Below are 144,179 nucleotides of genomic sequence, written 5' to 3'. Positions count from 1 at the left end.
CTCCAAAGACATTTTGTGCAACAGTTTTGACTCGAGTTTTAGCCAGGTTTTAGCACTGTTATGTTGAATATGGAGCATAGCACAGGCAGAATCGGATGAGGACACACTGGAGGAAGCGTCACAGTACTGTTAGCCAATCAGAGGTGAATTCATTAGCATGTCATTAATATTCATGACTAGAGGCGAAATCCAGTCGTTCCTCCCCGCCCACCTTCCCCAACAAACTAGAACAGCATGAAACAGACGCAGGACAGCATTTTTTTCACCAAAACCGGCTCACAGGGCATTCATCAATACTACAGACCACTGAAAAATTAATGAAAAAACGATGAGATGAGACCTTTAACTTTCAGTGTTTTACGATGTCTTTGTCATGGGGAAGTGTTTTTCCCCATGCATTTATTCTAGAAGCGGGTTCTGTGTTTCGTTCATTTCAGTGACTGATGCGAGAAAAGCGAGGTCTGTGTTGTGTTACGTTGCATTGCGTTAATTTATTTTCATTGGGCATGCTCTGATGTGTCGTCCACAGCTCTTCAGTTCCGACAAAGCCGAAATTACTTTTTTTGAAACAATGAGTGCCGCGCGTTTGTATTGTAATAGATCTGCTGGGTAGGAAAAGGTCCCCCTCTAGCGACCCCCTTTGTCCCTTCACCCAGGTAGACAACTCAGAGAATGGGAAGACCCCACACCACCATGGACAGTACAAAAGCAGCTTTATTTATTTTACAGGCACAGCCAGGCAGCTCCGGACATTATAACGAATCCACTGACAGATGATTTGGGGATCCTCACTCACACTCCGTGCAAAACAGCAATTCAATAATAAATAAGCACAGCAATTCATAAACACCACAAAGAGGAAAACATCTCCATTCGGGTATCACAGCACACCATTCCAGTGTTCACAATAAAAGGTTCCCCGCACCCCCAGTCACTACTAAGTTATATTGCACTAGAATTACCTGACTTTCAATTATATACAGACACAGATACAGGATAGTCAAATTATTTATTAAAAGGGAGACTTCCCTGCTCCCCGAGACCCTCCCCTGGGGCCTGATGGCAATGGACAGCGAATCGAACCTTCAGGTGGCCAGCGAGGTTCCAGTATGTAAATTCCAGTGTGTAAGTTCCAGTATGTAATTCCAGTATGAAAGTTCTGGGGAGTTTGTGCGGGGGCTCACGAGTCCAGTAGTCCAACTCGCCCGCCAGTCGCGGCGTTGGTCTAGGTTTTAACAAAGGCCTATACTAAGGTTTCCTCCCCCCCTACAGCTGTCTTCACTGGCGGCGATCCTACTGACCGCGACCAGCACAATTTGCACCCGGTTTTGACCAACGCTCCCCCAACATCCTGCCTGGACGCTCCAGATCAATCTCAGACTCCATCTCCCTCACGTTGCTCACCTGCATGCTCATATTGTCTCCTACCCAGGTGAGTTCAATTAGGGCAATTAGGCATCAAACACCGCTCCCTCATTATCTCCAGGCATTGCCCCCTCAGTTCACCACAGTATGGTTATATTGCTTGACAGGGGGGGGATCCCAAGCAGCTTTCAGCCATAGGGCTACTTTGAGAACATTTCCTAATTCACCCAACACTAATATTCAAAATGTTGAAAACTATTTCGGCATAGCCTATAAGCAGTTTAATTAAATGTAATGTTAGTTATAAACAAACAGGATACTTGGTGAGGCTTGGCATCACAGATGCGCTCGTGCCTTAGATGGCAAGAAAAATCTTCACGATATAGGCCTATTAAATGACCACCCGATTCACGTTGGCTGGGGGGCAGGGGGGGCCATCAGACATTTGTGCCCAGTTAATCCGGCCCTGTCCCCAACAAATCACACCTTCCCACCAACTGTGACCGCTTAAAAGAAGTCGAGAGGACTCCTAACTCACAGACCTATTCACAAACCGGTTTTGTGGCATTTCGTTTTGAAATCCTATGCGGCTACAGGAACTTCCAATCGTGAGGAAGCAATTTTGCATTGTAGGCATAACTAACATGCAATAACGCCACCAACAACAACCAAAACTAGGCTACTCATTGTCAACATGTAAATTAAATGTAACATTATTGTGAATCAAATTAAAATGTTCTCTTTTGCAAAGAGGCATAGGCATAGTAACGGATTAATTTAATAATGTTACAAAGACACTACATCAATCCGTATGTTTCATTAGGCTACTAGGCTATTTGTTTTGCCTTAGTCTTGATTCATTTAGGCTAGGCCTTTTTATTCAGTTATTCATCATCTTCCGTCTTTGTGTAGCGCACGCATTCTCAGACCTGTCACCTGCCACTCATCGTAAGGGAGGTGTTTGGCTGATGATTGTAACGCGGGAATGATTCCAATCAAGGTGGTCACTTCAGTCAAGCTAGTGCATGCAGGCGCGTAGCAAGCGTGGGGGATGTGGGTGTTATAACGTACACACTTTTCCTGGAACACGATTCTATCCCCCACACTTTTTGTCAGATTAAAACAAAAGTAAAATATGGAAATAAACGCTCACGTAAAGAGTTGGAACCGTATGTCTAATAAGGATGGGCTCTGATAACGCACACACAGAGAGACACATATAGGTCTGTTGATTTGATTGAACGGTCATCCAGCCAATCACATCAAGTTAGCGTCAGTGAATAACCCGAGCCGCTCTGATCAAATTCAAAGTGTGTGTCTTTCAAGGCTGCTTGAGTCTGCATTATAAAGTCTGCAGTGATTAGATTTGAGGTAGAATTGAAATGATAATTGTTACCACATTATTAGTAAACCAAAATTCACTGTCTGTTTGACAGTTTTTGTCACAATGTAGAAATGCACGAGTCAAAGTGAAAGCGGGGGTGCGCACACCAAGGCCCTTGGCTACTGTTCTCATTATTCTCTGTCTATGATCTGCAGCTTTTCTCAAACTATGGGCCTCCTCAACAATTAGCTTACTGGTCCACGTAGCCGCTAAATTAAGTTATGCCTGGTGCTTCACGTCTGATAAGCAGCAAGACTGAATGGTATGGAACAGCGGACTGAAAGAAAGATAGGCTAAAGTTTCCCCATTCAGAAATAGCCTTCTTATTAATTTGGTGTCATCAACTATATAGACATAGCCCAGCCAGGCCAGCACATATACGTCTCCAAGACGCTTGGAAAAGATCTGAACAGCTTACATCGCGTTCCATTTAGAACATCTTATTTGATCTTATTGATCTTACAAACGTCGGCGGCATTTCACTGTCAATGTGTGTCGTTCTACATCTACTGGAGATCTCAATGTCTTAAATACGATCGCGTTCCATTTAGAACATCTTATTTTGATTTTACAAACAGCGGCGTCAAGACACATTTGAGTTCTACATCTGAGAACTAGGATTTCCAGCATGTAGAACTCAAACAACGCTTATGAGCGCTCATGCAATGTGTGCGTCCCTGCAGCAAGTGAAAGGTAACGTGGGCTACAACACTAGTTTAAACAACAACGTGGCTTCCTGTAACTATTATTGAAAACAGCATAGAAACTGCTAATCATAATCTTTAAACTGACATTAATTAAGCTGGCTATATGCAACACAATTTATTTATATTCCCTTTGCATATGTTTGGGTAGACTTAAAACGTTTTTTGAATTTGAGCTTACAGTTCTGTCATTATTCTGTGTCCTTTACATTTATACATAGGTATTATATTAATAGTCCAGTGATACCTTGAAATTAGGCTGTTGTCTGTTAGTCAATTTATTGTAGCCTGCTAACCATATGCACAAAACATAATTTCTGAAATGATTTCTTCATTTATAACATGAGATATGTCTCCATGTAGGGTAGTGTCAAATAGTGAAGTGATAGCAGGTAGATAATGTAGGCCTACATGTCACATGAGCCACACAAATGAGGGGCGCTGCTTGTTCTGTCCCTCCCAAACTGCATTAAAATGGTGTATTTATTTAGCAATCAGAATTTCAAAAAAGTTTCGGGGGAGAAACTCCCGGATACCTGCCAATATAGTCCGCACCCCTCTCAGAAAATACTTACAACGTGAGTTATTTATAATTTGGCCGGATTGTTTCACTTCCCTATCCCACAACCCCCACACTTTTAAAAAGCTTGATACGCCTCTGAGTGCATGAGTAATAACGTCATCCATAGCAACGAAGACTCACTCACTCTTAGTCAAAGATTCTAGAGCACTCAGCTCCAGAATTTGTTCAGGAGTTGTCATTTTTCCTTACTAAGAGTAGGTCTGAAAGGCTTTGTGAATAACTTAATAAGAGAAACCTAGCTAAAATCTTTTATTGCTATTTAGGAGTAGCCTACTCCTAGTGGTAAGCTAAAAGGCATTGTGAATATGGCCCCTGGTGTCTAACCCAATGCATAGCCCATTTACACAAAATAATGGTCGAATATTAGGCTACTGATGATCATTGTTATTTACAAACATGAAGTGCGCGTAGGGCACCAAAAACATCTTGCTCGTAAAAAATCATCATACCGCACATTGTGGCGGGTCTTATTTCACCTACTTACTGTAGGCTGCGCAAACTACAGGCCTTTATTTTGGGCAAGCCTGCATTCGAGGCAGGCCTTCTGTTGAAGAATTTTATATAAAGCCTGCGCTAACAGTAATCCTCCTGCCCCCGATACCACAGCTGTGGATAGTGTGGAATGTTCAAGTAATAACACAATCCAATGTGTGTCTCAATTGTCCCCCGCTGACCACCTCACACATTTCTCTAGATTTTGCAACGACCTTACATGACACAATGCCATAAAATGCCAGTTTTTAGGACACAGAATAATGTTTGTAATGATACCAGTTAGGCCTACGTTCAATAGTAACATAAGTGTAATGAGCTATTCATTGTCGAAGGTGCATGGTGAAGTGAAATTCTTACTTTGGAAAACAAACATTTGCCGATATCATTGGATAGGGGATAGGCCTACTTGTTTAGTTTTTACGTAGCCTACAATGGCCAGTTCAGACAAAGCCGAAATTACTCATTTTGAAACATTTGTATGGTTATACTGCTTGACTTAAATCCCAGAGAGTAGGCTACCGCACCCCACAGTGATGGGCCTAGCGGTCTTACGCGTTCAGTGTGGGGTATAAACAAGCTGAGAATTTAGCGGTGTCACGTCTGCCTGTCACAGACGTGGGGAGCTGAAGCTTGGGATACAGTTACAGTAACAGTATTTTATTTTACTTCTTATGGAATATTATTTTTTTTGTTTCACTTTTATAAAGGCTTTGTTTGAATGCTGTTGGAACAAATAGTAGTTGATTATAAAGGCAACTTTCTGTTGCAATATTCTGTGTGTTCTGGACTGTAGGTAACTTGTTAAGCCAGTGGTTCTCAAACTTTTTCTTTCATTCCCCACTTTGATCAAGGGGGCATTGACTGATGATAGTGGAGATAACGTGTTATCCCGAGGCCTTTGCAAGTCAGCATCTCCGACGGTAGTCTACCCTATTAAAAATATAAGTTTTCGATGTCCCAAACGGAGAGCCATACTTTATTGTTTTAACAATCTCTATGCTACTCACCAAAATGTAGGCATGGGAACATGATGAAGTATCCAACTGTTGTGTGTTAAATTATTGTGATTACAAGCCAGTGGTTTTGAAATATTATGCGTGACTCGGACATATAACGAAATGCAACAGACTCATATCGTCCTCGCATTCGCAAAATGAGGACATACAGACTGCTCAGATAACAGGTGTACCTCCAGTTATGCACGGTTTTAGTCAAGTCATTTAAATGTGCTGGTGAAACAGTTGTGTACTCTATTGTTATTTATCCCCTATTCACCCACACCGTCAATTCTGTGGCGCAGTGCATTAAGGCAGGCTGATGACAGCCGCCGTTACGCAGCAGTTATCAGTCCCCTGTCCAAGAGTTCGAATCTGGGTTAAGCCCATATTTTGAGAAATGCTGAATAGACCACAACCAATTTCAATTCTTCAACACGGTCACCGTTAGACTAGAGGGGAGAAAGAATGGGAAAAGATCTGGGCACAGTTCTTCCAGAGCTTCGTGCCAAGTAATAAGCGTTGTCGAGATGTTTGTGTGAATGAAACAAAGCGTATAGGCCATAGTGTGACATGCGTAAACCAATGGTGTAGAGATGACGCCACAGGGTTTTATTTAAGAGAGCCTACGTTTGTATGTAGGCAATGTATATTCACAATACTTAGGCCTACTAAAATAAATAGTATTTTATTTGTATTGGTTGTTTAGAGTAAAAAAAAAAATCGGTCGGTCTTAACGCAAGTTTACAACCGGCAAGTCGGTCGGACTAAAAGGGGGAAAAAAATTAATATTTGGGTCGGTTCTAAATTGACAGGGTCGGTCGGGTTACGGCAAACGAAAATATTTTTAAGGATTATGAATGTAATTCTGCGGCATAAAGCAGATGTATTTGTTTATTGTACAGAAAAATAAAAATGACATGTCAAGCAGTCAATTGACTACATTGCAGTCAAAGTCAAATTAATTCACGAAACCAAAACGTGGGTCATAGTTGTCTAAGCCTCTATTGCGTAGCCTGTTAAAAACGTCGGCAGATAGTATTAAATCGGCAACAACATTGTTTTCTGCAGAAGCCTACCCAAGGCTACAGATTAATTCTGAACAGTTATTTCTCTACTGGCTCAATTATCACACAAGACACTGTTTTGATTTGCGTAGTTGCATTACCCACTGACCCAACAATAATGTAGACAGCAAATTTCGATTTCGATTTACCACCGTGTAGTCAAGCCTTAAGCCATACCCAAGTAGCCTAAATCGAGGTAATGTTTAATTATGCATGATTTATTTTGTTATTGAATTCGGGATTACTCTGGGATTACTCTCGGCAACAATTATGTTTAATGGCAGCATCCTGCTTTTTCAGAAGGGGCTGCAGGCAGAGCGATGTACAGTGGCAGAGCGACGCACAGTGGCTGAAAGTGGTACTAAAGCTTCACGCAGCTTCATGCCTCGTAATGCGCGACTGAAGTGGTCATTTGAAAGCGATGCCCACTGTACATGCTGCCCCTTGGCTCTATCCTTGAAAAGCACAACTTAAAAAATCATTGCTATGCTGATGATACACAACTGTATTTACCCATCTCCACTGGTTACACTTCATCTATTGAAACTATTTTTAGCTGTTTGGAAGACATTAAATCATGGATGGTAGCAAACTTCCTCCAGTTGAATGCCAAGAAAACTGAGATGATTTTATTTGGATCCCCTACCCCTACAAAACACCTGAGCAATGCCCTTGGTCATCAAACTTGCAGAGTCAGGTCAGAAATCTAGGTGTCATTTTTGACAGCTCTCTTATTTTTAATAAACAAGTCAGCGCTGTTGTTAAAGGTAGTTTTTATCAGCTTAGATCTTGAAACAGTCATTCATGCTTTTATTACCTCACGTCTAGACTACTGCAATTCACTGTACACAGGCATAACCCAATATAATTTAAATAGACTCCAATTAGTTTAGAATGCTGCTGCAAGACTCCTCACTGGCACCAAAACGTTTGAGCACATAACTCCAGTTTTAGCTGAGCTTCACTGGTTACCAGTGAAATTCAGAATTGATTTTAAAGTTGTACTCTTTGTTTTTAAAACACTCCATGGTCAAGCCCCTTTGTATATTTCTGAGCTCCTCTCCACTTACTCTGCCGTCAGATCATTCAGGTCCACAACCCAACAGCTCCTTGCCATCCCCCAGACACGCCTTAAAACCAGAGGGGACCGAGCCTTTTCTGTAGTAGCCCCCAAGCCAAATCCTGTATCACAATTGCCAGCTTTAAGACAAATCTGAAAACACACTTTTATTCTCTTGCTTTTAATTCCTTTTTATGCATTTTTGTTTTATCCTTTGTTTTGAAATGTTTATAATATATATTTATTTATTTTATCTTCTTATCCTTGGGTATTTATCATTTGTTTTTATACTGTTTTATTCTATTTTACATTATTTAACTATATTCATAGAGTCTTGCACACCTGTCTTTGTATCTTCAAGGCACTTTGTTTCTGCCTTCCCTGTTCTAACTTGTAAAGCACTTTGGGTCAACTGTCGTTCGTTTAAATGTGCTATACAAATAAAATGACTTGACTTGACTTACTGAGCATTGTCCCAATTGGCATGTGCATAGTGTACATTTGTACAACGGAGTGGAGAGATGGTCTCGAGATGATAGAGAACATTGGGTTATGTTGTAACCCTGGTTCTTTGAGTGAAGAGACCATCTCTCCAGTCCTCAGGCCGCTCGGAGACCCGTTCCGAACAAACTATCAGTGATTACACGCCAACACAGGTGTTTTATAGGTTCGGGTGTGGGCGTGTCCGGGCGAGCCGGTGTCTCTTAAAGCCTATCCACGGTCCTTAGCAGGTGGGGGTCATTCCTCGTACATATGTTATATGTAACGGAGTGGAGAGATGGTCTCTTCACTCAGAGAACCAGGGTTACAACATAACCTAACCGGAATTATGAAACATGAACATGTTATGCCTATATCATTGAAACATGATCTTTTTTGTGTTTCACTGTATGTTTTGAGACTTATTGAAACATGCTAATTACCAACCATTTTGTTCAAAAATTCTAAAACAACAATGTTTTTTAATACTTCAAAATAACATTTGCTAAATGAACCTTACATTTTTCAGTAGCAATAGGTGTGTAGATTTGAACAAAATCTAGTTTGGTTCTTACCGGAGCTTTTACTGCCTGAAATATCGGATTTTGTTTACCACGCTCAGAGTTTAGTGCTGGGCTGGTGGGTGCTTATTCCCAACCTTTCTCACGGCACATCAACGGTTAGCCCGAGAATTCTTGTCGTCGCAATTCAAAATTCCACTGGAGCTCCAAGCGGATTTGTACACGCTGCCTTACAATAATGTTTACAGCTCTTCGAGTCACGGTAAAATGTCATTTTTGGTACATAACTCACTGATTCTTGAGATTAAGGGACAAAAGTACTTTTGAAAAGTGACAAAAACAAAAACAAATCAATACTACATTAATTTGAATTGGATATCAATTGGAATAAGACATTTTAAATTACCTCAATTTAGTTTACTATTTTTTAATTTTTAACATACAATCAGTGGTTTTGTGCACACAAGACACTGATGCATGTAGATAATATGGTGTTTCAATGTATGAACACACTCAATTGAACAAAAATGAAAAACCTCCATGTGTTGACCCACAACTGACTGTGTTGACACACAATTGACGGTGTTGACAAACTAATCGAGAATCAAACTAATTAATGATATGTACCTAGTTTTGACATGGCAAAGGGAGAGAGTATCAAGGGAAAGGGTATCAAACTTCAAACAAAGAGTTTGGCCTCAGGCAGGTAAGTTCTATGATTTGCTTCAATTTATCTCAGCAAGTAAGTAAATATAGAGTTTTATCTGTCATTACTGCCTTCGGTGTAGAGCCAAGTATTAGATATTTATATATATTAGTTTGTCTAACCTGCGGGACTTGGGCATTGGACAAGAGGTGTTGAACATGCCTACACTCTATGAAGTCCATAACATCAGGGGCTATGGCAGGGGTCTCAAACTCAAATGAGCTGGGGGCCAATTCTGCCAACGTCATCTGATTGGAGGGCCGGCTATTTCTGAAAATGCAATGTTCTTTTTTTCAAATACCACACAAAACTGCAAACAGAAAGTGCAAGTGTTTTTATCTAGTTTTAGACACCTGTGCTAGCAACCTTAGCTTATAAATAAAATAATGATAAAATAAATATTAATACAAATTATAAAATAAATGAAAAACATAAAAACAGGTATGTGTGTGTGTTTCACACCAAATAAAAATATTTCCTCTCATAACTTTTTTAAACCTGGCAAACTAGGCATCAGGGTTAAGAAAGCCATTGCCAACACCATTGGATTTTTATATCAAAATGTCAAAAAGGCCATGGCTTGAAAGTGGTCAGAGATAAAGTCCTACTGTAAATGTAAAAATCTTTGAGTAAAACAAAAGTTTATGAAGGGGGTAAATTTACGCATCTAATTTGTCACTGGATGGCAAGCACCTCAAATTATGCACCTTTCAGTAAATACTGGATGAACATATTTAAGCAGGTTTACTTTCCTTTTTTCATATTACCCACATAACAAATTAACAGGAAAACACCTAAGATGTATACCAACACCTAAGATGTTGTGGTTTAGTAATAGATTACTACAATATAGGCCTACAATAAAGTATTCTGGTCAAACAGTTCCTATCGCGGGTAATCTGCAGTACCCAGAAGTTCGCATCATATTGCGGGTGACTTTGTAGTTATTTAGAGCCCTACTAGCCCTGCTGTCTGTACCACATCCATTACGGACACTATCATCACGATTACCACTGCAACCTCCAAGCTATGTTGGGCAGAGGGTCGAAACAAGCATGGTATGCTTAGTGGACACCGTTGTATACACGCACCTCCATTCACAGACGCACCGTGACTATCACTGTCATAGACGATCGATCATAATCTCCAAAAGGATATTCTCCTTCAGAATTAGAATAGGTGAATAACATAGCTTACCTAAGACTTCATCACACGTGAACGTTTTTCAACATTTGGTGTAGGCCTATTTCTGCTTAATTTCTGCTTCAGTTTCTGCAACACTATGGCCTGCATCGCTTCCGCGTCATTAGACTACATATGCACGTCTTTGTGTTTCTCGCGTGTAATACAAGTATTTCCTGAAAACTTTACGCAGCGATTTTGGGTTTGAATCAAGCTCTGGATGTCTTGCACATAGTGGAGCAGAGTAGGCCTACAAATGAGATTTGTCACCGTACCTGGATCTATCGTCTATTTTAATCAGTATCGTTGTTTGTCGCAATTAATAGCCTCAAGGGCCGGATTACATTATTATTTTGTCATACGTCGCGGGCCGGAATTGGGCAGGACGCGGGCCGGATTTGGCCCGCGGGCCGGGTGTTTGAGACCCCTGGGCTATGGCATAGAGCTCCCTGGTCTGGCTTGCTTGGAGGGGGCAAGCTGTCCCTGTTAGTTTCAATATCTTTCACTGGACAGAAACAGACATCCCTCCTCCTAGCCTAGTCGCCTGCTGTAGTTTTACTGGTCACCTAGCTATTTTATAGTTGTAGCAGGTAGTTTAGTTGACTTTACATTCTCCTATGTGGGCCTAACACATTCAGCCATTTGGAACAGAACAACACACCAGAATAGATTGTTTAGTAAGCAGGATGCAGGAATTAATGCTATGCCCCCCCCCCCCCCTTGGTGTTCTATATCATCAGTGGACTATCCTAACCACCAGTGATCATCATACACCACTGCCAGCCAATCCCCTGTCTAAATACTGTTGATAGTTATATCAACTTCAAGTAGGCTCCTCAACAGTCTGGCCCAGAGGACTTTCTGGTGGGGTGTCTATTTCATTTAGCCATCTATTCTGCATAGCTCTGGACCTTTTCTTTGCTTTCCTCCAATACTTTTTGTGGTGCCTTTTTGCTCTGGGTCACAATTCTCCTACTTGTTTTACTTTTTTTGTTTTGGACCTCCATCTCTGTCTCTCCTTTTCTCCTCTTCCCATACCTCAATCCTGAGGTAAACTATTACCAGTCATCAGCCATCCTTGTGTTTGGCCCTCATCGCACCTGAAGTCCCTTCCTTATGACTGCCCTACCATTGCCTGCTGCTGTCCACCTTGCCTGGATTCCTGACCCGCGCAGCCTAGCGACCCACTACTGCCCTATGACAATTCCTAATCCCTATGGACAATACATCCCCTACACTAGACTATTTGAACTTTGATACCTCAGGTGGCTTTAAACACCATGTTCTATTCTCTACACCTAACTAACCTATTCATTATCATGTATACAGACCTTACTGCCCTGTAACTGACCCTAGGCAGATGGGTCTGGCCCTTGAGTCGTGGATCTGCTCGAGGTTTCTTCCTATATGTATCTCCAATTCTAGGGAGTTTTTCCTCGCCCTTGTTACTCATTAGCCTCGTGTGTAGGGTTGGGCACCGAAACAGGGTTCTAATATGGCACCGGTGCCTACGCAAACGGTAGTAACTGCATCGAATAACATTGTGGATTTCGGTGCCTCATTTCGGTGCTTAAATAGTGTTTTTTTTATTATTATTTTTTATACGAGGCATCACTGCATGTCATGCGCCATCTCTAATGTCTTGATCTGATAGCAACACATCCAGACACAGTTATCGATAGCTAACATAAACACTGGATGTAAAAACTAGAGGGGTGCACCACATAGGCCAGTGGACAGTGTTTGACAGCTTGCGTGAGCCCAGGTAGTTTACTTTAAAGCGATATCGCAAGCTCCTGTCAAAATCTAGCAGTGGGCCTAACTACACACAAGCAAAAGGCTATGAAACAACATCAACAGTAGCCTATATGCAGTGTTGGGGAGTAACGGAATACATGTACCGGCATTACGTATTCAGAATACAAATTATGAGTAACTGTATTCCGATACAGTTACAAGTTAAATAGTTGGTATTTAGAATTTACATTGTTGAAATCAATGGATTACATGACTATACTTCTCTGTTTCATAAGTTTATTCACTCTCTAAATAAATTAAGGCAATTCCATTTCCTAGAAGCTCCTGAAAGCAATCTATGATGAAATTGTTTAAATCCAAGCCCCGCCGTCTTGCACTAGCCTCAAAACGCAGCCAGCACGCATTATGGACGCATCATCGGAGACCCTGAAATGAGGAGTAAAGTAGGCCTAAGTGGAGGTCCTGTTACTCACTGATCGTGGTTCCTGGTTGGGATATTTTCCCAGGTATTAATAGCTCAAGCTACTTCGGCCAATCGGTTACACAGTTTGCTAATCAATAAACAAAGCCTAGTTCATGTGTTGATTTAGACCTATATAAAACCAATCTCTAAAATAGGCACTGCATTCTAAGTTTTTTTATTCTAACTTAAAATAGCTTTATGGATTATTATTTTTTCTAATTAGATCTACATTTACGTTTTAAAATGAATTATATGGTGCAGCCTCTGAAGATTATTCTTGCAAGTAGCATATTTATAGTGCATGAAAATGTACTGTACTGTTCTTCCTAGGCAACTTATTATTATTATTACAGTGCATGAAAATACACTGTACTGTTCTTCCTAGGCAGCAACTTATTATTATTATTCCGCTTACCACTTTTTCCGTACGCAATTTCCCTTGAACAGTTTAACTTAGAAACTTCATTCAAACTTTGTAACGTAGGTATTCAAACGGACCAAGCTGCTATGTCTTTTCAACTTTTCAACTTTTTAAACTATTAAAGAAAAACTTTTTAAAAATCCCCATAGACTTAACATTGCCGATTATGACATCATTAAGCAACTAGAATCCTATGGCAGGTGTTCAGGCCACCTGCAGCCTCAGGCTTTAAGCATACAATTTAGACTACACATCCTATTCAACTGTTTCCTCTGCCCAAAACTGTTTCAAAATAAAAGTCCTCACTACAATAATCCATTGTTAAACAATGTAACCCATTAAACTACTGAACTTTTTACATTCAACTTTTAAACGGTCTACTTTTAAACTATCATTAAACTAGCTATCTATTAAACTAGCTGTCTATCAACAACTTTTAAACTATCTACATTCAACTTTTAAACTATATACATTCAACTTTTAACCCTTTCATGCCCGTGCCGAACATTCCATTTTTGGTGCTGGATGACCTCCTCACACAAAAAAACGTATTTCTTGAGTATAATACATACCATCAATGGGATATACACACCATTGTAATCAGAAGGATCAGTTCTATGAAATGATGTAAAATACATATGGTAATGTTGATATAGTAATGAACAGTATTTGAAAATCCTCTCCAAATGTATATCCGGAATTTGTCAAAATTTAATTTCATTCACATAAAAATGAATTTTCATCATATTTCTCTATACAAGATAGAGAAAAATATAGAGTGTATGAAATGTTCAGCAAGTTGTGGGCTATTTAACAAAAAAGACTGTATTGGAATATCATTAACCTTTCAAAAGTTTAATAATTTTAGTGATCAGTGTAAAAAAATGCAGGAAACGGGATTTAGAATGTTGACAGAATTCACATTCACTTTCTCACAAACAACATAAAAGTATGCATAAAAACTAATAATCAAGTCAGAAACAATGGTTTAGATGTATTTGGTCTATAAGAATAAACCATTTATTTGTATATAAGCAAATGCTACAGTCAATAAGAATGACATAAAAAAAAACATACTGTACCTTACCAGTAATACAGGAAGTATACTGTATTCATTGAAGACCATTTCAGAAAAGAGACATAAAATACATTTGATTCAACAAATACAACTTCCTTATATAAATCAGTATAATATGAAAATTATATACATATATGAAATGTATTATTATTCATGAAAAACTAGGAATACAATCAACATCACTCAAAACTCAATGTGTTCTAAACATTTGAAAGTGGATTACATACTTAGAACAAGCCTGTGGAGAATAAACACATGCACACATATACACACAAACTCATACCCACCCACACACACACTTACAGAGGAGGATAGGGAAAGGTGGGGTGGGGAACCTGAAGGTTGAACACAGAAGAGCTATGACTCATTACTAAACGCATCCCCTTTTGCGGAATGCCAAATCTGACAGCAATTTGTTTATCAATAAAACAAATTCGCCTACCGTTACACTCCAGGGCCATACAAGCTACTTTAGTTTTATTATGTACGTTTTTTATAACAAGCTCCTGCTGTACAGGAATATGTACTTGATGGAAAGACGACAGAGTAGTAGTTGGAGCAGCTGAAGGTGAGGCTGAAATTTCAACGAAAATGCCTGCCAGCTGTTGTGATGGATTTCCTCCAAATTCTTTCTGGTTGTAGCTACCAAACCTAGGTTCAACACCAGATTCTGCATTGCATTGTCAAACTTGAAATAACAAGAAGCTACGTCAATGGCAATGTCAATGGAGAAAAAGTGTTTTCTGGTATTCTGCGTTTTTTGGAGTACACAATATGTATTCATCATTTGGTCAATGTCCCCTGATCCCTGCCAAGACTTGGTTCCCCAGTAGCAATGGATATTAGGGAGGGAAGTGAACCCCATGTAAATGATCAATCCCAGAAACCTGTGAAACTCTTCTGGGGTCTTTGTCCCATGCCCCTGCTCTGTTTGCATGCGATGGCCTACTAAGCACAAGCTCCCATTCCTTCCAGTTGGTAAAACCACATATGCCTGGGACAACAATGTGAGTAAAAAAGAACATAACAAGTCTATTTGACACAGTTTTTTAGTCTGCACCATCCTACTCACAGCACATACATCTATACCTTCTTCCTCCATCCCCTCATGGTCTTCAGCATTGTGAGCGCAAGCTCATGAGCAGTCAGCTACCTCTTCAGGCTTGCGAGAAGGTCTGTGTAGGTCTTGTCATCCTCCATCTGAAACAAGAGCGAAATCATACAAATACCTTTATTAATGTAAAAAATAAAATCACAAAACTACAGATTTGTGCATGTATGCACACAAAAGATTGCCTGGCTGGCATCAAGATAAAGACAGATTACATTTAACCTAGTAACAAACTGCTGAAATGCAATAATGACATTTCTACCAGAATATGTGATTTCACATCATGTTTTCTATAACTAAATATTGAGGAGTTGTGCTTCATCTATTTCAAGTCATGCCATCTTAGAAAATGTTGAGACAAGCATGTCTGATGTTTGTCATTTAGAAGTTAGCAAGCTAAAATAGTTCACTACAGACTGCACTACAGATAACAACCGGAGGAAAGGCAATAAGTTAATTACATTTCTGACAGAATATGTGATTTCACATCTTATTTTCTACAACTAACGTTACATGTTGAGAGGAGTAAAAATATCGCTCAACTTATTTCATGTAAGAGAACGCAACTTAGAAACGCGGCGCCCATCGCCCAGCTTTGGTTTGCTATAATATTGTCTTGCCAATATAATGCTTACCTAAAAAGCAAATTGGTACTAGAAAACAAACTTACCTACAGGTTATATACTAACAGGTTTTTAAATGAAACTGTTAAATGAAAATAACTTACATCAAAAGCAAACGATAATATTGCAAGCAGTTCACAATTATTAGCTAAAGTTACGTGACTAGCCCCCGCTAAGCCATAATGTTGACGCTGATGAGAAAGCATATTACTGTCAAATAACATGATTTAAGGACTTCAAATTAAGATAAACCATAACTAGAACCGATGTAAAAACAATATTACCTCAGTTTATCCAGCTGTGTGGTTTCCAGTCGAGGTAAACTCCAACTTAAGTGCAGGTGGCATCCGGCTGTCCACGTCAAATGCACCGACTCAAGTGAAAATATTTTTTCAAGACATTTCTTCAAGTATCCAAAACATTTCGCGCCATAAACCCCTTAACCAATCATATCAAATTGAAGCTTATGTTGTCAGCATTACGGGGAAGATTTCAGAAATAAAATCAGTCATTGGATAGCTGAGATACTAGACGATTGGCCATCGTTACTTTTGTAACGAAATTAGAACGGTCGGGCTCGTAAGGGTTAAACAGTCTACTTTTAAACTATCATTAAACTATCTATCTATTAAACTAGCTGTCTATCAACAACTTTTAACATGTCATCAACTATGTCAACACTTGTCATCAACTATGACTCCTACCCACTGTAGCTAGTTAGCATGGTTAGCATGTTAGCATTGTTAACATTTTTAACAAAACTGCTAAAAATGATTAGCTAGGTTAGCTAAGTCACATGGTTAGCATAGTTAGCATTGTTAGCATGGTAGTTAGCCTAGTTAGCATAACTACTAAAAATAATTAGCTAGGTTAGCTAAGTCACATGGTTAACATAGTTAGCATGTTAGCATTGCTAGCATAGTTAACATGTTTAGCAAAACTGCTAGAAAACGTTAGCTAAGTAACATGGTTAGCAAAACTGCTAGAAAACGTTAGCTAAGTTAGCTAAGTAGCATGGTTAGCATTGCTAGCACTGCTATAAAACATTAGCTAAGTAGCATGGTTAGCATAGTTAAAAATCTTAGCATAACTGCTAGCAAAAATTAGAGCCATTCCAACTTTCAGTTATCGTCAAATATCTACCTATACACAGCCATTAAACTATTTGAATATCAACATTCATTAAACTTCCAGTCTTTCAACAACTTTTAAACTATTTACCTTCAACTTTTAAACAGTCTACTTTTAAACTATCAACTTTTATTAAGCTATGCAACCACCATGTCTATCCTAGCATCACCGTAGTAACCATCTCTGTATTATCTGTTTTAACTATACATGATATTTTACATCACAACTTTAGCATTTTCATGCACTGGTAATTCCTTGGAATTGCATTTCTAGTTTAATGTGCGGTTTTTGATTGTCATTACGCGATCACGTTCATTTTGAGAGCACTGATTTAGCCTATAGTGTTTACCTTTACAGGTCATTTGCGTTCCACCTGTCATATGCGCCCCTCACTGGGTTGATGCCACCGAAAAATCTCACAGGCACACCTTAATTATAATTTCCTATTTAGCCTAAGTAGCCTATTTATTTTGTTTGTTTTAATTAGCCTAGTCGCCTGCTGTAGTTTTAGTGGTCACCTTGCTATTTTAAAGTTGTATCAGGTAGCTTAGTTGGCTTTACATTCTCCTATGTGGGCCTAACATTTCATCCATTTGGAACAGAAGAACACATCAGAATAGTAGGCCTAATCAGGATTTGATGGCCTCCATCCTACACTTATAAAATGCTATTCAATGCGGAAGTAATCTAAGTATTCAGAATACGTTACTCAGATTGAGTAACGTAACGGAATACGTTGCAAATTACATTTTTGAACATGTATTCTGTAACGGAATACGTTTTGAAAGTAACCCTCCCAACACTGCCTATATGTTACACAATATCCTTGCTAATGCGCTAACTGGCAAAACTTTATTTCACGGTGTGTTCTAAACAACATAATGGCATGATAATCTTTCATGTGCATGAGGCCCATATAGCATCAAAATGAATATGAAGATCATGTTAAAAGTTCGCTGGCAAAAACATAAATATGTAGGTTACATACCTGATGTCACTGAGCTGTCAAAGAGGCTATGAAACCATCTCCGTACGTTATCGCTAATTAAACTCAGCTGACTGGTGTTGGCGCATAGCCATAGTTGCTGTTAAAATGCCTACTAGGCTAGCGCTGGGAATCTAAACACTTTAACACCGACATGTAGCCTAACATGTTCAAAACTATTGCGTGTTATGGATTAAGACATGAAATTTCTTGAAGTATTTGGGAACACACTGAATTAACTGTTAGTCCCTGTTCCTTGTTAGATTAGCTTGCTTGCAAATGCCGTTGTCCATGACCTGGCAATTCTATGGCAAGCGGTTTTAACATACTGTAACGATTTGATAGCGACACATACAGTTGTCCAATCAAAAGGTTTATTAGCTGAGAACGAGAGCACACAGACCAAGACACACCAAGATACAGAACACAATACACACGGGGCAGGTCAAACAGACACACACACTACACATACAGGGGAGGACGCAGCCCCCCACACAAAAAGGATCACACATGAGGGAAAACTAAAAGGGAAACATGTTACACTAAAGAGGCTAACATTACACTCAAAACTAAGGAGATATAAAGACATAAACCCCCCAAATGTTCGCTCTCGTATCCCAGGATGCCCTGCACGGGAGAATGCTAGCACTGTCTTTTGCGCCGACGTTACATAGCTCCCCCAACAAGCCATTGCCGTCCTCGGCAATGCCCACGAGGTAGCCACATGCTAACGTCGGCGCGTGTCGCCCGCCACTCAGTTCAGTGCGACAGTACCGCCAACTCACGTGGGGTGCACGCCGCAGGAGCTCACTCAACGGGGCGCCACGCTGCTAGCAATCCAGTACGGGCGTGCTAGCAGCCACGTGGCCGACCCTCTCGTCACCAGCTCCCTCTCAGCAGCCGCCCTCAGGCTGCACTTTCCGCGGCGTGTCACCGCGGCACTCCTCTTCTCCTGGCAGGGCCCTAGGTGGCATTTTCAACCGTCGACACTGTACCAAGCACCGGGGTTCGAGGGGGGCCAGATGAAGCTGCACCAACGCCACTCCGCTCCGTCGAGTCGCCGACCAGGACAGACAGGCACCGACTCCGCAGCAACCGGACCGCGCTGAGCTCTCCCGCTGCAGCTACCGTCTTCGGCGTCCCTCCTCGTGTTGCCATCTCGCAGAGCCGTCCTGCTCTGCTCCCGGCCCGTTCCACTCCTTCGCGGCCTCGGCGAAGGCACGACCCCCGAGATGGCCATGCTAACGAACTCCACACAACAAACTTTTTTTAAAGGCGCCAACCAACAGGCCAACTAGAACGGGCGCCCACACAGCACGGTGCCTCTCACACGCACCCAAAAGTTTTAAAGTTCAGAGTTCAGAGGGCCTTTCCGTCGAAGCTGCCCCACCGTCGTGAGTTCTCTGCCCTCAGCGGCTCCGCCAACCGTCCATCGTCTAGGAACCTCTTCCTCGCCGCACTCCCTCGGCTCTGCTCACGCGTCGCGGCTCGCCGTGGAGTCAGCGCCCAGGCCAGCGTCGTCTTCTCCGCGACCGCTTCATCAGGCCCCTCTTCCGGGAAGATCTCCTCCCATGGCAGCAGGCAGGTCCAGGCGACAACTCTTCTCCTCCGGCGGCAGTAACGATAGAAGGCCTCAAGCTTTTCAGCAGCCCTTACAAGGGCTCTCTCTGGATCCTCTTGCGTGGGCCTCCACCCAGTGGTGAGGTCTCCCGCTCCCAGCTTCTCTCGCTGAGCGGAGGCCATGTTCGAAAGTTGCTTCTGACACCAATGTAACGATTTGATAGCGACACACACAGTTGTCCAATCAAAAGGTTTATTAGCTGAGAACGAGAGCACACAGACCAAGACACACCAAGATACAGAACACAATACACACGGGGCAGGTCAAACAGACACACACACACTACACATACAGGGGAGGACGCAGCCCCCCACACAAAAAGGATCACACGAGGGAAAACTAAAAGGGAAACATGTTACACTAAAGACGCTAACATTGCACTCAAAACTAAGGAGATATAAAGACATAAACCCCTGTCGTGGAAATCATCCACTTCCCAAAACCTCCAATCCAACTAGCACTCTGATGTCAAAGACCCGAAGGAGAACACCAAGACGAGAGAAGCTGAAGACTGTTGATCCTTTATTCACCGTATTGCAGTGATAATACAATCCGAACCGCGTCAGGACTGGACCGTCAGGCAATAGAGTGATGAGTGGCAGCTGCTACCCCGATGAGATCTGATCTGAATGTGCCTGAGCTCTCTCTTTTATGCTCTCGGGGGCCTGAGAGGCGTTCCTATCCCCAGGAACGTCACCAGGCCTCTTTTAGCCAATCAGGACGTTTTGGGACTTGAGATATTGGTGGAAACTCCCTCTCATATAAACATTAAAAAATGTGTGTTGCTAGGCAGAATACATGTGTCCAGGTTCTATGTGTAATCTGTTGCCAGGCAGGGTACGTTTTGATTTGGTTCTATGTGTCACTTCAACTTTGGTTTCACTTCCTCTCTCTGGAAGTCCCTGCCTCTCCTTTTCTGCTAGCCCCTTCTATTTATGCCCTTCTGGTAAGCACCTTTCTCTCCCAGGCCCTGTCTTGTTTACTTCCACTCTTAGCCTTTGACCGTCCAGTCTCATGACTTCCAGTAAATGTTGCATAACAGCTGCACAAACAATGTTCTCATAGTAAATGGAAGGTCTCCTTAATAAACCAGTACACACACAAGTATTATTATTATCATGTCTAGATAAAATCACCACATATTCCCCCCTTTGAGGCTGAATTAGCCTCACTATGCAGCATAAGCATCATTTAAACACAGGAGTGTGTCATAACCCCATATATTGTTATGACACCTCAGGCTATGTGCACATGAGCGAGTTACAGGGGAATGGTATCTACTACTACAAACCTCATTTCGTACGTAAAATCTTAAACCTTATGTCAGAACTAGTAATAAATGTGTTGGCACTACTGCCCTTACGTGAGTAAATAACATCAGTAAGCAAACCCTGAACGCCCAGATCAAGTGACAGAAAGACCAATTGCTCGTTTAAGAACGAGCTGTGAAACCTCCCCATTTGTAATGTCTGGAACCCGAAACGGATATGTCCCAAAAGTGGCCTGAAACCTCATATATTTCAACCAGTCACCTTAAGTACACGAGGTCAGGTAGGACCTCGTGCTTCATGGCACTCAATGCAGGGCATTGGTGCGGCCTGATCCGTCACTCATCTATACCCTACTCGGACGCATGGGTCCTGCAAACCTTATGTATGAGAGTAAATAATAAATCAAGAGCCCCGGACGCCTGGAGCAAGTGAACGACCAATTCCTTGTTACGAACATATGGCTAGGACCCGAGACGGATTTGTCCCCAAAGCGGCTAATGTGCTAGTCACTTTGAGCATAAAGAAATTTCATGCAACGGCCATTGGTGCCAAATCGGAGTTACATAACAACTTCATGATCCTATTCGTCACTTGCCCATCCCCTAATGGCTCCTTTAGTAGTAAATGGTATATATGGCCCTTTTCTGGCCTCTATGCGTCACACTACACCCCCCTTTGTTACTCGCAACGTCATCCCCTTTCTCCTCCGGAGTCTTCCGGGCATTCACACTAGCGTGAGAATGGGTGAGCACACCGGCCGCAGGCGCACTACACCGAGGGGACGGGCCGCCATGCTCTGCCTTAGGTTGCCCCTGCTGGCCAATGGGGTCGTACCCGTCCTCGAGCACTGACCGCGCCACACACCTGCCACACCACTAGGCGGGCCAGGTCCGACGTGCGGTAGAATTGGGGTGAGGTGGTCACTTCCAGTAGCAAGCTTTGGTTACGTCTATCCAGGTTTGGATGGCCTTGCAGTTGAGGGCTAAACCTCCATAAAACCTAAGTTACCGTTTATGAATAGCGAAGCACTAAGATATAACATCGAATCAAGATCACCTAAGGCGACTCATTCGTATCAGGTCACAGCCCATAATATCCCTTGACTCTGTCACCTGGGCGTGCAGGCATGTGTCTTGTGTGTTACCCGTCAGTGTTGTGTATGTGAGTGTACGTCAGTGTGTGTGTAGGGATGGGTGACTCGCAGGACCCCACCGCTACTCGTGCATATCCGGGAGAGGAAACTCCGGGGGAGGAAACTCCTGCCCCTGCTTCCGCTCCTGCTCCAGCATTCGAGCGAGGAAGTCGCTCTCCATTATACGACCCTCGTTGAATTCGTCTTCCATTATTCGTCCCACACTAGTTTGTACTAAAAGAATCCTCTCACTCGCATCCTCCTCGTCCCAGGGCATCCTTGCATTTTGGACCACTAGTTGTCTAGCGACCACCTTGGAGCAAACCTTACCACAACATTGAGTAATACAGCAAAACATTCCTACCACTAAGGCTGCTCCTAGCAATAATTTTCCCAGAAATGCTACAATCTTACCCCCCCACGACCCAAAGGTGTCCGTTAGCCACTGGGTTACGGGGGCAAAAATATCCGGGATTCCAGCAAATGACGGTCCTTTTCCAGAGTTCTCGTGGGCCTCCCTGTTGACGGCCTTGAGCCGGTTCATCGCGTTTGTGAAGTCATCCATGCTCTCGTCTTTACCTGGGACGTACGTACAGCACGAGTCTGTTCCGACGATTGCGCACACTCCACCTTCCTTTGCCAGTATCCAGTCCACTGCTATCCTGGTTTCCATTGCCATCTTTGTGGTGGCGTTCAACCTTCTATCAAATGCGTTGAACGCGTCCATAGTGGCATTCATGAACCGTAGGGCGTTGTAGTGGATGTAGTTGATCCATTGAACATTCTTGGCGACGCCTACGGATGCTCCGTAGAAGGGGATGGCGGCTTCAAACCCGGCGAGTACCTCGTCCCGTGCTTTGAACTGTCTCGGGACATTGTGGGGCTGTCCGAATACGTCCATGTACACTCCATCGTCGGCGTCCCTTCGACTTCTCTTCAGGTTCCCTTTTATGGGCGTCTGCCGGTTGTCCCCTGGGCCGGTCGAGTTCAATGTTGAGTTGCGTTCTGACCAGGGGACTATGTAGGTTTGCTGGGCCAAGGTGACCCTGGCACACTTTCCTCTCCAGTATTTTGGAAGGGTGTTTCGCAGTCCCCATCGTCTTCCACAGGCCCACCATAAGTCGGCCAGCGGAATATCCCGTTCGTATATCCAATTTACACTCAGCATCGTGATGTTTGCTTCGACTCCAATCTTCTTCCCATTGTCGCTCCTCTCTACCAGGCGAAACGAGAGGCTGTTGGATTCGTGGACCCACTTTGCTGCACAGCGTCCTTCAAATGCTCCTACATCCGTCGTGCCCCCCTTGACTGTGTTTTCAGTGGGGGGTACTTCAAAGCACTCATACTCTACGTCTTCTGGTATCTCATAAAGGTGGTGGGTTTTCCTTGCTACCCTGGCTCCCATGCCTGGGTAGTCTCTTCTACATCTTGCCTCATTTTCTTGGGTCCCGTGCGCTCCCTTTCCTTCTGCTTGTGCATATAAGGGGCCTATACCAGTCCACCCCTTACGTAACTCCTCACTTCCCAATCGCTCAAGGCATGCAAAAGGAGACAGCTTGTTCTTTCCGTATTGCCCTCCTGACGCTTGGTATACCGCATCCTCTTCTCCCGTTCCTGGCGCTGGTAGTATGGTCAGCTTTGGTTTCACTGCCGAGCACACATAACACCCTCCTTCTGGTTTCACTGTCTTTGCTGTGTATTTGGCCCATTGCATCCATGAATTGTCCCCCCACGCCTCCAGAGCGCTTGTTGATCTCTTTCTTCTCTCCTTGGCCTGAGTCCCATCAGTCTGGTTCTTTGACAGGTTTTCTGGAAGCGTGCTCGTACTATTTACATTCTTGCTCTCATTCTTGCTTTGAGCCATTGCATTGTCCAGCACCGGGATGTGCTCGTTACTTCCCGATGCTTCTGGCTCCGGTGTGGGTATCTCATCTCCTGATTCCCCCATGTACAGAATATTGTCCGTGTCTAGGGCACTGTCGTCGAGCAGCTCCTCTTCGTCCCCTCGCAGAGCGTCATTGGGGGTGGCAGTCTGCACCCCCTCCGTCGCTTTCGTCGTCCTCTGGGAATCTCCGGAGAGGCCAATCGAGGGCCTCCTCGAAGCCCCCAGTCCAGTGGGCATCGAGGGAGCCGTCCAGGCCGATCCCTTGGAGTACTTGTCTTGTCTCTTGGCTGGTCCCTGGGTGGCTGTCCCCGAAGTGGGGGCCGCCCGTGGTGTGCCCTGAGTCCGTCGGCCTCTCCACAGACTCCGCAGGAAGCTGCGAGCCCTGTCGAGGAGGTGTCCGAGGGGGAGGCGTAAGGACAGCAGGTAGCCTGAGCGCGTCCAGGGCCTCGGCAATTTCTGCGGCAGATGACTGTGCTCTAGTCCGGTCGTCAGCCGGGGCGTCGGCCTGGTATGGGTAATCCCAGTCGGCGTAGAAGTCCCCAAAGTCGATGGTGACGTTCCCTTGCTGGTGTGGTGGTGGCGGTGGCGGCGCTTCTTCTTCCGGCCTTGGCGTTTCTTCGGCGTCGCTCCCCGTGAGGTCGGGTGTGGTCGCGGCATGAGAGTGGGCTGTGGGGTCAGCTGGTGGATCACCGCTGGTTGAGGCGGTGGCAGGTCTGGATACTTGGGATTCGGGAGTGGCTCCCACCTCAGGTGGATGTCGCCTTCCCCTCCTCGAGCCTGGCTCGGCTCCAGCATCGCCAGCAACTGTAGGCACAGATAGGGGAGGGAAAACAGCAGGCACCCTAGGTACATTGCGCCCAGGGTCATCAGCAGGAGCCGGCAGTATCCTCTGCCTCGTACTCCTACGCGTACTTGGTCCTCCCCTGTGTTCCCCACCACCATCATCCTCCCCGGGGGAGTCTGGTGGGGGTCCTGGCGGGCCCTGGTCCCCGTCATCGTCTTCCGACTCCTCTGGACCTCTCGCTCCTTCTGGTGGCACCGCCCTGTAACAAGAGTTAAGGTGATACCACAAATCTGATCCTTGCACTCTTACCGCCCGGGGGGTAGCCTGGGTCACTCTGTAGGGCCCTTCTGCCCTGGGGTCGAGACACGATCTCTTAAACACCCTCAGGTACACCCAGTCTCCCACTTGGATCGGTCCGGGCTCAGTCCTCTGCTCCCGAGCTCTCTCTCTTCTCTTCTGCTCGTTGAAAACTGCCCTGTGAACTTGAGAAAGCTGTTTAATGTAACTGCTCACTTCCTGTTCTAGAATTTCCAGCGGAGGCCTCTGATCCCCTCTGAACCGTGGTGTGGGCATTGCCCGCCCCGTCACCATTTCGTGCGGGGTCAGATGCGTGGTTCGATTTTTTTCGCAACGCATTTTCATCAGCGCGATTGGTAGCGCGTCAACCCAATTTAAGTTTGGCAGATTTGGATCGTCATGTGTGCTTTGGACGATCTTCGCTATCTTATTTTTCAGCGTTCCGTTCGCTCTTTCGACCATCCCCTGAGACTGCGGGTGGTAAACACAACCAAACCGAGTCTTGATGCACAGTGCCTGCGCAATCTTTTTCCACGTGTTGGCCGTAAACGCTCGGCCATTGTCGCTGCTGATTATTTCTGGGATCCCAAACCTGGGTATCACTTCCCTCGCTAGGAATCGAATCACCGTTTTCTCGTCTTGCCCTCGGCTTGGACAGGCTTCTACCCACCGTGAGTAGCGGCATATTATCACCAGCACGTGTTTGTACGTGTTTACCGTTCGACCCATGTCGATGTAGTCCATTACCAGGTGTTTGAACGGTCCCTCTGGGAGTGGCACGTGTCCCAGGGGCCGTGGTCCTATGCCTATTGTTATGTTGTTTCTGTAATTGTGCGTGGCACAGGTGTGGCAATTTCTTAGCACGTAATTGATGCGATCTTGAAGGTATGGGGCCCAGAACCCTTTGTCAAGTATCTGCCGCTTGACCTCCCCCTTTGCGCAATGATCCACATCATGCGCATCATGAATGAGGAGATCAAGGAGTCCACTTGGGGCCACCACCCTTCCATCATGACTCCTCCACACCCCATTCCTGCCTTTCGACGCACCCCTTTCCTCCCACAGCAATGTTTCGGCATGCGGTGCCGCACTCTGTGCGTCTTTGATAGCGCTAAGCGTGAGCATGGGATCCACAATTCTAAGCGTTCGTCCGTCAGGCAAGGTTCGGACCACTGGGGCTTGTATCACTGTGTCGGTTGCCGTAAAAAAGCGATCAATTACGCCTGGCGAGTACCTGGCTTCACAGGGCTTGTCCCAGCACTCGGGGCAACTGGCCCTCTGGCATAGCGCGCAACAGACGGGATCTACCTTGTGCTCGTGGTCGTCATCGCACCATTGGGAGCACCACATACATGTGTTGTAAGGGTAGGGGCATTTTGTAGGGCAGGGCACGCTGTGCACCGCCCTTTTGAGCAGTATTTTATGTGGTTCGTTATCCTGTGGAGATTTAGGGGCGGCATTTGACTTTCTAGCCTCCAACGCCGCTTCCTTTGCTGCCTCATCTGCCTGTGCATTCCCTAGAGTAATGTAGTCCTGTCCCTTACAATGTGCCTTGCATTTGCATATTGCCAGTGTCTTTGGACGCATCATCGCTGCTAACAACAACTGAATCTGCTCCAGATGCTGGATGGGGCTCCCATCCGATTTCTTGAACCCTCTCTGTTTCCACTGAGCGCCATGCACATGGCAGACGTTGTGGGCATAGGCGCTGTCCGTGTGTACGGTTGCATCCTGTCCCTCCGCTAGGGAGCACGCTGCTGTCAGCGCCTTTAATTCAGCTAGTTGCGCTGAACATGGTTGTGTGCATGGCTCGCTCATAATTGTCACAAACGTTTTGGGACCTGTCATCTGTACTACGCTAAACCCTGCATGTGTCTTGTTGTCATAGTTATGGCTAGAGCCGTCCACAAAGTAGGTGATTCCCTGTCCCAATGGCTCGCTCTGCAGGTCTTCCCTCAGCTTGGAGAAGGCGATTGAATCAGCCACGCAGTCATGTGGCTCGCCCTCATATTCAAGCGGGATGAGATCCGCCGGGTTTCCTGCTGTGTCACATGCCTTTATAGTGACATCTGGGCAGAGTGACAGATTGTAATACCTCAATTGCCTCTGAGGCGTCACACAGAATTTTCCTTGTTCCACCAACTGTGCTATTGCGTGACTGGTGTGTATCACCACTGGCCATCCCATGGTGATGTTAGAGGCTTTGAAGTAAGCCGAATATACGGCTTCAAGACCCTGGAAGCATGGTGGGTAGCCCTGGGCCACCGCATCCAGCTTTGAGCTGTAGTAGGCAATTGCTTGTTTGCCGCGTCCATGGCACTGTGTTTGTGCCATGATTGCGGTCATGTATGCGTCTTTTCCTGCTTCCTTCCTGACCGACACGTACAGATAGAAGGGTCTCCTGTAATCCGGCAGTGCAAGTGCCGGTGCTTGCTGTAATTCTCCTTTGATGCGTTCAAACGCCTCGTTTCCGTCCACTGTCCATGTGAGACGATTCCTCAGGTGGCTGGTTCCAGCCTGCACGATCATGGCCCGTAGTGGGGCTATCTTTTGTTCATAGCACTCCACCCAGTCGCTGCTGAAACCTATGAGTCCAATGAATGACATCATTTGCTTCACCGTGTTTGGCTTCGGTGCCTTGGTAATTGCCTCAATGTGTTCCGGGGCGATGCCCTTGTGCCCATGTGAGATCCGGCGACCTAAGTAGATCACCTGGGGCTGTGCAAATTGTAGCTTTTTCCTTGATGCTTTGTACCCCCCTTCGGCCAGAATGGTCAGCACGTGGACTGTATCCCTTTCACACGTCTCCTGGTCCGGTGAGCATACCAAGACATCGTCAACATACTGCAGAATCGTGCTCCGGCATGCGATGTGCTTTAAGTCCTCCTTGAGGGCTTGGTTGAAGATGTGCGGTGAGTGCTTAAACCCTTGTGGGAGCCTTGTATACTGGAACGTCTTGCCCTGATACTTGAATGCAAAAAATTCCCTACTTGCGGGGGCCACCCGTATTGTGAAAAATGCTTGAACCAGATCAATGGCGGAGAACGTTGTTGCACTTGCCGGGATGTTGGTCATTAGTACGTTAGCATGTGGGACGTCCGCCGGATAGTCCTCAATGCGCTCATTGACGGGTCTGAGGTCCTGGACCATTCTCCATCGCACTCCATCCGCCTTCAGCACGGGAAATATGGGTGTGTTGCACCTCGCACTTGGGACTTCCTCTAGGACTCCTGCTCCCAGGAGGTCTTCAATTGTCCCTCTTATCCCTTCAGCTGCTTCTGCTGAAATGGGGTACTGTGGCTGGACAGGCAGCGTCGCTCCTGGTTTCAGTCTGAACTCCACAGGGCTTGCTGACTTGACCAGTCCTATGTCACCATCTCCTTGTGACCATACCACAGGCGGCACTTTTCTCAATATTCTCTCCGCCCGTTCGGCGTCTGTTTCTGTCGCCTCTTGCAGCATCATCATCTTCCAGGGGGTCGGTCCCGGCCTCCCTGTCTTCTTGTCCGTCTCGTCATCTAAGTAGTACTTCTTATATTCCTCCCACTCTGGGTCGGACTTGTTGATGGGCACATGGTTCTCCTTATCCCAGCATCGATATCCTGCTCCTCCCAGCAGGCCATACATGCAGTATGGGTTGCCATAGGGGCACCCCTTGACGTAGGGTATGTCATGAACCTCCTCCGGGGCCGTCTGTCCGCCCTGTTGGCCTTCTGCCCTCTTCTTGGGGCACCATGACAGATGTCGCATGTACGTGCTCCATTCCGCGTCTTCTTTGCTGAACGGTACATGTCTCGCTTTGTCCCAGCAGCGGCGCCCCGCTCCTGGGAATAGACGGTAGAGGCAGAATTGATTCCCATATGGACATCCTTTAGCATAGGGTATCTCCTCTTTCTCCTGCGGTTCTGTGTCCATGATTTCGATTATCTGTGGGACTCCCCACACGGTGACCGGGTTGTCCAATTTTATCCTGAACATTGGCTCTCCTCCTCTACTGACAGCCGTTTGGAGTCGATCATTTCCTGTGTCCTTCCACTTGATGCACAGGGCCTTGAGCATCACTGGGCCCATCTCTCTTGCTCTGTGACCTCTGGCCACTCTTAGAGTAATGTGTGGCATTGTTCCAGGCATGTCGAAGATCAAGCCTAGATCCCATCCTTCCGCAAATTTCACCTCAGCGGCCACTCCTTCCTTGGCCACCACCAGTGCGTGTATGTCGAGTGGGATGCGTCCCCACTTACTCATGTCCCTATTCCATCTTTCCTCCCTTTCCTTGCTTGGCGTTTGGTCGAATTTTATCGTACAATGAAAAGGGCATCTTGGCGTCCTCAGTCGAGCATGAAGGCTGTTTATTTGAAAAGCATACTCGTTGTAGACCACTCGCTCTATATTTGGCTCCAATCGTCCAATCCAGTAGACCTGGTGAGTTTCAGCTTGAGATGGGGCACTTATCCTTAGGGCCATTTGGGTTGCCAGCCCTGTTATCTGTACTCCTGTTGGGGAACACTCAATTTGGAGTCTTAGGTTGCACAGCGCGTCCCGTCCCAATAGGTTGACGGGCGTGTGTTCTGCTATTAAGACTGGTATCCTGATTTCCTTGTCTTCTATTTGGATTGATACTGGAGCCGTCATTGGAATTAGCTGCGTTTTTCCCGAAAAACCCACTGTCTTCATAAACTTTCCTGAAGATCTGGGGAGGTGTTGGGCATCTTTTGGGTGAAGACAAGTATATGTTGCCCCTGTATCCACTAAACATTTGACTTCCATGCCCTCGATTAGAACCTGCAGCATTGGTTCTGCGTCAGCCCCCCTGGTCAGGGCGGGGAACTGACCCTCCCCTGGGTTTTCTGGGCCTCGTCAATTCCAGTTTCCCCCGTAAGGGGAGACTGGGCCAGAGGGTGTCTGCATTTGCTGTGGGGCTCTCCCTTGTTGGGGAGCATAATTCCCTCCTTGCCCTTGTCCTTGATTTGCCTGTCCTCCTTGGTTGTTCTGGCCTCCGGTCTTTGTCGGGCAGTCCCTGGAGATGTGTCCCGTTCCTCCACACACCCAACATTGAATGCTGTTTCCTTGACTCTGCTGGCCTTGGTATTGTCCTCTTCCATAGCCTCCTCTGCCTTGTCCTCCTCTTCCCTGGCGGAATCCTCCTCTGCCTCTTGGCTGGTACCATTGTTGTCTCTGTTGCTGTTGTTGTGGGGGTCCATATGGCGCCTGTTGCCATGTTTGCATCATGGGCTGCATGGGTTGCGGCTGCATCATTACTGGTTGTTGCACTATAGGTTGTTGCATTACTGGTTGCTGTACTACCGGTGGTTGTGGCTGTGTGGTAGGAGCTGTAGCAGGCATTACCGGAGCTTGGGTAGCTGCCTTCTTTGCCCCCTTTGCCTCCTGGAGCTGCACATGGGTCAGCTTCCTTATAGCCTCCTTCTCCTGTTGCTCCTCCTTGTCTGTACAGAGTTACATGGTGCACCACTGCCAGTCTGAATTCTTCTTTTGGCATGGCTGCCAGGCGCCAGTCGCTTTCCAGCTGCGTCCTGACTTCTTTTGGCAGTGCGTCCATAACCGCTCTTCTGAACTGCATGGTGAGGGGACCTGAGTCTTCTGGTCTTTGTTCCATCCTTATCGTCCATTCCTGCGCTGCCCTTTCCACGAAGGCTGCGGGATTATCACTGTCTTTTAGTTTCTCTATCCAGACGGCTGAGGGGCTGTAGTGGTTGGGGTAAGCTGCCCTTAGGGCCTTCCACACGTTGTTCCGGACGCTATCGAAACACAGGGCGTCTCTGCTGGCATCCATCAACCGCCCTAGGTTTTCTCTCTCCAGTACAGCCTCTGTGTCAGCCTTTCCCAATATCAGGCCGAGCAGATATTTTATATCTCCTACGGCCAGGTTTCGGCCTTGAGTCTCTGATTCTAGCCGACTTATCCATCTGCCCGCTCCCTCATGCAGGACAGGAAGTCGTGAAATGAGGCCATTCACATCTGAGTGGGTCCACGGCTGGTAGTGGGCCGTTTGGTTTTTTGTTATTAATGGTGCCATCACAACCGTTTCTTCCCCATCCGATTCCTCTGGGATGGCTTCTTTTCTTTCTTTTTCTTTCCGTGCCCTCTCTCTTTCTTTCTTTCCCTCCTTTTCCAGTTTTTCCAGCTCCTTCTTGTTTTCCTTTAGGCCTTTCTTGACTCCCCCTTCAATCTCGTTGAGTCCCTTTCGCACTCCTTTTCTGATCTCGTCCAGGCCTTTCTCCACTCCTTTCTTCACCCTGCTGATTCCAAACAGTCCCGTGGCGAGCACACTGGGTGGGATCATCATTGGGAGTATTCCGGCCCGCTCTCTACATGCCTCTGTTTGTCGCTGGTGGGCCTTCACACCCCTTTCTCCTTTAAACGATTTTCCGCAGCCGAGACACACTGTGGGGTCCGCTTTTTTCGGGGCCTGTGGCAGTTCTCTCTGAACTTGCTCTGCGAGGAACTGTTCTACGACACTCAGTCCTACCTCCTCGTCTTCCGCTGACTCATAGTCCTCTCCTGAGCCAACCTGGCTGTCCGCCATTGTGGTTGGACCGCAGGTCAGTTCGAAGGTTAGTCGGCGGGTCCCCCTTTTGTCGGAGGACTTTCGTCTGGGTTCTTGACGGCTTTCCCTTTCCCTACTCTCCTGTTTTCTTCGCAGTTCCTCGCTCTTCTTCATCTCTTCTTCTCTGAGCTTTCCTTCTCTTTCTTCTTGCGCTACCATGGCCTCCATTCTTTTCAGGACTTCTGCCATTTCTCTTTTCAGGCTCTCGCCGCAGTTCCTGCAAGCCCTTTTATACCTGACATGCTCTGGCGTACTCCCTGGGCCTGTCCCTCTGTCTCCCCTCTTCTCCATCTCTGTCATTTCCTCCATAATCTCCTCGGCCAGGTTTTCCTCCTCTGATCCGATCCTTCTAGCGGCTTTCAACTCTTTCAGACCTTCTTCCACTCTCTTCATTTTTTCCTCATACCATTCTTCAATCCTTTGTTCCTCTCTTCTTTTGTTTCGGCACCTTTCCTCCGCTTGCCTAACGGCCTCTTCCACTTTCTTCCAGCATATCTGGGTGTACTCCTCGAGCTTCCGCCATGAATCTCTGCACCCCTCCTTCACTGGTTCCTTGTCTATCTGTGACCTCACCCAGGCCAGGGTTTTCAGGGCCTCTCTATTTCGGGCTTCTCCCTCTTCCTCCCCTGTGGCCTTCATCCACTTTCTCATGACTGTCTCCAGGTGGTCCCACAGATCCCCATACCATTGTCTCTGTTTCTTTTCTCCCTCCTCAGGGGCTTGTTCCTTCCTTTGGCCTGGAAGGCGTAGGGGTTCGCTTCCTCCAGCTTCTGGGTCACCTGCACACGTCTTCTGGCTCTCCCAACAGAGCTCTTGGGGGCTGGTCACTGGAGATTCATTTGTTTCCCAATGACCTTTTGTGCTTGTGTGGAAGTCACTCACCACCTGCTCCTCCAATTCTCTTGCAGCCTCTTCTTCTTCAGCCCACTCCTTTCCTCCACCCGGCTCTGTCCTTCCCAGAAGGTGTTCTGGGAGCGTCTCCCTGGTGGGCGATGATGGTGGCGATGACTGTGCGGACGCCGGTTGAGATGTTGATAGTCTTGGCTGGGGGTTGGCCTGTTCCCACCTTATTTTCTTTACTTCTTTCAGCACCTCCGAGCAGGTCCCTTCCAGTGTGATTCCCTTCACCATTAGTGGGGCCTGCACTGCCAGGTGCACCGTTGGGGCCTGCGATCCGTACACCGGTGCTTGTATTGCCAGGGCCCGTGGGTCCCTCTCTTCCAGGCGCCGGATTATTTCCCGCACGTTGTCCTCTTCTCGCGGTACCTCCGGGTACAGCTTGTCCTTTTCCCTGTATGGGGGAGGACGCGGCTCCTCCATGGGCGGAGCTCCTGGCTCTGCTGCTTGGGTCAGGGTGTCCAGCTCTCTCGTTGTGGGCTGTAATTGGGGGCACTTCTCTGTGGTGGGCGTTGTAGGTGGCGTGTCATTCTGGTCCGCCCTCTGCCTTCTCTTTCTCTCAGATATCTTAGCGAAGGCCTCCAGAGTATTCAATTCCTTCTCTCTTTTTTCCTGCCTCCGTGTGCCTTTGTCATAGCCCTTGTAGTTCATGATTTTTTCCCTCATTTGAGCAATTATTGTCGGGTTGAGTGACCCTTCTTTTGGCCATGCTGTGTGGTCTCCTTTGTATCTTAGGAACCATTTGTGGTTGATACTCTTTACGTCTTTCTCAGCAATGGCATTCTCCTTCACTACTTCCTCCAGAGGTGTCATTACTCTGGTTGCCATTTTTCTCTTAGAGGTCGTTGTCTTCGGTGAAATGGAGATCTTTGCCGTAGTCTAGTTCGTCTATGTCCTCCCGGTCAGTGCAGAACATGCGAGAGTCCCTTTCGTATTGTCTTTTCCTCTCCCTCTTGTACCTGTTCTGGTCTTTTTCTTCCCAGTCCAGTCGTAGGTCGCTCACTAAGTACAGTATAGAGTTCTGCACGTCGCCCCACTCCTTGAAGACAGTATTCAGTTTGCCTCTCCTTTCTTCAAATGCTTTTCCTCTATCGTTCACTGCGCTCACGCTCCACCCGTTACTCCCGTGCTCGGAGATTCTTATTGTCCACTTCTCTTTTATCTTCAGGTCACCTGATGTAGCTTCTCCTTTACTTCCGGCTGCTTGGGGCTGTGGTTCCTCCTGCTTCCTCACTGGCAGGCCATTAGGGGTTAGTTCCCTCAACAAAGAAAGCGATGCTTTTAGGTCTATGTCGTCTCGATATTTGCACCTATACGGGAATTTGCACTCAAAGGGGACTTTACCCACGTATCCTACGTATTCTTGGCCTTCTCCGTCTCTGACGCTTGTCTCCCAGTCGTGTTCGTCGTATTCAACGATATCTATGGCCCAGAGCACGTTCTGCTGTCCCTGTTCCATATACTTCTTAGAATCCTTTCTGTCCTTCTCCAAGGAGCTCTTGAGTCTCTGCCAGTCTGATGTGTCACTTTCCTTTTAGATGTCAGCGTCTTCGGTGACGGGGTGGACTTTACTGCCCCAGATAGACTTGAAGTAGTCCCTTTCAAACTCCCTGTCCTCTTCTTCCCTCCGACTGCGCTTGAGGGAGTCCCCTCTGTCCTGCCTCTCTCTCTCCCTCCCTCTGGCACCTGTTCTGGTCCTTCTCTTCCCAGTCCAGTCGGAGGTCGCTTACCGTATATAATATAGTGTCCCTTCCCACACAGCAGTAGACTCCTAGGCGGATCCGCCTTCAAGTCGGCAAACCCGCGTGACTGTCGCATTCGTTTTGGTGCCGCACAGAGGATCAGCTCCGCCTTCAGGCGGCCCCGTAAATTCTACTGTCAAACAGCGGATCCTGAGTGGACCCATGTCGGATCCGCGGACGCGCCTATACTGTAACGGTTGAACATGACTGTACACCAAGAGCCAAGAAGAGTCATACTAGTGGATATTTTCTTTGCTGGGACACGGTTGCGCTGAACCCTCTCGAGTAAGTGATATTTATTAATATATTGCGACATTCACAATAGCTAAACATTGGCCTTTGTGGTTTTATAATCATCATGTTTATTGATTGTAATGACGTTGTTTGATGTCAGGACTAACGTTAACGTTAGTGCAACCAGAGACGTTTGTCATTTTGTGTAACAGTTTGTGCAAAGTTAACGTTATTGTTAGCTGTGATGCTCATATGAGTCTGTAGCCTATCTGATTTAAAATGGGATAGCAATTTCGGCAGAATATGTTATGGTAGTGTGATTTAAAAAACACACATTGTTATTTAACATTAGTCTGGTCTTGTCTGTTTTAATGAGCACTGTTGTCCATATAGTGCTACTATGCTAGCGGCATATAGCTGCTAGCTAGCATGCTGCTAGGCGCAATTGCATAAGTTATTGCTAATGTCTATTAGTGCTATACATATATTGAAATCACGTTTGCGATGCAAACCTTGATTAAGGTGATACTGGCACTGGTATTTCAGTCAATGAAGTCAGCGAAGCACTCGTCTGCTATGATAGCTACCTACAACTTTAGCATGTTGACTCACTGATAATGGTTTAGCCCTAGCCTCTAGCTAGCTGTGCATTAAAGGAGAATTCCGGTGTGATATTGACCTAAAGTGTATTGAAACATGATACCGAGTGTGAACGTATGTCTCATAGCCCATCTCGACTTGTCCCCTGCACTCCAAAATCTGGCGCTAGTTAGCCGATGCTACCAACAACTTTTTCAGTAGTGGTGCTTCGGCATCGGGCTAGCCATGCAAATAAATCACTGTTTTACACCCATTTACGAGGCTCAATGTATCTCCACACTTCATTGGTAGACTTCCTAGGGCCCTGACATTTAAAACGAGACATTGAGAACTTTGAAAAAGCACTGGTAGTTTACTTACAAGACGATTTATACAGACAGTATCTTCACGAAGTTTAACGTTTGCAGCCATCTTGAATTTAGTCACGATAAGTCGAGCAACGAGTAAGAATGAACAGGTATGATAAGGGATCAGATTCCAAAAATAATTCAGTGGAAATGCATGGATTCCAGTTTCTTCCAGTAGCAGCAACTGGAATCCATGCATTTCCACTGAATTATTTTTGGAATCTGATCCCTTATCATAGCTGTTCATTCTTACTCTTTGCTCGACTTATCGTGACTAAATTCAAGATGGCTGCAAACGCTAAACTTCGTGAAGATACTGTCTGTATAAATCGTCTTGTAAGTAAACTACCAGTGCTTTTTCAAAGTTCTCAATGTCTCGTTTTAAATGTCAAGGCCCTCGGAAGTCTACCAATGAAGTGTGGAGATACATTGAGCCTCGTAAATGGGTGTAAAACAGTGATTTATTTGCATGGCTAGCCCGATGCCGAAGCACCACTATTGAAAAAGATGTTGGTAGCATCGGCTAACTAGCGCCAGATTTTGGAGTGCAGGGGACAAGCCGAGATGGGCTATGAGACATACGTTCACACTCGGTATCATGTTTCGATACACTTTAGGTCAATATCACACCGGAATTCTCCTTTAACGTTTGCATTTTGCCAAGTTTGGAATCATAACATTACGTAACTTTAGTTTCTATCTGCCATCTTTGTAATGAAAGCCTCGGCATTTTAATCACTGTTTAAGTCGGTTCAGACAACTATTGGCATCTGTTTGTGATTTATTATGCTAACGTAACTTAACTGTATGGAACGTGGTCCCCATCTTCTATTTTGTTTGTTCTGCAGCGTCAACTTTTATCGGCTGGATTCTAGCATCTAACGTTACGATTGCCTCTGTTGGGTTTGCTTGATCAAGTAAGATACTTTCTGGGTTGTTAAAATGTAATGTGAACACATTCCCGTAGCATTCCAAAATAGACCAGAGATGCTTGTACTATATGTATATTTGGAAATTTTGGGATCGCAATAACCATAATGATATCGTTATGTAACAGCCATCGTTTCGGGGACTCTGATGACAGTGAAGAGCCAGAAAATGGTGACTTTGCATCTCTGAGGTACCTTCCAACTCGCCTGGTATATCAGTTGAAGCCTCAAGCCCAAGCCTATTGCACTGGCAAAGTAAGTAATACTCTCTTAACATTGAAATAACTAAATCATAATATTAATATTAGAGATATGGTTAACATTCTTAGTGCTACAGACATTCCCCTCTCTTTGTATCTATTCCTCCAGCTCCACCATGTCGCCGAGTGCCAGGCAGCCGAGTCACTACCCCTCAACCTGGAGAAAACTGTTAAGGTAAAGACTGATCTCTGAAATAATATTGAATACAGTGGCCCCATCTATATTAACATTATTATATTTGTCAGTTAAAACATCTGCATTCATGCAATATTGCCTGAAAAGTTCATTCATTATTATCAGATTGTATTGAAACACATTGATTTCAATGTCAATCCATTCATGGAGTTGATATAGATGGTGCATACCAAAATATTGAAACATACAAATTCATGTCCAGCATGACCAGAGATTTGATTTTGTTTGCCATTGTTTGGCCCTGTAGCTCTCAGCCTACCATGGTTAACAGATCACAACCATTTATCTCCCTTAGCACCTCACCATGGGGCAGGACTGCAACACTCTTCACCACCTCAACTCCCTGCACCTGCATTTAACATACGGAGAGTTACTCAAGGTAGGGACTGATCTCTGAAATATTAGTGAATAGAAAGGCCCCATGTGTATTATCAGTCATGGTTAACAGATAACTACCATTTAATACAATTTTGTTCCCCCTCTCGCACACCACCCACCTCACTATGGGCCAGGAACGGCAGTCCCTCCTCAACTCCCTCCACCCCCACACCAGCCCTCAACGTGCAGCGAACAAAGGAGCTTTGTAAGTCATGTTTCTTTTTTAATTTAATCTCCTTAATACCTATCTCGTATATTGTATTGTGTAGGCATACTTGGCTTTGGATGCTACATACAGTACCATAAACATAAACATATCTGTCTGTTTGATTACAGGTGCTGTGAGGAAAAACATGGTGACACGGTCTGCCACGGACACTGAGGTCACCAAACACGCAATCAGGTGTTTCAACCGGCGGTGGATCAGGCAACGAGGAGATGTGTTCCGCCTCCATCCACACAAATGGAGTAATAGGAGAAATAAGCATTAAACAATCTTTTTATTGAACTTCTTGTCATTCACCAGTTATTCATTTTCTGATATTTTAGCTGTGGATAGCGCAGTATTTCATTGAAGTTGTAGCCTATTAGATAAAATATTTCATGTCTGCACTGACCTAGGCCTATAAAGCACTAAATTAGGTTTTGACCACAAAATGAATGTAAAGTAGCCTGGGCAATGTAGGCTACTTAACAAAAACAGAATAGCTTATAACCTGTAACTTTCCATAAATGTCCATTTTATATTTCCATTGAGTAGTGATCACGTTTGTACAGTAAATTGATGTCTTGACTTAAACCTTTTCTGTTAGGTTTATTGACAGTATTGTTAAGTTAAAAATACGAGGCAATGCAGATTAATCGTAGGCCTATATTGCTGTAGTAGCCTAGTGATAGTTTTACTTTTATCCTATAGTTGCCCGGACCCGGGCCAGATGAGCCTTTGAGTCCGTTGCGGGTCCGCGGCGGATGTATGTATCAATTTGCGGATCCCAAACGGACCCGCCGCGGAGGTAAGGTTTTAATCGCGGATGCGGAGTGGATGCAGTGCGGAGCCACGGCGGGTCCGCGATTCGCCTTCGTAGCGGATCCGTTCCTGAGAGCATCTGGACTCCGATACGGGTCCGTTTCGCGGGTCCGTTCCGGAAGGCGTCATACCTCCGCGGCGGATCCGCCGCGGAGTCCTTTTGCTGTGTGGGTTACCTCTCCCCAATCTTCAAGGACAGTATTTAGTTCAGCCCTTCCTCCTTCGAGCACTTCTCCTTTATCGTTTGTGGCGTTCACGTTCCACCCCCTATTTCCGCTTTCAGCGATCTTTATTGTCCACGTCTCTTTTATTTCTGAGCCGCCGGATGTGGCTCCCTCTTCGCTCCCGGCCGCTTGGGGCTGTGCCCCCTCTGGTTCTTTCTGCGGCAGGGTAAACGGGGTCAGCTCATGCACCAGGGGAAGTGCTGCTTCTTCGTCTATTTCGTCCCGATTTCTGCACCTGAAAGGAAATCTGCACCCAAAGGGGAACCGCCCCACGTACCCCACTTGTTCCTGACCCTCTCGGTCTCGGATGCTTATTTCCCAATCGTGTTCACCGTACTCAGTGATATCTATGGTCCAGATCACGTTTTGTTGTTGACGTTTCATTCACTTTCAACGTCTCTCCTGGACCTGCCTAATAGGCTTCTGAGCTTTGTTAATCCGATGTATCGCTATCGTCGCTCCTTGTGTCCATGGGGGTTCCTAACTCTAACGGGTAAGCTCTCCCTATCAGATATTCTATTTTCTCTAGTAGCTCTGTATAATTATGGCACCGATATGCTCCGTTCACGAGACCCTCTCGGTTCCTTGTGAATATGCACCACTTATTATCCTGTAGTTGAATGAAAGTGATATGCCACTTACTTTCTAAGTTCATTCGCTATTTGTGGGCGTTACCCTGTTTATTCTCCCTAGTCCCTGCTTTTACTTCAATATTATAACTATCCTTCCTATTTCGCCAATGTTATTGTATCAGTGGGGGCTTTGAGTTCTTATCTTTTCTTTTCAATAATACTTCTTCACTCAAGATTACCTTTTAACCTTTTATTTTGTTTTTACAAAGTACATTTATTGGCTTTATTTTCTCTTTATTTTATTGAAGCAGGTACAACACTTTCAATTTAAGCAAAGTTAGCGGATTACAAGTTTTTTGCTAAGCCGTTACTGTGGAGTTTATTCAGTTCAAGCAGTTGTTATAGAGGCCCTGCAGTAGTACCTCCCCTCTCACTAGCTTTCTATCTATAATCTCTGTTCGTCCTTCTCCTTCTCGCAGCTGGGGAATCCCTCTCAAACTTGCGCTTCCTTCCCTCAGGTGGGGCAAAGAGCTGGTCAACCACTGGCCTTGTGTTCACCCCTACAAACTTTCCTACCTGTTCTATTACTGTCTGCAGTGCCAATGGTGCTACGCTGGTGCCTAGTCTTGAGTGGGTTCCTCCGTATTTGTCAAGGTGGTCAACATGAACTGAATATTTATCCCTAGTGCTCCCTCCCTTGTTCCAGAACACTGACACTGATAAAGACTCTCTCATAAAATCGGCCAGCCTACCTCTATCTCGGCCAACTATCTCTTTTAGCACCTGTTCTATATCCCGCACTGGCTGGGGCTCAGTCGGGCCGTGAACCTCCTCCTGCTGGGGCACAGTTGGACTGTAGCTTGAGTTAGACCGGGGGTTGGTTGGGCTATAGCTTGTAGAGGGCGGTGAGCTATATCGGGGGATGGCTGGGCTGTTAACTATACGGAATGGACTACGAATTAGCTGGTGGGACACGGTGTTGCCTGGATAGGGAGTTGGAGCTCTCACTAGACCCCCTTGACCTGACTCCTGGCGCCCCTCTTCCTCTGACCCTAGGCTGCTGTAACCTGTTTCTGGTGGGGCACTTACTTCCCCTGGTCCAATGTCTGCCTCTTCCTCTCTCACGCTACTGTTTGGAGTGAACTCTTCTGGGGAGTCTGTGTCCGGTTCTTCTTCACCTGAATCATCAGAGATTTCAAAGCGGTAGAGGACTTTTCCTAGGGTCTCTGGCCTGTGGTCCCTCACAATTCTAAGCTTGGGCACCGTTGCTCTAACAGGGGGCTCGGGGGGGCATCTGCATAAACCTCCAACAACTGTAACAATTTCCTTATGTTCAGACTATGGTTGCTGTGCAACCTTCTTATGAATATTGCAGCCGCAACTTCTATTATGTGAGTTTGACGTCCGTCTGTCAGCGTGACGATCCTCCTTCCCTCGCCGAACTCTTCTACCTCAAATTTGTATGCGCGCTTGTCTCGCATCTATTGTGGGCCCATGCCCAGGCAGCAAAAGAAAACACAACGGCGCACACTCAGTTTTTACAGAAACAACAGCAGACTATAATAAAATATATTTTGTTCATCACCCTTTGCTTCGGACAGTTTCACACATTTAACTCACAGCTAATATTGCAGTTTACCTATTAACCTGTTCTTTTCTCTTAACTACACATTTTTTTAGGGCAGCCCGTGCTCCCTTCACACAAAATATTATTTTAGTTTTCTCCTTGAAAACTAGATTTCCTCCTTGGAAATTAAGACACTGTTTTTAGCTTTCTCCTTGAAAACTAGATTTCCTCCTTGGAAATGATTACATGGCCATTTAACTCAGTTTTCTCCTTGAAAACTTATTTTTAACCGGTTCTCAAAATCACAAAAACACTTTTTAAAACCAACAGAACAACCCAATCTCTGTCTTGTGTCTCCACTATCCTTTTGAGGATTCAGGTTAGCACCCCTTCCCAGCCTACCCACCGACTCCCACAGTACAGCTCTCCCTAATAATAAGCAAAAGTGCTTACCTTTTTTGGGCCCGGAGAGCTGCACTGGAGAAGTCTGCTTCACCCGGGACGGAACTGCTTCCCTTGTTGAATCCTTTCAAATCTCGGTAGGAACCTCCAGATCTGTCGTGGAAATCATCCACTTCCCAAAACCTCCAATCCAACTAGCACTCTGATGTCAAAGACCCGAAGGAGAACACCAAGACGAGAGAAGCTGAAGACTGTTGATCCTTTATTCACCGTATTGCAGTGATAATACAATCCGAACCGCGTCAGGACTGGACCGTCAGGCAATAGAGTGATGAGTGGCAGCTGCTACCCCGATGAGATCTGATCTGAATGTGCCTGAGCTCTCTCTTTTATGCTCTCGGGGGCCTGAGAGGCGTTCCTATCCCCAGGAACGTCACCAGGCCTCTTTTAGCCAATCAGGACGTTTTGGGACTTGAGATATTGGTGGAAACTCCCTCTCATATAAACATTAAAAAATGTGTGTTGCTAGGCAGAATACATGTGTCCAGGTTCTATGTGTAATCTGTTGCCAGGCAGGGTACGTTTTGATTTGGTTCTATGTGTCACTTCAACTTTGGTTTCACTTCCTCTCTCTGGAAGTCCCTGCCTCTCCTTTTCTGCTAGCCCCTTCTATTTATGCCCTTCTGGTAAGCACCTTTCTCTCCCAGGCCCTGTCTTGTTTACTTCCACTCTTAGCCTTTGACCGTCCAGTCTCATGACTTCCAGTAAATGTTGCATAACAGCTGCACAAACAATGTTCTCATAGTAAATGGAAGGTCTCCTTAATAAACCAGTACACACACAAGTATTATTATTATCATGTCTAGATAAAATCACCACACCCCCCAAATGTTCGCTCTCGTATCCCAGGATGCCCTGCGCGGGAGAACGCTAGCACTGTCTTTTGCGCCGACGTTACAATACCTTTTGGCAAACCGCCTACACTGGGTAAACTTGAAAGCAGAGCTTACCATTGTGTGTGCATGCATGGCAAGCTGTTTTAACATTTAAATGTATTATTTGTAGGAGCAATGAGATATTGATAGTAAATTGAATATAACAGTTCAATTTCATGTTCAAATTTGTCTTATCAATAAAAAAAAAGCAATTCATGCTTTAGACCATTTTAATTTAAAACATTTTAATAACAAAGTACCTGTTCAGGCACAGTTTCAGCACCGGTACCGTTTTAAAAGTATCGATTTAGCACCGGTATCCCAGATGTTCCCAGATGGACATGCAGAGCAATGCAAAGCATCCATCTGGCGGAGTCAGGTTAGTTACTCATGGGCTCTCTCTGAATGTTTAACACTCTGTAAAGCGCCATGAGACATGTGTAATGTTTTGGCACGCTATAAGTTAAATTAAATTGATATTGACATTTTCTAACTGTTCCGTTCTGCTTTCTGGGTCACTGTTAATTCTTTCTCTCCTTTTTGTCATGGTACTGTTTCTTTTTCTTTGCTCCTCCACTGACAGTTTTTGTCTAGCCATGTCTGCCTAGATACTGATAAAAACAATACTTTTTATGAAAGTTATTATTTGGCATTTGGGTATATTAAGATGTTTTAAGTCAATCAGCATGCATACTTAGATCATATTATCATGTTATGTAGTTGTTGTACATTACTTGAGTATTTGGGAGCACTTTTCCACTCCGTAAGCTTACATGTCAACACCGTCAGACAAAATATCTGACAGAGTTGACGTCTGACGGAGTTGACAAAACAACATGTTTTTTAACTTAATCATGTGTAGTAAATGGTAGCCATTTTGATTTTCCTCAGTTGCCAGCTGCCACTAAACTAAACCAAAATACCAACTTTTATTTCAAACTTCTTGATTGAATTTATCCCTACTTTGAAGACGGTGTTGACAAAAAGCTGTGACCACAGGGATTTCAACTTGTTTGCTGAATATTTATTTTTTTAAAAACACTTAAGGAGACCATGTGTTGGACTGCTGCATCCATCAGTCAAAGGGGGTCCTCAGAGTTAAAGCTGACCAAAATATGCCTGATTTATTTCAAATATGAAAACTATCTGATGGAGTTGACATGAATTGAGGACAGATTATGAAAGGCTGTTGTTAATGTATAAAATAATGCAATGTTCATTTTAAGTATTTTGTGATATTTTATTAAGCCATCCAATTAACCTCATATTCATATTTGTGCATTTTGTGCATTTTAAAACACTATTTTTGCAGTTTCATACTGTGACCTCTATGGAGGACGAGTTCATTTGCATGGGCTTTCATAGTACAGTGCCGATATTTTATGAAATTACTATGAAATAATATAAATATAGACAAAACTAAGAGTCTAAACATACACGAGTCTTTTATATCCAACTTTTAAAGCCTTTTTAAATGAAATAATTTATTGTTTTGTCCCTTATCTCTAGAATCAGTGAGCTAATTTAGATAAACTTATGGTGTGGGTGCTTGCGTTTCTTAAGGAATCTGCCATCTTGGTTTGTATAGAAATGAATATTAAGTGACACATACACATAAGAGGTTGGACATACGTGACAGTTGGTAATTTGTGACATTCCTATATCTTAGACAAATGCAAAGGCGTTCAAGCTGGGCTGATGGCTTATCTAAAATTGGTGTTTGCTTTTTGTATCTTTGGTGCAATCATTTGCAAGAAATTATCAAATTGCTGCCTGGGCAACTAATGAGGGCAACAGACAACTAACAACTTTGTTAGCAAAACCAACGCTAGTTAGCTAAATTCCATTCAATGTCAATGGAGCAATGGTACTGTAGCTAACAGTTTACTAGAAAAAACAATGTTTTTAACAAGCTCAGTACAAATAGATGTTAGTTGTTTTTTTAAGCATTTAAAGCTGCAGTTGGCAAGTCTGACAGATTGAGGGGACTTAGCCAAAATTTTGAAGGTTAACAACTCTCATGCCCCTCCCCCTCTCGTCGAGTTTGTTCTTGTCAGTGTGCATCAGACCAGGGTGTCAAGAGCGTGCAGATTAGCTTCGGCATGTTAGCATACGCCATTTTCAAATATGGCGCTGCATGGAGCATTTGGAACCAGCCCTATGCACGAAAATCCATGTTGGGCATGAACTCTCATGCGCGTACATGTTGGTGGGCGGGTACCTATCCGGTGGCTACAGCCAAGCGTTATTCAGTGCGTATTTCTTGAGGAGCCTATGAGAAGACGTGCATATTATGGTTGTTTATCCATCATATGACAAATAAAGAAAATTGTATTGATCTTGTTTCGTTGTTGTTTGTCCCGAACAAACATAGCCTAAACATGATTAAAGACAATAAATTACACAACAGCGGCATAAAGACCTTGTCTCGTTACACCATGGGTCTCCAACACGTTGCTCTCAACCTATAGCCGTCCCCTTTGGAGCTTGCCAGAGGCTGAAGCACTAGGCTACTACATTTAAACACAATTATTGCCGCGAGGCATAATGCCCATCATGCCTACGAATTTAATAAAAAGTAAACCATGCATAATTAAAAAAAAAAAAAAAATCAATTTAGGCTACTTCGCTATGCAATAAGGTTTCCATTAGAGCACAGCGCACGTTCAATGAATGAAGGAAAGGCCTTGTCTCGCAATAAACAGCTGGAAATTCCAACACTTTTTCAACTACATGAAACTTTACAGTGATCATCAAATACCCTCTAGATTTAAATGCCCATCAGTCTCAACATTTAACTATATAATAAAAATCAAAAAGTAAATTAAATCCCATACCAAAACCGAAAATCGTCTGCGTTCGATAGCCTGGTATGCCGCTCCAAACAAAACGCATGTCTCACAATAACGTACATGTAAGAAATAAAGGTCTGCCTCGAATAAGCCTACCTCAAATAAATACCTGTGCTTTGCAGCCTAAGTAAATAGCAGACCCCAGACATAATTTAGGATTTACGGAAAGTATGCAATCATACGATGTTGGACACCTGGCGACGCTCTGGCCGTCTACTGTGCCTCTGACACCGCTGCCTCATTTGGATGGTAACTCCACAGGTGAACGCGAAGATTGGATGTCGTGGATGCGTAAGTAAACTGTTTTTTGCTGAGTCCGCAGACAACATTCTCTTTAACTGTTACTTTACCATCTGCGGTGTACAACTCAAAGACACCACATTTTAGATGAGTTGGGGACGTAATTGTCCGCTCAGGCTGACCGTTCTGTGCGTTATCTTCAATACCATCTTCAATAATATTCAATATCTTCAATATTATTTTTAAAACAGGGTGGCTATTGAAGGCTCTGGCTCCAGTCATTATTGTGGCTACTGGCTATTATTGGATATTCAGATCTCACACAGCCCTGCTCTGATTGGACCAGAAGAACCGGGAGCTGTGGATTTTTGCAAAACAAATAACAGGCTCTAGGTGGAGGTAGAAGTGTGGGTTTTTTCTAAAACCGGCTGATTTATGTTGTTCTGTCGGAGCATAGTGTCGGTTTCAGTTAATATGATCAAACAAATCTTGCCAACTGCAGCTTTAATTAAGAAAAATGTGACCCTGCAAGGCGAAAACAGTACAACGATATGTATATATTGAGTTAAAATTATATACCAATCAGCTGAGGTCCGTATGAGGCCCATGTTCTGCGACCGACAGCAGTCCTAAAACCCCAAAGTTTGAGTTAGCTATACTAGGCCTACATGATACCGGAAAAGTTACTACGAACACAATGCCACAATAACCTACTAGGAATGTCACTGGGTGCATACGCAGCTCGTAGGAGGCCAATACCGCACAAGGAATCCCGCTGTGAAGGCAGGAGTCAGGTGGACAACAACGTTGTGCAGCTAGGACGTCGGCTTTTAAATTAAACGTTAAAATTGATATAGCCACTTCTGTAAACCAGTGTTTCTCAAAGTGTGGTCCGGGGACCACTGGTGGTCCACAAGCTATCCCAAGTGGTCCGCGAGCAGACGTGATAAAATATAATATAGATGAGTTGTTTGCAATATTGAACCAACTAGTATGTAAATCCAAACAGTTCTGCAACACTGACTTTGTAAGCCATGCCAGTTTAAAATCATATGAATCATCTGATAAGCAAGGTACAAAGACAATAAGCAAGGTGGTTCATTGAGTAGGCCTATTGTGTAATATACTAGTAGGGCTACTCTCTTTTTTTCTTAGCTAGGTGGTCCATGAGGTTTTTTTTATTGGTTAAGTGGTCCTTGGTCTGAAAAGGTTTGAGAAACACTGCTGTAAACTGATTCGCTCACCTCCGAATGCCAAGAGCCACTCGCAATGGCACTACCGGGCTAGACGAGGGGCGTGGACCTTGTCCTGTTACATTTTAGTCGACTAAAAGTCTCGTCATTTTAGTCTAGTTTTAGTCAAAAGAAAACAAAAGGTATCTTAGTCAAGTTTTAGTCAAAACATTTTAGTCTTTTTTTAAAAATAACAAATTATTTCTGATTACCATTTCAGTCAAATAGTGTTTCACACATCTTAATTTTCCAGCAATATTGTGTGTCCACAGGGCTACTCATCTCTTATAATTACTCATTCTGATTTTTTGTCAGTCAGTATATTTAATAGGCTAGGCCTACACAACTTGTCTTTAAGAGGGGAAATTGTATTCACCCCTTGCAAGTGACGTCACGTTTTGTTCGCGCCACAGCAAAATAGCCTAGTGGACGGCAAGAACACGAATCAAATCAATGGGTTGTAATGGGACATATCGCACAGCTAGGAGATTATAGTGAGATTTAACCATAGTAATGCCCTTCCACGACTGTTGGCTTATTGTTTGGAATACAACAACATCCCATGTTCTTGCATAGATATATTTTGGTTTGTTTTCTTTGTGTTTCGGGAGTATTTCAACCACAATTGCATGCTTATCTCCTCAGTGTATGAAGCACAGCAGCGGTTGCTATAGCAACCATAGACTCTGAACAGGACGGCAGATAGCACTTAGGCAAAGTCTTTGGCAAGATCTGAATGTAAACAGATAATGCCGTTCAAGTTTTTTTTAATTTCCTATTTCTTTCAATTCTTTAACTTAAGACATGTAAGAAGTAAGTTTATTCGCTGGGCAACGTACAAACTGATGAGTTACATTAGCCCTAGCACTATGAGCTACGATAAACGTTAGCTAGAATAGCTAGAAGCTAGCTTCTAAGTGTGGCAGCTAGTTATTATTTCATGTTCTGATATGACATTCTTAACGTTTTGACTATGTTACAACTGATAAAAGCAAGACAAATAAAGTAACCAAATCGCTTTGCAATATTTTAGTCCAGAAATACTTATGGGTGTTCATTTACCATAATGTTAATTACAGTAGCCTAACGTAACGTTATCTCTCCTTGCTGTTACCACCAGTTTTAATAACTTTACATTTGCGATCATGACCCATTTCATCTAACAACACCACTGGCATCTTCTTTGACTATCAGACCCCAAACAGCAATACATTGAACTACAAAGATGTTATAGTAATGGTGTTCAGTTCATCATAATCTTTATGACATAATGTAATTTGCCGTCCGTCTCCCATCTTTTTGCCGTCCAGCATGGAGCCGTCACGTGACTTAAGTCACGTGTCTGCAAGGGGTGAATTGGAACAATAACTGAGTCACATAAATATTTGTCCATAAGCCGTTTCATAGGCTACATCACAAAATCGCATGCAAATGGAAACCAAACTTGTGTAGACAAAGACGAACACTTTAACGGGACATTAATTGGGCATGAATCCAGGGCTCGAATTACGTGGGAGCCAGAGGGACCCGAGCTCCCATAGAGTGAGGACTGGCTCCCATGAAAGCAACAAAGTCAAAAACCTGAGGGGGTCTCTCATATCTGAAGGTTGTCTGGCATTGTAATTTAATTAAACAACCGCTAATTATCCATCCCTGTGCGATCTCTTACCATTAAAGACATTAAATTAAAATATAGGCTACTACAGGACGTAGACCTACACTACGCTCTTGAACGCAGCATGACACTTCACCACCACACCACTAGACTATATGAGCAAACCGTATCGATTTGACAGCACTCGCAAATCTAAAGAAGTCACCCTGCTTTGATGTGAGTGTTTTGTCTATTTGCATAGGCGTTCATTGGGCTAGCCTACGTGGTTTGATACGTGCTGAAAAGTCCTGTTTGCTGTTGAACTTGCGCTTCACCTATTCTATGTTGATTGACAAAGCCATAAATTATGGCCCACAATGCAGCCTACAATGATTGTGTTGTCTGATGATCTAGCTATCCTCTGCCATTCAGAGCTCCGGAAAGTTCCCAGCTATTTTGAAACACCTGTTAGCAATCTCTGATGTCGGAATATTCAATGGCTACCCGACAATATCTCAGTGCAAACTCCAAAATTGTTTGTCTATTAATTTTCCACGGTTCAACACATTAGCCTACTAGAACATAGTTTGGCTGGCTTTATTCATTTCTGCCAATTAGTACTTTTTCCCCTGTGTATAAGTTACTACATGCATTATTGTGTTTGACACTGAGGATAGCCTATCTGAGACGGTGGTCTGGTTTAAATGAGTTACGTTGTGAAATTGAGAATGGCACAGACTGAGATGAGATATGGACTATTATAATCAATAATATGTTGAAATTAATTAAAAGTAATACATTTCTATGAAAAATCTATGTTGTGTGCGTGTGTCAAGGTAAAGCCTAGGCCTACCGTGCGCATATACTGTACTGCGCAAAGGCGCCACTTGCGCCTAGGCTATTTAATTGTATCGCCTTGTTAGGCTATGCGCGGGGTGTGATAACTTTTTATGAGATAGAGACCCCCTTAAAGACAAAAAGATAATTTGAGCCCTGCATGAATCATTGCACCGAACGCTACTTGTCAATGAACAGAAACACACACTCAAACTATTGATAAGATGATCTAGGCCTATAAAAAACTGGTCTGTAATATTGGACAAATAAATAGCACTGATTTACCATATCCTGAAAAAAAAAACTTTTCATGCTTTCTTTGCGGCAAACTCAGCAATGAAATCATAGGCCAGCTTGCAGGTAACGTCATTTTCAATTAATAGAAGGGCGAGCCCACATATCTCTCCTGTGACATGGAGGTGTGCAAATAGTTTTAATAGCGTTTTCTACTTCATCACCCGATGCCAGTCACTGATTGCAATTTCAAAGTTCGGGAAGGTTCGTTCAATCTCTAAGTTATAAGTGCAGTAGCCTAACATATCTTAGAATTATATCTCGAAGTAGCCTATAGCCTCAGCTCCTGGAATAGATCAGTGTGTTATGTCCTGGGATTCGGATGTGTATAAAATGTATATATATTTGTAATATTTGAAGCATATTGAAACAATAATAGGCTATTTTATAATAGGTCTACTTGAAATACATTTATTTTCATATACATTTCATCTTATTCTATAAACCGTTCAGATGTATTTGGCTTGAATGAATGCAATGTGTATTTGTTTGTTACAAATAAAACTCCAGCAGTTCATAACTAGCCTATTGTAGCTTATTTTAAAATGAAAACATGGGTAAATCATCATGAATTTATATGATTTGGCTATGAGTTGACTTGACTTGCTTGACCCAAGCTATGACTTGACTTGCTTGATTGTCACAAAAAAATGACTTGGACTTGCTTGTGACTTGCACATGTGTGACTTACTCCCACCTCTGGGGCACAGTAAATATTTGCCATTTTTACTTACACTTAACCTAACTAATTCTTGAAAAAAACATTGTGGGCAACTGTGCTTAAATTGTGGAACGGAACCCGGGTCGCCAGCGTACGGTGCAGGTGCCCCACCCAGTTGCGCCACAGGTGGGGCCGCTGCACATTTTTCTAATGTATCACAATCCTATGGTTGATGAGTAACATTCAAATGAGTTGACAGTGATATTCAAATTTGCAGTGGTCTCTTATTATCAGCAACCGTAGAATGACATCAGAAAACTATACAGTGGTCTCTTAATTTCCAGAGCTATATATCATGTTCCTGACAGTAATACATATATGCAGTACTATATATTTATAAATAAGGAAGATTTAAAGACAAACCAAATGAATCATATAGTATATATAAGTGCTGGTTTTCCAAAAACCTATTAAATAAATAACAAACAGGCAAAAACAGGTGACAAGAAAGGAAAATAAATAACACTGCCTTTTTAGTCCAATTCATTCATCTTTCTGCTAATGGACCCACTTCTCAGTTTCCTTACATTTTTTTCTATTCAGCCTCTATTTGGCCCTTTTGGTCTCATACCCTTTCAACAAGAAACCCTTTCTGCCTTTCAAATCCAAATACGTAATGCCATTCAGTTGCGAACACCAGGTTCATTTGATATTTCATCTCATCTGAAAATAAATAATATGATAGGTTTTTTCTCCATACGCCATGACAATTTGTTTTTTCGTGTTTCTGGTATTGATCAAAAGAAAACAAGATGGACTGATACATGCACACGCAGAGATGAGTGAGAGGTCCACTAGTTTGTCTTTGTGTATAAAAGCCTAACTGTACATTGTGGAACTGACAGTGGAAAGTACTGACAGGATGGTGATCAACTATGTTTTCTTTGAGTGATAGATAGATAGAGAAACAGATAGATTAACTCTATAAACAATACAGATATATTATCATATCATCTTTGTAATGGAAACACAATGTTAAACAACCTCACAAATAATTTAACATGGATTTTGAGTGATTGCACTATAAGCAGTAATTCACAATGTACAATGGTCTTTTACAACATTTAACAGGCTCTTTGCGAAATCGAGGACAGAGGATGTATATGTATGGAAATAGAACACCATCCTATGTACCTTAAGGCAAGGCAAGATTATTTATGTAGTACATTTCATAGACAGGCAATTCAACATGTTTTACTCAATGAAAAGCAAAGAATAGTAATAGCCTAAATTCCCTATTTTTGTTTTACATCTGTCAAACTACAAGGGACTAAATGGTCATGGAGGGGAACTATTCTAAACTATTTCATTTATATAGCACCACAACGTATGAACATATATTCCCAGGAATTTTACAAGGACCAGCTTGAACATGAGTCTTGATAGAACTCAAGGGTGGAGGAGGCTGGATTGTATTTGAGTGAATTCACTGATCTGTCATCACAACTGAATCTCTGTGATTCAAATGCTTGACTTATAAGCTTTAATTAAAAATTGCCAACGATGGTTGTCTTATGGTGGTGGTTGTTTATTGTTTTAAGTGAGTGCATTTTAAATGGCAGTTAGACCACACACTAACCTGTTGGCATGACGGATATGCATGTATTCACACTTGTATGCATCTTGTTCTGACAGAAAAACAATTTCTTTTCACCCCACTTATTCCTCTTTTCAGTCTTCTTCACAAATTATTGCTGCACACAACACCCTACCTCATGCTTGACCTATACAGCTATGATGAAGATGATAAAACTGTCACAGTCGAAGGGTCAACAGTTACAATGGCAGTGGTATATGTGGTATAAAAACAGGAATTTGGGCATATCTATATCATTAATGAAATGATCATTTTAGCTGTATAAATGACTGCAACAATGCCAATAAGTAGGTTATATTTCCCATTGCATTATTGCAGTGGTTCTTATACTGAATAAAGACTTTATTAGTTATTTTCTTTAATACCTGTATACTTCACTGTATTGTTTTTATAGATATAATTGTTTATGTTTGTTTCCTTAGAAATCTGGTGATTCTAAGTCTGTTTGTTCATTTTGCCACTGTAAGCGCTTTAACTTGTTTTCTTGTTCCATTCTCAAAATGGAATTATTAATATGTCCCAAACAGGAGAATTTCATCTGCCAAGATTACCAAATCTTTCAATAAATTCAAACCAACCTCTGAAAGTATTTCACTCACTGCAAAAACTGTTTTTCTTATCTATTGTTATTAATCTTATATTCAGATTAAAAAATAAATCTAGTTGGGGGCCAAGCAGCGAAGGCACCCATTACATTGTGTTTTTACGTTTTCCTATTATTGTTTTTCCGCCATGGAAGTCTATGGCAGCCCATAGAACCGTCTGGTAAAAAGTTGTAAAATTTGGCACACTAATTTGGCACAGTCCCATGATTAAAATTCACTAAGTTTCAAGTCGGCACCTCGAGCACTCTAGCGGCACCAACAGGCCTAAGTTGGACGTGCGTTCACACACGTAACTTTTTACCAGTTTCTAAAAATTCTTTTAAATTAGGTATCGTTGGAATCCTTGGACCAAGCCAAGTTCAACGCACCCTATGACATCATTTTGGAGTCTTTTGACCACAACGGGGGCGCTGTAATCACAGGAAGTAGGCTCATATCTCAGCAATGCTTTCACTTTTATAAACCAAACTTGGTACATGGACTTGGGACCCCATCCTGAGGACACACAATAAATTTGGTGACCTTTGACCACTAGGGGTGCGCTAGAGATACAGGAAATTACCTCATATCTCAGCAACGCCTTTACTTATCGAAACCAAACTTGGTATATGGACTCGGTGACCCCATCCTGAGGACGCACAATACATTTGTGTCCATATTATGTAATAACCATCCAAAATTGATGTCTTTATTGATAAGAACAGCAAAACAATGTGTATTTTAATCAAAATCTATTGTAATCATAGGCAAGGAGTTGAAAGTGTTCAAAGGCTATGGCCTATTTCTTTACGCAAAGGCCAACTGACTGTCATTAAGCTCTGAATGAAGAAATAAAGCAATAGTGCTATTGAGGACGAAACGTGAAAGAAAGCACAGTGAACATTATCTTAAACCTCAACTTTTCCCACATTCGGCATTTCTCATTTTTCCGACAACATATAAGTCCATTCCTCCGAAGCCTAATTAATCCGACCGTTGCATTTTTGACAAGTGTTGGGAATAGGCTTGTTTGTGGGAATAAGTTTGTGCCGGTATGACCACCTTCCCCCTAGTGCGTTCATTTACATTTTGTGAATGAGCCTCTGCTGTGCCTGTTGGTTTCAAGGATCTATATCGCACTGGATTGATTAACCTAGCCTATTGTCGCCGGTGCCACCCTATCAACAATAAAGTGATTCTTGATCAGTGGTTGTTTTGATTGGCGGTGTAGGGGAGAACAGTGGTAGGCCTAGCACTTTTTTATATTACAGGATTCACTATTATAGCACTGTCATGACGCTAACTTACAACTGCAGCCTGGGCCTACGTTACTGTGCTTATTTTAATGACTGCGTCAGCCAGCTCACTCTTAACTTAAGTTGCTAATAGGCCTAAACTGGTTGCTGGTGTGTTGAGAGACCTTTCAATTAATCTTATTTGCATAGTTACTTTAAGCGCAATCCATGTCAAAAGAATCTGCGTGCGTTTAACTGTTGCGTTCATTTATTGGCCATTACCAATTCAGCGATCAATAAACACATGTGGTATCAAAACGTGAAGTTGTCAGGGCATCATTACTGTGAATATGGGAACAGACTATATTCCAACCCACAACATAGCGTACCCAAACCTCAACTGCTGCCTACTGTATATGAACGGGAATCCCAATGTCACATAGCCTACACGGTAGTCCTAGTCTACATGCATGTACAGAAAAATAAGATATCCACATATAAGCAGCTTGCAGTAGAAGCACATATATATTAAATAAATATTTCAAAAAAAAAAAAAAAAAAAAAAAAATATATATATATATATATATATATATATATATATATATAAATTCAATATTGCCCACTTTCTTATATTTTCTGCATATAATTAAATATATTCAGCATGGACGTTCATGCAAAATATCCATTTTGGGTTCCACATATACTTGCACATTCTTGTACTATATATTTATTAAATATATTGTAGCCATCGATTCAAAAATAGATTTTTCTGTATGGGTACGCATATAAGCAGTCAGTATACAAGCACACCAATTGTGACTACCTTGTTCTTGCCCATCTGCAAATTCTCCCATTCTCCCAGAAACGCCAGATTTTGGAGTAGCTCCTCCCAAACACATAGCTGCCTCTATGGTGCGTAACTTTAGTACCAAATGAAAGCAAGATCTTCCTTAAAAAGCTGTGTGAGTGAAAAAACGATGGTGCCGAGTGTGGGAAAAGTTGAGGACATTAGATTTAAAAATAACATTCACTGTGCTTTCTGTAGAAGCATAGGCCTTCAGAAAGACTAATAAACATGTTTCTTATTCAATAGCAGTATTGTTTTATTTCTTCATTCAGAGCTCATGACAGCCTTTGCATAAAGAAATTGTCTATAGCCTGAATTTGAGCCTGAGTAGCCTAAAATACGCATTGATATGCTGTTCTTATCAATAAAGACATTACTATTTGTTGGTTATTACATCATGCACCATATTATTACATTTTCATCCATTTTTTTTCCGCAACACCCACATTTTGTAATAACAACTGCAATATGTAATAACTTATTACATAATGCGTCAAAATGTATTACATATTGCATTGAGGCAGTTTATTACATAATGCGGCAGATTATTACAAAATGCGGCAGGTATTACATAATGACGTGAAAATGTATTACATTTTGTCGAGTTATTACATAATGGGGTGTTATTACATAATGCGTTGTTACACCCCTCATTGTTGCTTGCAGCTATATTTGGTATTGTTTTTAGTATAAAGACACTTTATGCTTTTCTCATGAGAATTTTGACTTATTTTTATATTTCAAAAACATCAACAACATGAACAAACATTGTTTAATGAACAAACATTATTTTTAGATTTCAAGAACATCAACAAGAACAATCATTGCTTGTCTTTAAAGGTCCCATGTGTAAGACCTTCTCCCATCTAGTGTTTAGGGATTATATTGCAACCTAATAGAACTACGGTAGCCGTCAAAAACACCCAATTCACACCAAAGATCCGCATCGAGACGAACCCGTCGCATAAGGAGTTGCAGCGGTGTGAATTAAATGGTGCACGTCGTTGCCAGCTGTTGCAAGCCATTGCAAAGCATTTAACGTTACCATATCTAGTCGCAGCTCATCTCGTTGCAAATCTACCTAGATGATGGCCCTAGTTCCAGACTCCTAAATAGGTGTGTACATACAAACACTTTTCTCTTTTGGCATTGCTTATGTGTGATGCCAATGAAACACACTTTCGTACATGGAACTTTCGTCTGCTAGTTCTAGCAAAACTATGGTAGGTTAGTATTTTAACTGTCTCTGGGTCTAGAGCCTTTGAACAGGTAGCCGTGCACAAGAGCTTTGCTGAGATGACAGATCACAAACAAAGTTATTTTTTGTCTTTATTTGTTTCGTTGGAAAATACAATGCCAATGTTGGAATGTTAGGACGTCATGTAGCTTGTAGAAAATGGGTTCATAACTTACATCGCTGAAAGTAGAGAAATTCAGCATATGAATCCAAGAAAGTTTTTCTTTGCAAGCCAAAGACAGCGCCCCTTAATAGACATTCTCTGACGGTGCTGTATTTCACAAATGTCCCTAGCCGGTCACCGCTATTTTAAAATGGCGCACGTAGATGGAGCGTTTATAAACGCTATGTATATGCCGATTTCTAAGCCCATAGGTATGCTTCGGTGGTGGTGGTAATTAAACATGAATGAGGCCACATTTATGAATGGGAAATGTTAATATATTTAACAACCAACTGAAAATGTTACACACTGTCCCTTTAAAGCAACACCAAAGCACTTTTCCTCTGTCGCACGCACGCTATTTCTTTATCTAACACCAGCTTTGGAAATAACAATGTCCAAAGACAAGGTAGAGTATGTTGCATGATTTTATGAAAGTATGATGTATTGCGACATCAGAAGCAAGTCAAATTTGTAGTTTCTTATGTCTCATTCCATCGAACTACAGATTTGGTACCCGATCTGGCAAACTTGCATAGCCGATAGAGGGTCGCGAAGCGAATGCAGTGGTGCCGTTTACCCTGTTACGATTTGATGAACCACTGAAACGATTTTGGAAACATTATTTTAAGGTACAAAACACTCTTTGGTGTTGCTTTAAGACACATTTGCTTAAATGCACTAGCAGACAAATTTGCTGCAAGCTTTCTTGATAACATGTCTTAAAATAAGTCAAACTCTTATTAAATTCAGTCAAATAATTTTACAAGGAACCACTAGGTAAGTGTCTTTATACTAAAAACAACTAGACTTTTTTCATTTTTAATATAAGATTACTGTAAAACTTCAAATAATAGCCGAGTCCCAAATAGACGCCTGTCTCTTTTAAATGCCTGGTGTGGCTACAGGTTTGGGTTAAAGGTCGGTCTCAAATAGAGGCCTGGTCTGTTTTTTAGTTTCGTGTTGTATTTAATCTTCTAAAACCCGTCAGATCGTCTGTTTAAAGCCCAATTCACACCAAAGATTCGCAATGAGACGAAACCGTTGTAGAAAGGAGTTGCAGCAGTGTGAATTAGATGTTGCACGTCGTTGCAAGCCGTCGCAAAGCATTCACCATGTCTAGTCACAGTTGCAAGGTTTTAGAATGTTGCATCGTTGCTGGTTTATAGAATGTTGCAGCTCATCTCGTCGCTAATCATTGGTGTGACTTGGGCTTAAGCCAGTATGGTGCAGACTGCGGTGGGGAAAAGCTACCAAATTGCGGAGTACCAAATTGTATAACTTTTTTCAATGAACTATGAACTACAGTATTCCTATATGTTCGACTTCGTCATCGTTCAATTCATCCCTTTTGTTTCAAATTTGCGGATAGGATGATGGTAAGCTTGTTTTTATGCTGGCAACAAAACATAAGGGTTTGCGAACATTATTCTTTATTCTAAATGCGTACTGCCATGTCGATAAAAGAGAAAGAAGTTTCCTGAACAGTTTTGGTCAGGGCTGATAATGCAACTGTATTTGACAAAGGACAGTTATAGGCTAGGTCGCTAGTGACAAAATATGAGCTTTCAGTGTGATACGATCTCTTTGTAAATTACGTTTGATTAAAACGTGTTTCATCTGTTCTGGCCCTCCATCGCTATTTGGATCTTATCTCACTCAATGAACACATCTCAACACTAAATGAATGATGATCCGTAATTGTCATCGGACAGCCTAGTCATATGGGTAGACATTCAGTGTGTTTGAAATAATTAATTCGATAATATTTTCTATCAGAGGAAACGTTTTGTGTAAAGGGAATTAAAGACCTGTCTCATATAGACGCCTGTCTCTAATACTAGCCGGTGCAGTTTGGAGAATTGGGAAAATAAAAGCACGGGCTATTATTTGGAGTTTTATGGTAATTAACTTGGTTATACAAGCATTTGTTTGCTCAATGGCCTAACTCAATTTTATCTAAAAGTTTACAAACAATGGGCCTAGGTAATCTGATCAGTTTGAATAACCAACTATGGGTTTTTCAGGCAGCGTTTACTGGAAAGAGATCTTCCACAGCAAAAACTGATATCTAACCAAGTGTTATTAATCTTATAATAAGAGGGAAAAAAATTGTATAAATATTTGGTATTACAATACCAAGTGCTTTCTCGTAAAATCATTTGACTCAATTTAATAAAAGTTTGATTTATTTTAAGATGTCTTATCAAGAAAGATTTATTTAACACACTGGCAGCCAAATGTGTCTTTATACTAATACCAACTACAGTGGGTACTGGTTAAAAATGGACACTTCATTCACGATCAAGGTGATTCACGCAGCTGGGTGAAATGTAAGTACAACTGCAGCCGCTTGGGGGCAGCATAGTCCGCTGTGGCGTTCTGCGGTCGAACCGAGCGGAGCGTTCGACAGCAAGGACTGTGATTGGTCGAGTTTTCAGTGTGTTTCTCTGTGTTTTTAGCAGCCCCTGCAACATGCTAGTCCACTGTAGCCTATAAGCTTTGTACATAATGTTAAACATAGTTTTGGATTCAGTGACAAGATTTCTTGATTGTACAGTGCCTGTCTCTCAGTAATGTTTTAAAATGAGAGCTTCGTCAGCTGGCAGTAGGCTACTTTGTTGGCAGTCATGAGAAGTTCGCTTGCTAACAGAACATGTATGCTGCCCAGAAACCTTGTGAATAGTTCTGATTTTGGGGGAGGGGAGCTTGCAGCCAAGTGTCGGAATAATGCATAGGCCTACAACACAGAACCCGCTTCTCGCATTAGTCACTGACAGTAGACACGCTTCCAGCCTAATGACTTTCACACATGATTTGAATGATTTACAGTACAGTACATTACATTAGCGCTCCACTTGTAGAGACTGTACAGAATACAATGTGTGTGATGCTCAATGATTTGCCAATAGCCTATAGTCTTCTGCTAGGTTGCATGTAGCCTACAGTTTTATTGGTTAAAGTTAAATTGGTTAAAATTTTTATTACGAAAATATTTCTTAACTTCAAAAACTCAGTGTCTAAAACTCAGTGTCATTCACTCAACCCTCTTGTTGCTTTGATATCTTTTTCGTTGTCGTTTGAACGTCGGCAAGCAGGCATGTTGCGGTTGCAATTTAAGTGAAATTTCTACAGTAGGCCTACAATATCCCAATATTGTATTGTGTTTGGTAACGCAAAAGGTGCTTTGATATCTTTTTCGTTTGAACGTCGGCAAGCAGGCATGCTGCGTTTGCAATGAATGAGGATAATTGGTTTTATCTGCGGATTAATTTTTTGCATTATTTTGAATATGACTCGCTCCAGTCTCAACAGCACGTCTACTTTTTCCACACGCATCTAAGTTCTAACACACATATGCCCTCTCGCTTTCTCTCTCTCCATCCCTGCGCACGGTGCTTTCTTAAAGGAGCTGTACCATTTTACAACAATTGCATCTACATTTTCATATTAGAATGTTTTGTCATGCGCTTATCGTTACACTATCAAAAAAGTATCCGTGACAAATAGGGTATAAGATATATAAACTCACGCTATTGTATTATCATATATGTTTGGTAATGGCTCAACTTTCTCTGATTGTTCTACTGACTTGGACTGACTTGGAAACTGCGTCATGGAAGCAGTAAGTCAAGTCGCATCAAAAATAGTAGTGGCAGAACTCCCAAGTGCCACCTTGTGGTTGTTTGTGTCAACTGCAGTTTGTGCCATTTCTGCTGAGAAAATGGGGTGAAGGAACCCGTCCAAACTTAACTGGGACCCACTGTAGATCTTTTTTTGACGTAAATTAGGGCTGTGAAAATAACAAAATAACATATGAAACATATTACAATAACGCTAATGAATCATATTTCATAGTAAATAATATATCATGGATTGTTCCCTCATGCACACAATAGAGTGGAGACAGTTATAACTTAAAATTGCTTATCGTGTTTACATTTCATGTCACACCCTATGCATTCCCTTTAAAAGGAAAAAAGGAAAAATGCAGTGATGGTTGTAATAATTTCAACCCTGTAGGCATCGCATGGCCTTCATTAAAGATGAAGAACAATTCCAGGGTGCTGAACAAATGAATAAATATGATATGATGATATGATACATGAATAGAAACTCAGAAGGGGGCGGCAAGCGACTGGTAGCTTGAGAGCGACGTATTGGAGACCCATGGTGTAGGACAATGACTTTTCATTGGCAACAGTATTAAACCAACCAACAATGTAAAATATTAAGAAGAGCTCTTTTATTTCATTGACTTAAATCTAAACAATGTAGACAACCTTATTAACCTGGCTTGTAAGCTATTTGGGGGCCGACCTTGATTTGTCCGAATCTGAGGCCTGGCTATAAATAGAATCTCAGCCATAATTTGAGGATTTACAGTATGCAAGCGTGTTTTAGGCATAGTGCAAGCCCTAATCTCTGACTGAAAGTGGGCAGAACTTGTGCATTTACACAACAATATTTAATACATTTTCCCGGGGGTGACACCAAGTTCACCAAGCACCTGATCTCATTCCACAAGCCTAGAGAGCCCTCTTGCGGCTGTATACGGTAATGTTTCATGTAGGGTTCATGTCAGTCAGTATGAATTAATATTTCAAAACATGTTAAATTATATATATCTTGATATATAAGTCGCACCTGACTATAAGTTGTAGGACCAGTCAAACTATGAAAAAAAGTGTGACTTATAGTCCGGAAAATATAGTATTTACCCTTGATTATATCATCTGGTTGCACAGACTAATTACTCTGTTAGAATTAAGATTTCTTTTTTTTACCTTCACTAAAAGGAGGCGATGGTGAAAAGGTTGTGAAAACAGGCTGGCTGCACTAGTAAACTAATCTGGACGAAAGACCAGTAGGACCTGGAAATAAATTGTGAAGTTAGACATAACAACCAGATAATCCAATGTTAGACTCCAATACCATACCTGTGCAGCACATAACTGGAGCAAATGTTACTACAATATACAACTAGACAGAGACCTGAAGCATTGTTCTAAATTATGCAAAACATTTAGTTAGAAAGCAGTCTAGCTGTAATGCTAAAAATGTGTTCTCTGATGAACAAAAAATTAAGCATTGTCTAAGTATATACAATAAATCATACAATAAGTTCACAAGAACAAGTGTTTGATTTCCTTTGCCAATATTTCACATCATAAACATCAATAAAAATCCCTATTTCCAAATTGCGTTAATGGAATATAAATGCAAGTCGTACAGTATAGTGTGTGCGTGTGTATCTTAGTGATGAAATCATCCGAAAGGTTTTAGAGAACGTTAGGTATGACAGTTGTGATGATTCAAAAGCTTTTACTCCTTTGTTCTTCAACTTCTCATGCTTGGTCTGTCATTCATTAGGCTGACTGGAGATGCCTGTAAATAGAAACACACTGCATGAATATTAAGCTATTTAAAAACATTAGTTATTGCATAATTTCTAGGGTTTCAAGCAGAGACTCTGCCTGATCCCAGTTGTATTTGTTCTGATTTGTAGGTGTCCATGCAATGAAGTTTCGGGAACCATATTGATTTTTATTACTTATATTATTATAATTCATCTGCGCTAAAATGTGATTTGAAAGGAAAAAACTGGAAACTCTGGACAAGACGTAGACTTTTTTGGTCCACAATCTATAATATAAACTTTCATCAGTTGAGAACCATCACCAAGCTTAAACCCTTTCTGTGAACAAGTCAGTCATGTCACATCATAGCTTGATTACTGCAATTCCTTTACCTAGGTCTCTCCCAATCACTATTGTTAAGCCTTCTGATAGTCCAGAACGCAAATAATGGCAAAACTGCTAACTGGTAGCAAAAAACTGGAGCATATATTACCCCACTCTTAGCCTCCCTTCACTGGCACCCAGTCCATTTCAGGATCCAATTTAAGATTCTGCTAATGGTTTTTAAAGCATTTAATGGTCTGGCCCCAATTTACATCTCTGACCTCATACACCCCCTTTCAGCCCCCAGGTCTCTTAGATCTGGCAACAAAGACCTTCTCCACATCCTCTGCTCTCGGCTAAGGCAAAAAGTCGACAGAGCCTTCGCAGTTGCTGCTCCACTGTGGAATCAGCTGCCACTAGATGTAAGGGCTGCCCCCTCAATCACTGCTTTTAAATCCAGGCTCAAAACCCACCTGTTCTCACTGGCCTTCTCTGCCCTCTGACGTGCTATGCTTCTTTTCTGTGTCTTGCTGTTTCTTATTTAATGTGTAGATGTATGTATGTCTATTTTTATTTACTTTTATTTTATTGTATTTTTCTTTCTGTTTTGAAAACAGCACTTTGGTCAGCGTAAGCTGTGTATAAATGTGCTATAAAAATCAATTTTACTTACTTACAATTTTTATTGACAAGTGACAGGCAGAGTAACAGTTGGAGTGGCAACGTTACACTACTGTCAAACAATTTGAGCATTAAACTTAGTTCAACTTTCAAAGCGCAACGCAAGCATAGACCTTTTATGTACCTAGCAACGAGATAGATTCTTTTTCTTTTAATTATCGTGGTCTGGGCATGCATTACGGCTGCATTACTTCCGATGTGATTCCTGCCTAATAATTGTGAAAACTCTTGAAATGACTTTTAGGTTATTAGTCTTACATAGCCAGGTGTCGGTCCATTTGGACTGAATTATAGGGCGTGTTTCAACCAACACGGGAAGAAATACCTCTGCATGCAATTGGATAGACATAACCAATCAGAGCAACCACATGGTTTTTTGGACATCCACATTAATAATTAACTAGAAAATGTAATTCAGAGGAATTACCAGTGCATGGAAATGCAAAACATTAACATAAAATGCAAAAACAAACCTCTATTTGGAAACAGGGGAGGAAACGGGGAGTTGATGTGGGTCATAGGAGTCATGATAATTGACAGTTGGAATGGCTGAGCAGTTAAATAGTTGAGTAGTTTAAATGGTTAAATTTTTTAATAGTGAATTATTGTAGCGAAGATTTTTATTTTGAAACAGTTGTGGGAACAGGAAACAACTGAACAGGATCTGTAGTCTTAAGAGTGCCAGATTGTATGCTTAAAGCCTGACAGAGTATAGTTTAAAAGTTGAATGTAGATAGTGCAATGGATGTTGATAGGCAGATTGTTTAATGGGTGTATATTACATTACATTTTTTACATTTAGCAGACACTTCTTGACCAAAGTGACTTACATATGTCAGCTATATTACAAGGGATCACATTGTCCCTGGAGCAACTTGGGGTTAAGTGCAGGGCTCTACAGTGCGCCCATTTCACTCGCACATGCGAGTAAAAATGATGCCGTGCGAGTGCAAAAAAATATTTAGGCGCACTGGTGCGAATGACTTCTAACCATGTCAATGTTTGTCTACAAAATACACCGCAACATCGAGAAACATTACTGGTGCAAACCATAGAATCACGTCGCGAATGCAGCATAAAAACTACACCTCCCATCAACGTTAGCAGTTTCGCGTTGTGACACGCAGAAAAAGCGGAAAGTTAGACTAGCCAGCCAAGATGCAAAGATTGAAGAAATTAGTTCTTCTATCCACCGAATTCATTGGATATAGGAGGAACAGGATGAGATTCTGAGAATGCAGTGAGAGAAGGAAAGGTAACCTAACATGCCTTTTAGCCCAGTTGACGTATTGGCTGCAATATGCAAAATATAGCAATAGCGAACCGGCACAAAAGTACCCTCCCGTAATACTCCCATTTTATTCAAAGGTAGAACGCTACTGACAACTCCAGGCTTCCACGCATGCATGTTTGTTTACACCGAATACAAGTTGAAGTGCAAAACGAAAGTAGGCCTAACGTTTGCCTACTGCTCCCATCAATGCAGATATTTCAAATAAAAACTAAAAGTATAAAACATATATCCTTGATTAGCCTATGTTGGGTTTTGTGGAAGAGAAAATGGACTGTTTTAGTAGTAATAGCCTATTAGGCAGTATGCAGTTAGATAGGTCACCATGGGCATATTTGGATTAGCTATAGATGGATTCACAAATAAATAAATTAGCCTACATTTGGCAGGATACTTGATATACAGGCTAAATGCAAATATGGCAATGTATTATATTATTTTACATTAACAAAATGTAGGAAAATAGAACAGACTGAAAATAAAGTAGGCACTGATCTTTAAAATCCTGTTTCCTGTAGCCTAAATGTTGTCAGTCACTCTTAATATTCGCAATTGGTGCACTGGCATGTTTAACTGTTGCAGTATAATGTTAGATTATGTGTAAGTTAAGTACAGAACTGACTGTGCGCCCAAATTTTTGTCTGTGCTCCTAAATGTTTTAACTTGGGCGCACAAGTGCTCCTGAAAAAAAATGTGTAGAGCCCTGGTTAAGTGCCTTGCTCAAGGGCGCAACGGTGGAAGCCGGAAATTCAGGCTACTGCACGCTAGCCCAGTTCCTTAACCACTACACTACCACCGCCCCGTATATAGTTTAAAGGTCCCCTGTGTAACGTTTTCAGTTGTTTGTTAACAAATCAACATTTCCCATACATAAATGTGGCCCCATTCATGTTTAATTACCACCACCAACAACTTGAAGCATACCTATTGGCTTAGAAATCCTCATTTACATAGCGCCGTGTTGACTCGCCGTGTACGTGCTCCATGTTAAAGTACCGGTGGCCAGCAAGGGACATAATATGCGAAATACAGCTCAGTCTTTGGCGTCTGCATGCATAGAAAAACATTAGCTTGGATTCATCTGCAGAATTTCCCTACATTCAGCAATGTAAGTTACGAGCCCATTTTCTACAAGTCATATCTTCCTAACAGTCCGACATTGACATTGTATTTTCCAACGAAATAAATAAAGAGAAATAACTTTGTTCGTGATCTGTCACCAGCTTACTTGATCTCTAGTTTATAGACCCAGAGACAGTTGACAACCTAACCTAACATAGTTTTGCTAGGACTAATAGACCACAAAGTTGCTGAACGTGTTATTTCAGTTTAGTTTGCAACAATATAGTTTAACCAAGTCCTGCAGTAGCCTAGCCTGACGAGCCAGCCCCACATTAAAATGTAGGGTCTGGGCACTCACCGTTCGCAGTGCTCAGTGTCAGTTTTGATGCGAGACGGCTCCCGTAGTTCTAAACGAGTCAGCGCTTGAGAGGTTGGTTGCTATATAACTCCTAACCACTAGATGGAAGAATTTCTTACACAGGGGGGCTTTAATGGGTGGATTAAGGGTGGGCGAGATATATCGTCTGCGATAATATCGTGATTGTTGTTTTAACAATGTGCAAATTGACATTATCGAGTATTCAAATTACTTATGGGGAAAAAACACTCGAAATCACGCATTGAAACCCCATACATTAACTAAACAGGAGGTGTATGCAAGAGAAGCCCCTGGCTGCAGCAGAGCAAGTGTCACATGATTGCTAGTGGGTCCACGTTGTCACACGCACGTCTAATGTTTATTTTGTGCAGCAAGACCGAGAAGTTGGCTACTTGGGATTTTGTGGCTACTTCTGTTCAAGTAGCATTGATGAGACAGTCATGTTTTTTTCCTACATGGTATTATATGGAGTGAAAACATTAGCCTTTGAGCATTTTAATAGTCAGTTGTAAACAAAGAACTCTTCTCATGTGGCCTTTTGTAAATGGACTGAAGTTCGCTCTAAATATCTACGTGTATCGATTAGGCTAACCGTTAGCATCTCTATGGGATTTCACATATTACATTAGTTTCTATTCTGTAACTTGGAATGCTAGCCTACATGATTGCCCTTAAACAAAACATCGAAGGAAATAACTGAGATGTACTCTGTTGGTCTGCTTAGTTTTACAGTGAACCCTAAGTGAAGGTTCTTGAAAGGAACTTCAGTTTCAGACTTTCTCTTGGGAAACTGTTAGGCCTATTCATCTTCTCTAATGTAGCTGGCTAGACCATGTGGGGGCAGAATTGGAAATGTGTCATAGAGTGACTGCATTGGTTGATTTGATTATAAAGTCACAGGTTAGGTTATTGGTTATTATTGTATGAGTGGATGAGTGATGGATGAGTGAATGGTTTGAAGAAGATGGGTGGATAGAAAGTTGGATGGAATGTGCCTTATATCCTTGTAGAATGGAGACACACAGAGAGAGTTGGCCTACAGTAGTTGAGCAGAAAGCAGTTGATACAGATACAATCAGTTTAATTGGCTTTTTGAGGGGGCCTAGTTGAGCAGCTGGCAGAAGAAGAAGAAGAAGAAGGCGAAGACTTCGGATAACAGAACAGTGCATTTCCATGCACTGTAATTAGCTTGCAGCACTTGACTACTCACTTCAACTTCTAGTTTACAGCTATGCTCCAAAGCCAATTTAGCCCACTGCCTTATGGTAATACACATGGAGTCATGCATGATTGTATCCTGGCTCCGCCTGTCTATGTACTTCCGCTCAATTTCATTTTCCTACAGTACTCCGTCTGGGATAGCTTGCTCTGCCCATTTACTTCGGCTTCAGGACGGCAGACCAACCAGCGACCAGAGGGCATCTTTGAATTTGCTAAGTCCCCGCCCCCGAAGCAGACCATTTGGAATACATCAACGTGGGGAGTGAAAAGGGCTTATATAGTTATGAAATCTTTGAGCAAATGTGAATAAAAGGCAAAAAAATAAGGTTGGTGTGAAACTTATTTGTGTGTACGTTGGATTTAGGCGACCATTCCATTTTTATTTTTAGCTCTTTCCAGTTTACTAACAGGAGTGTCACGAATGAAGTTTGGCAAGCTTAAAGGAGAATTCCGGTGTGATATTGACCTAAAGTGTATTGAAACATGATACCGAGTGTGAACGTATGTCTCATAGCCCATCTCGGCTTGTCCCCTGCACTCCAAAATCTGGCGCTAGTTAGCCGATGCTACCAACAGCTTTTTCAATAGTGGTGCTTCGGCATCGGGCTAGCCATGCAAATAAATCACTGTTTTACACCCATTTACGAGGCTCAATGTATCTCCACACTTCATTGGTAGACTTCCGAGGGCCCTGACATTTAAAACGAGACATTGAGAACTTTGAAAAAGCACTGGTAGTTTACTTACAAGACGATTTATACAGACAGTATCTTCACGAAGTTTAGCGTTTGCAGCCATCTTGAATTTAGTCACGATAAGTCGAGCAACGAGTAAGAATGAACAGGTATGATAAGGGATCAGATTCCAAAAATAATTCAGTGGAAATGCATGGATTCCAGTTGCTGCTACTGGAAGAAACTGGAATCCATGCATTTCGTCAAATGAAGAATATCAAGTCTGACGCAGAGCTGGCCATAATTATCCACAACAGGTTAGGCTAAACTTCATCTGTATCGCTAACTTCAGCTAAATATGTTACGTTGGTTAGAGAGGTATTTTTTGTTTTCACTGTTTCCGTAATGTGTAGCTGGGTCATGGTTGGAGAAACGTTAAAGCAGCTGCAGGCCAACTAACGTTAGTTACGTCTTCATTACATCTGGCAACCCAGAAGAGGCTCGCGTCTGGTAGTCTTGAGAACATTCACCAGTGTTTTGATTTTGGTCTACAGAACGTTCTGTAACAATCCTACAAATCGCACCTTTAACTTTACATGTTATAACATCAAAACTTAAGCTAAACTTATTCCCTGCACTAAGATGACATAATTGGCTATGTTATACCAGAGAGGGTTAAAGCAGAGCAGTCAAGGATCTTTGGTTATACCGAAGTTCCACAGTTAACATTAGCTAGTTAGTAAGCTAACGATGATTGGTTATGGAGGTTATGGTAACTTTAAGTGTTAGCTACGAGCTAAATTAGTCCTCTACACTGGGGTATTGGAAGCAAATTGTGTTGGTAATCTATGTAGTTTCGGGATGAGTCAGTTACATATACATATTTCTTCATAACTGTTGAGTTAGTAAAAGGACTGAATGTCCTGTGAATTAATAACTAGAGATTTTGATACGTTTTTAACCATGACGTATGCACAAGTCCGTGTTGAAAACGTATCAGAATCTCAGAAATAATCACTTTATGCAGTCAGCTTAAGACGGCTGCAGGCGGCTACATGAAGTCGAATCCCCCTAATGATTGCTAAGGGCGTGATGCAGAGAAACTTCTTTAGTGATTGGTTCAAAGGAACTCCAATGATTTTTTTTTTTTAAAGTATATTTTTTGGGGGCTTTTATGCCTTTAATGCGACAGGATACTGGAGAGTGACAGGAAGTGAGTGGGAGAGAGAGTCGGGGTGGGATCCGAAAAGGACCATGTGGCGGGAATCAAACCGGCTCACCGGCGTACGGTGCAGGTGCCCCAGCCAGTTGCGCCACAGCTGGGGCCAACTCCAATGATTTTAAATTTCAAACTAGTGCCCTCCCACCCGGAAGAAAAGACTAGCATGATTGAGCCAGAATTGGAGAAGGAATCAGATAGTGAGGAAGAACCAGCCTAGACACAAAGCATAACCCCCAGACACTCGCTACTGTTGTGAAAAAACCCATAATCCCTAAAAAAAAAAAACTACAAACGTAATATCTACAACTTATTTTGCTGTCCAACAACCTGGGCCTCTTATAAATGAGGTTGTAATAAATTGGGTGCTGTTTAGAACTTCAATATCAACTTATTCAGCCCACCAAAGCATCAGCATCAAAGCATTCAGCATCAGTTCAGTTTGCTGTGGCAATGCGTGCTATATTTAGCTCGGAGGCTCGGCTTTGGTCCATCACATATGAGAAATTTGTTTGTTCACTTGTTTGCTTTGGCATACAAAGTTCGCTAGCGAACATAGCTACATAGTACAGCAGTTGATTACAGATTACAGACAGTGGCATCTGGACACAGAGAGGTGTTCAAAAACAAGGCAAGTTGAAGCCTTTACAATGCAGTACCAATTGGTGATTCACTAGCATGTTAGCTAAGGATCACAAGGGTCCCTACGCTGAATTCCCTACTACCTACCCACTGCACAGAGTGTAAAATTCACAGGGAACTCACAGCTCACAATCTTAGGTTATCATAAAGATGTTTGGATTCACAAGAGGTGTCCATTCAAAACAGTGAAGTCTTGCTAACATTAGCTTGCAAGCTAGCTGTCAACATCAACATTTGCGATGTGTTTTAGGATTACAATAAAAGGCTTTTCTATTTCTCGCTTACTTTAACAAAATCCAAGCATCAAGCCAAACAAATGATTTTTATCTGCAAATATGGCCGCCTTTGATTATCTAGTCTACTGAAGTCCGGTGTCATCAAACTTCCGGTGAAGGAGTCTAGATAGATATAGATAGATACTTTATTAATCCCCAAGGGGAAATTCAAGGGGGAAGTGAGCTGTATGTAAATTTAGGTGGCGTTACAAAGGTAGACCAGAGCCAAATAAGGTACAGCCCCCGAGTTAACGTCTACTATTAGCTTCATTGTGATTCGCCTGTTTTACAGCGGCAGTTTCAAGTTTTGAGATTTGCATAGGAAAGAGGGGTCAATGGGACTTGGAGGTTCTCTGTATGTCCATTTTACCCACCGAACTGTAGTTATTCAACTACACTCTAAATAGGGCTGGGATAAACGATTATTTTTTAAACGATTAATCTAGCGATTATTTTTTCGATGCATCGATTAATCTAACAATTCAATTGCCCATTAATTCACTAATAGCAACGTATACATGTTTATTTACACATCTGAATGAAAAAAACATGAATTGTTTAACATTGCAATATATGTTTATTGCTCTTAAGATTCCAAAATAAAAGACTATACAAGTGCAAAGTAATGCATTCTTAGTCAGAGGTAGCATTCAATAAAGTTCAGTAGTGTATGTCTAATTGAGTGCCTGTCATTTTAAGATTTCGTGTCGGAATCCTTGCAATTAACATTAACACAGTTAAAAGGCTGCTGATGTGTGGATGCTAGGGTTGGGTATCGTTTGGGTTTTATCCGATACCGGTGCTAAATCGATACTTTTAAAACGGTGCCGGTGCCGAAACAGTGCCTGAACCGGTACTTTGTTTTTAAAATGTTTTAAATTAAAATGGTCTAAAGCATGAATTGCTTTTTTTTTAATTGATAAGACATTTTACTATCAATATCTCATTGCTCCTACGAGTAATACATTTAAATGTTAAAACAGCTTGCCATGCATGCACACACAATGGTAAGCTCTGCTATTTCAAGTTTACCCAGTGTAGGCGGTTTGCCATAAGGTAGGCTATGTTAAAACCGCTTGCCATAAAACTGCCAGGTCATGGACAACGGCATTTGCAAGCAAGCTAATCTAACAGGGACTCTACTTTCCAGTTAATTCAGTGTGTTCCCAAATGCTTCAAGAAATTTCATGTCTTAACCCATAACACACAGTAATTTTGAACATGTTAGGCTACATGTCGGTGTTGAAGTGTTTAGATTCCCAGCGCTAGCAACAGCAACTATGGCTATGCGCTAACACCAGTCAGCTGAGTTTGACACACCGTGAAATAAAGTTTTCACCTTACAACTTTGCTGATAACATTTCAAATAAATGTCAGTTAGCGCATTAGCAAGGATATTGTGTAACGTATAGGCTAGCCTACTGTTGATGTTGTTTCATAGCCTTTTGCTTGTGTGTAGTTAGGCCCACTACTAGATTTTGACAGGAGCTTGCGATATCGCTTTAAAGTAAGCTACTTGGGCTCACGCAAGCTGTCAAACACTGTCCACTCGCCTATGTGGTGCACCCCTCTGGTTTATACATCCAGTGTTTATCATATGTTAGCTAACTGTATCTGGATGTGTTGCTATCAGAGCAAGACGTTAGAGATAGCGCATGACATGCAGTGATGCCTCGTATAAAAAAATAAATTAAAAAAACGCTATTTAAGGACCGAAATGAGGACCCGAAATCAATGTTGTTATTCCATGCAGTTACTACCGTTTGCATCGGCACCGGTGCCATATTAGAACCGTGTTTTGGTGCCCAACCCTAGTGGATGCAATTCATAACGTAGTTAGTTCAAATAGCGGTTCGTACTTCTCCTTTGGACAAGCACTTTTGAGTCTTGGAAAACACTTTTCCATTTACATTGGGATTTTGCAAACATTCAGAGTCAATAAAATGAGCCCTGCATGAGTAAAGAATAAGCAGCTGCAAGTAAGCATGCTAAACTTGACACCCAAACAGTATTCTAACGTTAGCTTTGAGATACTTGATTGCATACTGTAACTTAACTTAGTCTCCTCAATGTACTATGTTGTGATAAGACTTTAGCAGAGTTTACTTTAACTTTAATTCAGCAGTTTTAATGCTGCAAATTTGCGCAGCATAGTCACGATGCTAAGCGGATTTAATAGCAATTTAGCCCACTGTGTTCTATGCAGTGCTTCTATATGGCAACAACAATCCTTCAACAATCGTGAATATTTTGTTAAATGCACATGCAGAGGAGGAGCAGCGGGCTCGTTACGAGAGAGAGCGGGCGGAGCGAGGAAAGGCTGTGTGAGTAAAAGGTGCAGCTCAATGAAATTATTTGATCTTATCTTTAATTTAAATAGTAGGCCTACAACATAGAACATCAATGTGTGGTGGCCGGTTTTGATTTTGTGCGGAAACGGAAAAGAAAACAAAATGGTCTTCAACTGTTCCGGAACAGAAACGTTATTCTGAAATCCACAAAACTGGTTAATAACATTTTTTTTTTCGTTCTCTATATATTTTATAAAATTTCACAAAAGCATATCCTATGTCAGGGAGACTATTTCCGGTTGTGCGAAAAACAAGCCCGCATCTACTCTGTTAATGTGAGCTAACAAGCCGCTATGTAGCCAACTACCTATCCGTCTGCCACTTTGGATCTTAGGCCAGCTCGTAGCGTAGGCTACTGAAACTGATTTGGAAATTGTTTGTAGCCTTATGCATAATAGCCTATGCGTAATAGCCTATTTTGCCTGTCCATGCCTTGTCGTTTTAAAGTCGGGATTTGAAATGTTTGCGCAATTATAGCCTATTCTATGTAGAAGAGTTAAACGGGAAATTTGAGATAGGCCTTGTCAGCAACAGACAGGTTCGTTTATAAACAGGGTTGGAATTATAGCGCAAGCCTTTGAAGATCTCCAGATGGATAAAACCAGGTAAGGAGTTTAGCACGTATCCAGAAATATTTTTGATAAGAAATTATTTATAGGCATAGGTTAGGCCTACAGTAAGTCTGTAGGCTATGGGATGGATAGCCCATCTGAATGTTTTTGGATGCCGCCTGTGATTTATTATTTTTTGGCATAGCTACGGTATAGGCTAAATCAAGGGGAAATAATGAGTACGTCTATTCTAAGGTAAAGTCCACAAAAATAGACTTAATAGGCCCGCCAAACACTGCCGGAACTTTAAGAACGAACAATATTTTGCGTTCCGAACCGGTTCAGGACCGATATGTTGGTGGCGGAACGCATGCAAGAACGAAAACGTTAAACATAGGCCTACCTGAACCGTTCGGAACGGAACGTTTGAAAAATAATTTTGTTTTCAAGCCCTGCACAGAACTAACCTGCTCTGTAGCAGGTTAACTTTCAAGCTAAATTAAAGGGGTGGTTCAGGATTTTGGACATAGGACCTCATTTCCAAGTAAGCAAGTGTGATATTTATCAGTGGAGACCGTTTTCAACACGTTTCATCCAGTCGTTCTAATTGCAGAGTTCGCAGGTGCTAGGCTAGCGCAATTCAATGGTATGTGCTAGCCTGCCACTAAAAACAGTCTTACCTACTCCAAAGGACACTCGAGGCAAATTCCAGACAATCGATGTAAATGTCTGTGTTGATGGAATAGTGTAAGAAATACAACTACCCTCGCATCGCGTTGCAATAGTTATACTTTGTTCCCTGAAGTTGGTAGTAGTCATTTTGCATCTCAGCGGCGGACTGATATTACCAAGGTTACTACTAGGTATCCCCATTGGAGTGCGCTTTACTGTTTACTTTTTGGCGCAGTACTACTAACTGGAGCAAGTATAATTCCGCCGCTGCTAAGACACTAGTCCCTCAAAATGTAATGCGATCGTTGAAATGCAAGGATAGAATAATGTTAGAAATAAAACTATCAATACAGACATTTACATCGATAGTCTGGCGTTATAATTTATTTGCCTTGGGTGTACTTTGGAGTGGGTAAGACTGTTTTTAGTGGCAGGCTAGCACATACCGTTGACTTGCGCTAGCCTAGCACCTGCGAACTCTGCAATTAGAAGGACTGGATGAAACCAGTCAACCTGTGCTCTCGTCACCTGTAGCCTACAACTTAAAATATATAAGTAGGCCTAGAAATGTTTTTTTCCGACAGTGTCACTAAGCATGGATGTACACATTCACTAGCTCCAAAGAATGTATGAAGATTATGCGATCAAAAATGTTTTAACTTCACATGCATGTGGTTCTAGGAATCATGCTACTCTACGTCACATACGTACGTTCGGTGGTGGTGTAACGTGCAGCGAGACGGCATAGGAAAGAAATTACATTCTTGCGTGTTCGCTTCCCATACGAAGTATTAAGGCTACATTGTTTATCACCTTGATAATGGCATTTTTAGTTATAATCTTTGATGAAAGACATATGTCTACTGCTGATAAAGGGTCATGCACATTTGGTAGGCTGTTCAGTGACAGCTTTGCCAGTGGGCTATATTATATCTGATGCAAGCCAAAGGATAATTATTCTGTAGCCTAGGCAGCTAATAATTAAAACTGCTTCATGTGTCGACGATTGTTCATGAATGTCAAATCAACGGTGTGCTACACAGATTAAATACTAGGCATAAATTGAATTGAAAGCCATTGCATTTCAGATCATTTTATTTCAAACACTTTAGACAAGGCTATCATGTTGATACTAATTTATGTTATGACCACCTACACCTAGACAATAATTTGACGTGAACACTTTTAATCTAAGAACGTACAGTGGGCAGTGCTTCGACTTGGCCAGCTTCACTCGCGGTCCGCGCGTGGGATCACGCGATATCACGCGACTTTAATTTGTATTTTCCCAGTGTGACGCTGCAACAACCCAAACAACCGGTAGATGGCTCAAGTGAGCGGGGTGTCTCGTAAAAAGAAATGGAGCCTGGAAAACCCTACACAGACTTCACTACAAACTTTAGCAGACTGGTTTAGAAATAATTTAATAGCCAGAAATATGCCTGCCCTGCCCTAATAAAGAAATATTTGGTTAACTGCGAGTGAATCCCGTTTGCAGCCGTAGAAGAAACGCAGGACAAATTAAACATTCTGGTTTTCTCCGAGTGCAACGATGATAGACAGACATCATTTGGACAAAATATAGAGCATATTAACCTCCGTTGCTCAGCCAAATGCCTTCCTGTTACGTCCTGTTATCACGGAGTTACAGGCGATAAACGATTTTTGATGGTCACAAGTTTACTTCATTAGCGGTTTATTTTTTTGATTATTAAAGAGTGTTTTTCATTTAAAGGTTTGACTTTGTGCTTATTCAGTAGAGCATTTAGTGCTCTTCCCAATCCCAGACGTTCACATTGCATGTTTGTTTGTAATGGATGCAACCGCGAGATACGCTTGTCATAGGCACCGATACCGTGGATGCTCCGTCTCTCGGGCACCCACTGAAAACATCGAGCACCCACGTGTGACAGCTTACAGTCCCGGCTAAATTCATAATGCAAATTAGATGAGTAAATTTATCCCCTTCATAAACTTTTGTTCATACTGAATGATTTTCACATTTTCAGTAGGACTTTATCTCTGACCCAGGCTTGGAATTTCACCATTTTAGGGGCAAGGCCACTTGGCCTTCAGTTGGGCATATTTGGTGGGGGGCACAAAGGCCACATATCAGGGCACCAAGGCCAAAGTTAACTTTACAGTAGTAGGCTATAAAAATTATCAAAGTTGTATTTAGCCTATTCACAGCAGTAGACCTGCATCACTGTATGAAACATTACAAAAACATGAAACATGACATATTACATAGAACTGTAAACATCTGATCATCTAATATTTACAGATATCTAGGCTATATTTAACATTTGTTTTATATTTGGCCTGTTATGAAATCATGTATTGATTGATACAATTTAAAGGGGTCATATTATGCAAATTTCACTTTTTGCATCCTTTTGTACCTCCATTTGGGTCTCTACAGCTCCTAATAACACTCCAAGCGCGAAAAAAAGCCATCCATCCGTTTTCTGTGAGTCAGTTGAACGATTTTGATGTCAGGAATCATAGGCTTCTATGAGCCATTTGAATGGCTCCCTTATACTGACGTCAAAATAAGGAAATTTGCATAGAACCACCATGGCGCCACCCCTCACCTCTCAACCCCCACCCACTCGATTAGTTGAAGATCCGCCATTAGTTTGCTGGTTTAACAAGCACGGACACCGAGCGCAATGGCTACAAGCAAGAGCAAGTCACACATGAAGTGTTGTGTTGTTGGCTGCACAGAACAACACAAATCCTTGCACTTTCTCCCAGCCAAAGAGAACAGAAGAACTGAGTGGATCCATTTCATTTTCGATGGCCATGTTCCAGCAACAGTCGGCAAAAATCTTGTGTGTGTGAACCACTTCAAGGCAGACTGCTTTGAAAACCTAGGACAGTACACTGAGGGATTAGCCATGAAACTTCGTTTGACAGAGAGATCTGTACCTACTGTCCGTGGCAAGTCACAAGATAAGAGACATGCAAGTACTTTCAAATAATGACTTTTGTGTTTCTATCGCAGTTACGCATGAACTAACGTTAGGTTGTTCGTGTTTTGTCATTTAGCACAAGCTAACGCAAACATTACGGCTAACGTTAGCCCTGCATCTGCTTGGAGTGAGCATTTTCTCCATTCCAAATTGCAAATGCAGCACACAGCCGATCGAGTCATATTTGACAATCCCAGTCAATAATATCTGAAAGTAATGATTGTTAAAATGTTGTCTAGACGCTAGACCTCCATTAAATATTGTCATGTTATCCACAACTGAGGCGACCAACAGCTAAAAGCCTTTAGTATAAGCTAATGTTAGCTTGTAGCCTCACTTTATAACGTTATCCAGTGTTTGCACATTTCCCCTATAGCGCGATTTCATTTAAGCTGCAAGGGTTTGTCACAATTTGTAGTCGTTTTGTCCTTACTGATGAGTTAGATATGGTCATGTTATCTACAATGAAGGTGGCCAGTAAGCTCTTAGTCTAGGCTAATGTTTGCTGTTGTAAATAAAGAGAGATATAGTACTGACGTTGTAGCCTCAGTTTTTAGCTCAAAGTAAATGTGCATATTAAGTGCATGCCATTATTTTCATGTTTGGTTTTCTCTTTACTGCGCAAGACTCTACCTGGCTGCTCTGCATTACAATGAGGATGCTACACAAGACCAGGCCACCTTATCCTCTGGGGACCCTCTCTACAGGATGCATTTCCCAAAGTACAGGAAGGGAGAGTGCAGGGTGAAACCCATCAAAACTGAGACAACATTCCGTAAGTTACATCATTTTTTATTTATCTACAATAAAAGATCTGTTCATTTTGCATGCTATTGCACTATGGTGTCTTTACAATGAACAAAACAATAAATAAATGTACAATGAAATACTTTACAAACTATGTACATAGTTACGAAGTGTGAAATGTTGCACAGGGTACGTGGAAGACTTGATGGGCTTCATCATGGGCGAGGTCTTTGTGGACCAAGAAGCATACAGGGAGGAACTCCTGAAAATAAGCATTCCTCCGGACCTGTCCTCAGAGTTTGAGCACCCAGAGAAGGAGGAGGTGATCGCCAACTATGTGTCTCGCTTCAATCCAGGGGAGGCAGTTTGAAGCCCACGTATTGTCCTTGGCTGTCAGGAAACTCCTGACGAACACGCAGGACCACACATGACGGGATGACGACCCTTATTCTGCATCCAAGGAATCCCCAACACCAACTGACAAAGCTCCTGTAGGAAAGCTATCTGTAACGACAAAAAAAAAAAAGGTTACATAATCTGTCAGTTCTGTCAAAAGTGCAAAGTGCAATTGTCATATTGCAAATGTAATGTTTTATTTCTGTTTTGTGTAATAAATATATTGTAATGTCTTAAATGTGTCATGAGTGTATGTTTGATACCTGCTGAATTTGCAGACAATAGCCATACATAAAAAGAAAGAAAACAACAATTGGGGCATGTGTTGGTGTGTAAGGCCATTAGTGACCTAGACATTAGTAAGACTAACATCTGCTTTTGCTGATAAAAACGGTAGCCTGTCACTTCTCATAAATACTGGGAAAAACTAATAAGTAGCTTAATAAATAACACGTACTGCTCTATTCCCCGTAGCCGTAAGGCCCCATGGTCAGCTCTGTATATGTTCAGTGCGTTCTGAAGAGAATAAACATTCAGGCACACCGGGTATAAACCCGTCTGCTGCAGACGTCGTGTGATCTATAATGGTAAGGTATGCTAGCACAGTCCCTGGCATTATTCGTAAATGAGTGAGTAATATGGCAGCATACTCGCTAGCTCATTTGTAAATAAGTTAGTAACACGGTATTTGCAGGCCTTTCTGTAGCTTAGAAAAGTTACCTTTGTAATCTCCTGGCAGCATATACTCTGCCTCAGTTGGCATTGCCCAACAATTTCCACAAGCACACCTATATAATAATTAAAATAATAATAATAAAAGCTAATCAAGTGCTGTGAATTTAGTGAAGTTTCAAATACAAGCAAATGTTAAATATTGTAAAAAGACTGGCTTTGTCACGCAAAATTACATTAGGTTTACTTCGTAACAGGCTGAACAGGGTAAAGGCTAATAGCCAAGACTAATTTGGCACGTAGGAGAGATAGCAAATACATTGATTTAAAAAGTTAACAAACCATTTAGAAACTGCTTGCAGCATTCGTGAAGGTGTTTTTGCAGGTGGCTCCTCTTCATCTTGATCTGGGTCGAAAATGTTGGGCTAGAGTGCGCCTCTGTATTCCGTCATTTTCACCCAAGCAGTGGAGGTTTTCACGTGAAGAAAACGAACAGCGTAAACAATCTGACAGGTGGGGCGTGGCCATCAGTAGCTTATTTGCATAAAAGTGACAGAGTCCTTAAACGGCTCATTCTGAAAGGGACTGAAGCTGGTAAGAATAGAGGCTGCAGAGATCTCTTTATGCGAGATTGATTTTGTGCAAAAAACTTGAACTATGAACATGTTTTGTATAGCCCATAGACATATTCTAACTTGTTTAAAAAGAGGTATAATATGTCTCCTTTAAGAAACTCAAATAGCCTAGATGCATGCTTAGCATTTTGTGATCATTAAGGCTACTTTCACAAACTCTTAGGTCAGCTGTCCTCTGATTTTAATATTTACCGATATCTAGGCGATATTTGTAACATTTATTTTGTATTTGGCCCATTATGAAAATCATGTAGAACAATTTAAACACATTGTAAAACTTAAAGCCCAAATTTGGAGACATCCATGCATGTCGAAATTTGCTGCAAATTCAAAACTGGATTACTCTGGAACGGCTAACTGTACAGGGGACTGCTTTACATTCAATACAAACATTTATATCCTGCCCTTTCCAGTTCAGTTTGTCAGTTGGTCACAGTTGTTTCTGTGGGTCGTGCTTTGTGAATCTTATTGTGGGACTAGGGCTGGGATAAACGATTATTTTTTAAATGATTAATCTAGCGATTATTTTTTCGATGCATCGATTAATCTAACGATTCATTTTTTCAGTCCGATTCGATTCGATTATCTCCCCATTAATTGACTAATAGCAACTTATACATGTTGATTTACATATCTGAATGAAAAAACATGAATTTCTTAACATTGTAATACATTTCCTATTGCTCTTAAAATTTCAAAATAAAAGACTATACAAGTGCAAAGTAATGCATTCTTAGTCAGAGGTAGCATTCAATAAAGTTCAGTAGTGTATAGGTCTAATTGAGTGCTTCACTTTAAGACGTTCGTGAGGGAATCCTTGCAATTGTAACACTAACACAGTTAAAAGGCTGCTGACCAGGGTTTCCGTTGTCCGGTAATTGCTGGACATTGGCCGAAAAAAAAAAAGAAATGTCCGACAAAATGAAATCTCTCCGGTCAAATTGTCCGATTGAAATTGGCTAATAATCCCGTGCCCCTAACGCAATCTGAATTTGAGAATAAGAAAGAATCCTGACCCTGAGTATTGCCTGCCCTCTGGATAGTTTGCCTGCCATGACCTGCTGCCTTGTTGTGAACTGTTATACAACAATAAAGACAATTGCAACTGCTATTGGTCTGCGCTTGGGTCCGACTAGAAAACCACACCAGGCATCACGTTTACCACTGCCACCTCCAGCTATGTTGGACAAAGGGTCGATATTTACATTGCATTTGCACGACAGTGTCCACTAAGCATACAAAGACACACCTCCATTCAGACACATTGACTATAATAGATGATCGATGTCATCTGCAATAGACAGATATTCTCCTTCAGAATTAAAATAGGTGAATAACAGATACAAGTCTTTATCACAAGTGAACGTTTTATTCACCATTTGGTGTATTTGCAAAAACGATAGCCAGAACCACTTCCGTATCAATAAAAACAAATGCACATATTCTCCGGTATTGTCACGTTTGATTGTACTACTTCCTCTGCACTTTGATAAGTGATATCAGGCTTGAATCGAAGCTCTGGATGTCTCCCATCTAGTGATAGAGATTTGAGATGAGATTTTACACTGTACTCGGGTCTATCGTCTGTTTTATTCAGTAATGACGCTTGTCACAATTTAGAGACTTAAAGGCGGTTAAAGAGTTAAAGGGCTAGTTCTCCTGATTATAATGGTGGGTGCTGTATATTTTTATCTCTGCCATGTAGCATGGCCACACAATAAGTCTTTTTGTGTCACAAGGGCATCTAATATGAAAAAAAAAACAGAATGTTTTGTGCAGTCTGCAAAGGGTTAATAAATGTATCATAACTTTTGAACAAAAGGTGACACACTGATTGCTTTTTTCACTGAGTAGAAGACAAAATTGTGAATCTCATACACTCTAGATTTTTCTCTATTTACAACAGAAATTCAGGGGAAAATGAGATTCATCTTCACAAACTGATATTTTTGTGTTTTTTGAGGTTGAATTTTGATGATGTTTTTAAAGAAATTGTGGGTTCTCCTCAAATGTATTAATTATATTTTAAACCATTTCAAAGGGCTGAAAATTCTCCTGATTACAATGAAGGCGTATATTGTATCTCTGCCATGTAGCATAACCACACAATAAGCCTTTTTGTGCCACAAGGGCAGAGTGTGAAGAAATGGCTCAGTCTTTGGCTCAGTCTTCAAAGGGTTAAAGCCTTCATGTTTTATACATCATTAAACAGGATTACATTATGTGTAATTGTAAATAGATCTATATTGACATTTTTGGTCTAATTGGTCTAATTTATGTAATTATCTAATATAAAATATTGGTGTAATTATTTTATCTTTATCCATCAATATAACACTAGTAGGCTAGTAGTAAACAGCAGTAGAAGTAATAGTAGTAGTTATAACAACAATCATCATCATCATCATGTGAAGAAATGTTCATTAGCGAGAAGGTTTAGAGGAGTAAGGCAGTAAAGGCACTGTGCCACCAATCCGAAGAACCATGTAGACCAAGATGTGCAAGTACCCCCACAGATTATTCACAATGGCAACTAACTGCTTCAGTTACACAATTCTGGATATGGTGGGAATACAGGGACCCCAAATTTGGTACAGAATCTGCCGTATCTATACTTTTATCCTATTTCTTCACCATGTTCTCTTTATGCTATCTGTTCACTGGTCATTTATAATGTAGTTTGTGTTTAAGCGAGAGCTACTTCCACCATAAGTTTTAGTGTGAATACAGATACAAGTCCTCAATCAATTCACTCGTGTTGTAATTGAAAAGCTCGGGGCAGAAGGAAACCCCTAGATGCAACAAGCTGCGCTGGTAAAATTGATTAAAAACAGATTTTTTTTTAACACTTACTCTGTGCTGTTTCTACATCCATGCTTCTATGTGACCCAAAAGAGCAGTTCCTTTTTGGTCTCGCACCCAAGTCTTTGCTAGAACTTTGGTTTTGATAGTCATTTTCATTTTTGGATTGATGTTGGTTTTGCTGCATTTTTTCCTCAGTGTCTGGTTTGTAGTGTCCACCTTCCTCAGCCACCATATTCTCAATTTTCTTGATAAGACCAGGAAGTTGAGGGTGTTCTCCGAAAATGTAGTTATTGATGACATGGTACCTCTTGTTACATTTGTCCACCACCCACTGGAGGTCAGGGCCTTCTCTTCTTATGTATCTCTCAATTGGTTTGTCCCGCAAGACTTCAGCCCACGTAAAAACAACCAATGTGTGCCTCCACACGTGATCTCCAAGCAGAGCCAGATTCTCTTCAATACAAGTACGATCGACCTCTGTAAACATTCCCACAGGAATGACCAGCAAGAAAGCATGAGGTCCTGGTGGACACATGGTGATTCCTCGCACCATTTCCTGCTGATATACCGCAGGGGTAGTTTGAGTGGAGAACCAGCCTGGGGTATCCACCACTATCACCTGACGACCACACACATTTGCTTCACGTTTTACACAGAATTCAGCAGCACGTTCTAAGCGGAATTCCTCATGACCAAGGATTGTATTACCAGTTAAACTTTTGCCTGGCCACCTCCAACCTAGCAGTACCAAGCGGAGCTCAGACAAATGTTTCTCATCACCAACAGCTAGTGTGGATTGCTTGTCTTCCCCTGAATTTGGAACGCCATCACCTGAGGAAAAATATATACACTTTAGTTACATTACATACTTAGTTTCATAAAAGGGAATTTAATTTTATTCTCTTAAAAAAGATGAGTGATCATATCTCTGCAGAAGGAATCTGCTTGCATGCGAGACTGCGTGCAACAGGTTTCTACTAAAGCTTGCTTTGCTAAAACGTAAGAGAATAGCCTACGTGTATCTGCACTTGCCTAGTATTGGAACTCAAAACAAAGTCTTAGACTTAGTCATTTACCTTTACTATTGACTGACAAGGGGTTACAATCGAAAACATAGCCTGAAAAATAAGCAACACTTTAAAAAGCACACCCTGTAAAGAAGTGCACCCGAGCGGGTGGTTGGTCAGAACTGAAGGATGGGACAAATGCTAGCTGAATTCAAAATGCTTTTCTTTTATTAATTTTCCTAGGCTACCGGCAGCCAGATTTACTAAACAAAAACAATAATGACAAAAGAAACAAACAAATCAAAACAAGAAATAAAGACAGGGACAATGTCCACACTTAACTAAGCCTACTTCTGAGGTCTTTTGGCATGACGTCTCGCTAGAGAGGAATCTCCCGTTTGAGCTACTGTACACACAGTCACCGACTTCAGCTGCAAAAAACACGTTGAAAGCCCCGTATTTTGTGAAGGGTGACAAGACTTTTGACCGTGTCAGTTTGACAGTATTACACTTCCTGCAGCATTTTGGTGATATTTTGTTTTGAATTTTGGGAAACCAATTGTTGGTTCAGTTGTGTTGAACTATTGAAATTGTCCTGGTTTGTTTGTTTTCTCCAAAAAAAACTCCAAAAGTGTGTATTTTTCTTAAAAAACAAAATTTCTAAAGGGGTGTGAGGGTGACGAGACTTGTCAGGGACTGTATACAGTCCATTTACCATAAACATTACTTTATCAAGAAGCGATAAAAATGTAAAATTGGGCTTGCCTCGATTGTGAATGATTGGCATTGACGGCATCTGGCAACTACCTCGGAAAGTATAGCCTCCATATCGCTACTATTGCCACTAGCCCTAACTTAATCATGTACTGTTTTTCAGACTATTAAAAAAAAAACATTTCGGACACCATGTTAATTTTATCTATTGTCTAAGCTTATATCCAGGGTTCCCACTCCAAGTCAAATGTAAAATTCCATGACTTTTCCCTGACAAAAAAATTAATTTCCATGACTTACCATATAATGAATGGTGCAATATACCGACCAATGACTTCAGAACAGCCAGCGTTCAAGAATCTTTTACTTTTATAGAGCAGGAGATGAATAAATGGGCATTGAATAAACAAAGTTGGGCTCAAGCAAGCACTAGGCTAAAGCTAATAACCAGATATACACCAGTTCTCCGTGGAAATATTTGTATTTAATGTATTTTTGGCAAGTAAATGTTAAACTGTTACAACAAAAACTGATATTCCATGAGTTTGCCCCCAGAATTATAAAATTCCCTGACTTTCCATGTCGGAATACTTTCCAAAATTCCATGATATTCCAGAATTTCCATGACCCGTGGGAACCCTGTGTACTGTATCACTCACATACCTAGAACAAGTAGCCTATTACGTTTCTGCAAAATATAACTTGACCGCTCATCCTCGTTATAAAATACAGTAAACGGAACAAATGTTTTTTAGGAACCATACTGTCTATGGTAGGAACTGAATAGGTTTTGCTTTCTCAACTGTGTACGTACCTCATTTTTAATTGGTTGCCTGTCGTTTGTCGCTGAACCGCGTCATAGTATCCCCTTGGGGATAAATAAAGTATCTATCTATCTAGTTCATTACCATAAAGTTGACCAAGTTTCAACTTTCCGATTGACGCTCTGGTCGCTCAACGTGCCCAAAATGCAACGCCAACAGATTTGCAGCTTCTTGCCACTGAGAGAAGCCGGCTTCCATTGAAAATGAATGACTTCCAGTAATTTTGAAGCTCAAGTCAGTAGCGGTGTGTACAGCTATGCAGCCTCCATTTAAACCGCAGGTCTCAACCATGTATCGACACAAATCAATTATTACACAATATTTCAGATAACAACACACAGGCAATACACATCACTAAAAGACATTCATGTGAATTCATTATAATGCCAAACAAAACCTCATTCTTTCACTTCATCCATTAAACTATCTGTCTATCAACATCCATTAAAGTATCTACCTATGCACATCTATTAATTACAGTGCATGAAAATATACTGTTCTGTTATCCTAAGTCTTATTAAAATCCTTTAACGTTTTTCCTTAACTAAGGAAACCAATTAAGGTATTCTGTGCAACACCCTTAAATAATTCCCTACCTAAGCACAATGGTCATACTTAAGGGGAAAAACTTAAGGTGTTTTGTGCAATCGGCCCCAGAGCACTACTGTTTACCCTCACCATGTCGCAGTCGCACCATGCGTGTTCAGTGCAATATTGAAAAGGGTCCCGTCTGAAATAGTGTCGCGCAAACCATAATGAAACAGAGAGAAACAGTCAACTCAATGTAATAAATAAGGATGTTAATTGTTTTCAGCATTGCCAGCATTGTGTATAATATGATTGTCACTTGGAGGAGACTTGTAGATAACTAACGTTAGCATAGTTAGCTAACCGCTGCTAACGTGCTAGCTTCGTCACGTCAGAGAAGCATGGGGCTGTGCACAGTAGTGTAACATTTATTCACCATATTAATAAAGATGAAGTGGCTCTGCAATGTAGGCTGTTTCCGTTTTTTGGCAGCACCATGATCCTTACATGACATGGCCCAGTGTCCTTGTAACATGCATGCTTGCAACAAAGCTAGATATTACTTTTTGTATGCGTCTCCATGTCATACTGAAGTCTTTCGAAGGATTGTAAATGAAATCAGGTCCGTGGCTCTCTAAAAGAGCTTCTTGTGCTGTAACTTAACAGCTTAACTTAACAGCTACCACTGAAGTTCTAGTCAACTCCGGTTTGGCGGGCCTAGTAACAATAACTAGGTGGCGTGGCTTTTGCGAACGGTCAATAATTCACTATTAAACTATCCAACTATTTAACTGTTCAGCCAATCTAACTATCAGTTGCCATCAACTATGACTCCTGCCAACTGTTTCCTCTGCTCGTTCTGTTTCAAAATAAAAGTCCTCAATACAACAATTCACTATTAAATAATTTAACTATGTAAACTACTCAACTAGTTAACTGTTCAGCCATTCCAACTGTCAGTTGTCATCAACTATGACTTGCATTTTCATGCACTGGTAATTTCTCGGAATTACAATTTCTAGTTGTAACTCTCAAGCGGTCAATTTCTTTTGACAAAATCCACCAGAAGTCACCAGTGTTGCTTTTTTCAAGCTCTGTTTTCGATGGTAACCTATTTTCAGTCAATAGTGAAAGTAACTGTGTAATAAGGCTGGGCGATATGGCTGAAAACTGTATCACGATATAAGTAAGAGCTTTCAGTATACGTGTAAGACCGGAGGTTCTGCCGATGTTAAACGGTGGGGCCGTATATCTGAACGACATAACCGGTCATATGGAAGTCCGAATTTAGCCAGTTGTTCTACTATTCCCCCCCTAGTATTTCCTCCGGACATTATGTAAATGTGCTGTGTCTGAACGAGGCGTAGAACATGCAGTTAAAATTCACACCTAGTGAGAGGGCGTGTTGGTGACGTTTCTTTCGTGCATTCATGTGGTTAGATCTGACTTAAATGCCAGTGTTATAATGGAGTGGCATAGTGCTGTCCAGAAAATCTCCGACCTGGAAAGATGCAGACATCACGGAGCTACTGTCCATGAGGGCATATAACATTTTGATAGAACACATGAAGGAAACGGCACGTTGTAGCCTACAACTGCATGGCAAGGCCAAACAAATTCAAAGGACTGAATCATAAGCAGAAGGCACTGAAAAGGCAGTAGCCTACAGTGATGTCGTTGACGACAATAACAGGAGTATTTAATAAATTGTTAGCCAACAGTTTTCTGTTCATTGATAGCCTTCTCATGACCTCACAGCTGAGCTTGCTGATATTTGTTGAGCATAAATATGGCTAGAGAAAATGAAAACGAAGAAAACGCAACTTTGTTCCAAGCTCCTTACGTAAATGCAATAGACATATGGGGAGAGGATGCTTTTGGAAAAAATAAACCATGAAAAAACGAACAACTTCACTGTAATGTTAGTATTTTGTTTGTTGCTTAAAAACGTTGTATGATGGCCTTGAAGTCTTGAGTTAGCCTACTGAATTGGCTGGTAGCCTACCATAAAGTTTGTGCATGCTCTCTCTCCAATGCAAACCAGATTTGGGGTTCTATAGCCAAGTAATTCTGGTATATAACATTGAAAACAGATAAATGTGTTTATTCGAAGCACACATACAAATACTGTAGGTCAATTTCAAGTGGGCACTTACGTGACTAGCCTACTTCAAATATTAGCCTACGGACAATAGATTTCTCTTCTTTAGCCTACATAATGCATAGGCTACACTTTGTAAACAAAAAGCAACTGTGACAGGCAACGGCCGCATATTCTGCGTCATATCTCACATCTTGTGAACTTTACAAGCCCCCACCCCTCACTCGACAACCACACAGAGATTCTGTAATGTGCGTGTATGTCGTTCACACATACCGTATAAGGTCAGTATTAGGTCCGCAGGTTAACATCATATCAGAATCATCCGTAGGGTAGGACCTCCGTTTGACAAACCTCCGCATATACTCCGGAGTTATATCGACTGAGTTTCACATCAGTCGATATCGATAATTATTGATTTTATTTAAACCTATTTCAGATAAGGACCAGAAGGATTTTTTTTTTTATTTAAACACTTATTTTAACCTTCCTCTGATTTTAATCACCTCAGTTATCAATCAAAGCAAATCAGGGAAAAGAAATGTCAACACAATCATGACAAACACTCAAATAAATAAATGTGCACATAAGTCTGAATGAAAAGCAGCACTGGTTGAAGCCTGGAAATATTGTAAACAAAGTAGCTTAATTGGCTAGTTTATCATAGTCTACTGGCTGGACTATTCAGTTTCCCCATGTGTGTTTAAGTTTCAAATGAATACTTTTTCTCCTTGGGACGGGCCCTTTGAGTCTTGGAAAATACTTTTCCTTTTACATCGGGATTGAGATGATAAGAACTTAGCAGTCAACTTGAATGCAAGAGTTTTGAACAAATTCGTGCAAATTTAGCCAGTCGTCTTGCATGATTGTGAATGTTTGGATTAAATGTGCATGCATGCTAAGGAGGCGGCATCTGTTGAGAGGGAGGGAGGAGAGAGTGCATGGGTCAAGTACTCAATGAGAGTGTGTTAGGCCTACTTCTATCGCCTACTCTGGTAGAGTTGAACATACAGTGGGCAGTGCTTCGACTTGGCCAGCTTCCCTCGCGGTCCGCGCGCGGTATCACGCGACTTTAATTAGTATTTTTCCAGTGACGCTGCAACGACGCTGCAACAACCCAAACAACCAGCAGATGTCTCAAGTGAGCAGGGTGTCTCCTAAAAAGAAATGGTATAGCCAGAAATATGCCTGCCCTGCCCTAATAAAGAAATATCTGGTTAACTGCGAGTGAATCCCGTTTGCAGCCGTAGAAGAAACGCAGGACAAATTAAACATTCTGGTTTTCTCCCAAGCAGCTTTCAGCCATAAGGCCACTTTGAGAACATTTCCTAATTCACTCGACACTAATATTCAAAATGTTGAAAACTATTTTGGCATAGCCTATAAGCAGTTTAATTAAATGCAATGTAAGTTGTAAACAAATGGGCTAGCCTACTTGGTGAGGCTTGGCCTCATAGATGCGCTCGTGCCTTAGATGGCAAGAAAAATCTTCACGATATAGGCCTATTAACTGACCGCCCGATTCACGTTGGCTGGGGGGCAGGGGGGGCTATCAGACATTTGTGCCCAGTTAATCCGGCCCTGCCCCCAACATATCACACCTCTGTGACAGCTTAAAAGAAGTCGAGGACTCCTAACTCACAGACCTATTCACAAACCGGTTTTGTGGCTTCTCGCCATGTTTTGAAATCCTACGCGGCTACAGGAGCTTCCAATCGTGAGGAAGCAATTTTGCATTGTAGGCATAACTAACATGCAAAAACGCCACCAACAACAACCAAAACTAGGCTACTTATTGTCAACATGTAAATTAGGCTAAATGTAACATTATTGTGAATCAAATTAAAATGTTATCTTTTGCAAACGTAGGCATAGTAACAGATTAATTTAATAATGTTACAAAGATACATCAATCCGTATGTTTCATTAGGCTACTAGGCTATTTGTTTTGCCTTAGGCTACTCTTGATTCATTTAGGCTAGGCCTTTTTATTCAGTTATTCATCATCTTCCGTCCTTGTGTAGCGCACGCATTCTCAGACCTGTCACCTGCCACTCATCGTAAGGGAGGTGTTTGGAATCATTCCCACGTTACAATCATCAGCCAATCAAGGTGGTCACTTCAGTCAAGCTCGTGCATGAGTAATAACGTCATCCATAGCAACGAAGACTCACTCACTCTTAGTCAAAGATTCTAGAGCGCTCAGCTCCAGAATCTGTTCAGGATCTGATCTGATTCTGATCTGTTCCTTACTAAGAGTAGGTCTGAAAGGCTTTGTGAATAACTTAATAAGAGAAACCTAGCTAAAATATTTTATTGCTATTTAGGAGTAGCCTACTCCTAGTGGTAACATAAAAGGCTTTGTGAATATGGCCCCTGGTGTCTAACCCAATGCATAGCCCATTTACACAAAATAATGGTTGAATATTAGGCTACTGATGATCATTGTTATTTAAGAACATGCAGTGCGCTTAGGGCACCAAAAACATCTTGCTCGTAAAAAATCATCATACCGCACATTGTGGCGGGTCTGTTATTTAACCTACTTACTGTAGGCTGCGCAAACCACAGGCCTTTATTTTGGGCAAGCCTGCATTCGAGGCAGGCCTTCTGTTGAAGAATTTTATATAAAGCCTGCGCTAACAATAATCCTCCTGCCCCCGATACCACAGCTGTGGATAGTGTGGAACGTTCAAGTAATAACCCAATCTAATGTGTGTCTCAATTGTCCCCCGCTGACCACCTCATACATTTCTCTAGATTTTGCAACGACCTTACATGACAATGCCATAAAATGCCAGTTTTTAGGACACAGAATAATGTTTGTAATGATACCAGTTAGGCATACGTTCAACAGTAGGCCTAACATAAGTGTAATGAGCTATTCATTGTCGAAGGTGCATGATAAAGTGAAATGTGGAAAACAAACATTTGCCGATGTCATTAGGGGATAGGCCTACTTGTTTATTTTTTACGTAGCCTACAATGGCCAGTTCAGACAAAGCCGAAATTACTAATTTTGAAACATTTGTATGGTTATATTGCTTGACTTAAATCCCAGAGAGTAGGCTACCGCACCCCACAGTGATGGGCCTAGCGGTCTTACGCGTTCAGTGTGGGGTATAAACAAGCTGAGAATTTAGCGGTGTCACGTCTGCCTGTCACAGACGTGGGGAGCTGAAGCTTGAGATACAGTTACTACAGTAACAGTATTTTATTTTACTTCTTATGGAATATATTTCTTTTTTTAACTTTTATAAAGGCTTTGTTTGAATGCTGTTGGAACAAATAGTAGGCCTAGTTGATTATAAAGGCAACTTTCTGTTGCAATATGTGTGTTCTGGACTGCAGGTAACTTGTTAAGCCAGTGGTTCTCAAACTTTTTCTTTCATTCCCCACTTTGATCAAGCATTGACTGATGATAGTGGAGATAACGTGTTATCCCGAGGCCTTTGCAAGTCAGCATCTCCGACGGTAGTCTACCCTATTAAAAATATAAGTTTTCGATGTCCCAAACGGAGAGCCATATTGTTTTAACGATCTCTATGCTACTCACCAAAATGTAGGCATGAGAACATGATCAAGTATCCAACTGTCGTGTCTTAAACTATTGTGATTACAAGCCAGTGGTTTTCAATAGAGATGCACCGATATGGAATTTTAGGGCCGATAACGATAACCGATATTTATTGGTTTGTTGTGGCCGATACCGATACGATAACCGATAATATTACTCTTGAAAAACATTTGTGAAAAGTGATTTGGGGAAAGCATTTAATAAGCATAATTTTATTGCAGTAATTTTACCTACCACCAAATGATGGACAGAACTCATAATAGTCCTCAATAGTATGGCAGTCAACAACATAACAGTAGCCTAGCCCTACAGTATGTGCGGCTCCTTTAAGTGAACCTGACGTCAGTGAATTGCGAGAGAGTGGCTAGAGAGTTTGAATCATTTTCATTTAGGACTAAACGCTCATAAACGGCTCAGCTTGGAATAAGCTACAGTATAGCTAAGCGGGTCAATATAGGGTTCAACGTCAAAAAAATTTATACAAAAGGTTTTTTTATGGATTCTGGTACTGTTGGACATGCTAAATAACATACTAAAAATCTAGTAAAATCTGACCTTGGGAAAGGGGTCATTTTCAAAATGGCCGCCAAAATGGCTGTCAACAGGTTAGAATGGCTATATCTCAATTACTATTCAGCCTACAGGGGTGAAATTGATATCAAATGATGGTCAAATTAAACAAGAATAGGATTTTAAATGTTAAAATTGAAAATGTTTCAATGCTCTACCTTTTTCAGCCATAAATTAAAATCAATGCGTTTTAATACAGAGCAAATGCAATACAGGATTATTAACCATCTCCATGGCATGGAGGAAGATAAGACATGTCTTAACTGGTGTTATATCTCATCTAGAGGTTATATGCTTTTAGAAAATATATGGTTTGGGGTGTTTAATCTGTTTTGCCTGGACAATATAGGCTAAAATGTATCCCCTTTACACTAGATTCGCCTATACGCATACGGCAATGCATTGTTCATGGCATGGAGGAAGATGGGACATGTCTTAACTGGTGTTATATCTCATCTGCAGGTTATATGCTTTCAGAAAATATGTAGTTTATGGTGTTTGATTTGTTTTCCCTGGACTGTACATGCCAAAATGTATCTGCTTTACACTAGATTCACCAATACAGAATAGAGGGCAATGTATTGTTCATGGCATGGAGGAAGATGGGACATGTCTTAACTGGTGTTATGTCATTTTCAGGTTAAATGCTTTCAGAAAATATATAGTTTAGGATGTTTAATTTGTTTTCCCTGGACTTAACATGCCAACATATATCCCCTTTACACTAGATTCGCCGATACATTATAGAGGGCATTGTATTGTGCATGCATGGAGGAAGATAAGACATGTCTTAACTGGTGTTATATCTCATCTAGAGGTTATATGCTTTTAGAAAATATATGGTTTTGGGTGTTTAATCTGTTTTGCCTGGACAATATAGGCTAAAATGTATCCCCTACACTAGATTCACCTATACAGAATAGAGGGCAATGCATTGTTCATGGCATGAAGGAAGATGGGACATGTTTTAAATGGTGCTCTATCTTATCTACAGATTATATGCTTTCAGAAAATATATATTTTAGGGTGTTTCATTTGTTTTCCCTGGACTGTATTATGCCAAAATGTATCGGCTTTACACTATATTGGCCTATACAGAATAGAGTATGTATTATGCTTGGTGTGGAGGAAGATGGAAATGTTATTTTGTTGATTAATGTTATATTTCATGTACAGGGTATATGCCTTTACAATATGTAGAGTAGAGTTTGCGAGTAAGTGGCTGTTTTATGACTTTAATGAACCATGACCCATGTACTGTCTGCATGCATTGTATATTTGTGTAGATCAATAATTGTTGGCATTAGGGATGTAACGGTATGAAAATTTAACATCACGGTTATAGTGACCAAAATTATCACGGTTTTCGGTATTATCACAGTATTTCTAAAAGTGTGTTCAATATGTTCAGAAAGCACTGATAGGCCTACACAAGCTGAAATAGTTTCAAAAAGTGTCCCGTTCACTTTTTTCTTCATGTTTAATTGGCTACAGTGCTTATAGCTTAACTTACCCTACCATGACTTGGAGTTTGCTATTTCTGTTATTTGGATGCAATGAGTGAGACCAAAGTAAGCGTTCAAAATAAAACTTTAGGCTACTGTATTCTCCTGATAACGTGAGTGGAATGGATTTAATGTGGACGCGAACATAAAAAGGCGCATAGTGGCTACATGATACAGTGCACATTTTGCGGTGAAAAAGTTCCGCCTTTTAAAATCAGGTGTAGCCTAATCCGAATCGTAGTTAAAACCATCAATTAGACAACAGAATCAGTAGGTTACCAGTTTTGTTCCATTGTACCAGGCCTACTGTATGTCAAAAGCAGGCTTGGATGAAGCTGGGAAGGATTAAACACACGGTTTCCACACCGCGGTAATCAACAGTGATAATCATGGTTTACCATTATACCGGTAATCATTACATCCCTAGTTGGCATCTATCATTGGGGGGAGCTAATTAAACTGAATCTTAAACTATATGCATAAGTAGATCAGAAATAATTGACACGTTCCACAGGCAGCAGCGCAAGGTAATCCATATCTTCTACACGAACAGCGGAGTCTTGCAGAAATGCACACATTTAAGAACAGTTGACTGTCTCTGTACTTGGATCTAACATGAAAGAGTATTTGATTGAGGTTGATTCCATTCCATTCGATAATCAGTATCTGAAAGCTAAACTGAGGGAGCGGTACGGGAATGACATATGTTTCACAGAAGGGAAAAGTTTTGAAGGCATGGTGACACCGAGAGAGAAAACATCATGCATCCTCAGGTCCTACTATAAGAACACTAAAAAAGGTGGAGATGAAGAGTCATCAGTGACCTCTTAATCTGATAAAACATGAAAAACACTTTCCTAGGCTGAATACTTCAGATATAGCCAAAATTAGCCTTTGGTGGCCATCTTGGACACCATCTTGAAAATTCTAAGTCTTTGAAAATTATGATCTGATACTTTAGTGTGACATATATGATTCAGTGACCACTAAATCTGATTAAACACGACAAACACTTTCCTAGGTTGAATAATGCTTCAGATATAGCCATAATTAGCCTCTGGTGGCCATCTTGGACGCCATCTTGAAAATTCTAAGTCTTTGAAAATAATGATCTGATACTTTAGTGTGACATATATGATTCAGTGACCGCTAAATCTGATTAAACACGACAAACACTTTCCTAGGCTGAATAATGCTTCATAGCCAAAATTAGCTTCTGGTGGCCATCTTGGACGCAGTCTTGAAAATTATAAGTCTTTGAAAATTATGAACTGATACTTTAGTGTGACATATATGAATCAGTGACCTCTAAATCTGATTAAACACGAAAAACACTTTCCTAGGCTGATTAATGCTTTAGATATCTCAAATTAGCTTCTGGTGGCCATCTTGGACGCCATCTTGAAAATTACCCCTTTACTGGGGTCAGATTTTACTAGATTTTTAATATGTTTTTAAGTACATCTAAAGGTATCATAATCAGTTAAAAAACCTTTTGTATCAATTTTTTTGAGGTTAGGTGTTTTTATTGACCCGCCTAAGCGACCAAATCAGAGTTTGTGAGGGAAACTTAGGTTTAGTTTCAACTGCGGGTAACTGAATAAAGCTGCAACTCCTCAGACTGTATCTTATGTCCGTCTACTCTGTTGCGCACAACCTGCTGCAGCAGAAATGAAAGGCGTTAGCCCCGAAGGTTTTAATAACTTATTATGCTGACCTGTCTGGAACTGAAGCACGAATGGTTAGCATATTTCTAGGTAATAATACAAAACCCAAGCTAAAGTAATGCAAATATAATACTAAAACACAACTTAGAACTAGGCCTACTTATGTACTCGTCCCACTAACGAGTTTGTTTATTTGTTTCCCCGACCAGCGCGGTAAAGTGTAAACACACCAGCACAAGACGGCTCTAGATAGGGCTGAGCTCCGCTCTGTTAAGGTTAAATGGCGGATCATTCACGAGAGGATTTTGAGATGCACAGATTCCCAAATGAACGCATATCCACAGATTTTGGTGTAGTGGTGAAATACGTTCACACCGCTGACATTATATTGAGGAAAAAGTATAGCCAACCAAGCTCAAGTAGGCTAGCTCAGTGTAGCCAGACGGACCTTACGTAGGCCTAAATTAGGACTTTAAAAAATATCGGCGCAAATTATCGGCCAGAATTCTGTTATCGGACCGATAATAATATTTTCATTTTTTCACTTATCGGCTAATAAAATATCGGCCGCCGATATATCGTGCATCCCTAGTTTTCAAACATTATGCGTACAGACTCGTATCGTCCTCGCATTCACAAAATGAGGACACACAGACTGCTCAGATAACAGGTGTACCTCCAGTTATGCACGGTTTTAGTCAAGTCATTTAAATGTGCTGGTGGAACAGTTGTGTACTCTATTGTTATTTATCCCCTTTTCACCCACGCCGTCAATTCTGTGGCGCAGTGCGTTAAGGCCGGCTGATGACAGTCGCCGTTACGCAGCAGTTATCAGTCCCCTGTCCAAGAGTTCGAATCTGGGTTAAGCGTAGTTAGCTTTTGGGAAACGCACCCCTGATGTCTGATGTGTGATCAGTGGAATATGGGGAGGGAAGTGGCAGTGTTTTTTTGCGCGTCTGCAGAAGTCAGCCAAATATGAATGTAATTCAGCGGCATAAAGCAGATGTATTTGTTTTTTGTACAGAAAAATAAAAATGACATGTCAAGCAGTCAATTGACTACATTGCAGTCAAGAAGTAGGGCAAATTAATTTACGAAACCAAAACGAAAATCGAAATTTGCTGTCTACATTATTGTCAGTGTTGGGGTAACGCAACTATGCAAATCAAAACAGTGGTGTGATAATTGAGCCAGCAGAGAAATAACTGTTAAGAATTAATCTGTAGCCTTGGGTAGGCTTCTGCGACGTTTTTAACAGGCTACGCTATAGAGGCTTAGACAACTATGACCCACGTTTTCGTAAATTAATTTGCCCTACTTTTTGACTGCAATGTAGTCAATTGACTGCTTGCCATGTCATTTTTATTTTTCTGTACAATAAACAAATACATCTGCTTTATGCCGCAGAATTACATTCATATTTGGAACTTACATAGTCCAATGCATCGTTACACTACGTTAGTGTTTCCCAAAACCATAGTAGTAACGAACGTTCGCAACCACTATCGTAAAGTTGTGTAGTTACAACTACACCTCTCGACCTGTGGTAGAATGCTAGTAGAAGCATAGTTCCAGGGATCTTCATGTCAAAGACGTCACCGACGCCAGTTATTTGTTTGCAAATTAATAATTATGAATATATTTATAATTAAAAGAAATATTCCAAAAGTTTCCATCATTTTGCAAACCACCCACAGGTATTTGGTAACTCTCACCATTCACCTTCTATCACAATGCCTTCCAAGTATGCTCAATGCCTCTGGGCACCCACAATGTCTCCGGGCAACCTTGCACACGTACACATTTAATACTGGAAGACTGTCATTTCGTTTATTTGATGTTGCTTAGCAACGGGGACAGACTTCAGAGCAAAGATTCTAGAACAGAGCTTCAGAGAGACACGTTTTGAGTTCGTGGCCAAGTACCTAAAATATCGGTTTTCATGTATATGTGCTGGATGGTGTGCTTCCTTTATGAAAGTAAGTGTTTTATACAGTTAACGTTACAGACATAATGACTCATGTTGTAGTGGTCCACATAAATGTGCCCCTTCTGTTATTAGAATGCTAAGCAGAGATTTTAACATCATTCATTTCTTGTGTGGCTAGAAGCTAGCTAGCTAGGTCATTGATATGAGATGCTTGTACTCGTAACTTCGTCACTCGTAACTTTAGGACTCCTATTTTTTTTTACTAAGAGTAATTCAGGAAGCATTTTAGCCCTAAAAGTAGCGCCTGAGTCTGTGACAGCTTAAGCGAGGACTCCTAATAAGACCGATTCATAAACAATGTTTTGTTGTGGCATTTCACGTCGCGATGTTTTGAAATGCGTCTAACAATCACGAGGGAACAATTTTGCATTGTAGGCATAACTAAGGGATGCAGTAACACCACCAACAACAACCAAAACTAGCCTACTCATTGTTTACATGTACATTAAATGTAACGTTTCATTGTGAATCAAATTAAAAGATTCTCCTCTTTGCAAACGTTGGCATAGGCATATGGTGACAGATTAATTTAATAATGTTGCTGCGTGAATCACGGTAAGCGCGAATGAAGTGGCCACTTCTTAATAGGAGTCACTGTATGGAAATAGGCTAAGTAAAATAGAGATGTTTAAAATAGGATAAAGTTAGGATATGCCCGCTTGACAACGGCAGAGATAACTGGCCTTTGGCCATAGCAACCAAGGATCTTAGCTGTGATTCATGTAGCTACAGCATGCATACAATGTGATGCAAAGTACAGAAAGGTGATGATACAGAGACAGGTCAAGAAATATAGTGCAATGTAGACAGTAGTATACAGTTGATTTACAGAAGGTGGTTTAGAGTAATATGAATTAAATATAAATATGTGCAGTGTATTAGCAGTTATCTCATACAATAAGTAGAATAATGTATGTAGTAGTAACATTATAATAGTAGAAATAATAATATAGATATATGCAGTGTATTAACAGAATATAATAAAACAGAATAAATATGGATATTCAATATGACAAATATATAACAGATATGTACATAACATACAGCTATGTGCAGTGTGGAAACAGTGACATTGTAGTACAGAAACAACATTATAAGAGTAGTAAGAATAAGTTTATGTGCAGGATGAATAGTATAAAGATCAGTAGAATAACTATGTATAAATGTAATTACAGTAGGCCTATGTACATTTGTAAATAAATAGAAAACTATGGGTGAGAGGGATAAATTAATTTTATTTAATCGTAAAAGTAAATTGCATTCAATTAAATTGCAATTAAAAATCTTTCCAGTAGGCTTTAATGTCACGCAAAAAGTACAACCAAAGCTGAGCTTGATCAACTAGAACGTCTAAAGAACCAGAACTTGAGTGTAGTTTTTTGCTGGGTCCCAGGCCATGTTGGTCTGAGGGGAAATGAGAAAGCGGACAGTGCTGCTAAGCAAGCCCTCGATGAAGAAGTCACAGAATGTCAAATCCCTGCCCCAGACCTTAAACCTATACTGAACTCTTACATCTCAGATAAGTGGCAATCTGAATGGGATTAATGTACCAACAACAAGCAAGGAATGTGAATTTTGGCACATTTTCATGATCCACTGGGTCGTTATGGGCCACACAAAATACGGTGTTGCTAAAATTACTCCTATTGTGGCTATTAGAGACATGCGTTCATGAGTATCCAGCTACATTCAATGAGTTAAGTAAAATACATTCACACACAAAAAAAAAACCCATCACTAATGTTGTGGACATTCCCTTATTCTGAGATACATCAATAGGCTCTCAAAACAATCCCAAACAGACATAAGGTCTTTATAGAGCAAATCCATATAGATTATTTGTCAAATAAACCAGTAAAACAGAATTAGGGGATGGAATATATAACATTCACACTCATAGCTCATATTTCTAAAATAAATCAGTGAAAAAATATCCTGACAAACAAGCAGCATTTTAATGCCTTAGTCATATTTCATAATTTCACATTTTTCTCTAGGTTACCTGATAGCCCAGTTTGAGAGGTGCAAGACGCGTGACATTATTTATTTTTGCAGCCAATCACTGCTGTTGTTTTATTTTATTGATTTGATTTTAGTCATAGAAGCTAAATTCGAAGGCAGGCCACAGGTAAAAGCCAACGAACCGCATTCACCCCGCAAGGCAATAGTTGAATAGAGCTTTTGAGGTATTGCCACTGCTCCAAAACTAAAAGGCACTGTTAGAATGCTTGGATCAAGCCAGGTTCAGCATAGCGTATGTCACTGTCTGCTCACGTTGGTGACCGGACCAGGGCAAGCACACTTTCGCAGTTCCCGCCGGAAATGCAGTCTAGTTGATATTTAAACTTCTATCCACCATACATCCATATTTTAAAATGGCCAAGGCAGAAAATACATAAATTAAAAGTCAATTTGCAGCCACGTAAGTAAAAGTCACACACCTGCAGATAATAATATGGTGGTGCGCACTTTTTGACGAGTCAGCTGAGAATATGTAGCCTTTGATTTTCATGGAGGGGGTCCTTGTTAGTTTACGCAAACAAAGCCAAGAAGGCTGATTCTGATTTTGATAATATGATCTGCACAAAAGATAAACTTAGGTAAACAACGATGTCAATATTGTTGTCAAAATCTTAACCCAGATTCGAACTCTTGGACAGGGGACTGGTAACTGCTGTGCAACGGCGGCCGTCATCTGCCGGCCTTAACGCAATGCGCCACAGAAGTATGTGCAGGTGCCCGTTCACGTGCTACTAAACGTCATTAACCACCTTAGTCCAGACTACTGAAGTTTGGAAACTATCATGGTCCAAACTTACAGTACTATGTAAGTACAGTACAACAGTTTTGGGAAACAGTCGTAACTTACATGTTGGTTAGTTGAACGGGAAACGCACCCCATGTAGGCCATTAGCAATCTGTTTATTTTATTTTATGAAGCCTACACAGTAGATCACATGCCACATTCTCACTTTCAATAGACAGATGCAATAGCCATTGGTCAAGTATTGAGTATAAAGCAATTAAGATAGTACCCTATACAAAAAGTACTTCATACTATCATAAAAATTCATTAAAACGAATAGCATTTTGCAACTTGACAAAACATTGGATTAAATATCGTAGACACAGGAGAAAACTTATCCATTGGCCCGTGGGGAGATCACATGCCAGTTGCCTCTCCCTTCAGTGCTATGACTCGTTCGGCTGTGAGCTTGTTTCGCCAAAAAAAACTCTATTGCCGATATCAATGCGTCTTTGTTTATGGGTTTGGCCTCACAGCAGAGGCTTAGACAAATATGACCCACGTTTTGGTTTCGTAATTTGCCCTACTTATTGACTGCAATGTAGTCAATTGACTGCTTGACAGGTTATTTTTATTTTTCTGTACAATAAACAAATACATCTGCTTTATGCTGCAGAATTACGCACTTGGCCAGCCTATAGAACGGGCACATTTTGAAGAGAATAGAGAATGTACGCACGCAAGAATCTGTAGGCTATTTGTGGCTGGTTACCAGCAAACAATGTTTAATGCATTAACTCAAGACGTCAAACATTTTCTAAACAATACAAACAGAAAGGATGGAGCAGGCAGCAAATGTAGAAGAGTAATTTCCAGTGGAAGAACAAAATGCTGAATGAAGCCGAAAGATATGAAGGCATATCTGGCAAGTTGTTATTTTTTGAAAACGTAAATGGTTGGGCTATAGGCCTAGTTTGCAAGAAGGAGACATAAAGCGTGAGCATGCCACACTCTCCACAGCTGTGGTAGCGGGGGTAGGAGGATTACTGTTAGCACAGGATTTATATAAAATTCTTCAACAGAAGGCCTGCCTCGAATGCAGGCTTGCCCAAAAAAAGGCCTGTGGTTTGCGCAGCCTACAGTAAGTAGGTTAAATAACAGACCCGCCACCCTGCTTTGATGTGAGTGTTTTGTCTATTTGCATAGGCATTCATTGGGCTAGCCTACGTGGTTTGATACGAGCTGAAAAGTCCAGTCTACCAGTCTATTTCTTTGTATTATGAAATTTAAATGAGATATGGACTATTATAATCAATATGTTGAAATTAATTAAAAGTAATGCATTTCTATAAAAAATCTATGTTGTGTGCGTGTGTCAAGGTAAAGCCTAGGCCTACCATGCGCATATACTGTACTGCGCAAAAGCGCCACTTGCGCCTAGGCTATTTCATTGTATCGTCTTGTTAGGCTATGCGCGGGGTGTGCCAACTTTTTATGAGATAGACAGACCCCCTTAAAGACAAAAAGATAATTCGAGCCCTGGTTCCGGTGTTGTGTGCCTTCTGGTTTCTCCACCTACTGGTTTCCTTGCGCGTGCATGCGCTGCAGCAGTTGTCAGACATTCACAAACAAGTTGTTTTAGGCGGTTTGAAGTCGCTTTTCATACGCCATGAGCGCTCGGCTACATTACAGCCACTCGGACAAAAGACATGTAAAAAAATATATGTTTTGGAAACTAGCATTAAACTGGATTCGATCCCGCAAAAGCAACACACACGTGACTCTCCATCCTGATTCCCTACTCTTTGAGCCAACTAATATGTTACGCGAATCAATTAACTATTGTAGGCTACCATTAATTAATAACGTAGGCAACACCCAGGTAACATGTTGTCCAGGCTATCTGAAACAAGGGGTTGGCTCTCATCTACAACAACTGGTTACCTTGGGCTGCTACAGTCATCAGTGCACTGTGCACAGTAGGCCTATGCTACTCTTTGTGGTTGATCAACTAAAAATAAAAGATGTATTTGGTGATGACGTTATTGTAGGCCTAGTAGACCTAAATTCTGAGAAATTAAATAGTACGAGAAACGATCTACATAGCGCACCAGACCGCGATGTCTTCAAGGGTTGAATGAAGGGAGTTTGCAAAAATGAGTGTATTTTTCAAGTCAATAAACATTCTTAATATTCGAATGTCTTTGTCAGGGAACATCTGAGTTTTAAAAACCATAGGCCTGGTAGTTGCTCAGACAAGGAGTTATAAGATAAAGGCAATACCATTTGTGTCACCTAATGCAGTTCAGTAAATTAGCAAGATACCATCAGAAGCCAACAATCATAAAGCACCTGTGCGCGCGCGCGCTCTCTCCCCTGCGCATGAAGCTGTCTGCGTGTTGTAGGCTAGATTTGCGTGAGTTCTTTCTATCTGCTTTACTTTTGTGAGTTGCGACCACTTAGGCTATGTTATAGACGTTCTATGAGGTACCAGTGTTTAGCTGTGTCACAAAACAACAAGCTTTGTCAGACTACTTTTAAAATGATATTCAGGGCTATATACATTTTAAACATTCGGGGCTGAAGACCCGACAAAGCCTTGCGTTAATTCTTCAGGTGGGAAGTGTCAGGAATTTTCATACGAGAGACGCTCTCATTGGTGGTTAGTATATGGAGTAGGGAATTGACAGCAACATATCCAATCACATTATGAGAGATGCTGAATTTAAAATAAACTGCGATGTTTGATTTTAAATTAATGTAAATGTTAGTGATGGGGACGAGACCGCCTATGCCGAGTCCGAGTCAAGACCGAGTCTTTGAAGGGTCGAGACCGAGTCGAGACCGAGTCTGTTGGTTTTCAAATACAGTCGAGTCCGAGTCAAGACCGAGTCTTTGAGGAAGCAAGTCCGAGTCGAGACCGAGTCCTTTAGGAGTCGAGACCGAGTCGAGACCAAGACTATAAAAAATGTTCAGTTTTAATATTCATAATTTAATATCACTCCAGTTAATAATCAACAGTTAGGCCTACAGACTAAGCTAGATTGGGAATTGTTTAGAGGAGCAGTTTTAACGTCCTAATATGGACTATGCTGACCTACAGACACTCACCGGCAGCAGAGCCATAGAAATAAATAAACGGCTCTGACGGCAGTATCTTTGCATTGCACCATGGGATGTCATTTTTAAATAATGCCGGTCAACATTGCATTTTATTATTATTGTTGTTATGTGTTGTCTGTTTTTTTATATGAACATAAAAAATGCGTTGGTCTCGAGGACTCGGTCTGAAATTACGAGTCCTTCTCCTCCCACTGTGGTCCGAGACCGAGTCAAGACCGAGTCTTTGAAGGAACGAGTCCGAGACGAGACCGAGAAAGCAGAAATTGGTCTCGAGACCGGACTCGAGTCCGAGACCGGACTCGAGTACTACATCACTAGTAAATGTAAATTTAGCCGGGACTAAGCTGGCACACGTGGGTGCTCGATGTTTTCAGTGGGTGTTAGAGAGACGGAGCACCCACGGTATCGGCGCCTATGGCAAGCGTATCTCGCGGTTGCACCCATTACAAACAAACATGCAATGTGAACGTCTGGGATTGGAGAGAGCACTAAATGCTCTTCTGAATAAGCACGAAGTCAAGCCTTTAAATTAAAAACACTCTTTAATAATCAAAAAAAAAAAACGCTAATGAAGTAAACTTGTGACCATCAAAAATCGTTTATCGCCTGTAACTCCGTGATAACAGGACGTAACAGGAATGCATTTGGCTGAGCAACGGAGGTTAATATGCTCTATATTTTGTCCAAATGATGTCTGTGTATCATCGTTGCACTTGGAGAAAACCAGAATGATTAATTTGTCCTGCGTTTCTTCTACGGCTGCAAACGGGATTCACTCGCCGTTAACCAAATATTTCTTTATTAGGGCAGGGCAAGCATATTTCTGGCTATTAAATTATTTCTAAACCAGTCTGCTAAAGTCTGTAGTGAAGTCTGTGTAGGGTTTTCCAGCTCCATTTCTTTTTACGAGACACCCTGCTCACTTGAGACCTCTGCCGGTTGTTGCAGCGTCGTTGCAGCGTCACTGGAAAAATACAAATTAAAGTCGAGTGATGCTGTGTGATCCCGCGCGCGGACCGCGAGGGAAGGTGGCCAAGTCGAAGCACTGCCCATTGTAGCCTGTTAAAAACATCGCTAGATAGTATTAAATCGTAGCCTCCTGCTTTTTCAGAAGGGGCGGCAGGCAGAGCGATGTACAGTGGCAGAGTGACGCACAGTGGCTGAAAGTGGTACTAAAGCTTGACGCAGCTTCACGCCTCGTAATGTGCGACTGAAGTGGTCATTTGAAAACGATGCCCATTGTACTACCTACAATGCAAGACATAGCCTATTTATTTATGGACAACGTAAGGCGGGAGGTGTGTGTTGCTTTTAATTATCGAATGTTCTATCGAACATATTTTTTATTGATATCGATTACATGTCTATCTCGATTGCTATCATTTTATCACCCTGTATAACTGTTTTGTTGTCAACTATGAGACCGCGGTGAAGTTAGTTTCACTTTGCCAATGACTTCAAATAATAGACAAGTGTGTAGGCTACACTCTGCTAGGTTTTAGTTAAGCATGGTTAGTGGAATAACTGTTCCATAAGTTCTCGCGTTGTTCCAGAAGGTCTTGCGTGCAAGCAGATTCCTTCAAATGCGCCGGTGACTATCAAGGGCGGCACCCTGCTAGCAGAAGATTTTTTTTTTAATCAAAAAATTTGCAGTTTGTCATTAGGCTACACAATTGTTGTAGGCTATATCAAGTAAGCAAACAGCAAAAAAGGTTATGGATAGCTTCCTTTGAATATAGCTATCCATAGATTAAATGTTATAAAGCTATAGAAGTCAAAACGTGACGTGACTCGCTGAGGAGAGACGTTGCAAGCAGGCTTTGTCGCGTGCATTAAGTGCGGCATGCTGCACGCCTATGACAGCAAAAAACGGGGACTTTGACGCTGAACAGACACATGAAGCAGGCTTGCCATGGCAAAAAGGATGATAGTCAGCCTTCAATGTCCTCTTTTGTCACTTCTCCAAGCTGAGGGTGAGGCAAGCCCTCAGAGAAATGCCTTGAGTTTTGCTGCAGGTAAGCAGCAGGTAAGGTAATTTTACATTGCAAGTGGCTTTCTTCATTTGGATCCATTTGCAATCCATTCCATTCTGAATAAACAAACAACGTATTTTACATGCTTCGTCCTTCGTTGCATTATTCCTTAAGATAATTCTAAACATATTTCTGTAGTTCAAACAACTCGGAATTGTAGTTGAGAACGTCAGTTAGCCTATAATGGCCACGTATTAAAAAAATGTCCGATTAAAATTGGGCTCGGGCTCATAATTACAGTGAAAGTTTCGGGCCGGGTTGGGTCGGGCTTTATTTTTTGGGCCCGATCTAAGCTCTAGTCTGGTGTGTGCGCTAGGGGTGGGCGATATGGACAAAAAATAATATCTCGATATTTTTCGTGATTTTGACGATAACGATAATTAGTCGATATCCTTTAAAACATTTTTTGTAAAAGTCTGAGTTACTTTACAGCTCATTATTTATGAATAGCATCAATACAATAATAACCAATAACCTAACCTGTGACCTTTTAACCAAATCAACCAATGCATTGTCACTCTGACACATTCCAATTCTGCCCCCACTTGAGTGTGTGGCAATGACATGAGAAAGTCTGAAGCTGAAGTTCCTTTCAAAAACCTTTACTTAGGATTCACTGTAAAATGAAGCAGACCAACACAGTGCATCTCAGTTATTTCGTTCGATGTTTTGTTTAAGAGCAATCATGTAGGCTAGCCTTCCAAGTTACAGAATAGAAACTAATGTGTTAGGTTATGGCTAATGTATGAGAAATCCCATAGAGATGCTAACGGTTAGTATAATCGATAAACGTAGATATTTAGAGCGAACTTCAGTCCATTTACAAAAGGGTTACATGAGAAGAGTTCTTTGCTTACAACTGACTATTAAAATACTCAAAGGCTAATGTTTTCTCTCCATATAATACCATATAGGAAAAAACGTGATTGTCTCATTAATGCTACTTGAACAGAAGTAGCCGCACAAAATCCCAAGTAGCCTAGTCTAGCTGCACAAAATAAACATTAGGCGTGCCTGTGTCAACGTGGACCCACTAGCGATCATGTGACACTTGCTCTGCAGCAGCCAGGGGCTTCTCTCGCATACACCGTTGTGTATGCGAGAGTGTTATTCCCCCAGAAGTAATTTAAATACTCGATAATGTAAATTTGCACATCGTTAAAACAACAATCACGATATTATCGCAGACGATATATATCGCCCACCCCTAGTGTGCACGCAGTTTTTATTGAGGAGTCTGAGTGGCAAGTGCTACACATGTTGAACAGCGGAATGTGGACAGGGCATTATAAAACTTCTTACTCATACACGGCGCTGAAATGGCATAGGCGTATTTAGCTGTCTAAATTCGAAACGTCATGCTGGGGGAGAAATCGTCGGACATCCATTATTTTGTTATTCAGCACCCCTGGTCAAAAATATGTTCCCGCACGCCTGCTGACTATCAAAATACCGAAATACCTATCAAAATAATTATTTCATTGTGTTCACATATTAGATGGGGAAAAATACAGAGGGATTTATGGATCTACTTTTGTTATCCTGTAAATCATTGTCAATAGTAGGGATGTAACGGTATGAAAATTTAACCTCACGGTTATAGTGACCAAAATTATCACGGTTTTCGGTATTATCACGGTATTTCTAAAAGTGTGTTCAATATGTTCAGAAAGCACTGATAGGCCTACACAAGCTGAAATAGTTTCAAAAAGTGTCCTGTTCACTTTTTTCTTGTTTTCATGTTTAATTGTCTATGTGCTTATAGCTTAACTTTCCCTACCATAACTTGGAGTTTGCTTTCTGCTATTTGGATGCAATGAGTGAGACCAAAGTAAGCGTTCAAAATAAAACTTTAGGCTACTGTATTCTCCTGATAACGTGAGTGGAATGGATTTAATGTGGACGTGAACATAAAAAGACGCAGAGTGGCTACATGATACAGTGCACATTTTGCGGTGAAAAAGTTCCGCCTTTTAAAATCAGGTGTAGCCTTATCCGAATCGTAGTTAAAACCATCAATTAGACAACAGAATCAGTAGGGTACCAGTTTTGTTCCATTGTACCAGGCCTACTGTATGTCAAAAGCAGGCTCGGATGAAGCTGGGAAGGATTAAACATACAGTTTCCACACCGCGGTAATCAACAGTGATAACCATGATGTTTGAAATGAAAACGGTAATTATTATCGTCAACATTTTTATTGCGGTTTACCATTATACCGGTAATCATTACATCCCTAGTCAATAGCCATAAAAAAAATCAATTTTTGCCATGTTCTTAGGAATAAGATGTCATAAATCAGGCTAGGAATAAATACATCAACAATGAGACAACCAATGAGATTCCGTTCTCAGCCTAGACTCGACTTCCGCGATTGGTTGCCTTAAGTATACAAAGGAAGTGTCCACTTTGCACAGTGTTATGCAAGAAAAACAGAGCTTTCAAACTGTACTACACATGATGTTTCAGATCAAGGTCGCGGTAGTGCATGAAAGGTTAGAATGCCAACTTTCTGTAAATTTAGGAGAAATATACTGGCGCAAGTAGACTAAATGAAATAAACACCTAAATGGGTAAATCTGACTTTTTTGTTGTAGTAGTGTGAAAGAATACATGCTAAGGTAGCAAACTAGCCCAAAATCTCGAAATTGGCCAGTGCATGAAAAAACAATGTTTTCACCTGCCGTGTCTCGCCTTAAGAAACATAAAGCCCACTTTCTTGCGCAATGCGCCGGACGTTTCATAATGTTTCATAACTAATCCACATCTAATATGGACTGGACAAACCCCGAAATTTTTTTAAACTATTCGGCCAGAGACCATGCGTTTTAGACTGTCAAGATAGGGCCCACTGTCTTTGTGTGTCTGTCGCCCATGGCAACCGATAGCATGGGATACCAACATGGCCGACGGGCTCAGAAAACTCCCAAATAGTCACGTGACAGCAAGATACCATCACATATCTCAGTGTTCCCTCTACGTTTATTTCAGCATGGCAGCTCGCCACAGTTTAATTAATACCACCACGGTGTCAGAATCAGGGCAGACGCACAATTTAGTTACAGTTGCTTTTTAAATAATCCTGCAGACATATCCTCCCCTGCTGGCTGCTGCTCACATTGCAATTTGCACTTTGCACATTGCAAAACAAGTAGCCTAAAACTAGTCAGAGGTTATTATGGCCCGTCCGGTTTCACTTCACTTATCACCCGGAGAGAAGAAATACTCTTTCCTGATTGGTTGGCGGGGTGGCCTTTAATTCGGAATAACAGGACACCGTTCCATATCAATGCTTATGAATGGTAACTATAACAACCATAGTAGGACTACGGTTGCAGGCTTCGCAACAATGGAATCAACTGTAAACAAGCTAACTGTCCATGCTATCGGAAGTTGTACAAGCTGAACTTGAGCTTCTTTTTAAACAAAACCACGTGTTTCCTTTGCTTTACAGTGGCAACCGGGTGATAAGCGGGATAACGGCCTTCGAGGTGTGTCCAGTTATACGGAATTAATGGACTCCGCTGCTCGTCGGGGAGTTTTTTGCCCCTCGCCCTCGTCCATTAATTCCGTATAACAGGACACCTCGGCGGCCGTTACCCCTTACATATTATATATTGTATTGATGTAGCATATTTAAAATATTAACTTTCTTTTCAGTGTTTCCTCTTCATTTAGCGGTGCCACTGCTTCAGAATTAGGGGAGATGCAAAATATTGTCCGGAAGCATAGGCTAGTAGGCTAAATGCCCTCCACTGGCTGCTGAAAATTGCAGTTCAATAAACAGCAATGCTAATCCGAGGTAGTTTTATTCCATAAATATATTGTTTTTATAGACGTTACTGCCATGCGCTATGTCAGGGTAGGAATTTCACGGCGGCCACGGCCGTAATGGCCCTTATGCCCCTTCTTTCAATATTTTGCTTTGCGTCCGACTAATAGCGATTTTTATTTAGCCTATGGCCTGTCAAAATAATCTTGGCATTCACAGTGCAAATTAATTTAGTCTTTTACGCAGTGGAGAAAGTGACGGCGCATGGCAAGAAAGAAAGTGCGTCCAAATTTACCCATTCTTCTCAGTTGAACTACTCGCGAAGTAGCCTTCTCATCACACAGACAAGTATCACATCACATGAAAGAGCTTTTTCCTCAGCTTTTAAACGATGTTAGCCGCCAATTTCTGTGGTGAATGGTTCGCGAGAAAAGTAAATAATAATTAAATTTAATCATAAATTCTACTGAGGGTTCTGCGCCCATTTCCCTACCCATTTATCTCGGTGGAATAGTTCACAAACCCTTCGTTCAACACATGACAAACCATATCAGAATAAACAGCAAACCTTACCCAACACAAGGGTAAAGCAGTCCCCTGTACAGTTAACCGTTCCAGAGTAATCCAGTTTTGAATTTGCAGCAAATTTCAACATTCCTGGATGTCTCCAAAATTGGGCTTAAAGTTTTACAATGTGTTTAAATTGTTCTACATGATTTCATAACGGGCCAAATACAAAATAAATGTTGCAAATATTGGCTAGATATCGGTAAATCAGAGGACAGCTGACTAAGAGTTTGTGACAGTAGCATTAATGATCACAAAATGCTAAGCATGTATCTAGGCTATTTGAGTTTCTTAAGGCGAGACACGGCAGGTGAAAACATCGTTTTTTCATGCACTGGTCAATTTCGAGATTTTGAGCTAGTATGTTACCTTAGCATGCATTCTATCACACTACTATAACAAAAATTTTTGTTTACACATTTAGGTGTTTATTTCATTATATTGTGTCTACTCGCGCCTGTATATTTCTCCTAAATTCAGCAAAAGTTAGCATTCTAACCTTGCATGCACTCCCGCGACCGTGGTCCAAAACATAACATGTGTACTACCGTTGGAAAGCTCTGTTTTTCCTGTATCACGCTATGTGATCCATATATGGACACTTCCTTTGTATCAGTAACCAATCGCGAAAGTTCAAAGGCGAGTCTAGGCTGAGAACGGAATCTCATTGGCTGTCTTTCAAGGCTGTTTTCTCAAAATGAGTTTCCGCTCACACTCTGAGCTCAAAAACTCCACTTCAGAAGCACGTACATACACCAAACTTTCTAGACTTATGCCTAACTATATGTCGAAGATTTCTACAGAGGGGTTTGTTGATATATTATTCCTAGCCTGACTTACATGACATTTTATGCCTAAAAACATGGAAAAAAGCGATTTTTTTTTTAGGGCTAGTGACATAATTTTCTGATTTACAGGATAACAAAAGTAGATATTCATAAATCCCTCTGTAAATGTTTTCCCATCTAATATCTGAACACAATGAAAACATAATTTTGAACTTGGCTGTATCCAATGCTCAGGTTTCGTGCCTTAAAATGTATGCAAATTAGCGCATATTTAATTAGATAATGCCTAATTTGCATATGTAAACATTAAATTACAGCAAACTTGTAATATATTTTTTTCTCATATTAATGTAAGTAATCAACTGGGGAAGTTTCATAGTGATATGTGCTTGTTAAAAATTTTACCCTATTCACCTGTAGTGTCTCGCCTTAAAGCTGAGCTGTGCTTAAATTGTTCAATACATGATTTCATAACAGGCCAAATATAAAATAAATGTTAAATATAGCCTATATATCTGTAAATATGAGATGATCAGATGATTAACAGTTCTACTTAATATGTCATGTTTCATGTTTTTGTAATGTTTCATACAGTGATGCAGACGACTTGACTTGATAAGCAAGTGAAATACATACATTTAGCCGTCTAGCCCCATAGCCTGCCATTCATTCTGCGCTTGCTCGCGACCGCACCAAGAGGAACTGGGTGAACTGCAACCAGTTTCGATACAAGGCACTGGGCAGTTGTACAGGAGCGAACAGGCCCTCCGTAAAAGGGCTCTGGTATAACCTACTTCTATTTATCGCGCAACAAAATGACCTTGTATTGCACTTTCACTGAATTTATATCCTGATAAACAAACACGAGTGCCATATGTAACGATACCCGTCACAGCCCTAAAGTTACTTGTGAGTGCCTCCGGATGAGCTTGGTCAAAGTTAGCCAGCAGGTAACGTTAGCTAACGCTAGTTTACTATAGTTAACCCTGAGGAGCTGACAAACTTAGGTTAACTTAACGTAAACTCTTATACTCGGGTATCGAAACGTCCCAGTGCAGTAACCCGATAATCATTGTCTGATTTTAGGAAACCTCAGAAACGCGCCAAAACATCACATAATATGGTGCTCAAATAGTCTTCTTTAACGACACGTTAATTAAGTTAACGTTAAGTTAGACGTGTCACATTTTACTAGACTTTGAACGTTGCATGTCTTAAGATAACGAAGACAAGTACAGTCTGATGATTAAAAGGCTAAACGCTAACATTTTAGTGAACTAAAGTGTACGATAAATGTACCTGTTGAGACGTTTTCAATAGAATCCATCCTCCTGATTCAGTTAACGTCCCGGTAGTTAAGGATTTCCTGCTTTGTCGGAAAGCGGCTGCGTCACAGACTCATTCATAATCTTGTTTGACACAGATCTTATGACCTCCGTGAAGCTGGTCCCCCATGTCATCCAAAAATGTATATATATATATATATATACAATGTACATATATATAAATTATATATATATATATATATATATATATATATATATATATATACAATGTATATATATATATATATATATATATATATATATATATATATATATATATATATATATAAATAAAAAAAAACACTTGTGCTGTTAAGTGTTTTAAGTAGGCCTGTGGCCGGTTGCACAAAGCACCTTAAGTTAAGTTTTTCCCTTAAAATCTGATTTAAGGGTCCCTTAAAATAAAAACGGTTGCACAAACACCCTTAGGTTTTCTCCTTAAGGGTTCCTTAACATTTTCCCTTAGTATTTAAGGGTTTGTCCTTATCTTGTAAGAAATCCCTTAAACTGTTGCACAAAAGACCTTAGTAGTCTAACTAAGGGGAAAATCCTAAGGGACATCTGACTCTACCTTAACCATATTATTAACTGAATTGATGCTGATAAATGAAGTTTATTAACTACTTTTGACCATTCAAAACAATATAAAAATATGCTTCCTCTGTCAAATAGATAGGCCTATCAGAAACATGCCGTATTGTTATTGTTTGGTTTACGTAGGCTAACGTTAACAATTCATGTGGATGTCTTGTTAGCCTATGAGCTTCGGTTCGGTTCGCTAGGGAAAACGTTGGTGCACTGATGACAGTCAAGGATACAAGGATACAAGGAAGTTTATTGTCACATGCATATAGTTACTGGAAGTAAGAAATGCAGTGAAATTATGTCTGGTGTCAGCCTATTTGTGCATTAAGGGGGGGGGGATCATTTCTAACTTGCCAACTAGTATTGTTCAGTTCATGTATATAACATGTTTTACTTGCTACCTGGATAATTTCCGCTAATATTATTAAGGTAAGATGAATGATAAGATATAAGCACTTTGTTCGGTGGGTTAACTAACGGCCTCGCGGCAAAGGCAGTTAGCTACAGCTGTTGAACAATCTCCGTGGAAACTATAGAATTTTCATGCCGGAAAATCCCTTTCAGTGCAGTAAATCCCTTGACGTTTCTCCTTAACTAAGGAAACATTTTAAGGTATTCTGTGCAACACCCTTAAGTAAATCCCTTACCTGAGGAGAAATTAAGTGTTAAGGGTCATACTTAAGGGAAAAAACTTAAGGTGCTTTGTGCAACCGGCCACTGGACTTTACATGTTCTGGCCAGTGACGTCACTCAGCCCTTGTCCAAATTTGAGTGCCATAACAAATTGTTCTAGTGGGTGTTTCTGCAACCAAGGTCACTTTTGCAGACATCCCAACCTGCAAAATGCCATTTCAGGGAGGTATCCCACCCGCCAAAAAAACAACAACCTTACTTTAGCCTACTTACTGAAATACAGATGAATAGCCTATGTTTGTTAATTCATTGTCTCTAGTCAGTAAACCAATAAGGAAGGCCTATAGATACAGACAGTTAAAGGTGTGGTTCAGGATTTTGGACATTTCCAGTTAGTCATTCAGTCCTTCTAGTTGCAGGGTTCGCAGGTGCTAGTAGAGTGACCACCATCATGACACTGAAAATGAGGACACTTGTGCCCAAAAGTTAGGACAAAGGTCCAAAAGTGAGGACACATACGGAATCGGAGTAACATATGGGGAATAACATTAGAAAATAAAACATTTCTATAGAAGGCACCTATTTAACATAATTTAGTAACATTTGTTGTTGTTTTTTTCACACTAGTCAGCTTTTTCCAACATTCCCATACTTATTATAACTAGACTGCATTTCCGGCAGGAACTGCGAAAGTGTGCTTGCCCTGGTCCGGTCACCAATGTGAGCAGACAGTGGCATACGCTATGCTGAACCTGGCTTGATCCAGGCATTGTAACAGTGCCTTTCAGTGTTGGAGCAGTGGCAATATATCAAAAGCTCTAGGATAGGGCTATTCAACTATTGGCTTGCGGGTTGAATTTTACCTTTGGGCCTGCCGTCGAATTTAGCTTCTATGACTGAGATCAAATCAATAAAATAAAATGACAGCAGTGATTGGCTGCAAAAATAAATAATGTCATGCGTCTTGCGCCTCTCAAACTGGGCTATCAGGTAACCTACAGAGGAATTGAAATGATGAAATATGACCAAGGCATTAAAAAGCTGCTTGTTTGTCAGGATAATTTTTCACTGATTTATTTGAAAAAAATATGAGCTATGAGTGTGAATGTTATATATTCCATCCCACAAGTTATGTTTTACTGGTTTATTTGACAAATAATCTATATGGATTTGCTCTATAAAGACCTTATGTCTGTTTGGGATTGTTTTGTGAGCCTGGGGTTGTTTTGAGAGCCTATTGATGTAGCCTATCTCAGATGTATCTCAGAATAAAGGAATACTTCATATTACTCTAAACCACCATCTGTAAATCAACTGTATACTACTGTCTACATTACACTATATTTCTTGACCTGTCTCTGTATATTTCATCACCTTTCTATACTTTGCCTTACATTGCAACACAGCTCAGTGGCCGGTTGCACAAAGCACCTTAAGTTTTTTCCCTTAAGTATGATCCTTAAGACTTAATTTCTCCTCAGGTAAGGGATTTACTTAAAGGTGCGATTTGTAGGATTGTTACCGAACGTTCTGTTGGCCAAAATCAAAACACTGGTGAACGTTCTCAAGACTACCAGACGCGAGCCTCTTCTGGGTTGCCAGATGTAATGAAGACTTAGCTAACGTTAGTTGACCTGCAGCTGCTTTAACGTTTCTCCAACCATGACCCAGCTACACATTACGGAAACAGTGAAAACAAAAAATACCTCTCTAACCAACGTAACATATGTAGCTGAAGTTAGCGATGCAGATGAAGTTTAGCCTAGGCTACCTGTTGTGGAGAAATATGGCCAGCTCTGCGTCAGACTTGATATTCTTCATTTGACGAAGACGTCACCATCTCAGGAAGCTCCTCCAATGTCCACTTAATTTGTTTCTTGTTTTAATTTTGGAAATTTGCCTGCCTCTTGTAGGCGTTCATGACTACAACTGACAGCTGTTGACAGTTGGCCTTTGCTAATTTGGCAACCCAAATAGGAGGACACGCTAGCCCATTATTAATACGCTATTCTAGATTTAATCGTTCAAAACATAAACGAAAATTCCAAGAGATTCCGCCCCGTAACTGATTTTTTTTCATGGGTTTTACGGGGTTTCACGGGTTAGAGTAATGTTGTCAAATAAGCCATTACTTCAATTCATCGTGTTTCCTCCATTTTTGGTTTATTTTCCGTTATTTCCTACATACTGGACCTTTAAGGGTGTTGCACAGAATACCTTAAAATGTTTCCTTAGTTAATGAGAAACGCCAGAGCCCATCTACGGAGAGCCTTCCCACTCTCTATTAATCCCATACAAACTGAATTTGGCTGCAGTTCACCAGAGTTCAATCAGAGTTCAATCAGATGGCAATCGCGGGCGAGTCCAAAATACATGGGGTCCTATGGAGCTACATGGCTACATTTATTGTTTTCACCTATTTAACAACTGAAACCCTCAGATTTTATTTTATTTTTCGCAAAATGGATATGGATTATCAATCAAAAGTGAAATAATCCGGGAGTCATGTCCTTTCGTTTTCTTACAGGTTGGGTCGTTCTTGCCCATAACACGCTAGCATTGATGCTATGCTATGCTATGATCATGCTAATGAATGACGTCATTGACACGTTTGAAAGGCTTTTTAGAACAATTAAGTGACTTTAAAAAATATAATACTCAACCAAGTGTATTGTCTTTGTCTCCCCTTTCGAATACAATATTCAAATTACTTGAAAAAAAATTATATCCCGAGAAAAGTGGATTTTGAGGGGTACAGCTCCATAGACCTCCATTCATTGTGGACTCGCCCGCGAGCGCCCCTAGATGCAGTACCACACCGGAAGAGTTCCGAGAGTGAAGGTTCTCCCCATAGACTGTGGTTCTCCCCTTATTAGACATTCTCTGGAAACGCCAAGGGATTTACTGCACTGAAAGGGATTTTCCGGCATGAAAATTCTATAGTTTCCACGGAGATTGTTAAACAGCTGTAGCCTAGCTAACTGCCTTTGCCGCGATGCTGTTAGTTAACCTACCGAACACAGTGCTTATATTTTATCATTCATCTTACCTTAATAATATTAGCGGAAATGATCCAGGTAGCAAGTAAAACATGTTATATACATGAACTGAACAATACTAGTTGGCAAGTTAGAAATGATCCTGACTGTCATCAGTGCACCAACGTTTTGCCTAGCGAACCGAACCGAAGCTCATAGGCTAACAAGACATCCACATGAATTGTTAACGTTAGCCTACGTAAACCAAACAATAACAATACGGCATGTTTCTGATAGGCCTATCTATTTGACAGAGGAAGCATATTAACAGAGAGGTTTTATTTTGAATGGTCAAAAGTAGTTAATAAACTTCAATTATCAGCATCAATTCAGTTAATAATAATGTTAAGGTAGAGTCAGATCTCCCTTAGGGTTTTCCCCTTAGTTAGACTACTAAGGTCTTTTGTGCAACAGTTTAAGGGATTTCTTACAAGATAAGGACAAACCCTTAAATACTAAGGGAAAATGTTAAGGAACCCTTAAGGAGAAAACTTAAGGGTGTTTGTGCAACCGTTTTTATTTTAAGGGACCCTTAACTTAAGGTGCTTTGTGCAACCGGCCACAGATCTTTGGTTGCTATGAAGACCAATCGTTCTAAATGGATGGTTGCTATGGCCAAAGGCCAGTTCTATCTCTGCCCAGAGCGGTAGAAAAACAGAGTGCCGACACTCCCATAGACTTCCATAGGAAACAATGGCTACTTCCACGTTATGCTGAGCTCAAAAGTTCCTAACTTTGACATTCACGGCTTTAGCCCCATTCACTTCTATTGCTTTCTGCTTGATATTGTCAGTGGTAAGTAGACAAAGGTACGACGTTTTTTTAATTGGAATATGCATTTCCTATACCAACTGCACTAGTAGATACTGGTATTGTTCTTTGAGGTTTATGTGCTGCTTGTTTAACTGATATTTATAGCTTAAATGTTGACCGAAATTTCAAAGCTAAAAGTTAGCCTGCAAACCTTGATGTGGAGAGAGGCTAGCTTAAAGATAATGTTCCTATGTCAATAATGAATTTCAGACAAAACCCATTTGGTAAGCCTATTGTAGTAGGGCAACTTTAGATGATAGGTTGGTTGTCAACAGATTTTTATAATGCTAGAACTATATATTTCAAACTTGATTGTGTTAGCTTACGTTAGCTAGTCAGCTCATTCACATACATAGTGTTAATATTAGGGGTTTGCACGGACGTCACGTTCTGGCCGGTAACCATGGCAACCCAGCACGCGCGGCCATATTGGCGATACTCAGTGAATGAAGTACAATGGAGTATTATGCACTTTGGATATCTTACGTGATTGTAGCCGTGTCTAAACAACAGAAAAGCTCATCAAAATGTGTGTAAGATGCAAAGGCATATAGGGCAGGACTTGGACCACAAGAAAAGGCGCGATATTTCGAGAAATTACGGTTTATTGGCAGCGCAGATCCATATGAGTTGGGTGAGGGAGACGAAGTACCAAGTTCAACCACAAGCGCCCCCCTTCCTCTGATAACTTCTGTCATTATTCTCCTTTCTCCCTGGTTTATTAACAACTTTTGGAAGTCGATACCTACACCAGATGTTTTTCTCAGTCTGACCTATTGGTACAACCTAAAACACAGCAATAATTAACCATTTTCCTTGACGATCTCAGGGATTTACTTCAGTGCCTAATGCTTTCTAATGAGGCGAGTATCTCCAATATGGCGACGTCCAGATCTGATGACACGCCGTGCAAACCCCTAATATGCTATGAGGGGGAACACAAACTTTATCTTGATAAAATACATTTCATTTTGTATGGTAACTCATGGTATTCAGATGTGCTGGTTATCAATAGGTTTGTGATTAACGCTTTTCAGGTGAAAAATGGAGCAAATTAATGTGATTATTGTCTTTAAACCTGATATAGATTAGCTTGGTAGATGGCGAGTTTTATGGCGTTATGAACTGAACCATGGGCTGAACATGAAGTAGGCTAGTGTCCACGACTCGTGAACGAGGGGATTTCAGTTATGGATTTCAGGGGAAGCAGTAGGAGCAAAACCTAGACTATTATAAGTTATTGTTGTTGTTACTGGTGCGTGGCTCTTCCCTTGCCAGCCCAGTCCTGTGCCACTATCACTGTAACAAACGGGACAGTGCAGTGGCACAAGCGGTAGACGAGTGTGGCACGAGTGTGGACAGTGGCGTCTGTATAGTAGCCTACAGTAGGAGTTTTTGCTCCAACTGATAATCGATTTCAGGTTTCAGTTCATTTAGTTTTCAGTAATTTTACATTTCGTGTTGGTGTTCTTGGTGTAATAATTTTGATTGCTTTGTCTGCTGATTAATTTGTCAAATACATAGCGAAGTTTGCATGGAAGAGACTGACGTGACAAGAGGGCATTGCCTTTCATTAGGTCAGTGATCTTTGTAAGTAGGACAAATAACTTTTTTGGATAACTGAAAAGTGTAGTCAGGTTAATAGGGCATAGGTCACTCTGAAAGTAATCCCCAACAAAATTATTCTTTATGTTGTTATTGTTATAGTTTTTGTGTGGACTTGTGGCACCCCCAGCCTTGCAAATGGTTGGCTGCGTATGGGTAGTGTGGTGAATTTTCATGAAGATCCCATGTGTTGTCAGGCGGAAGCCGAAGGATGGTGTTGTGCACATGCGCAGACACGACACAGGCCTACTGCAGATTATTTAAAAATATTTGTGACAGCTTGGTGAGCTCATCCACCAATATAATTTATTGAGTGTATACACTGTAAAAAATAACAGCTTGATTCAACTTAACATTTAAGTTACTCTGCTGCCTCAAAATGATAAGTACAATTGACTTAGATTTGCAAATTATTTCAACTCATTGTTTAAGTTGAGTTAAGTTGATACAACTTAAATATATTTGTTGTCTTAAATTTATACAGTAGTACAATTGAATTAGATTTGTAAGTCATTTCAACTCATTGATTTAAGTTGTGTTAAGTTGATCCAACTTAATTATGTATGTTGTCTCAACTTGACAAATTAAGTGTAAAAAAAAATATGACTCATTAAATGCATTGTGCTGACTAATATTAATAAGCAAATTTAACATATGCATGTAAGTTCAATTAAGCTTTTCACATAACTTCTCAAGTTAATATTATATAAAAATATGAATTCTTTTAACTTATTACTTTAGTTATAGTCAAGTATAAATAAACCACTTTAAGTAAAACCATTTATTCAGTTACACAATTATTACATATAACACAGGACAGAATACACATCATATTTAAGTAAAACACATGTTTAAAAGTAAAAACACATGTATAAGAGTAAAATGCATGCTTCTGAGGTGAGGCGTACATACAGTGTTCCTGTACAATAAGCAAATTTAACGTAACTTCTCAAGTTAATATTATATACAAATATGAATTCTTTTAAACTTATTACTTTAGTTTTAGTCAAGATTAAACCACTAAATACAGTAAAACCATGTATTTAGTTAGACAATCAGTACATATAACACAGGACAGCATACACATCATATTTAAGTAAAACACATGTTTAAAAGTAACACATGTATAAAATGCATCCTTCTGAGCTTCTGAGTGTAAAATGCTTCTGAGGTAAGGTGTAGTGTACATACAGTGTTCCTAAGGAGCATATTTTTCAAACCATTAACTTTGTAATTTTTAAACAATTAACTTTCTGAGAAGCGGAGAAACACACGTTGCCCTAATTATACCATGCCCTAGCTGAAGCAACACGGGCAAGTGTGTACATGCACGTAGCAGGCCTTCACATCACTCACCCTGCCTGATTCAACAGCAGGCAACGGGAGGGAGTGAGTAAGTGAGAGAGAGTGAGCGAGCGAGCGTGTGTGCATGAGTGAGAGAGAATGTGTGTGTGTGTGTGAGTATGTTTGAGTGAGTGAGCAAGTGTGAGTAAGTGTGAGTGAGCGAGTGTGTGTGAGTGAGTGAGCGAGCGTGCGTGCATGCATGAGTGAGAGAATGTGTGAGTGTGAGATAGTGTGTGTGTGTGTGTGTGAGCGAGCGTGCGAGAGTTTGAGTGAGTGAGCAAGCGTGTGTGAGTGAGTGAGTGTGAGTAAGTGAGCGAGCGTGGGTGCATCAGTGAGAGAGAATGTGTGTGTGAGAGTGAGTGAGTGTGTGTGTGTGCGAGCGTGCGTGTGTGAGAGAGACAAACAGAGAGAGGAAAGACTGGTTCAAAGGTCAGCTGGCAGTGTAGATCTGCTCCTCTCTGCTGACCAGGAAATGCATAAACGTCACCTTGACAGCCTCTGACCTGGACACTAGTAGTAAAAACAAGTAATGGTAACAGTTTGTAACGTGTGTGTGCAGACCAACCCAACCTACCACACTAAAGCAGACTAAACGTTGTCCTCGAATGAACGAATCCTCAGATTTAGGGTTATTATGACCGCTGATGGCAACAAGTGTCCAAACTCTAACCTTAACAATAACCCTGTACTGGGCAAGTTTACAAAACAGATAAAAGCAACCTTCCCCTCAGCGATCCTCTATAGCAAAACCAGCGTTTCCATATCAAATAATAAAACAGAGTGTATAGCTATGGTGTACATAGCATCGTTTTAAAATGAGGTGCACATACTTTATATAGTGTTCCTGAGAAGCTTGTTTCTTAGACCATTAACCTTCGGAGAAGCCTCCTCTGGATGGATGTTGAGGATGACCCTCTGCATGAATTCAAAAGAATACTTCATAGCTTTCGGGTATTCTAAGTTCACACAATATATGACACCCATCAGCATGGCCATGGCAGATGGCACATCATCAAAATTGTGCATGACCGGTGTTTCCTCCACGACAATAGCCACGTTAAAGATGTTCAAAGGGAATCCATTCTGATGAGCACCTTCATATCCAATAAGCAGGCCGACGTCCATCCCCTGCATGGCAGCCGCCATTGTACCGTGATGTACCTTGAAAAGTTAGAACGATATTATTATCTATCACAATATTATAAGACAAAATAACTCCTTTGATGAATTTGCTAGCAAAGGCCTCTCCAAAAATGATCCAACTTGTACTTGTTGATAGTAGTATTTCCAGTAGAAAATCCACTGAACATACAGTTGCACCTGAAATTACTTCCCTTCTTGAAATTTGCACACTTTAAACAGTTGTTAAATAAAGAATAAACCTAGAGGCATTTAATTGGTTCAACGCAACTAAAATGATACATGGTTTCCCTAATTCAACTCAAAAATACCGCCTCTAAAGACTATTGCAGTCAAAAGTATTGCAACAACACCACATAATTTATATAGCGCTTTTCTCAACACTCAAAACACTTCACAGGGAAGGGGCAACCTCACTAACCACTAATGTGTACCACCCACCTGGGTGATGCACGACAGCCATTATGCGCCAGAACGCTCACCACACACCAGCTTGGAGGTGGAGAGTGAGGGAGTGAATGAGCCAATTATACTGTTATCTTAACATTAATTAAAAAGTCAAGAAAATGTCAAGCAAAACAATCCATAAAACAGCAATACAGTCCCTTAGCATCATGCTCTTACCGCCATGGTTGGAGGATAATGTTGAGGGGGTGTATAGCTGCTTTATGGATAGGGAACCTTATTCAGGTGCATAGGATCACAGAGAAAGATGATTGTGTCTTTCAGCAAATGTTCACATGCCAATTGATGAACTCATGACTACATCCCAATTGATCCAAAGCATTTTGAGGGACACCAAAAGCTATGGCTAGAGCGTATATTTCAATTCCATAGAAAAATAAAGGCTTTGTGCAATTTTATGAAGAGGTGTAACGATTTTGACCTTGACTGTAATTGTTTTTAAAAATGATATTATCTTACATCACACATCCTGAAGATATTACACGGCTCTTCAGAGATGTAGTGTGGCAGTCCCAGTATGGCTGCAGTCCTCATCCTCATGTTCGAGTCCTGTGAGACAAGAAAAGGTGCAGTGAGACAAAAATATTACAAGACACATAAGAAATAGACACATGTTCACCATCACCTCCCCCTTACTTCTTTTTCAAGGCTGTCCAAAATGTCTCTGAGTGCCTGTTTTTTTCCAGATGCAACTTTGTACGCATCAAGAAGTGGCTGAACCAGGCCATCGAGCCCATCCAGGTAAGATTCAAGGAGGTTTTTTGTGACGATTCTCTTGAACTCAGCCATGACCTGGGGAGACACAAATAATAGCCAAATGGCATGGGAGAGTGACAAGACTGTAGGAAAGTGGCATGTTACAGAGATGAGAAACAATAGCAGAGTGGCACAGGACAGTCTCAAGATACAGCAGACGTTGCATATAGCACAGACATTATTTTTTAATTTTTCCAGCATCATCTATTCATACAACCTTTAGGAAATTCTCTTATGTAGGGTGAAACACAAAAACTGTAACCAATTACCTGTCTCTGGGTAAACAGTGCTGGCCATCTGTTTTGGACATCTGCTATAAGTGGCTGGTCTCCAACTACTTCCTGTCGACGGACAGAGAAGGTTCTGTCCATCAAGTCATCAAGAATATTCCAGTCGGGTTCCCTTTTTTGTATTTCCGTCACAATTGGATTTCTTTCCTCTTCTCCGTTTTCAGTTAAATCGCCTTCAGATGGATCAGGTAAGTAGTTTATTTCCCCCTTCTTCGATTTCTTTAGACGCTTCCCTTTTTCACCACTTCCTTTTCTTTTGTTAACGATCACTTCTGGGCATCCTGCTTCAGCCAATTTATGCCGATAGTTGCCAAATTTGAATCTTAAACTATAGAACCAGGCAAACCATCCTTTCTCTTGTCCTACTTGCTTCAGGCATGGGTGTTTCTCTGTAAGGGCCTTGGCAACCATTTCGTAGTGCCTCTTTTCAGGATACGCTGTAATTTTGGACATATTGTCAGCTAGAATTTCTAAAATTACACTTTTAAACCCTTTGAGCACAGTCATCAGAGATCCATCTCTTATGTAACGACGATTTCCCTCAGCCAACTGGAGTTCTATATCATGTGGAAATAGGGGAATAGGGAAAGGGTCAGGCCAACCTTGACTCCTGCTCACAGACGGCTGACTGCTCACTGATGGCTGGCTGTATACCTCCAGAGTACAATCAGGTGGGACTGGGTCATCTGTAAACATAACTTTCAAAGTGGCCCGCTCCTTGGGAAGATCCCCAATGTCCGTCAAATTACATAATTCATTGTCAAATTCCGGGTCAGCGAACTGAAGAACAAACCCCCTTCTCAGGCCAAGGGTTGTTTGTAGAATTTCATACAGCCCGTTGATACTTGGAGGTACAGTCTCAATTGAGAGGCGCCTGATTTCTTTTTCTGAGATGATGACTCTCAGCAGCATCACGTCTACCTGAAAAAGAGAAAATATAGGAAACATGAATTGCCATGCCATACGGTATATACTTTACCGTATATATTTACATCACCTACACTTCATAAAATTCATGAGGCAAATCCTATGTAAAGCAATTGCTAAGGGTCAAAGTTGTCAATAAGAACAGTTATTTTTAAATAACAAAAATACATTAAAAATATCACCTACAGAAGCTTCAATTCAGCAAAAATGTCCTGGGAGTGACTAACATGCGGCCCTGAACGACGTATGACACAAGTGGCATGAAGTCATTGAGATCCTCCAATTTCACCAGCTGATGTTCAAAAGAGATTTTCTCCACAATTTGGTAACTCCGAAGATGCTCCACATAGTACGTCGAAAAAAGTTCAGTGATGAAATAAATCTGACTACTATGCACAACACATATTTCCAAAATTCTGCCAAAGTCTGGAAGTCCACTTGTATTTCCAAACGAGAGGATCATTCCTTTGGAATACTTGATTCCATTTAGGAAGACGCTGGGGGTCAGTCCCACAGTAGCAGCATCACTAACCTTACTCAGGATTGCCTGTCTGACACCACTGTCCAAAATGTTCAAACACACATCAGATACCTTCCCGGTCTCGATTTCAGGTTTAAAGATACTTGGCATTTCAAAAAAATATGCCAGCATGAGTTGATGCCTTGATGCCAGGGTAAGTAAGACATTTTTAAAGTTGTTGGCATCACGAACAACTCTCTTAAAAAAAGAATGTTTGGCCTCGAATCTAATTGTCCAACAATCAATCAGAGGTCCAAACTTCTGTATCAAATAGGGATAGTGCTCGATGAAATGGTGCTTGGGACGCAACTTATAATCAGGGAAAACTGTCTGAAGCAACTGTCTGTGGTCTGATATTTTAGATTGCAAATAGCAAAGAGACTCTGCAGTGAAAAATGGGGTTGACAACAATTCGACCAGGTCTTTGAGTTCAAGCACTAATTCCCATGTCTGGTCACCCTCTGGAACATGATGACCAATGATGAGGGGGAGGAATCGAACAAGACTCCAATTCTCATGGCCATTACCACCTATACTTCCATTTCGTCTAAAAGTCATAGGAATTTTATGAGGACGGTTAGTTTTATCTGAATGCTTGAAAGGAAAGGTTTCTATTTCTTTGTTCAGCTCATCGAATGTAAAATACCTCTTAGAAATCAAATCTCCAAGGAAAAGACTTAGTTCCACAGGAACAATGCCTTCTAGTACATCATGTAGGAAATCAGGTGGAAATCCTTGGCATGTGTGAAAACCTGTCAACTGGTTAAGAGGACAGTCTCGCTTGATGCCATCAACACATTCAGCCTCACTATGACTCAACACTTTCACAGCTTCATCAAATGACTCACAAGACCTTAAAACAAAGTTCCCACTTGTGACGTCAGAAGTTTGTATGTCTTTACGGCTAGCCAGACAGAATCTACAAAACTTATCCACATTAAAGGACTCCTGAAATCCACCTAATCCATGTGCAGCCAAGTTGTCAGCAGCCACATACAAAACTGTCCCTTTTACATTGCAAGCAAATCTCTCCACAAACAGGCCAACTGTTTCTAAATGTTTAAGATCTTTAATGAGCGGCTCCAAAACCCTGGTGTATCCATAACTCCTGATATGATCAGTCTTGCAAAGTAAAGCTAGATAGACCGAAGACAAGGCTGACCTATGTCTTGCTGGAAGGTTTGCTACAACCCAATACACAGCACAGATCTTGTGCTTTTTCCTTGATGTGCCTAACGGGTTACAAATTTCGAAGTCATCAATATACAATGTTATGGATAGACTTACATCTTCACCTGAGAGAAGCGGATTACCCTTAAAGTAGTCACCATCTCTAAATGACCTGTAACCACCACAATGTTCAACTTGGCTGTTCAATGCTTGCAGTATCTCTTCTCTTTTCAAAAGTTCAGTGAGTACATTTAGAATTGAAACATAGACAACAGTATGGGTCCTGTCTTGTGTGCTCAAGACATACTCTACAGGTTCTATGACTGAGAAGTTCTGTCTGAAAAAAGCCTGCCTCTTGTAGTCCGTACCCAACGGTCCTTCTCTTGAGAGAAAACTAAGTGGATCTGCACTCTGGAATACTTCAATTAATGATGACTTTAAAGATTCCACAGAGGTACAATCATGTCCCGTCAAAATATTTTCAATTGACTGCTGAATTACTTGACCAGAACATTCACCAATTTCAAACAAGTCATCTACAATTTCTTGTATAGCTGACTGGGACACGTGGAGGACTGCCTGCAATCGAAGGAAAAGGGAGGCAATTCGCCGCTGAACAGACTTGAGATTAGGAGAAGAGTCCTGTTCTAGCACCACTGATGATGATGATGTTGAATCACTTATGTCATCCTGATCATTTGCTGTGGGTTGATTATTACACCTAACAACAAGCTCAGGTCTGAAATTTTGGAATGCTGTAGACTGATGGTAACGACTTGTATGGGCAGTAAAAGTTGACAGAACCCTAGATTTAAATGTGCATCCCACAAACAGGCAATTGACAGTTTCTCTCTGCCTTAAATGTCTCTTCAAATGAATAAAATATTCTTTGAAGTTAGTTGGTTCTGAATATGAACAGAGTTCACAGCGAATCTGTGCTACTTCACTATTTCCTTTTTTGTGATTCTCTAAATGTGAAGCAAATTCCACACTAGAACGAAGAACCCTCAAGCAACCTGGATAGACACAACTGAAGCCCCGTCTCCCACGCCCATGGTTTTCATGAATATGTCTAACTATGGCCTTACTATTGTGAGTTTCAAACCTGCAAAACTTGCAGTGCCACGTCATTCAGCTTGACTTTTTTGAAGAACTTCAATACCTGTAAAACAAACAAACAAAAAAAGATATACCATACTTAATGCATACCATACATAAGCAATGTATGCACACACACACACAGGATGCTCCATTTGTTTAAGTTTTATCTTCAATTGGCTGGCTTTTCAAAAGCTATTATTTTAGGACGGTATGAAAGAATGACACCACTAAAATGCAAGAGCCCTTTTGAAACTTGATGAATTCTATCAGTTGTGTACCCTGGAAATCCAGAGTACTCACGAGAGCACAATGGAATTGTCTCTGCGAGACACTCTGGCAAAGAGCAATGCATTCCAGGGACCAGCTAAACTGATGAAGATATAGCACTGCAAAGTTGGAGGACAGTACACATTGGTCGCAGTGTTATCTGATTGCGTCAAAGTCCGAAATCATTCAGAGTAAACATGGTCTAGTGCAGTGATCCACACTATTTTTTTCACAAGAGCCTCATTAGCAGTGCAAAATGAAAAGGAGAGCCACTTTTACGACAACATACTAAGTCACCTTTGCAAATGTGCATTTCTACATATAAATTGGACATCCCACAAAAATGAAATAACACAGCCAATACATTTTCATTTAAGACCAGATTTACTTTAATACTGGGATGAGCGGAAGCTGGCATGCATGTCCTTGACTTTCTTCATGCTGTATTTTTAGTAGTAGCAGGTTTGACAATACCCCCTTTAGGAAGCACCATTAAGGCTTAATAACTTCCTTTCACCTTCATTACTGTATTTGGGTGTATAATTCAGATGTTTGCGTTTTTGTAGTGCTGTATTGTATGTTTATGAAGCACATTTGAAAAAATGTATTGACTGTTACCACATAAAGTGGGTCCCATTTAGAAGTGGCCATTTCATTTGAGCTTTCTGTAATTCTTACAGCTGCATGAAATGTATTACAACTTATCGCCACAAGGTGGCAGTTTAAGTCTGCTGTAGCATTTGTAAACAGGGCAGCGGATTGCTTTCAAAGGTGTGGCAGTGAGATACGGTAAGCAGAACGAAACTTAAGATCACCTCGTTGAAGTCATGCAGTAAACCAGGCTAAATCAGAGCTTACTTTTGTTTCTATCAAGCTGGGGCCAGAGATGATGGCCTTTGGCGAACAGTTTAGGCCTACTCAAAATGAGTAAAACCAAATTTGGCGAAATCTCGCCAAAGCTACCATGCGAGCCACCAATTATAGCTTGACGAGCCGTGCAATGAGTAACACTGGTCTAGTGTTATCCAATTGCGTGCAGTGAGATTTTTAAATGCATGCTTGTTGCCTCCCCTCGAGTTGGGCCATTACATTGCTCTTTGCCTGACCCTTAATGTTTCTAGATTATTAGGGTCTGGATTTTCCAGGCTATCAGTTGTGGCGTCTAACGTAACACTGGACTAATCTCTATGACTTTCCATGCACTCTATTTATTTATTTATTCAGTTTAATTTAATTTCATTTCACTTGACTTCACATATATCATCTACTGTATGCTAGTATTTAGCAAATACCCTACAAGCACGTGTATTACCAATGTTAGCTAATAAACTAGTTGCTTCTGCTGTGAGATTCAAGTTCCACGGTGGTTTAAAAAAAAAAAATCATAAAAAACAGACGTCCGTCATCAGATGCAACCAATGCCAACACACTTGACAATGCACGTTTTAAGTAATTTCTTTAATGGTCTACACATAAATGCTAGCTATGAAAAGCACATGATGAATCATGTTAATGTTATAAAATGGCGTCCTGGCGAACTCGCTAATGCCATTAATAGCACCTGTTCTCATTTTCTATCTAGCACTACGACTGGAATTTTGTCATCCTGCAAGTACCTCCAGTGATATATTTCCTCAACTTTTAAAATCAGTTTAATTTCACATGGCACATATTTTGGCTTAAAAAATAAATAAAAATAAAAACGTTTTGAAGTCATTTATTTAATGGTCTACACATAAATGCTCGCAATGAAAAGGGTGTGATGAAGCATGTTAACGTTATAAAATGGCGTCCTGGCAAAGTCGCTTGATGCCATGAACAGCACCCATTCTCATTTTCTATCTAGCTTCTACAACTGGAATTTTGTGTCTTCCTGCAGTAGAAGCTACCTCCAATGAGATATTTCCTCTACTTTTAAAATCAGTTTCATTTCACATGGCACATATTTTGGCTTAAAAAATAAATAAATAAACTGCCGCTTGTGACCACAGCAGCATAGAATGCTACTAGGAAAAGTCTTTAACGTTAACAGCAAAAAAAAACTGCTAGTGCTAGCAGCTAGCTTCTAACGTTAGCTTTAGGTTTGCCTTAGGGGTCTACGAGGTCATCACAGTTGCTATCAGGATTCAAGTGTCACGATAAAAAGAAATCTCAGATAGCACTAAGTTTGTAATCTGACGTCAACTTTTACACTTTCTAGGACACTTCGAATTTACCTCATGAAAATACCTCAAAATGATTTCCAATAGCAGATTTGATTATCTAAGTTAACGTTAACTGTCAACGCTAAGTTATAATTCTGTTAGTCATTTTTATTTCCCACAAGGTCAAATGTAGATAAATCTAGTATTTGCCAGACTCTTTTTAATGATTGGAGACACTTCGCTTGACTGCAAAATAACAGTCTAGGACTGGTAACGTTATCTCTAAACAATTTAAATATTACACCGTTAAATGACAAGCGTCACTTACCTGCATTCAACCGTTGTAACGTGGTTGTAACGTCGTGGATTTGAATTCAGCTTCAAGTCCATTGCTCTTCTCGCTCTCCGAGTATTCATCCGCCGTGTGTTGTATAGTTCGACGTTGTTAGACCTACCCCGTTGACCTCGTTGGAGATACATCACATTTTAAACGAGTACAGTACACTATGTTACATATGGATTATATGTGAAATGCTATGCCAGACTGGACCATCATATTTCTGTTGTTAGTCATTTTTAATGTGGCGCCGGCGCATTAACACAGTAGAACCAGTTGACAGTAAAATATCGGAATGTCACTCATTTAAGTGTAGCTTAATTATTAATTTCTTTACAAGAACCAAACCAGATTTTGTTCAAATCTACACACCTATGGCTACTGAAAAATGTACGGTTAATTTATTAATGTTATTTGGAAGTGGGCCTATAAAAAAAATATTTTTTTGTTTTAGAATTTTCAAACGAAAGAGGCGGGTGATTTTAAGAGGAAGGCCTACTAGGCTACTTTAACTTGTGAATTTAAGTTTAGGGCTTTAACTTGTGAATTTGAGTTTAGGGCTCTCTCTAAACATATGCCTTTATTTTGAATGAATTTGAAAAACAAGTTGAAAGACTGACAAGACTGACAACTCATGATACTTAGTTGAAATACCATTACTTATGAATATAAGTTAAAATAGATTAAATAAATACTTTATTTTGACTTATTGATCATATCATTTTTTACAGTGTACTGATTGGCTACAAGGGGGTCTGCCATTTACATAGGGGGCAGACACCCGGCCAGGGTTGGCCATACGAAAAAGGAGGTGTTTTGATAACATACAAAAACTTTCCCCAAGAGGAAAATCTTCAGAACGTGCGCACCTTCTCCCCAAGGCCTGGGTTGTGGAGTCTCCGCTGCAGAGGACATTCATCATTCGCAACTCCTGTCTGGCGACACTTAGTCTCTGTGCATTTTTCAGAGCTGTACCCAGGAGGACTTGTGAATAAAAGGCCACAAGTGGCCACTTCTCATCTCAGACCATTCTCCGCTGGTTTTTGTTCAAAGTGATTTTTTCCATGACAGTAGCCTATGTAAAACTCTTGCTAGCCTCTTGCTGGAGATGGCCTCTTGCTTAGGTTTCTGCTACTTACTTAATGTGTTGTCTCAAGTATACACTGAGTGTTACCTGCTCTGTTCTCTCCCTCCATTCTCCACTGTGCCTGTTCTGCTTATCCAGGGCCAAGGATGCAGAGGACAAGAAGGGTTTGCTATATATGACTGGAATGGACAGATAAGATAATTTTTTATGTTTGAGGTCCACACAATGGGGCCCTTACACAAAGGGAGTTGTGTTGATACAGCATCTTCCACACCTCCCATAACACTCCTGACTCCAGCCAAATGTGTTTCATCCTCCTTACCAGATAGATAGATAGATAGATACTTTATTGATCCCCAAGGGGAAATTCAAGAATGTCACCATGTCCCTCTTATAGGTGTACAGAGTATATGGAGAGCTGTCCATCCCTTCATAGTGTCTTTTGTGTAGTTCACACACAATTGTTGTTCAAACTTTGGAAACTGAAATCTTTTTATTTTTTGGAAACCTAAATGAGTGTCAGACCTCCTTTTTATGTTGCAGTGTCACCATTCCTTTCTCCCAGTCTTTTTTGCATTTGTTCCTGTTCTTGTTTTAAACACACATTGAAAACTTAATAAAAATTCTATTGAAAACCTAACATGTATCAGTCATCCTTTTCATGCTGTAGTCTCACCAGCCGGTATTGAAACAGTTGATTGCTTATTGAGTTATAAGTGTGTTATTGAAAAAGTGGGTGTCTTGCAGTATTGATCAAACTTTCACATTTAAGTTGTTATTGATTCTTATTTAGCCTATGTGTTTTTGACATGTTTATGGCTAGTCTTAAAATGTTACCACCAGCCACCTTTATACTATTTCTCTAAAAGAGAACAGATTTAATGCATTGATCAAACATTTAAAATTTAAGCTGTTAGGCTACTGAATGCTATTTATATATTTGATAGACGTTTATCTTAGACGTAGTCTTAGGCTACAATGATCAAAGCTGTGTGGTAGATTGGGGGGGGCACCTTCATCTTCATCTCACCAAACGAACTGAAAAGGACACTGGATCTAATGTCCACACACAAAAAGGATACAAAATGCATAGCCTACGTTTTGACAATGTAAGTAAAGTATATGTAGCGTGATACAGGCAAATGTAGGAATCCAATAACAGCATGTCCAGCAAGGAAACAAACGTTCAATGTTAGAACTACCAAAGAACATATTTTAGATCGATGTTGCAGACCAATTATACTCGCAATATGTAATTGACACTATAATGTAAGCATACTAACAAGTAATAACACTCGTTTTTGTTTTGTTTCCCGTTCAATAGCACACTTGCTGCTGTCTATCCCATTGAAATAACACTACACGCGAAGAGCTGTTTGGAACTGTTGAAGCGTACGTGAACCACGTGACCGCGTGGCGGCGACTTCAAAGAGTGTCGCAACTCTTTTTCTATGGCTCTGTCTCTGCCGTTGTCAAGCGGGCATATCGTAGAATTCTGATTAACCTTATCTTATTTGAATCATCTCTATTACTTAGCCCACTAGTGCGTCCCATTAAGAAGTGGCCACTTCATTCGCGCTTACCGTGATTCACACAGCAGCATTATTAAATTAATCTGTCACCATATGCCTATGCTTGCAAAGAAAACATTTTAATTTGATTCACATGAAACGTTACATTTAATGTACATGTTGACAATGAGTAGGCTACTTTTGGTTGTTGGTGGTGTTATTGCATCCCTTAGTTATGCCTACAATGCAATTTCTCTCGCGATTAGAAGCTCATGTAGCTGCTACACAATACTGCCCTACAAAGGCAAAAGACCTTAACTCGCCAGAGTGTGAAACTGAGAAAAATTACTTTAAAGTTTTTTTGTTGTCCAGCCAATTGTATGATAGGTAGGACACTGAAAATTTGCCAAGTAATTGTCATAATGAATACATGTATCTACATGGAAAAAAAAAAATCAGCTCAAACTTGACCTTTGACCCTTATTTGGAAGTTACTGTATTCTGCCTTTGCATTATCTGCAAAACAATAATGGGTCATACAAAGGCAAAATACCTTAACTTCTAATTTATTGACCATTTGGACTTTTATCACTCTATAGAAACATTTATATGATAACAATGATAGCCTTAAGATAACATTTAGTGAGTTTTGTCTAGTAAGGCTTAATATTAGGCCTCCATCAACAGAATATTACAAAATACAAAATAATGAGAAGGCTACACTGGAACATTTTAAAATTTTATCATTGTACTTAATTTAAGTAAAATAACACTTTAAGAGCCAGAAAACCAAAAAACAGCCACAACATGATCCAAGCCAATGCCATTGGAAACGTATGCAATTACAGGAATTTTGCTACTCATGGACACATAATAATTTACTGTCTGTGTCGTGCGGGCGGCGGAGGAGTCACACATTGATTGGATTTCTTTCTTGACAAATTAAAGGGACATCGACTTAAGGACATGCTGTGTAGTTTTGTTCGTATGGGAGTCAAATATTTTGCAACCAACACTGTCTAGCTTTAGCTAATAGCTTACTCATAGCGACACTTAAAATTGAATGACAACATCCGAACAACGTTGCACTTTGATAGATTTTAGGCTAGCTAGCCTGCACATAATTATATTGCGAATGGGCTTGCTGAAAACTTGTGATGGATTTAAACAATGGATTTGTCTTCTCAGTGGATGTTGTTTCCATGGATTTTTTTAAAGGTAAGCTGCGATCTAAGTTCTATCTGCTGGGTTAGTTTGTGTGCGACATGTTCTCCTCGCCGGGGAGGGACGGGGAGGTGTATCGTGAGGCGTCCCCAACCCACTCGCTTTGTTTTCTGCCAGTGAGTGGACTTGCAGATTGGCAGGCAGCTAGCCACCCTGTATGGCACGAGAAGACGTGTAGTAGGCTACTAGTTAATAGTATCCAGGCTTTGAGACATTTATGGTGTCTTACAGTTGCCTGGCACAACATCTATCATGTAGGCTATTTGTGGATCAGGAACAGTTAACTAGCTAACTAGGCTACATCCTAGCTGAATTTCACAAAATCTGAAGTAGTTAATGCTAGATAGTAAAACAACCACTGCAACATTTTCTTTTCACTTTATTGAAGTGTGGTTGAAGTGCTTCAATTAGGCCTACATACAATACATAGGCATAAGACACTCTGCCTTTGTTTTACCCACCACCGATGTTAATATGGTTTGCTGCGCTGAAATTACGGTGCACTGTAACTTAATTCCAGCGTTCTATAGAGCCGCGAAACAAAGCTAAAGAACCACAACTGATGTTACGGGCTATGCCTTGGCTTACCCTTGGCTTACCCTCTGCTTTTTGAAGTTACGGCAAAAACAGCATCTTATTTTGATAAGAAAACAACAAAATTGACTCAAGATATTTGTCCACATGATAAAATTGATGCCCATTGTTCCAAAAATGACAAAAACTCATTTTTGATAAAATTGAAGTTACGGCCTTTTGCCTTTGCACGGCAGAATAGTAGACGCATTTCAAAACATCGCGTTAGGAGTCCTTGCCACTTCTTTTAAGCCGTCACAGACTTAGGTGCTACTTTTAGGGCTAAAGTGCTAAATAGCAGTCCTAAAGTTACAAGTGACATACATCTCCTCCCTATAGCTAGCCACACAAGAAATTAATGATACTAAATCTCTGCTTAGCATGCTTCTCCGCTTAGCATTCTAATAACAGAAGGGGCACATTTATGTTGACCACTACAACATGACTTATTATGTCTGTAACGTTAACTGTATAAAACGCTTACTTTCATAAAGGACGCACACCATCCAGCACATACACATGGAAATCGATATTTTAGGTTCTAGGCCACAAACACAAAACGTGTCTCTCTGAAGCCCTGTTCTAAAATCTTTGCTCTGAAGGCTGCGTTGCTAGGCAACATCAAATAAACGAAATGAGAGGTTTTCGGTATTAAATGGATGTGTGTGGTTTGCAATTAGAATAAACAAAGAAATAACATTTCCAATAATTTCCCATTATAAATTACATAATATTTGCACCTTCCTTACTTGTGAAGCTCACATAATTCTAATGATGTCACCGTATGTATGTGAAATGTAATACAACATTGCCACCTAGCGTTCAGATGTATTTAACATTAACGTGACATTTCCTGCTTATGTCGTCAACTCCATGCTTTGAGGAAAACAATCTTTTTATCATAGTTTCCTCTTCAGTGAGTGATTACTAGGTCGTTTTTGTAACAGAGATGGCTGTTTATTGTCCCTAGGTTTACAGAAACACCTATTCATATTAATACGTATGGAAATCAAGTTAACACTGCCGACCACTGTTTGTCCATTACATGGCCCAGACTGCCTTGCATGTCTTTACAACAAAACAACACAGTAAAACCTAAATGCCCGTAAACATATGAATTTGCATACTTGTAACATTTTTAATAATACTCTCCCATCATGATATTTAACAATAATGAAACATTTATTTTGAATACCCTCAATGTGAAAATAACTGTACTACATCAGCAATAAATAACTAATGTTCTCCTTGCCATTTCAGTTCCTAAGTCCATACTATCCCATGGCTGAGCAAGGATTTCATGATTGGACAGGGCTGCCCAGAGACATCGTGCATACTTGGAAGGCATTGTGATAGAGGTGCAACTGCAAAGGTGAAAGGTGGCAGTGACCAAATACGGGTGGGTGGTTTGCCAAATGCTGGAAACTTTTGGAATATTTCTTTTTTTTAGCTTATGCACCCTCACATTGGAGTCCCGAATTCATATACAAAATTTGGTATCGATATGTGACAGTGTTCCTGAGATATGGACGACTTCCTGTTTCGGAGCGTCGCCGCCGATTTCGTTTGGCTGTGACGGGCAAACGCTTCTGAAAATCAAACATCCTTTCTGTAACTTTTGTGAGGCTAGGTCCAAGGATCATGTACGTCAAGTTTCGTGAAGTTCGGACCAAATTTGTGACCTGTGAAACTTTAGTTTAGTTTTCTATTCAATCCAATATAGCGGAAGAATGACAAGGGTCAGTGACATCATTTTCAATTTCTACACTACACCGGTTCCGGCCAGACGTTCCAGAGTTGGACCGGTGGCGATATCTCAAAAGGTCTTGGTGCTGGAGCTGGCCAAAAATTGGGCTTACAGGAATAAAAAAACCTAAGAAGAACAATAAGTGTGCTGCTTTCAGCAAGCACACTTAATAACATAGTAACATTAGTTTTTTGTGTGTGTGTGTGTTTTTCCTTATTAGTCAACAAACCCACCTTTTTAACCCAATAACATTTTAGTCACTTAAAGCAAAACCAAAGAGTTTTTTGTACCTTAAAATAATGTTTCCAAAATCGTTTCAGTGGTTCATCAACTCGTAACAGGGTAAACGGCACTTCTGCATTCGCTTCGCGGCTATCGGCTATAACCGCACTATGTAAGTTTGCCAGATCGGGTATAGCGGATCTGTAGTTCGATGGAATGAGACATTAGAAACTACAAATTTGACAAATAAACAAATAGTGCGTGCAACAGAGGAAAAGTTATTTGGTGTTGCTTTAATAACTTAGTGAGCTCTGCAGCTGTGGTTGTTGCTGAAGCAAAAACGATGCCACAGAGGATTTCCCGGCAGATCTGACTTTCTCTTTGTGCCTGCCTGTTAGAGCGTGCCTCTCTATGGCACTCTTACCCCTGGAGCTGACATCAATATCTGTTTCACAGTTCACAAAATGCATGGTATGCATCTGTCCTGCTTTCAGTAGCAAAGTGGTGTTCAGAATACCACTCAGAGTTGAAACGTCTTTTGTTTCGCCATATGCAACTTAAGGCTCAGCAACGGTGTTCATTCATTCATTCAATCACGAGGGGAGTTGTCGCATTGACTGCTTTGCGAAAAAGGAAATCGGTGGAGTTTTGTGATCTCCTGTGCTATGGTGCTGGCTGAGGGTCAGAAATGATGACACGTAACAGAGAGTAGCTTACAGAGGCCTTGAAATGAGGCGTAGGCCTAGCCTATGTGCTCATGAAATGCGGACAGATGGCCACTCATGACAAAAATCCGGACAAATGTTCAAAAAGGAGGACACACTCTTTCTGTCCGGACAGAGAGCTCAAAAACCGGACTGTCTGGACGAAATCCGGACGGATGGCCACCCTAGGTGCTAGGCTAGCGCAAGTCATCAGTATGTGTTAGCCTACCACTAAAAACAGTCTTAGGCTACGTTTAAACATGGCCGGCTATTTTCATAAACGGACATTTCACCCTCTCCGTTTTCAAAAATAACATCGTGCACACCTATCAGTTTTCAGAGAAGTTTCCCCGTGCATATATGCCGTCAAGAGCATACCAAACCTGTCAATGCCAGTGTAAGGAGAAGCCCAATCCCACGTTAGCCAATCAGAATCCCGAAATTAGCAACAACAGAAACAAATCACTTCCTATTTCTCTTTTGAACTATATTTGCAAATGCAAACAGGCCTAAAGCGTTTGCACAAACGTAAAAATGAGTACCACCTTAATAGCATCCATAATCAGTAGCCAAACAAACTGTAAACATAGGGCGCTCACATTAAGCATTTTCTGGCGTAATGTGACGTTTGAGAACCTAAAACCCTGTTTCTCCCAGTTGACACGACAACACATAACGGGCGTTAACAGAAATCTCCGCTTTGGCCGGAGTTTTTAGAAATAATCGTTTTCTGTGATAAAAACGGGGTTTTCGTGTAAATGAGAGGCCAAACCGCAGGAAAATATCTGCGTCTTCCCTCTATTGTGATGTCATCAGCCCATGTTAAGTCTATGGGGAAATTGAGTAGTTTTTAATTAATAGTTTAAAAAGTATAAAAGTTACAAAGTTGAAAAATACAAAGCCCACATGTCCTAAGTAAGACCTACGTAACATAGTTTGAATTAAGTTTCTACGTTAAACGGTTGAAGCTGCATTAAATGCGTTAGAAGAAGAAGAATAACTAGACTAGAAAAGCATTTCCTGAAGGAAATACAGTGCATGAAAATGCAAAAATATGATGTAAAATATCATACATAGTAAAAAGAAACTATATTGGTTGCTAGGTAGATGAGGTTTAATATAGTTGGAATGACTGAACAGTTAAATAGGTGGATAGTTTAAATGGTTAAATTATTTAGGTAGATAGTTGACGATAACTGACACTTGGAATGGCTCTAATGTTTGCTAGCAGTTATGCTAACTATGTTAACAAAGATAATAATGTTAACCAAGTTACTATGCTAACTAGCATGCTAACAATGTTAAAATGCTAACTATGCTAACCATGTGACTTAGCTAACTTAGCTAATCATTTTTAGCAGTTTTGTTAAAAATGCTAACTAGCATGCTAACATGCTAGCATGCTAACTATGCTAACCATGTTACTTAGCTAACTTAGCTAACTAGCTACAGTGGGTAGGAGTCATAGTTGATGATAAGTAACAGTTACAATGGCTGAACAGTTAAAAAGTTCAGTAGTTTAAAGGGTTAAATTGTTTAACAGTGAAATATTGTAGTGAGGACTTTTATTTTGAAACAGTTTTAGGCAGAGGAAGCAGTTGAACAGGATGTGTAGTCTTAATAGGGCCAGTTTGTATGCTTAAAGACTGAGACTGGCAGTTGGTCCAGGTGGCCCGAACACCTGCCATAGGATTCTAATTGCTTAACGGCCGTATTGTGATGTCATAATCATAATGTTAAGTCAATGGGGAAATTTTGATTAGTTTTTAATTAATAGTTTAAAAAGTATAAAAGTTACAAAGCTGAAAAATACATAGCACCCATGTCCTAAGTAAGACCTACGTAACATAGTTTGAATGAAGTTTCTACGTTAAACGGTTGAAGCTGCATTAAGTGCGTTAGAAGAAGAAGAAGAATAAGAACTAGAAAAGCATTTCCTGAAGGAAATACAGTGCATGAAAATGCAAAAATATGATGTAAAATATCATACAGAGTAAAAACAAACTATATTGGTTGCTAAGTAGATGAGGTTTAATATAGTTGGAATGACTGAACAGTTAAATAGGTGGATAGTTTAAATGGTTAAATTATTTAGGTAGATAGTTGACGATAACTGACAGTTGGAATGGCTCTAATGTTTGCTAGCAGTTATGCTAACTATGTTAACAAAGATAATAATGTTAACAAAGTTACTATGCTAACTAGCATGCTAACATGCTAGCATGCTAACTATGCTAACCATGTTACTTAGCTAACTTAGCTAATTGTTTTTAGTAGTTTTGCTAAAAATGCTAACTAGCATGCTAACATGCTAGCGCTAGCATGCTAACTATGTTAACCACGTTACTTAGTTAACATAGCTAATCATTTTTAGCAGTTTTGCTAAAATTGCTAACTAACATGCTAGCATGCTAACTGTGCTAACCATATGACTTAGCTAACTTAGCTAATCATTTTAAGCAGTTTTGCTAAAAATGCTAACTAGCATGCTAACTATGCTAACCATATGACTTAGCTAACTTAGCTAATCATTTTAAGAGGTTTTGCTAAAAATGCTAACTAGCATGCTAACATGCTAGCATGCTAACTATGCTAACCATGTTACTTAGCTAACTTAGCTAACTAGCTACAGTGGGTAGGAGTCATAGTTGATGACAAGTAACAGTTACAATGGCTGAACAGTTAAAAAGTTCAGTAGTTTAAAGGGTTAAATTGTTTAACAGTGAAATATTGTAGTGAGGACTTTTATTTTGAATCAGTTTTTGGCAGAGGAAGCAGTTGAACAGGATGTGTAGTCTTAATAGGGCCAGTTTGTATGCTTAAAGCCTGAGACTGGCAGTTGGTCCAGGTGGCCCGAACACCTGCCATAGGTTTCTAATTGCTTAACGGCTCTATTGTGATGTCATCAGCCCATGTTAAGTCTATGGGGAAATTTTGACTAGTTTTTAATTAATAGTTTAAAAAGTATAAAAGTTACAAAGTTGAAAAATACAAAGCCCACATGTCCTAAGTAAGACCTACGCAACATAGTTTGAATGAAGTTTCTACGTTAAACGGTTTAAGCTGCATTAACTGCGTTAGAAGAAGAAGAAGAAGAAGAACTAGAAAAGCATTTCCTGAAGGAAATACAGTGCATGAAAATGCAAAAATATAACGTAAAAAAATCATACAGAGTAAAAACAAACTATATTGGTTGCTAAGTAGATGAGGTTTAATATAGTTGGAATGACTGAACAGTTAAATAGGTGGATAGTTTAAATGGTTAAATTATTTAGGTAGATAGTTGACGATAACTGACAGTTGGAATGGCTCTAATGTTTGCTAGCAGTTATGCTAACTATGTTAACAAAGATAATAATGTTAACCAAGTATGCTAACTAGCATGCTAACAATGTTAAAATGCTAAGTATGCTAACCATGTGACTTAGCTAACTTAGCTAATCATTTTTAGCAGTTATGCTAACTAGCATGCTAACTATGCTAACCATGTGACTTAGCTAATCATTTTTAACAGTTTTGCTAAAAATGCTAACTAGCATGCTAGCATGCTAACTATGCTAACCACATTACTTAGCTAACTTAGCTAATCATTTTAAGCAGTTTTGCTAAAAAATGCTAACTAGCATGCTAGCATGCTAACTATGCTAACCACATTACTTAGCTAACTTAGCTAATCATTTTAAGCAGTTTTGCTAAAAATGCTAACTAGCATGCTAACATGCTAGCATGCTAACTATGCTAACCATGTTACTTAGCTAACTTAGCTAATCATTTTTAGCAGTTTTGTTAAAAATGCTAACTAGCATGCTAACATGCTAACTATGCTAACCACATTACTTAGCTAACTTAGCTAATCATTTTAAGCAGTTTTGCTAAAAATGCTAACTAGCATGCTAACATGCTAGCATGCTAATTATGCTAACCACGTGACTTAGCTAACTTAGCTAACTAGCTACAGTGGGTAGGAGTCATAGTTGATGACAAGTAACAGTTACAATGGCCGAACAGTTAGTAGTTTAAAGGGTTAAATTGTTTAACAGTAAAATATTATAGTGAGGACTTTTATTTTGAAACAGTTTTTGGCAGAGGAAGCAGTTGAACAGGATGTGTAGTCTTAATAGGGCCAGTTTGTATGCTTAAAGCCTGAGACTGGCAGTTGGTCCAGGTGGCCCGAACACCTGCCATAGGATTCTAATTGCTTAACGGCTCTATTGTGATGTCATCAGCCCATGTTAAGTCTATGGGGAAATTTTGACTAGTTTTTAATTAATAGTTTAAAAAGTATAAAAGTTACAAAGTTGAAAAATACAAAGCCCACATGTCCTAAGTAAGACCTACGTAACATAGTTTGAATGAAGTTTCTACGTTAAACGGTTTAAGCTGCATTAACTGCGTTAGAAGAAGAAGAATAAGAAGAAGAAAAAGCCTTGGAAGAACAGTACAGTGCATTTTCATGCACTGTAAAAAGCCTTGGAAGAACAGTACAGTGCATTTTCATGCACTGTAATAAGAAGAAGCCTAGGAAGAACAGTACAGTGCATTTTCATGCACTGTAATAAGAAGAAGCCTAGGAAGAACAGTACAGTGCATTTTCATGCACTGTAATAAGAAGCCTAGGAAGAACAGTACAGTGCATTTTCATGCACTGTAATAAGAATAAGAAGCCTAGGAAGAACAGTACAGTGCATTTTCATGCACTGTAACTAGAAAAGCATTTCCTGAAGGAAATACAGTGCATGAAAATGCAAAAATATGATGTAAAATATCATACAGAGTAAAAACAAACTATATTGGTTGCTAAGTAGATGAGGTTTAATATAGTTGGAATGACTGAACAGTTAAATAGGTGGATAGTTTAAATGGTTAAATTATTTAGGTAGATAGTTGACGATAACTGACAGTTGGCCCTAATGTTTGCTAGCAGTTATGCTACTATGTTATCAAAGATAATAATGTTAACCAAGTTTTTTTGCTAAAAATATTAATTAGCATGCTATGTTACTTAACTAACTTAGCTAATCATTTTTAACAGTTTTGCTAACTAGCATGCTAACACGCTAGCATGCTAACTATGCTAACCATGTTACTTAGCTAATCATTTTTAACAGTTTTGCTAAAAATGCTAACTAGCATGCTAACACGCTAGCATGCTAACTATGCTAACCACGTTACTTAGCTAACTTAGCTAATCGTTTTTAGCAGTTTTGCTAAAAATGCTAACTAATATGCTAACATGCTAACTATGCTAACCATGTTACTTAGCTAACTTAGCTAACTAGCTACAGTGGGTAGGAGTCATAGTTGATGACGAGTAACAGTTACCATGGCTGAACAGTTAAAAAGTTCAGTAGTTTAAAGGGTTAAATTGTTTAACAGTGAAATATTGTAGTGAGGACTTTTATTTTGAAACAGTTTTTGGCAGAGGAAGCAGTTGAACAGGATGTGTAGTCTTAATAGGGCCAGTTTGTATGCTTAAAGCCTGAGACTGGCAGTTGATGCAGGTGGCCGGAACACCCATAGACATAATATACATAGACGCCGCATCGACCGCTGCTCCCTACTAGCGCTGACGAGATTTGGAGCCGCCATCTTGGACCGGTCATCCACTCCACTCAGTGTAATCTGTTTGGCCGGTGCAATGAGCTGTCAGCACACTTAATTAATCATATCTCACTGAATACCGAACAGATTTTCACGCGGTTTTTTTTGCTGCAAAGGTCATACATGTAGCTATGATACAGGCCACATTGTTCGAAAATACAAAATACAACCAATAGTACGGTAATGTTAAATCTTACTTGTGAAAAGTAAATCCCCCGAGTATGGTCCGCCGATTTGAGCAGGAACATGCTGCACAGTGCTGTCATCTTGTGTTTTCTGCTGCAACGCAATGAGGAGTATGACCGGTCCAAGATGGCGGCCGCATTTCTTGTTTCCAGCAGCCAATGCGGCGTCTATGTATATTATGTCTATGGGAACACCTGCCATAGGATTCTAATTGCTTAACGGCTCTATTGTGATGTCATCAGCCCATGTTAAGTCTATGGGGAAATTTTGATTAGTTTTTAATTAATAGTTTAAAAAGTATAAAAGTTACAAAGATGAAAAATACATAGCACCCATGTCCTAAGTAAGACCTACGTAACATAGTTTGAATGAAGTTTCTATGTTAAACGGTTGAAGCTGCATTAAGTGCGTTAGAAGAAGAATAATAATAAAATGCCTTGGAAGAACAGTACAGTGCATTTTCATGCACTGTAATAAGAAGCCTAGGAAGAACAGTACAGTGCATTTTCATGCACTGTAATAAGAAGCCTAGGAAGAACAGTACAGTGCATTTTCATGCACTGTAATAAAATGCCTTGGAAGAACAGTACAGTGCATTTTCATGCACTGTAATAAGAAGCCTAGGAAGAACAGTACAGTGCATTTTCATGCACTGTAATAAGAACTAGAAAACGCAATTCCAGGGAATTACCAGTGCATGAAAATGCAAAACATATTGTGTGAAATATATTGTTAAAACAGATGATGTGCTAATTGGCAACCAACATGATGAGGTTTAATATAGTTCAAATGACTGAACTAGGTAGATGAGGTTTAATATAGTTGGAATAACTGAACAGTTAAATAGGTGGATAGTTTATATAGTTAAATGATTTGCTTGGTAGATAAGGTTTAATATAGTTGGAATGATTGAACGGTTAAATAGGTGGATCATTTAAATAGTTAAATTATTTAGGTAGATAGTTGATGATAACTGACAGTTGGAATGGCTCTAATGTTTGATAGTAGTTATGCTAACTATGTTAACAAAGATAATAATGCTAACCAAGTTACTATGCTATCTAGCATGATAACAATGTTAAAATGTTAACTATGCTAACCATGTGACTTAGTTAACCTAGCTAATAATTTTAGCAGTTATCCTAACTATGCTAACTAGCATGCTAACTATGCTAACCATGTAACTTAGCTAATCATTTTTAACAGTTATGTTAACTATGCTAACTAGCATGCTGGCAATGCTAACATGTTAACTATGCTAACCATGTTACTTAGCTAACTTAGCTAATCATTTTTAGCAGTTATGCTAAAATGCTAACAATGTTAGCAATGTTAATTATGCTAATCATGCTAACTAGCTAAGTCAAGTCAAGTCAGATTAATTTTTAAAGCGCATTTAACATGCACATAGTGCAAAACAAAGCGCTCCACAAACAAGACACATAACAACATGACAAAAGATGCCGGATGGAGCGGTGTAGTCGCCAGCGTACCCATGATATCAAGACAAGACAAATACATTAAAAAAATAACAAATACAAAAAATGCCGGATGGAGCGGCGTAGTCGCCAGCGTACCCGTGACACCAAGACATACAAGACAGACAACAAAACAAATAAACAAATAAAAAAAAAGAAAATATATTTTAAAAGGGGAAAACGTGATGTTAAAATTAGTCCAATCACCAAACCAGCCGAAAATGTCCAAGGGCAATGATGATCCGCGAAAACTGCGCACAGAGCTGTGTCTTCACAACCGATGCAATGCCAACAAAGTTCTTCAGCAACTGACCAACCCGGTGAACTCACTGGCAGTCCGGAAACAACGCCAACGTTAGAAGCTAGGCCTGCTAGACTGCAGTCTGGAGATGATGGAAGCACAGTCCAAAGTACTGAGCGATCGTGCAGATCCGCAACTCGGTGGACCCAACAGCGACCGTCTGCCGCTCCGTGACAATGCAACTCCTCACCGTTAACGCCAGTCTGCAGTTGGCAAGGCAGCCCGCAGGTCAGCAACAGCTCGGCGGCCACGGTAGATCGCTCGCAGAGTAGAGCCTAGGTCCGGCTGGCCCGAGAGATCCCCTTGACCAGACAGTGAAGTGCACTGTTCACGGATGGATGGAAGGATGTCAGAGGCCCAGTTAGTCTGACAAAATATGATGTAAAATGTCATAAAGAGTAAAAACAAATAATGCAGATATAGTTACAATAGTGTTGCTAGGGTACATATGTTGGTTATTATGCCAAATTAAGTGGTTGCTATGCTGGTGGTTGGCTGAAAAAAACAATATATAATATGTGTGTGTAGCACTTACAATGACCAGAATAAATCCTTATGAATAAAGTTAGTGAAAATGCCCTAAAAACAGCTTAGGGTTCTAAGGGTTAACTAACTTACCAGATTCTCGTCTCGATGCCAGGCAGCCCCTCCTCCCAAGTCTGGACTGGAGAGCGTGGGGGGAAATTGGGAATTTGCAGCTCGCGATACAGCAGATTCGCTGGATCATTGCCAAAACGAACGAAACTCCACAGACTGTAGATCTGACGTCTTTAGTCTTATTTGCAAAATTACCCACTGTCACTAACGCATTTCAAATGCAAATGCTACAATGGTAATTCAAGTGCAAAGTGCATGGATGATAACAACAATAAAACATTTGCAGCCACAAATCATGATTTAATGGATCTAATGCACATTGTTTTCTTATTCTGATCATGAATGTTTTGCTGCAGCTTTTCTACTGAAAACCGTTTTGAGCAGACTGTTTAATTTGAGCTGATGATTTTTCAAAACATGCAAGAATCCCCCAAATATAATAAATAGGCCCAATGTAAATTACATGCCATATGGCACCTGTAAGTATTAAGGCAATTCAAAGCAAAAATGTCTGAGTCAACATGCGTACCAGAGGTGAAAATGTCCAATCCACTTAACAATCCAAGTACAATATGCATAAACCGTTTGTTTTATTGCAATACTATAAAATGTAAGTGCATTGTAACTCAAATTAGTCGAATGTACTTGTGTTTGTTAGTTATGCTTTAAAACTGAAAACATAAAGTACAATTCAATCAACTATCTGATTGTATATGAAATCCGGGTTTACAGTGTATTATCATACTGAAGCTATTCTACCAGAATTCCACCTATGTGAGCTCTGTATCCCTATGTCTCTCTTTGTCGCTTTGTGGCTCACTGTGGATGGGCGAAGCCTGTTTGAAAAAAGCATGCTTGGCTTTGCAGCTGCAGAGATAGAGGTCATCGGAGGCGAGCTCTACTCAAAACAGCTAGGAAGAGAGAAAACGAGTGAACAATATGTAACCCATGAACGATGTGTGACCTGTGATCACTGTATAAACCCCTGAACTTTGTGTAAACCTCTGAACTTGTGTTACGGTGAAAAGATAGATACTTTATTGATCCCCAAGGGGAAATTCAAGGTCTCAGTATACAGACATCACACACAACGTGCACTTACAGTAGAAAAAGTAATAAGTATATAAAAAACTCCTCTGCACAATAGAGACAGTAGAATATGAAAATAGTAAAATACTAAATACTAAATCAAATATCCACATAGTGTGCTTAAGGATAATCAGGCATAAGGTGCTTCCAGTGACAGGGCAGGGACTGAGCCTGTAATTCTGTATGCATGGTAAGGTGCTCTGTGAGATTGAGTGTCATGGTGATGGTGCAAAGTCCAACAGTGCAAGAATAAAGTCTAGAGCCCAGCATAAAATAAATAATAGAATAATGTAGACAAAGTAATATAAAAAACTATATCAGTGCAAGAATAGGTTGAAAAAGTAGGGTTACAGCCATTGGTCAAGTATTATAAAGAACTAAGTACAGCCACAATCCAGGCTGTGGGAGGGAGGGAGGGAGGGAGGGGTTATGCATATGTGCTAATATAGCATGTAAATAGTGTCAGTAAAACAGTAGGCTAGTGCACAGTCAGTACACAAACATGGAGAAGATGGAGAGGCAGACAGACTATGCAGAGAAGTCTATCGAAAAGTTTGTACCCTTGGCAGCAATAGTGCTGACTTGCAAAGATAAGACCGAACAATGATCCTTTCATAACGCCTCAATTTCTGGCCCGTGTCTGAATATATGATACGACAATAGGCATTGACATTAACAGTTTATTTCAAAATGTTTTAAGAAAAGTTATGTCCATGAGTTTAAAAGTTAAGCAGTTTCCAATTAACATAAAGATACATTATGATAGGCTACTTGTGAAACAGCAATGTCAGAAGCAATGTCAGCAATTAAATTTTTTTTTTTTTAAAAAAGACTATTCTAAAGTTATAAAACATACAGTATACAGTAGCCTACTTGAGGTGTGCACAGCACTTAAACCCTGAAAAACGTTCCTTTAAAATGAATATCAAGGTCCAATAAGGCAGATAATGGCATATTTGGTAAGCCAGATATTGACAACCTACAGACATGGCCAATGGTAGCCAAAAAGACATTCTGCTGCATTTAGGCTAATAAACGCTATTAGGCTATACTGATAAGGTCAGCTCTTCATCATTTCTGTTGGCCATAGCATACCATTCTTCATACTCTGGGTTGGGCACACTGCGATTTAACACCACATCATAGTGACCATTACTAAGCCAGCTTAGCCAAACTACAGGTTTACTTGAGTTCTCCTCTCCTAGAAAATGAACCATGGTCGACACAGTAGGGCTTGCAAAACTTCCTCCAGTGGTCAGATAAATGTTCACGTTGAGCAACTTGCTCAAAGCCAACAACTCAGGATATCCAGCCCATACCCCTTCTTGCGAGGCACTGACAAGAAAATCCCCGACATCTCCTTCGATGATAGGGTTGAATTCTTCTAAGTGGTCAGCGATGTAATGTATTGCTTGTTCTCTCAGTTCCTTGTGCTTTGACTGATTCCCGTAGGCTGCCCTACTCACTGCCCGGTACAGGCAGTTGCCATCGGGGATTATGTAAAACCGATACTTTTGCCTTTCGTGAAGGTATGCATTTTGATTT

The 144,179-nt window shown here is 40.9% G+C and overlaps 3 protein-coding genes and 1 long non-coding RNA gene across 5 annotated transcripts in view; 1 reads left to right on the top strand and 3 right to left on the bottom strand.

The window, feature by feature from the left end:
* The first annotated feature begins 37,246 nt into the window (after positions 1–37,246).
* On the top strand, positions 37,247–37,758 carry LOC121688468. The gene is made up of 2 exons (XR_006024588.1): positions 37,247–37,455; positions 37,587–37,758. It is a non-coding gene; the product is annotated as an uncharacterized LOC121688468 (long non-coding RNA).
* A 21,881-nt stretch (positions 37,759–59,639) lies between these two features.
* Positions 59,640–109,250, bottom strand: LOC121688448 (GTPase IMAP family member 4). The gene is made up of 3 exons (XM_042068078.1): positions 109,154–109,250; positions 80,391–81,173; positions 59,640–60,798 (listed from the first exon to the last, which is right to left on the bottom strand). The coding sequence occupies exons 1-3, from the start codon at positions 109,179–109,181 to the stop codon at positions 60,773–60,775; spliced, it is 837 nt and encodes a 278-aa protein (XP_041924012.1). The 5' UTR covers positions 109,182–109,250; the 3' UTR covers positions 59,640–60,772.
* An 8,256-nt stretch (positions 109,251–117,506) lies between these two features.
* On the bottom strand, positions 117,507–120,477 carry LOC121688445. 2 transcript variants are annotated; one of them, XM_042068073.1, is made up of 5 exons: positions 119,828–120,477; positions 119,439–119,594; positions 119,262–119,351; positions 118,028–118,358; positions 117,507–117,707 (listed from the first exon to the last, which is right to left on the bottom strand). In XM_042068073.1, the coding sequence occupies exons 1-4, from the start codon at positions 120,353–120,355 to the stop codon at positions 118,029–118,031; spliced, it is 1,104 nt and encodes a 367-aa protein (XP_041924007.1). In that variant the 5' UTR covers positions 120,356–120,477; the 3' UTR covers positions 117,507–117,707; position 118,028. The 2 variants fall into 2 exon arrangements, with proteins under 2 accessions (XP_041924007.1, XP_041924006.1); XM_042068072.1 differs by having other exon boundaries at positions 117,507–118,358.
* Positions 120,478–143,300: 22,823 nt separating this feature from the next.
* The window catches only part of LOC121688446 (OTU domain-containing protein 1), a 1,692-nt gene continuing 813 nt past the window's right edge, over positions 143,301–144,179 (bottom strand). The window contains exon 1 of the mRNA XM_042068074.1: positions 143,301–144,179. This exon is cut by the window's right edge and continues 813 nt beyond it. Coding sequence (XP_041924008.1) covers positions 143,681–144,179 — 499 coding nt within the window. The 3' untranslated portion in view covers positions 143,301–143,680.

The sequence above is a fragment of the Alosa sapidissima genome, chromosome 17, assembly GCF_018492685.1.
Source record: "Alosa sapidissima isolate fAloSap1 chromosome 17, fAloSap1.pri, whole genome shotgun sequence".
Classification (NCBI taxonomy): Eukaryota; Metazoa; Chordata; class Actinopteri; order Clupeiformes; family Clupeidae; genus Alosa; species Alosa sapidissima.
This window is presented reverse-complemented; position numbering and strand designations above follow the sequence as displayed.

Excerpts from the sequence above, each read along its gene's own strand:
- LOC121688448 (XM_042068078.1), bottom strand. The coding sequence starts at position 109,181 with ATGGATTCTATTGAAAACGTCTCAACAG. Across the intron at positions 81,174-109,153 it reads TATTGAAAACGTCTCAACAG|GTGATGGCGTTCCAAATTCA; the intron begins GTACATTTATCG and ends ATTTTTCCTCAG. Across the intron at positions 60,799-80,390 it reads GGATGTAGAAACAGCACAGA|GCATCTCCAGTCAGCCTAAT; the intron begins GTAAGTGTTAAA and ends TTCTATTTACAG.
- LOC121688445 (XM_042068072.1), bottom strand. The coding sequence starts at position 120,355 with ATGACTGTGCTCAAAGGGTTTAAAAGTGTAATTTTAGAAATTCTAGCT. Across the intron at positions 119,595-119,827 it reads CACTGTTTACCCAGAGACAG|GTCATGGCTGAGTTCAAGAG; the intron begins GTAATTGGTTAC and ends GTGTCTCCCCAG. Across the intron at positions 119,352-119,438 it reads TGGACAGCCTTGAAAAAGAA|GACTCGAACATGAGGATGAG; the intron begins GTAAGGGGGAGG and ends CTTGTCTCACAG.